The sequence below is a fragment of the Salmo salar genome, chromosome 13 (assembly GCF_965601325.2).
Source record: "Salmo salar chromosome 13, fSalSal1, whole genome shotgun sequence".
In the NCBI taxonomy this organism is placed as follows: domain Eukaryota; kingdom Metazoa; phylum Chordata; class Actinopteri; order Salmoniformes; family Salmonidae; genus Salmo; species Salmo salar.
The window spans coordinates 115621331-115734168 of NC_138303.1; the positions used below are offsets into that span (position 1 = coordinate 115621331).

The window sequence follows — 112838 nt, forward strand, 5'->3', positions numbered from 1 at the left end:
GCTATGTGCTGTCTAACCGTGTTCCAGGGTCCTATAGGCTATGTGCTGTCTAACCGTGTTCCAGGGGTCCTATAGGCTATGTGCAGTCTAACCGTGTTCCAGGGTCCTATAGGATATGTGCTGTCTAACCGTGTTCCAGGGGTCCTATAGGCTATGTGCTGTCTAACCGTGTTCCAGGGTCCTATAGGCTATGTGCTGTCTAACCGTGTTCCAGGGTCCTATAGGCTATGTGCTGTCTAACCGTGTTCCAGGGTCCTATAGGCTATGTGCTGTCTAACCGTGTTCCAGGGTCCTATAGGCTGTGTGCTGTCTAACCGTGTTCCAGGGTCCTATAGGCTATGTGCTGTCTAACCGTGTTCCAGGGTCCTATAGGCTATGTGCTGTCTAACCGTGTTCCAGGGTCCTATAGGCTATGTGCTGTCTAACCGTGTTCCAGGGGTCCTATAGGCTATGTGCTGTCTAACCGTGTTCCAGGGGTCCTATAGGCTATGTGCTGTCTAACCGTGTTCCAGGGTCCTATAGGCTATGTGCTGTCTAACCGTGTTCCAGGGGTCCTATAGGCTATGTGCTGTCTAACCGTGTTCCAGGGGTCCTATAGGCTATGTGCTGTCTAACCGTGTTCCAGGGGTCCTATAGGCTATGTGCTGTCTAACCGTGTTCCAGGGTCCTGTAGGCTATGTGCTGTCTAACCGTGTTCCAGGGTCCTATAGGCTATGTGCTGTCTAACCGTGTTCCAGGGCTCCTATAGGCTATGTGCTGTCTAACCGTGTTCCAGGGTCCTATAGGCTATGTGCTGTCTAACCGTGTTCCAGGGTCCTATAGGCTATGTGCTGTCTAACCGTGTTCCAGGGGTCCTATAGGCTATGTGCTGTCTAACCGTGTTCCAGGGTCCTATAGGCTGTGTGCTGTCTAACCGTGTTCCAGGGTCCTATAGGCTATGTGCTGTCTAACCGTGTTCCAGGGTCCTATAGGCTATGTGCTGTCTAACCGTGTTCCAGGGTCCTATAGGCTATGTGCTGTCTAACCGTGTTCCAGGGGTCCTATAGGCTATGTGCTGTCTAACCGTGTTCCAGGGTCCTATAGGCTATGTGCTGTCTAATCGTGTTCCAGGGATCCTATAGGCTATGTGCTGTCTAACCGTGTTCCAGGGTCCTATAGGCTATGTGCTGTCTAACCGTGTTCCAGGGGTCCTATAGGCTATGTGCTGTCTAACCGTGTTCCAGGGGTCCTATAGGCTATGTGCTGTCTAACCGTGTTCCAGGGTCCTATAGGCTATGTGCTGTCTAACCGTGTTCCAGGGGTCCTATAGGCTATGTGCTGTCTAACCGTGTTCCAGGGGTCCTATAGGCTATGTGCTGTCTAACCGTGTTCCAGGGTCCTATAGGCTGTGTGCTGTCTAACCGTGTTCCAGGGATCCTATAGGCTATGTGCTGTCTAACCGTGTTCCAGGGTCCTATAGGCTATGTGCTGTCTAACCGTGTTCCAGGGTCCTATAGGCTATGTGCTGTCTAACCGTGTTCCAGGGTCCTATAGGCTATGTGCTGTCTAACCGTGTTCCAGGGGTCCTATAGGCTATGTGCTGTCTAACCGTGTTCCAGGGTCCTATAGGTTATGTGCTGTCTAACCGTGTTCCAGGGTCCTATAGGCTATGTGCTGTCTAACCGTGTTCCAGGGTCCTATAGGCTATGTGCTGTCTAACCGTGTTCCAGGGGTCCTATAGGCTATGTGCTGTCTAACCGTGTTCCAGGGTCCTATAGGCTATGTGCTGTCTAACCGTGTTCCAGGGGTCCTATAGGCTATGTGCTGTCTAACCGTGTTCCAGGGTCCTATAGGCTATGTGCTGTCTAACCGTGTTCCAGGGTCCTATAGGCTATGTGCTGTCTAACCGTGTTCCAGGGTCCTATAGGCTATGTGCTGTCTAACCGTGTTCCAGGGGTCCTATAGGCTATGTGCAGTCTAACCGTGTTCCAGGGGTCCTATAGGCTATGTGCTGTCTAACCGTGTTCCAGGGGTCCTATAGGCTATGTGCAGTCTAACCGTGTTCCAGGGGTCCTATAGGCTATGTGCTGTCTAACCGTGTTCCAGGGTCCTATAGGCTATGTGCTGTCTAACCGTGTTCCAGGGGTCCTATAGGCTATGTGCAGTCTAACCGTGTTCCAGGGTCCTATAGGCTATGTGCTGTCTAACCGTGTTCCAGGGTCCTATAGGCTATGTGCTGTCTAACCGTGTTCCAGGGTCCTATAGGCTATGTGCTGTCTAACCGTGTTCCAGGGGTCCTATAGGCTATGTGCTGTCTAACCGTGTTCCAGGGGTCCTATAGGCTATGTGCTGTCTAACCGTGTTCCAGGGTCCTATAGGCTATGTGCTGTCTAACCGTGTTCCAGGGGTCCTATAGGCTATGTGCTGTCTAACCGTGTTCCAGGGTCCTATAGGCTATGTGCTGTCTAACCGTGTTCCAGGGTCCTATAGGCTATGTGCTGTCTAACCGTGTTCCAGGGGTCCTATAGGCTATGTGCAGTCTAACCGTGTTCCAGGGTCCTATAGGATATGTGCTGTCTAACCGTGTTCCAGGGGTCCTATAGGCTATGTGCTGTCTAACCGTGTTCCAGGGTCCTATAGGCTATGTGCTGTCTAACCGTGTTCCAGGGTCCTATAGGCTGTGTGCTGTCTAACCGTGTTCCAGGGTCCTATAGGCTATGTGCTGTCTAACCGTGTTCCAGGGTCCTATAGGCTATGTGCTGTCTAACCGTGTTCCAGGGTCCTATAGGCTATGTGCTGTCTAACCGTGTTCCAGGGGTCCTATAGGCTATGTGCTGTCTAACCGTGTTCCAGGGGTCCTATAGGCTATGTGCTGTCTAACCGTGTTCCAGGGTCCTATAGGCTATGTGCTGTCTAACCGTGTTCCAGGGGTCCTATAGGCTATGTGCTGTCTAACCGTGTTCCAGGGGTCCTATAGGCTATGTGCTGTCTAACCGTGTTCCAGGGGTCCTATAGGCTATGTGCTGTCTAACCGTGTTCCAGGGTCCTGTAGGCTATGTGCTGTCTAACCGTGTTCCAGGGTCCTATAGGCTATGTGCTGTCTAACCGTGTTCCAGGGGTCCTATAGGCTATGTGCTGTCTAACCGTGTTCCAGGGTCCTATAGGCTATGTGCTGTCTAACCGTGTTCCAGGGTCCTATAGGCTATGTGCTGTCTAACCGTGTTCCAGGGGTCCTATAGGCTATGTGCTGTCTAACCGTGTTCCAGGGTCCTATAGGCTGTGTGCTGTCTAACCGTGTTCCAGGGTCCTATAGGCTATGTGCTGTCTAACCGTGTTCCAGGGTCCTATAGGCTATGTGCTGTCTAACCGTGTTCCAGGGTCCTATAGGCTATGTGCTGTCTAACCGTGTTCCAGGGTCCTATAGGCTATGTGCTGTCTAACCGTGTTCCAGGGGTCCTATAGGCTATGTGCTGTCTAACCGTGTTCCAGGGTCCTATAGGCTATGTGCTGTCTAACCGTGTTCCAGGGTCCTATAGGCTATGTGCTGTCTAACCGTGTTCCAGGGTCCTATAGGCTATGTGCTGTCTAACCGTGTTCCAGGGGTCCTATAGGCTATGTGCTGTCTAACCGTGTTCCAGGGTCCTATAGGCTATGTGCTGTCTAATCGTGTTCCGGGATCCTATAGGCTATGTGCTGTCTAACCGTGTTCCAGGGTCCTATAGGCTATGTGCTGTCTAACCGTGTTCCAGGGGTCCTATAGGCTATGTGCTGTCTAACCGTGTTCCAGGGGTCCTATAGGCTATGTGCTGTCTAACCGTGTTCCAGGGTCCTATAGGCTATGTGCTGTCTAACCGTGTTCCAGGGTCCTATAGGCTATGTGCTGTCTAACCGTGTTCCAGGGTCCTATAGGCTATGTGCTGTCTAACCGTGTTCCAGGGGTCCTATAGGCTATGTGCTGTCTAACCGTGTTCCAGGGTCCTATAGGTTATGTGCTGTCTAACCGTGTTCCAGGGTCCTATAGGCTATGTGCTGTCTAACCGTGTTCCAGGGTCCTATAGGCTATGTGCTGTCTAACCGTGTTCCAGGGGTCCTATAGGCTATGTGCTGTCTAACCGTGTTCCAGGGTCCTATAGGCTATGTGCTGTCTAACCGTGTTCCAGGGGTCCTATAGGCTATGTGCTGTCTAACCGTGTTCCAGGGTCCTATAGGCTATGTGCTGTCTAACCGTGTTCCAGGGTCCTATAGGCTATGTGCTGTCTAACCGTGTTCCAGGGTCCTATAGGCTATGTGCAGTCTAACCGTGTTCCAGGGGTCCTATAGGCTATGTGCTGTCTAACCGTGTTCCAGGGATCCTAGGCCTATAGGCTATGTGCTGTCTAACCGTGTTCCAGGGTCCTATAGGCTATGTGCTGTCTAACCGTGTTCCAGGGTCCTATAGGCTATGTGCTGTCTAACCGTGTTCCAGGGTCCTATAGGCTATGTGCTGTCTAACCGTGTTCCAGGGTCCTATAGGCTATGTGCTGTCTAACCGTGTTCCAGGGGTCCTATAGGCTATGTGCTGTCTAACCGTCTTCCAGGGTCCTATAGGCTATGTGCTGTCTAACCGTGTTCCAGGGGTCCTATAGGCTATGTGCTGTCTAACCGTCTTCCAGGGTCCTATAGGCTATGTGCTGTCTAACCGTGTTCCAGGGGTCCTATAGGCTATGTGCTGTCTAACCGTGTTCCAGGGTCCTATAGGCTATGTGCTGTCTAACCGTGTTCCAGGGGTCCTATAGGCTATGTGCTGTCTAACCGTGTTCCAGGGGTCCTATAGGCTATGTGCTGTCTAACCGTGTTCCAGGGTCCTATAGGCTATGTGCTGTCTAACCGTGTTCCAGGGTCCTATAGGCTATGTGCTGTCTAACCGTGTTCCAGGGATCCTATAGGCTATGTGCTGTCTAACCGTGTTCCAGGGTCCTATAGGCTATGTGCTGTCTAACCGTGTTCCAGGGGTCCTATAGGCTATGTGCTGTCTAACCGTGTTCCAGGGGTCCTAGGCCTATAGGCCATGTTTGGAGTTACTTGGCCGCTTTAGTTGTGATACTAACCTTATTAAAACATATTAGGACTATGGGCTACTAACCTTATTAAACATATAGGACTTTGGGCTACTAACCTTATTAAACATATATGACTATGGGCTAGGCTACATTATGTGTGATACTAACCTTATTAAAACATATAGGACTATGGACTACTAACCTTATTAAAACATATAGGACTATGGGCTAGGCTACATTATGTGTGATACTAACCTTATTAAAACATATAGGACTATGGGCTAGGCTACATTATGTGTGATACTAACCTTATTAAAACATATAGGACTATGGGCTAGGCTACATGATGTGTGATACTATGATTTGAAGAAGTCGCAAAAAAAGGCATGTGCTGTTTCTTGCCTTATTACACACACTGGCTATCACTCACAAATGATTCAACATCACTCACAAATGATTCAACATCATCCACAAATGATTCAACATCACTCACAAATGATTCAACATCATCCACAAATGATTCAACATCATCCACAAATGGTTCAACATCACTCACAAGTGATTCAACATCACTCACAAATGATTCAACATCACCCACAAATGATTCAACATCACTCACAAGTGATTCTACATCACTCACAAGTGATTCTACATCACTCACAAGTGATTCTACAAGTGATTCTACATCATTCACAAGTGACAAGTTATAATACATCATTCACAAGTGACAAGTGATAATACATCATTCAGACTCCTTCCAGACTCACTTTAAACATCACCAATCCAAAATTAAATCTAGAATCGGCTTCCTATATCGCAACAAAGCATCCTTTACTCATGCTGCCAAACATACCCTCGTAAAACTGACCATCCTACCGATCCTCGACTTCGGTCATGGCATCTATAAAATAGCCTCTAACACTCTACTCAATAAACTGGATGCAGTCTATCACAGTGCCATCCGTTTTGTCACCAAAGCCCCATACACTACCCACCATTGCGACCTGTACGCTCTCGTTGGTTGGCCCTCGCTTCATACTCGTCGCCAAACCCACTGGCTACAGGTTATCTACAAGTCTCTGCTAGGTAAAGCCCCGCCTTATCTCAGCTCACTGGTCACCATAGCAGCACCCACTTGTAGCATGCGCTCCAGCAGGTATATCTCACTGGTCACCCCCAAAGCCAATTCCTCCTTTGGCCGCCTTTCCTTCCAGTTCTCTGCTGTCAATGACTGGAACGAACTGCAAAAATCTCTGAAGCTGGAGACTCATATCTCCCTCACTAGCTTTAAGCACCAGCTGTCAGAGCAGCTCACAGATCACTGCACCTGTACACAGCTCATCTGTATTTAGCCCATCTATCTACCTACCTCATCCCCATACTGTATTTATTTATTTATCTTGCTCCTTTGCACCCCAGTATCTCTACTTGCACATTCATCTTCTGCACATCTACCATTCCAGTGTTTAATTGCTATATTGTAATTACTTCGCCACCATGGCCTATTTATTGCCTTAACTTACCTCATTTGCACTCACTGTATATAGACTTTTTGTTTTCTTTTGTTCTACTGTATTATTGACTGTATGTTTTGTTTATTCCATGTGTAACTCTGTTGTTGTATGTGTCGAATTGCTACGCTTTATCTTGGCCAGGTCGCAGTTGCAAATGAGAACTTGTTCTCAACTGGCCTACCTGGATAAAGGTGAAATAAAATAAAAAATAAAAATTCACAAGTGATAATATTGTCACCCATCAGACCACTCTTGTCTTTACATATACTAAATAATATATGTGTGAAATTAGTTTTGATTTAGAATGGACCATTATCATGCACCTTTCGGGAACAGGGGAAGGTGGAAAAAATACATGCCATCTACGCACTTAAGTAGCAAATGGAGGACGCTTTTCCGTGTGTCATTTTCATGTCAGCCAGGTAGGATATACTCCTGTTGTAAAGAGAAGCAATGTGCTTAATATTAGGAAAGTTTAGAAATAAATATAGTAGGCCTAGCCTATAGAAAGCTGATGGGATCCTCCTCTTTTTAATAGAGGCCATCACATTGTTTTCTCACGCAATAGCATAGCCCAAAGAAATATTGCGCAACATGAGCTCACATGAAGTGTTTGATTTGATTTTTGATTACATTTGCATTGATGTCAGAGTGATTAGAGGGACAATAGAGATCTGAGTACCAGGCAGTTAGCAAGTTTGGCAGGCTACTAACGACCATCAGCAGCATCAGTGTACAGTCGTGGAGGAGCATAGTTACCATGACTAAATGGTCACGTGGAATTTGACCGGGTCACGAGTGCCGGTAATACGGTCACTGTGACAGCCGTAGTCTGAACTGATTTGACTGTGTATCAGGGTTCCCAACTGGCAGCTGAATTTGACTCGGGGTGGATTTATTTGCCCCTAAGTTTTCTGAGCAAAAATATCAACATTATATTTGTATTCCCCTGTAGCTCAGTTGGTAGAGCATGGCTGCTTGCAACGCCAGGCTTGTGGGTTCGATTCCCACGGGGGGCCAGTATTTAAAAACATAATAAAATGTATGCACTCTACTGTAAGTCGCTCTGGATAAGAGCGTCTGCTAAATGACTATAATGTAATGTAAATTTGGATCTTCATTGTTGGATATAAAAGACTGTAAAGGCCTATGTGATTGTTTCCCAAGGTGAGACATTATGTTTTTGTTTGGGCTGCTTATGGTCAATTTGCAGTGTACAAATGATTTAGAATTATAAAATGGGTTGTTAGGGCCCTCGATGCTGATTGGACTAGCAATGTTCGAAGCCATACTGTATTGTTCATCACAGACACCTATGCCTGCTAACAGTTCCATCTGAATCATCCCTGGTCCTCCATCAGAATATCATCATGCTGCTGTCTGAATCATCCCTGGTCCTCCATCAGAATATCATCATGCTGCTGTCTGAATCATCCCTGGTCCTCCTCCATCAGAATATCATCATGCTGCTGTCTGAATCATCCCTGGTCCTCCATCAGAATATCATCATGCTGCTGTCTGAATCATCCCTGGTCCTCCTCCATCAGAATATCATCATGCTGCTGTCTGAATCATCCCTGGTCCTCCTCCATCAGAATATCATCATGCTGCTGTCTGAATCATCCCTGGTCCTCCATCAGAATATCATCATGCTGCTGTCTGAATCATCCCTGGTCCTCCTCCATCAGAATATCATCATGCTGCTGTCTGAATCATCCCTGGTCCTCCATCAGAATATCATCATGCTGCTGTCTGAATCATCCCTGGTCCTCCATCAGAATATCATCATGCTGCTGTCTGAATCATCCCTGGTCCTCCTCCATCAGAATATCATCATGCTGCTGTCTGAATCATCCCTGGTCCTCCTCCATCAGAATATCATCATGCTGCTGTCTGAATCATCCCTGGTCCTCCATCAGAATATCATCATGCTGCTGTCTGAATCATCCCTGGTCCTCCATCAGAATATCATCATGCTGCTGTCTGAATCATCCCTGGTCCTCCTCCATCAGAATATTATCATGCTGCTGTCTGAATCATCCCTGGTCCTCCATCAGAATATCATCATGCTGCTGTCTGAATCATCCCTGGTCCTCCTCCATCAGAATATCATCATGCTGCTGTCTGAATCATCCCTGGTCCTCCTCCATCAGAATATCATCATGCTGCTGTCTGAATCATCCCTGGTCCTCCTCCATCAGAATATCATCATGCTGCTGTCTGAATCATCCCTGGTCCTCCTCCATCAGAATATCATCATGCTGCTGTCTGAATCATCCCTGGTCCTCCTCCATTAGAATATCATCATGCTGCTGTCTGAATCATCCCTGGTCCTCCTCCATCAGAATATCATCATGCTGCTGTCTGAATCATCCCTGGTCCTCCTCCATCAGAATATCATCATGCTGCTGTCTGAATCATCCCTGGTCCTCCTCCATCAGAATATCATCATGCTGCTGTCTGAATCATCCCTGGTCCTCCATCAGAATATCATCATGCTGCTGTCTGAATCATCCCTGGTCCTCCTCCATCAGAATATCATCATGCTGCTGTCTGAATCATCCCTGGTCCTCCATCAGAATATCATCATGCTGCTGTCTGAATCATCCCTGGTCCTCCTCCATCAGAATATCATCATGCTGCTGTCTGAATCATCCCTGGTCCTCCTCCATCAGAATATCATCATGCTGCTGTCTGAATCATCCCTGGTCCTCCTCCATCAGAATATCATCATGCTGCTGTCTGAATCATCCCTGGTCCTCCATCAGAATATCATCATGCTGCTGTCTGAATCATCCCTGGTCCTCCATCAGAATATCATCATGCTGCTGTCTGAATCATCCCTGGTCCTCCTCCATCAGAATATTATCATGCTGCTGTCTGAATCATCCCTGGTCCTCCATCAGAATATCATCATGCTGCTGTCTGAATCATCCCTGGTCCTCCTCCATCAGAATATCATCATGCTGCTGTCTGAATCATCCCTGGTCCTCCTCCATCAGAATATCATCATGCTGCTGTCTGAATCATCCCTGGTCCTCCTCCATCAGAATATCATCATGCTGCTGTCTGAAACATCCCTGGTCCTCCTCCATCAGAATATCATCATGCTGCTGTCTGAATCATCCCTGGTCCTCCTCCATCAGAATATCATCATGCTGCTGTCTGAATCATCCCTGGTCCTCCTCCATCAGAATATCATCATGCTGCTGTCTGAATCATCCCTGGTCCTCCTCCATCAGAATATCATCATGCTGCTGTCTGAATCATCCCTGGTCCTCCTCCATCAGAATATCATCATGCTGCTGTCTGAATCATCCCTGGTCCTCCTCCATCAGAATATCATCATGCTGCTGTCTGAATCATCCCTGGTCCTCCTCCATCAGAATATCATCATGCTGCTGTCTGAATCATCCCTGGTCCTCCTCCATCAGAATATCATCATGCTGCTGTCTGAATCATCCCTGGTCCTCCTCCATCAGAATATCATCATGCTGCTGTCTGAATCATCCCTGGTCCTCCTCCATCAGAATATCATCATGCTGCTGTCTGAAACATCCCTGGTCCTCCTCCATCAGAATATCATCATGCTGCTGTCTGAATCATCCCTGGTCCTCCTCCATCAGAATATCATCATGCTGCTGTCTGAATCATCCCTGGTCCTCCTCCATCAGAATATCATCATGCTGCTGTCTGAATCATCCCTGGTCCTCCTCCATCAGAATATCATCATGCTGCTGTCTGAATCATCCCTGGTCCTCCTCCATCAGAATATCATCATGCTGCTGTCTGAATCATCCCTGGTCCTCCTCCATCAGAATATCATCATGCTGCTGTCTGAATCATCCCTGGTCCTCCTCCATCAGAATATCATCATGCTGCTGTCTGAATCATCCCTGGTCCTCCTCCATCAGAATATCATCATGCTGCTGTCTGAATCATCCCTGGTCCTCCTCCATCAGAATATCATCATGCTGCTGTCTGAATCATCTCTTTTATTTATCTCAACTCACACATTATGTATCAGCTCGTTGTATCTTGTTATTGATACCATGTGAGAGACATCAGAGATTGTAACATTCTCTGTTTCACGGAAACATGGCTCTCTCGGGATATGTTGTCGGAATCGGTTCAGCCACCGGGCTTCTCCATGCATCGAGCCGACAGAGATAAACACCTCTCTGGGAAGAGGAAGGGTGGGGGGAGGGGGGGGTGTATGCTTCATGATTAACAACTCATGATGTAATCATAACAAACAAGAACTCAAGTCGTTCTGCTCAACCGACCAAGAATTCCTTACAATCAAATGTCAGCCATTTTACCTACTGTGGCAGACCTGGGGGTTTGGTCAAGACGTTTACACAGATCAGACACGGACAGAGTAGGATTAGCTCGGTTTCAAGTGTGTTTATTTAAATAATAAATAAAAAATAAAAGGATAAGTCTCCCCCATGAGACCCTCTCCGGGATACCATCTTCTGGGCTCCGGGTCTTGCAGTATCCTGTCGGAATCAAAACTGCACTCCCTCCTGTTACCTCTGTAACCGTCCCCAACTTTACGGGAGTTCTTTCTTCCCCCACTCTCTTCCTGTGTACTGCCCTTCTGGCAGCTTTATGGGCCTTGCACAGCTGGTGAGCAATCAGCCCTTGATTACTCACCAACTCCCAATCAGCCCCAATTAGTCCTGGCCGGAGAACCCGTCGAGACCTGGCATGTCCAGTAGATGGAGCCATCGCCTCGTGATGTATACACCGTCTGTCACCAGGCCTCGATGAGTCTCCCCCTGGTGGCTGACCTGCTATACGCCACACTACATAGAGAATTCTCGTCAGTTATAGTCGCAGCTCTGTACATTCCCCCTCAAGCAGACACCAAGATGGCCATCAAGGAACTTCACTGGACTATATGAAAACTGGAAATCATATATCCTGAGGCTGCATTTATTGAATAGTTATTAATAAACCAATTAGGCACATTTGGGCAGTCTTGATACAACAGTTAACAGAAATGCAATGGTTCATTGGATCAGTCTAAACCTTTGCACATACACTGCTGCCATCTAGTGGCCAAAATCTAAATTGCGCCTGGGCTGGAATAATACATTATGGCCTTTTTCTTGCAATTCAAAGATACTTTTTTTTACTATATTGTTTTTTTCTTTGTATTATATTTTACCAAATCTAATGTGTTATATTCTCCTACATTAATTTCACATTTCCATAAATTTCAAAGTGTTTCCTTTCAAATGGTATCAAGAATATGTATATCCTTGCTTCAGATCCTAAGCTACAGTCAATTAGATTTGGGTATTTCATTTTAGGCGAAAATTGAAAAAAAACTGTGATAAAACACAAATCTATCTTTGGACAAAGGAACTCAATGACATATTTAAGGAATCTGATCTACAGCTCATATTTAGAAACAAGTTATGATGCAATGTCAATATGATCAAACACAAGTTAACTCTTAGTTAAATGGTTAAAACTCAAAACTTCTAACCAGAGCAAAAACAGCTATGATCCAGAACCCTGTCACCTGTCACCGAACAAGAAATCAAAGATCCTAGTGTGACCATTAGAGAGCCGGGATGCTGCCTCTGGCTATTGAAGTAGGTAGGTTCAATGGCAGAGATGAAGAAAAGTGGCTATGTACAGTACAGTCTATGATTTAGGGGAGATAAAGAATGAACTGCACTTTTTATTTTACTGTACTTTATATGATGATTTAAGAGAAACCTTGTTTGAAAAAATACAAGACGAACTGGCAACAGATGGAGAACACAGGTATAAATGCACCAGGGACGTTGGGGAAGATGGATGACACCTGGAGGGGGTGGAGACAAAGACAGGTGAAACAGATCAGGGTGTGGCACCTGGAGGGGGTGGAGACAAAGACAGGTGAAACAGATCAGGGTGTGGCACCTGGAGGGGGTGGAGACAAAGACAGGTGAAACAGATCAGGGTGTGGCACCTGGAGGGGGTGGAGACAAAGACAGGTGAAACAGATCAGGGTGTGGCACCTGGAGGGGGTGGAGACAAAGACAGGTGAAACAGATCAGGGTGTGGCACCTGGAGGGGGTGGAGACAAAGACGACAGGTGAAACAGATCAGGGTGTGGCAGGTACAACTTTCTTTTTTTTTTTTTTTACAAATTCCTCTTTGATTCTCTAAAAATATGTTTCCTATTATTTAGTTACTAAGTCACGTAGATATCTAATTTTCAGTAGCTTTATATCCAGATGGTTTTAAAAATCTAACAGTGAAAAGACTTTTCAATATTGTACATATTTAATATAGTGGATATTAACGATCAATCAAGATAAAAGCCAGATGATGACCTTCAGAAAAAAGGATACAGTAAGAAGTATTGATTACTTTTCTTTTGGAGCAATGCCCCTAACCTACACTAGCTCATATAAATACCATGGTTTCCTTTTGATAAATATATGACCTTTGAGGAGGTTATAAAGTCCCTATCTGACTTTGCAGGGAGTGTTGTGGTCTGTTGGTAGTAAATAGAAAATCTTTAAAGACCTTGGCTATTGTACATATTCACAGCTTCATATGTTTGTCCTATACTAAACTATGCTGCTGGAATCTGGGGTTGTAAAGAAGCCAAAACAGGGCTAATTCTATTCAAAACAGAGCCATAAATTGTTTCCTTGGAGTGTATAAGCTTTACCCAAGCCTTGCTATTCAAGGAGATATGGGTTGGTGCCCAGTGAAATATGACAGAGAGGTGAAATGATTAGGTTATGGAACCGTGTTATCGATGTGCCAGGGGAAAGAATAACAAACAAGGTTTTAAAACACAAAGCAACCTTTGGACAAAGGAACTCAATGATCTACAGCTCATATTTAGAAACAAGTTATGATGCAATGTCAATATTATCAAACACAAGTTAACTCTTAGTTAAATAAAGGTAAAAAAAAAAAAGAATTTAAGAAAAAAAGAAACATGGGCACCTGATAAAATGGTTAAAACTCAAAACTTCTAACAAAAACAGCTATGATCCAGAACCCTGTCACCTGTCACCGAACAAGAAATCAAAGATCCTAGTGTGACCATTAGAGAGCCGGGATGCTGCCTCTGGCTATTGAAGTAGGTAGGTTCAATGGCAGAGATGAAGAAAAGTGGCTATGTACAGTACAGTCTATGATTTAGGGGAGATAAAGAATGAACTGCACTTTTTTATTTTACTGTACTTTATATGATGATTTAAGAGAAACCTTGTTTGAAAATATGCAACAACAAAAAACCAGAACTCTTCTGGTAAAAGTGCTGAAGATCAACTAGAATGGTTATTCAGAAAATAAAAGTGTTCCTGGTTGCATATTTTATTTCCAAAGCTTGGAAGACAAAACAAGTTGTATACTAAAATGTTTTTGTTTTGAGTTTCAATTGTTTCAATTTCAGTAGGAATGCAATTGATATGTGCGTATGTAGGTACAGTGCAATGGGAAAGTATTCAGACCCCTTAACTTTTTCCACATTTTGTTACATTACAGCCTTATTCTAAATGATATGAGCGTATGTAGGTACATGTGTGAAAATATAAGACACGATCCCGTCTCGACGCTCTACGGACAATTCCTTCATCCTCATGGCTTGGTTTTTACTCTGACATGCACATCCCACAGGTGACCTGTGGGACCTTATATAGACAGGTGTGTGCCTTTCCAAATCATGTCCAATCAATTGAATTTACCACAGGTGGACTCCAATCAAGTTGTAGAAACATCTCAAGGATGATCAATGGAAACAGGATGCACCTGAGCTCAATTTCGAGTCTCATAGCAAAGGGTCTGAATGCTTATATGTAAATAAGTTAAGTTTTAAAAAATGTCATACATTTGCAAAAAAATTCTAAAAGCCTGTTTTCTAAGGCACTGTAACTATGATCATTAGATACGGTGTCTGATAAGCCAATGTGGGCTGGTCATCATGAAGATGCTTAATAAAATCAATCAATTATATATTTCCTACCAAGGTCTTTATTGTACCAATTCTACCATAGCTTTTACATGTTTACTCTCTTGTGTAGTTGTAATATGCTTTAACTTCCAGTGATTTGCTTTAAAAAAGAAAATTGCCACTAAGTGGAGCCATTGACCACAGTACCTCTTACCCTCTTACCCTGTTGACCGATGTATTGACAGGCACACAGTACCTCTTACCCTGTTGACCGATGTATTGACAGGCATCACCTCGCTTTGCCAGCTGGAGTGTCCTTGCTAATTCACTTCCCTGACTACCGAAGTCAGCCTGCAGGCGCCCGGCCCCCACACGGAGTAGCTAGAGCGCAACGAGCCAAATAAAATCCCCCGGCCAACTCCTCGCCTAACGCAGACGACGCTGGGCCAGCCATATGGGAGAGCCGGTCACGGCTGTAACAATGCGATGCAGTGCCTTCGACTGTTGTGCCACTTGGGAGGTCCTGCATCATTGTTTTGAAGAAGGCCATTGATGAAGCCCGAAACGTAATTAAAAAAAAAAAAAAAATGTATTTTTTAATCGATGATCCAATTTTTTGTTGCAGCTTTTGTTTTTGAGACTTCCACTTCCTTTCCACATTTTAAAACAAACAATTAATAATTTAAGGTCAATATGGCCACTATGCAACATTGAATTCCTTCACCCCAAATAATGGCTTCCCTCTGCATGAAGTGAACTGATCCTATGTGGTAGGAATGTGGTATTACCCAACGGTCCTGGATGTAGCATATGATCCAGCGCTAGACCGTATGCCCAACGCACCTGTGGAGATCAGAGTGGATTCCACGGGTGTAAACAATACGGCAATAGCACTAACTACTTGCTCGAGTAGGTATAACAATTTAATTCAGTTACCTCTCCCCGTCTCCCTCGGGGATTGCACCCCACAATTTGGTAAACGATGACTCAACAGATAATGAGACAATTCAAAAGGTATGGAGACAAGGTGGTACAAAGTGTGCATATGTTTATTTCAACTTAAAAAGTACCAAATACACAATAACCTAACGATTTGGGAAATAAATAAATAAATATCAAATAATTGTGTCACACATTTGAAATTTAAAATCACCAAAAAATATCAATAATCGTACAAAAATGCCTTACAATGTCACATTAACAGTTGGGTGTAAGGCTAAGTCCTAATAAACATGTTACAAATTTAGCAATTGTAAAGAAAAAACCTATTAAACCTTTTACTGGGTTAAATCAGGTTCACAGAGTGTTTCTTGGTAGTCTTAAACTAATCTACTTGGAAACATGGTTATGGGTTTAAAATAAAGACACCTGGACCACGTCAGATATAGAGTTGACATGTATTACATTTTGAGTTTGCATCCCAATATTACACTTTATAAACATCACAGGCGACTGAAATAACAAAACTGTTTGACATAGAAACACCGGATTTTCTACGTCAAATAAATAAATAATTAAATATGAAATTGCACCCAAAAAATATTTTAATTCAGGAATATAGAATGCAAGGATGTTAATTACATATTGACGTTTAAATTACTTAAATTCACTAGGTAAGATTAATTTTGCTATACCATTGAAACTCACTCACTGTGAAATTGGAAAAACATGTTGATTGTAGTCTGTCATTTTCTAGCTCTCAATAAAAGTACAATTAATGGCTTTTCCATTGACAGTTCCAAAAAAAAGATATGACAGCGTTGGGGAAGCTACTTTGAAAATATAAATTCAGCAAAAAAAGAAACGTCCTCTCACAGTGCGTTTATTTTCAGCAAATCTAAGATGTTTAAATATTTGTATGAAAATAACAACATTCAACAACTGAGACATAAACTGAACAAGTTCCACAGACATGTGACTAACAGCAATGGAATCATGTGTCCCTGAACGAAGAGGGGGTCAAAATCAAAAGTAACAGTCAGTATCTGGTGTGGCCACCAGCTGCATTAAATACTGCAGTGCATCTCCTCCTCATGGGCTGCACCAGATTTGCCAGTTCTGTCATCAAAGCAAAGAGTGGCTATTTTGAAGAATCTTACTACATGATTCCATATGTGTTATTTCATAGTTTTGATGACTTCACAATTATTCTACAATGTAGAAAATAGTAAAAATAAATAAAACTCTTTAATAGGTGTGTCCAAACTTTTGACTGGTACTGTGTATGGAATGTGGACGGGAAGCTACTGGAAAATTGATCTGTACATGAATTAATAACCACAGCTGTAATATATAAAATATTTTTACTAAATCAAAGTTGAGCAATTCAAAAATAATAAAAGGTGACAGATTAAAATCTAAAATGTCTGAAAAATGAAACATATATCTTGATGATAGGGGGGACAATACTTATGTAAGCTAAGACAATACATGTTAGTATCTTCTTTGGCAGTGTATGAGAGTCTTTTTGGGTATGAGCTTTACACACCTGGATTGTAAAATATTTGCATTATTTGCATTATTCTTTAAAAAAATTCTTCAAGCTCTGTCAAATTGGTTTTTGATCGATGCAAGAAAGCCATTTTCAAGTCTTGCCATAGATTTTCAAGCTGATTTAAGTCAAAATTGTAACTAGGCCACTCAAGAATATTCAATGTTATCTTGGTAAGCAACTCCAGTGTGGATTTGGCTTTGTGTTTTAGGTTATAGTCCGGCTGAAAGGTGAATTCATCTCCCAGTGTCTGTTGGAAAGAAAAATTAACCAGATTTCCCTCTATAATTTTGCTTAGCTGTATTCCATTTCTTTGTATCCTAAAAAACTCCCTAGTCCTTGCTGATGACAAGCATACTCATAACATGACACAGTCACCACCATTCGGTTTTGCCCTTAAGACCCTCACAGATGCACAATTGAGAGCTGTATCACCACTTGGGTCAGCAACTGCACCGCAAGCAGCCGCAGGACTCTCCAGAGGGTGGTGAGGTCTACCCAACGCATCACCGGGGGCACACTACCTGCCCTCCAGGACACCTACACCACCCGATGTCACAGGAAGGCCAAAAAGATCCTCAAGGACATCAACCACCCGAGCCACTGCCTGTTCACCCCACTATCATCCAGAAGGCGAGGTCAGTACAGGTGCATCAAAGCTGGGACCGAGAGACTGAAAAACAGCTTCTATCTCAAGGCCATCAGACTGTTAAATAGCCATCACTAACCAGCTACCACCTGGTTACTCAACCCTGCACCTTAGAGGCTGCTGCCCTGTATACATAGACATGGAATCACTGGTCACTTTAATAATGTTTACATAATGCTTTAATAATCTCATAAGTATATACTGTATTCTATTCTACTTTATTTTAGTCAATGCCACTCCAACATTGCTCATCCTAATATTTACAGTTGAAGTCGGAAGTTTACATACACTTAGGTTGGAGTCATTAAAACTCGTTTTTCAACCACTCCACACGTCTTGTTAACAAACTATAGTTTTGGCAAGTCAGTTAGGACATCTACTTTGTGCATGACACAAGTCATTTTTCCAACAATTGATAACAGACAGATTATTTCACTTATAATTCACTGTTTCACAATTCCAGTGGGTCAGAAGTTTACATACACTAAGTTGACTGTGCCTTTAAACAGCTTGGAAAATTCCAGAAAATGATGTAATGTCTATTAGAAGCTTCTGATAGGCTAATTGACATAATTTGAGTCAATTGGAGGTGTACCTGTGGATGTATTTAAAGGCCTACCTTCAAACTCAGTGCCTCTTTGCTTGACATCATGGGAAAATCAAAAGAAATCAGCTAAGACCTCAGAAATAAAATTGTAGACCTCCACAAGTCTGGTTCATCCTTGGGAGCAATTTCCAAATGCCTGAAGGTACCACGTTCATCTGTACAAACAATAGTACGCAAGTATAAACACCATGGGACCACGCAGCCGTCATACCGCTCAGGAAGGAGAAGCGTTCTGTCTCCTAGAAATGAACGTACTTTGGTGCGAAAATTGAAAATCAATCCCAGAACAACAGCAAAAGACCTTGAAGATGCTGGAGGAAACAGGTACAAAAGTATCTATATCCACAGTAAAACGAGTCCTATATCGACATAACCTGAAAGGCCGCTCAGCAAGGAAGAAGCCACTGCTCCAAAACCGCCATTAAAAAGCCAGACTACGGTTTGCAACTGCACATGGGGACAAGGATCGTACTTTTTGGAGAAATGCCCTCTGGTCTGATGAAACAAAAATAGAACCGTTTGGCCATAATGACAATCGTTATGTTTGGAGGAAAAAGGGGGAGGCTTGCAAGTCGAAGAACACCATCTCAACCGTGAAGCACGGGGGTGGCAGCATTATGTTGTGGGGGTGCTTTGCTGCAGGAGGGACTGGTGCACTTCACAAAATAGATGGCATCATGAGGTGGGAAAATTACGTGGATATATTGAAGCAACATCTCAAGACATCAGTCAGGAAGTTCAAGCTTGGTCGCAAATGGGTCTTCCAAATGGACAATGACCCCAAGCATTCTTCCAAAGTTGTGGCACAATGGCTTAAGGACAACAAAGTCAAGGTATTGGAGAGGCCATCACAAAGCTCTGACCTCAATCCCATAGAAAATGTGTGGGCAGAACTGAAAAAAGCGAGTGCGAGCAAGGAGGCCTACAAACCTGACTCAGTTACACCAGCTCTGTCAGGAGGAATGGGCCAAAACTCACCCAAGTTATTGTGGGAAGCTTGTGGAAGGCTACCCGAAACGTTTGACCCAAGTTCAACAATTTAAAGGCAATGCTACCAAATACTAATTGAGTGTATTGACCCACTGGGAATGTGATGAAAGAAATAAAAGCTGAAATATATTATTCTTTCTACTATTATTCTGACATTTCACATTCTTAAAATATTTTGGTGATCCTAACTGACCTAAGACAGGGAATTTTTACTAGGATTAAATGTCAGGAATTGTGAAAAATTGAGTTTAAATGTATTTGGCTAAGGTGTATGTAAACTTCCGACTTCAACTGTATATATTTCTTAATTGCGTTCCTTTACTTTTAGATTTGTGTGTATTGTTAGATATTACTGCACTGTTGGAGCTAAGAACACAAGCATTTAGCTATACTGTAATAACATCTGCTAAACATGTGACCAATATGTTTTATTTATTTTATTTGACCATGCTTGAAAATATGAAGAGGGGTACTCAGTGATGTGTTGTGTTGGATTTGCCCCAAACATAACGCTTGGTATTCAGGACAAAAAGTTAATTTCTTTGCCACATTTTTTGCAGTTTTAATTTAGTGACTTGTTTCTATCACAGCTATTAATCTCTGTAACTGTTTTAAAGTCAACATTGGCCTCATAGTGAAATCCCTGAGCGGTTTTCTTCCTCTTCGGCAACTGAGTTAGGAAGGACACCTGTACCTGTCACGACTTTCACCGAAGTCGGCTCCTCTCCTTGTTCGGGCGGCATTCCGCGGTCGACGTCACCGACCTTCTAGCCATCGCCACTCCATTTGTTTTGTCTTGTTCCCTGCACACCTGGTTTACATTCCCCAATCACACATGTATTTATTCCTCTGTCCCCCCCCCATGTCTTTGTGTTAAATTGTTTTTGTTACGTGTTTCGTGTTACGCGCCAGGCTGGTTTTTCCCCTGTATTCCGTGGTATTTCACGAGGATGTTTAATTGTTAAACATTTGCTTATTTTTGTGACTGTTTCGCGCCTTGCACTTTTTACCTTTGGCTGGAGGTTTTGACGCAGTGGCGTCTGTCTGTTTTATTGCCTCTGCCTAAATAAAGTGTTCGCCTGTTCACAACTCTCTGCTCTCCTGCGCCTGACTCATCCTGCACCTGACTCATCCTGCACCTGACTCATCCTGCACCTGACTCATCCTGCACCTGACTCATCCTGCACCTGACTCATCCTGCACCTGACTTCTCCTGCACCTGACTTAACCTGCACCTGACTTAACCTGCACCTGACTTCTCCTGCACCTGACTTAACCTGCACCTGACTTCTCCTGCACCTGACTTAACCTGCACCTGACTTCTCCTGCACCTGACTTAACCTGCACCTGACTTAACCTGCACCTGACTTAACCTGCACCTGACTTCTCCTGCACCTGACTTAACCTGCACCTGACTTCTCCTGCACCTGACTCCTCCACCAGTAGCACACAACATGGACAGTATCTTTGTAGTGACTGGGTGTATTGATACACCATCCAAAGTGTAATTAATAACTTCACCATGCTCAAAGGGATATTCAATGTCTTTTTTTTACCCATCTACCAATAGGTGCCCTTCTTTGTTAGGCATTGAAAAACCTCCTTGATATTTGTGGTTGAATCTGTGCTTGAAATGCACTACTCGATTGAGGGATCTTACAGATAATTGTATGTGTTGAGGTACAGAGATGAGGTAGTCATTCAAACATAATGTTAAACACTATTATTGCACACAGAGTGAGTACATGCAACTAATTATGTGACTTATTAAGCACATGTTTACTCCTGAACTTATTTAGGCCATAAATACTTACTGACTCAAGATATTTTAGCTTTTTATTTTTTATAAATTTACAAACAGTATTCCAATTTAACATTATGGGGTATTGTGTGTAGGACAGTGACACAAAATCTTAATTTAATAAATGTTTACTTCAGGCTGTAACACAAAGTGTGGAAAAACTCAAGGGGTGTGAAAACTCTATGAAGGCACTGTCAGCAATATTATATATTTCCCTTCTCGCCAAATCATCCCAAAAAGTGATCTAGTAGTATTTGTATCAAACTGTTTTGATTTCCTGTTATTCATACTTTAATATCTAATGTCAATGTGATAGACCAGGGTTCACCAACTGGTGGTATGCTGCTGAATCTAGTTGGTGATCCGGTGGTAGGCTCAGAGGTGTGGTAGGATCAGAGGTGTGGTAGGATCAGAGGTGTGGTAGGATCAGAGGTGTGGTAGGATCAGAGGTGTGGTAGGATCAGAGGTGTGGTAGAGTCATTGGTGTCTCTCCACCAATATCTCCTCCCATCTCAATGGTCTTGTAGTGTTCTTCTGGAAGGTTCCTCAGCCGTTCAGCAGCCTGAGGATGGAACACACACAGAGAGTAGAGTCACAGTAAAGTACAACAGAGACAGTTGAAACTGAACTAAGGTGATAATGTAATGTGGCAGACCAGGGGTTTGGTCAAGACGTTTACACAGATCAGACACGGACAGAGTAGGATTATCTTGGTTTCAAGGGTGTTTATTTAAATAGTAAATCAAAAAGAAAATGATAGGTCTCCCCCATGAGACCCTCTCCGGGATACCATCTTCTGGGCTCCGGGTCTTGCTGTATCCTGTCGGACACACAAACTCCCTCGTCTTAGCTCGGGCCCCGTCTCCAACTACACGGAAGTCACCTTACTTCCCCCAGTCCTCTCCTATGTGCTGCCCTTCTGGCAGCTTTATGGGTCTTGTACAGCTGGTGAGCAATCAGCCCTTGATTACTCACCAACTCCCCAATCAGCCACAATTAGTCCTGGGTGGAGAGCCTGTCGAGACCTGGCACGCCCAGCAGATGGAGCCATCGCCTCGTGATGTATACTCCGTCTGCCACCAGGCCTTGACGAGTCTCCCCCTGGTGGCTGACCTGCTGTACGCCACCCCCCCTTTAGCTCTGTCGGGGAGGGGACTGTCGTCAGTGCGACGAACGTCTCCCTTCTCGATAGGGCATCAGCGTTTCCATGCTTCGCCCCTGACCTGTGCACAACAGAAAAAGAGAAGCGTTGAGGGGACAAGAACCACCTGGTAACCCAATAGTTTGTGTCCTTCCCCCTGGCCATCCAGACCAGGGGAGCATGGTCCGTGACCAGGGTGAAGTGGGTACCCAGCAGGTAATACTTCGCCGCTAGACACTCTTTCTCAACAATAGAGTACTTTTTCTCTCAATGAACCAGCTTTCTGCTGATGTACATGATGAGATGCTCCTCCCCATCGTGTATCTGGGACAGAACGGCACCTAGTCCCATATCACACGCATCCGTCTGGACCCCATCGGCACCTGGAAATCGGGCTTTACGGAATCGGATGGGAGCACAGCGCTTCCTTCAGACGTCTGAACACCGCTTCTGTCTCGTCCGTCCATTTCACTGTTTTCAGGAGGCGGGCCCTGGTTAGATCGGTGAGGGGGGAAGCTATAGCCGCAAAGTTGGGGATAAATCGGCTATAGTATCCTGCCAGTCCCAGGAAGGACTTGACCTGTGTCTTGGTGCGTGGAACGGGCCAGTCACGTACCGCGTGAACCTTCCTCTCCTGGGGCTTGACGTTCCCCCGTCCGATCAAATACCCCAGGTACTCCACCTCCTCGAACACTAGTTTGCACTTACTGGGGTTCGCGTTCAACCTGGCTAGTCTGAGCGCGTCCAGCACCGCCTGGAGGCGCGTCAAGTGCTTTTCCCAACCTTGGCTGTGGATGATGATGTCATCCAAATAGGCTGCTGCATACCGCTGGCAGGGTTGAAGTACTTTGTTCATCAGCCGTTGGAATGTGGGTGGGGCTCCGTGGAGACCGAACGGGAGCACCCGGTACTGATACAACCCGTCTGGTGTCGAAAACGCCGTCTTTTCCCGGGAGGACGCTGCCAACGGTACCTGCAAATATCCTTTGGTCAGGTCAAGGGTGCTGATGTACCGGGCCTTTCCCAATCGGTCGATGAGCTCGTCCACCCTCGGCATGGGATATGCATCAAACAAGCTGATGTCGTTCACCCCCCCGGAAATCGTTACAGAAGCGGAGGCTACCGTCCAGTTTGGGCACCACCACGATGGGGCTGCACCATGCACTGTGGGACTCTTCAACGACCCCCATCCTCAGCATAGCCTCCACTTCTTGTTTCCCGGCCTTCCTTCGGGCCTCCGGAATCCGATATGGCCTCTTTCTTACCATTTTGCCGGGCCGGGTACGGATGTGGTGTTCAATGAGGGTCGTGTGGCCCGGCTTCTTGGAGAACACCGCCGTGTTCCAATCGATAAGCTCCCTGAGCTCTTGCTTCTGGGCCGGGTCGAGGTCCTCATTGCTCGGGACCAGTTGGCGTCCTGGGTCCCGACCATAACAAAGCCAAGGATGTCCTCTCGTGCCACTTCTTCAACAGGTTCACGTGGTAAATCTGTTGAAGTTTCCCTCTCCCCGGTTGCCGTATGCGGTAATTGACAGGTCCCATCTTCTCGACCACCTCGTATGGTCCGTGCCATGTTGTCAGGAACTTACTTTCGGCCATGGGGATTAAGACCAGCACCCTGTCTCCCACCTGGAATTCTCGGGGCTGGGCTCCCCGATTGTAGACCTGGGCTTGGGCGCGTTGGGCCTTCTCCATATGTTCCCTCACGACTGGCCATATGGCTGTCATCCGCTCCCTCATCGTCTCCAAGTGCTCTACCACGCTGCGTAATGCGGTCGGTTGGACTTCCCACACCTCCTTTGCGAGGTCCAGTAGGCCGCGTGGCCTCCTCCTGTAGAGGAGTTTGAACAGGGAAAACCCAGTGGAGGATTGGGGTACTTCTCGGATTGAGAACATTAGGTGGGGTAGTAGCTGGTCCCAGTTCTTCCTGTCCTGCTCGATTACCTTCTGCAGAATCTGTTTGAGCGTTTTTTAAAGGGCTCGACGTGCCCATCCGTCTGCAGGTGAAAAAAAGAGGTCCGGATCTGCTTGATCTGCAGGAGGGCACACAACTCTTTCATGAGGCGGGACATAAACTCCGTACCTTGGTCTGTCAAGATCTCGTTCGGAATGCCCACCCGGCTAAAGAGGTGGAACAGCTCCCGGGCGATTCCCTTGGATACCTCCGCCCGTAGGGGAATGGCTTCGGGATACCGGGTGGCATAATCTACTATCACCAGGATGTACCGGTGTCCTCGTGCTGTTTATACCAGGGTCCCCACTATGTCCATGGCGATGCGTTCAAAGGGTACCCCGATTATTGGTAGGGGGACCAATGGGCTTCGGAAGTGGGCTTTCTGGGCCTTGAGTTGACACCCGGGCAGCTGCGACAGTAGTCTTCCACGGCCCTCCTCATCCCGGGCCAGTGGAACCGGGCAGCGATCCGTTCCCGGGTCTTCTCCATTCCCAGGTGCGCCCCCAACAGGTGGGTGTGGGCGAGCTGAAGAACGGTTCCCACGTACCGTCGGGGCAGCAACAATACCTCTCGAAGTTCCCCCTGTTGACGTGACACCTGATACAAAAGGTTATTCTACATTTGGAAATGGGGGCATCGCCAGTCACTCCCCCCCGGAAGTAGCTGTCCATCCACCGCTATCACTTGGGCTGCGGCAGCTTTCAAGTTCGGATCCTCCCACTGGGCAGTCCCGAATTGTCCCCTCAGTTGGCCCCCAGCGGGGGTCTCGACTGGCCCCTCGAAATCAAGGAGGGGGAGGATGGGCTCCTCCTCCAGGGATTCAGGGATCCGGCGCCCCCTCCGACTCCGGCGCCATAGACCAATGCTGGTTAACCGGTTGCTTCCGGGCCGCACAGGCTATTGGTCATCCCCGCTCTTTTTCTTGGTTTGTAATCGCTGTTCCTCCAGCGTTCGTTCCTGAACCGCCTGTTGTGCTTGTTGGGCCCGGACAAACTGAGCTATCAACTCGTCCATGCTGATGCTGTGTAAACGTCAACCCTGATCTGACCACGTTATCAGATTGCCCGCATTCTCCACCACTTGTGGCAGACCAGGGGATTGGGTCAAGATGTTTACACAGATCAGAGACGGACAAAGCATGATTAGCTCGGTTTCAAAGGTGTTTATTAAATAATGAATCAAAAGAAAATGATAGGTCTCCCCAATGAGACCCTCTCCGGGATACCATCTTCTGGGCTCCGGGTCTTCCTGTATCCTGTCGGACACACAAACTCCCTCGTCTTAGCTCGGGCCCCGTCTCCAACTACACGGAAGTCACCTTACTTCCCCCAGTCACCTCCTATGTGCTGCCCTTCTGGCAGCTTTATGGGTCTTGTACAGCTGGTGAGCAATCAGCCCTTGATTACTCACCAACTCCCCAATCAGCCACAATTAGTCCTGAGTGGAGAGCCCGTCAAGACCTGGCACGTCCAGCAGATGGAGCCATTGCCTCGTAATGTATACTCCGTCTGTAACCAGGCCTTGACGAGTCTCCCCCTGGTGGCTGACCTGCTGTACGCCACAGTACATTATGTCATCAGCGACGGTCATGTGGGAAACAACAAGGGAATCCCTCCAATGTTTCATGACAGATTGGGCCTCATTCTGACAACCCAGAAGAAACCTTTTACAGTGTGAATAGCGTATGTCTGCTGCATTCCAAGCTAACCCTGGGTTGTAGAGTAGTGAACTACATACTATATGTCTGTTGCATTCCAAGCTAACCCTGGGTTGTAGAGTTGTGAACTACATACTGTATGTCTGCGTCATCTGTGGATATTTTGGGGCGGTATGCGAATTGGAGTGGGTATAGGGTTTCTGGCAGGATGGTGTTGATGTTAGCCATGACCAACCTTTCAAAGCACTTCATGGCTACCAACGTGAGTGCTTCGTGGCGGTAATCAATTAGACAGGTTAACTTTGCTTTCTTGGGTACAAGGATGGTGGTCTGTTTGAAACATGTAGGAATTACAGACTTGGTCAGGGAGAGGTTGAAAATGTCAGTGAATACACTTGTCAGTTGGTCAGTGCACGCTCTGAGTACACGTCCTGGTAATCTGTCTGACCCCGTGGCTTTGTGAATGTTGACCTGTTTAAAAGGTCTTGCTCACATAGGCTACGGAGAGCGTTATCACACAGTCGTCCGGAACAGCTGGTGCTCTCATGCATGCTTTAGTGTTGCTTGCCTCGAAGTGAGTATAAAAGACATTTAGCTCGTCTGGTAGGCTCGCGTCACTGGGCAGCTAGAGGCTGGGTTTCCCCTTGTAGTCCGTAATAGTTTACAATTACGGACTACATTAGAGACACCTATTAGAGACACGTATTTCCCTCAGATTACACAGACCCACAAAGAATTTGAAAACAAATCCAATTTTGAAAAACTCCCATATCTTTTGGTTGAAATAACAGTGTGCGATGACAGCAGCAAAATTTGAGACCTGAAAAGGGACACCAGAGGATTGGAACAACGCTGTCCATGTTTAATGACCAGATAGGAAGGCTCATAATGCCGAAAGAGGAGTCTATCAGAGTTACAGCCTGAACCCTCCTTCAGAGTTACAGACTGGACCCTCCTTCAGAGTTACAGACTGGACCCTCCTTCAGAGTTACAGACTGGACCCTCCTTCAGAGTTACAGACTGGACCCTCCCTCAGTTACAGACTGGGCCCTCCCTCAGTTACAGACTGGGCCCTCCTTCAGAGTTACAGACTGGACCCTCCAGAGTTACAGACTGGACCCTCCTTCAGAGTTACAGACTGGACCATCCTTCAGAGTTACAGACTGGACCCTCCTTCAGAGTTACAGACTGGACCCTCCCTCAGAGTTACAGACTGGACCCTCCCTCAGAGTTACAGCCTGGACCCTCCTTCAGAGTTACAGCCTGGACCCTCCCTCAGTTACAGACTGGACCCTCCCTCAGAGTTACAGACTGGACCCTCCCTCAGTTACAGACTGGACCCTCCTTCAGAGTTACAGCCTGGACCCTCCTTCAGAGTTACAGACTGGACCCTCCCTCAGAGTTACAGCCTGGACCCTCCTTCAGAGATACAGACTGGACCCTCCTTCAGAGTTACAGACTGGACCCTCCTTCAGAGTTACAGACTGGACCCTCCCTCAGTTACAGACTGGACCCTCCTTCAGAGTTACAGCCTGGACCCTCCTTCAGAGTTACAGACTGGACCCTCCCTCAGTTACAGACTGGGCCCTCCCTCAGTTACAGACTGGGCCCTCCTTCAGAGTTACAGACTGGACCCTCCTTCAGAGTTACAGACTGGACCCTCCTTCAGAGTTACAGACTGGACCCTCCTTCAGAGTTACAGACTGGACCCTCCTTCAGAGTTACAGACTGGACCATCCTTCAGAGTTACAGACTGGACCCTCCTTCAGAGTTACAGACTGGACCCTCCCTCAGAGTTACAGACTGGACCCTCCCTCAGAGTTACAGCCTGGACCCTCCTTCAGAGTTACAGCCTGGACCCTCCCTCAGTTACAGACTGGACCCTCCCTCAGAGTTACAGACTGGACCCTCCCTCAGTTACAGACTGGGCCCTCCTTCAGAGTTACAGACTGGACCCTCCAGAGTTACAGACTGGACCCTCCTTCAGAGTTACAGACTGGACCCTCCTTCAGAGTTACAGACTGGACCCTCCCTCAGTTACAGACTGGACCCTCCTTCAGAGTTACAGACTGGACCCTCCCTCAGTTACAGACTGGGCCCTCCCTCAGTTACAGACTGGGCCCTCCTTCAGAGTTACAGACTGGACCCTCCAGAGTTACAGACTGGACCCTCCTTCAGAGTTACAGACTGGACCCTCCTTCAGAGTTACAGACTGGACCATCCTTCAGAGTTACAGACTGGACCCTCCTTCAGAGTTACAGACTGGACCCTCCCTCAGAGTTACAGACTGGACCCTCCCTCAGAGTTACAGCCTGGACCCTCCTTCAGAGTTACAGCCTGGACCCTCCCTCAGTTACAGACTGGACCCTCCCTCAGAGTTACAGACTGGACCCTCCCTCAGTTACAGACTGGGCCCTCCTTCAGAGTTACAGACTGGACCCTCCTTCAGAGTTACAGACTGGACCCTCCCTCAGAGTTACAGACTGGACCCTCCTTCAGAGTTACAGACTGGACCCTCCTTCAGAGTTACAGACTGGACCCTCCCTCAGTTACAGACTGGACCCTCCTTCAGAGTTACAGACTGGACCCTCCTTCAGAGTTACAGACTGGACCCTCCTTCAGAGTTACAGCCTGGACCCTCCCTCAGAGTAATACAGTTGAGTTAGCCTGATAACTTTATTAGGAGCTGTGGTAAATAACATGGACACATAGGAATACTTTAGCTAATTACCAAATGTTTTAGACCAATGAAGATCTGTGCTTATATATACTGTAGCATATGTTGCAGTAATACTGTTTCCCAAATGTATTACCTGTTCAGGTGTAAGGTCTCTCTGCTCCTGCGCCAGCATTTCATATCCCACCATGAACTTGCGTACGCTGGCGGATCGGAGCAGGGGCGGGTAGTAGTGAGCATGGAGCTGCCAGTGGAACTGGTCCTCTTTAAGATAGGGGCCGGTAGGGGCGCCTGGGAGGAGGAGAGAGAGGAGGAGAGAGTGAGAGGACAGTCTCTACTGGCTTAGAGAAGACTAGCAGGTCTCTACTGTAGACTACAGGCTTAGTGAAGACTAGCAGGTCTAGGTCTCTACTGTAGACTACAGGCTTAGTGAAGACTAGCAGGTCTCTACTGTAGACTACAGGCTTAGTGAAGACTAGCAGGTCTAGGTCTCTACTGTAGACTACAGGCTTAGTGACCATGTTGACCATGTTCTGTTATAATATCCACCCTGCACAGCCAGAAGAGGACTGGCCACCCCTCATAGCCTGGTTCCTCTCTAGGTTTCTTCCTAGGTTTTTGAAGACTAGCAGTTCTAGGTCTCTACTGTAGACTACAGGCTTAGTGAAGACTAGCAGGTCTCTACTATAGACTACAGGCTTAGTGAAGACTAGCAGGTCTCTACTGTAGACTACAGGCTTAGTGAAGACTAGCAAGTCTCTACTGTAGACTACAGGCTTAGTGAAGACTAGCAGGTCTCTACTATAGACTACAGGCTTAGTGAAAACTAGCAGGTCTCTACTGTAGACTACAGGCTTAGTGAAGACTAGCAGGTCTCTACTATAGACTACAGGCTTAGTGAAGACTAGCAGGTCTCTACTATAGACTACAGGCTTAGTGAAGACTAGCAGGTCTCTACTGTAGACTACAGGCTTAGTGAAGACTAGCAGGTCTCTACTATAGACTACAGGCTTAGTGAAGACTAGCAGGTCTCTACTATAGACTACAGGCTTAGTGAAGACTAGCAGGTCTCTACTATAGACTACAGGCTTAGTGAAGACTAGCAGGTCTCTACTGTAGACTACTGGCTTAGTGAAGACTAGCAGGTCTCTACTGTAGACTACAGGCTTAGTGAAGACTAGCAGGTCTCTACTATAGACTACAGGCTTAGTGAAGACTAGCAGGTCTCTACTGTAGACTACAGGCTTAGTGAAGACTAGCAGGTCTCTACTGTAGACTACAGGCTTAGTGAAGACTAGCAAGTCTCTACTATAGACTACAGGCTTAGAGGAGACTAGCAGGTCTCTACTGTAGACTACAGGCTTAGTGAAGACTAGCAGGTCTCTACTGTAGACTACTGGCTTAGTGATGACTAGCAGGTCTCTACTGTAGACTACAGGCTTAGTGAAGACTAGCAGGTCTCTACTATAGACTACAGGCTTAGTGAAGACTAGCAGGTCTCTACTGTAGACTACAGGCTTAGTGAAGACTAGCAGGTCTCTACTATAGACTACAGGCTTAGTGAAGACTAGCAGGTCTCTACTGTAGACTACAGGCTTAGTGAAGACTAGCAGGTCTCTACTGTAGACTACAGGCTTAGTGAAGACTAGCAAGTCTCTACTGTAGACTACAGGCTTAGTGAAGACTAGCAGGTCTCTACTGTAGACTACAGGCTTAGTGAAGACTAGCAGGACGTGTAGTGTGGACGTATGGACCCGTTAGCCTCTCTCCCTCCATAAAAGCGCCTGCTGGAAGGAAGGTTTCGTCATGGTAAATATGAACATATTAAGTTCTAAAAGGCTGTGAGAACCAGAGGTTTGGCTACGCTCCCAATCCCTATAAGCTCCTCTCCTATCCCCATATAATGAATGAATGAACAGCGTATCATGCTAGTTAAATCACATTCATCCCGTCTCCTCCTCTCCTCTCCTCTCCTCTCCTCTCAAATAAAGGTAATGACAGCCCTGGTAAATAAAGGTAATGACAGCCCTGGTAAATAAAGGTAATGACAGCCCTGGTAAATAAAGGTAATGACAGCCCTGGTAAATAAAGGTAATGACAGCCCTGGTAAATAAAGGTAATGACAGCCCTGGTAAATAAAGGTAATGACAGCCCTGGTAAATAGGTGACAGCCATGTGGAGGTGACAGCCATGTGAAGGTGACAGCCCTGTGGAGGTGACTTCACTATCTCTCCTTTAAACAAAACTAATTAAGGACTGGAGACCCCGCCCCTAACGAGCCGCCTGGCCGTAGCCACGGTAACGACACCCTGCTCGTTAAGCAGTTAAGCCACAGGCGAGAAATGAACCAACAACTCAATGCTGTTGACAACATCACCAATACACACACACACACACACACACACACACACACACACACACACCATTACTGACTCACCTTACCAGTGAGGAAACAACGATACAATCTGAAATGTGTCCTCTGATGTGACCAGATCAATTACCATCTACATGAATATGAGCTGACCAGTTGACCTGTGGATAGGAGTTCTGACCTCCCGCCTTGTGGATTGGAGTTCTGACCTCCCGCCTTGTGGATTGGAGTTCTGACCTGTGGATTGGAGTTCTGAGATGTGGATAGGAGTTCTGACCTGTGGATAGGAGTTCTGACCTGTGGATAGGAGTTCTGACCTGTGGATAGGAGTTCTGACCTGTGGATAGGAGTTCTGGCAGGTTAGAGCCGTGGATACTGATACTCAGCTTAGATCAGAAACATCGTTCTCCATCACTCTGGTGAGGGATCTCTCATATCTTAGATCAGAAACATCGTTCTCCATCACTCTGGTGAGGGATCTCTCATATCTTAGATCAGAAACATCGTTCTCCATCACTCTGGCCTCTAAACTCTCATATGTGACCGACCGGCTCCAATCGGTCTTATGTCGCAAAATATTAAATTGTGTTTTTTTACCTTGGATAAAAGTAGAGACTCAGAGCCACAAAATGGTATATCATACACTGCATTTGAGGAACAATGGGAAAGTAATTCTGCTTTGAAAGTTGATCAACTTGTAAACTCACTTTTGAGAAAATCCCCTTTGAATGTTTTGGTATCTAGTGAAGAGCTCTTTGTCTACACCCATTCGGCATCGTTCACACTCTTTTAAGCTTTAGCCCCACCCATCTCGTTTCACTCTCGGAGTGCACACTTGACGCTCTGGCCGTTGATTTGTTTACCTCTGGATTACATGAAAACAGCCGAACCAGCTCTGCTGGCAACAATTACATGACTCTTTTTTGCAGACGTTTACTGACACCGGCCATATTAAACGGGTGTTGTACACACGTCACGTAACATTAGCTAACGAGCCAGCCAGCTAACGTTAGCTACTTAAAAAACAATGAACAGTGCCAACAATGCCACAGTGCTGGGAGCTAACCAATCAGGTTCAATGTTATCTAGCTAACATTAGGCTCTAACTAGAAAAGCAAACGGATCTGGGAAAAAAATAATGACGTCCGCTAGGGAGCCAGCCAGTTAACATTAGCTAGCTAGCTAACAGTACACTTTAGCTTAAGACATATAGCTAGCTAGCTAGGTAAATAATGAACCTAGCTAGGTAAACAACGTTTAAGATCACACACGTCACGTAACATTAGCTAACGAGCCAGCCAGCTAACGTTAGATAGTTAAACAACAATGAACAAAGTGCCAACAATGCCACAGTGCTGGGAGCTAACCAACCAGGTTAAATGTTAGCTAGCTAACATTAGGCTCTAACTAGAAAAGCAAATGGCTCTGGGAAACAAATAATAACGTCCGCTAGGGAGCCAGCCAGCTAATCGTAGCTAGCTAGCTAACAGTACACTTTAGCTTGAAATGAAACCCCTTTCTGTCAAAATTAGAAATGTGTAATATTTGAAAATGTAGCGAGCTAGACTATCTTACCTGTATACATCATCATGCATGATGGACGCATCTCCGTGTCAGGAATGCCATACCACGGTTGCCCTTAGTTTGAAGATGTAATCCAGGGACAGGTGTTTTCTCCATCTCTTTAGCTATTCCACTGATTTCAAAACTTGATCCTCCAGAAAGTAGAGAGCAACACTTATGCAGCTCCACTACACAATACATTTAAAAAAAAAAAACGTTTTTGACAGGATTACCAACATAGACTGACCGGCTCAAATAGACAGAAGCCTTCTATATGGCAGACCAATCCGAACTCCTCTCTCGGCATGTCCAGCCCACTCATTATCTCAGCCATTCATGGCTAGTGGGAAGGTTGCTGACTTTTTCTGTGGCTTAACCAACACGGCTCGTAATTTAACAATTTTTTTCATATTTACAGATGGCATACAACTTTGTTATTAAGGCACATGAAAAGTTCACATGTTCGAGAAGGCATTTCTGTTAAAAAAAAATGCATTTTGCTAAAAAACAAATGTACGTTCAAACGACTCGGAAGTCGTGACTTGCGCCATATGCCGAGTTTCCTGAATCGGGTCACAAATAGACAGCTAAGAAAAATATAGATGAAAACTCTCTTGGTAAATATTATGGTCTGCAGCTTATCTTGAGCTATTCTCTCAGGCGAAACTAGAGACTTCCTTAACATTAGAGATCACGCACCAGAAGTTGCTAACAAAGAGACACACCCCTCTTCCCTTCGTCTCACCCAAGTCTGCCATCCAGTGTTGATGATGCATAGAAAAACCCCAAGTCTGCCGTCCAGTGTTGATGATGCATAGAAAAACCAGCGAGATGTATATCCAACTGGATATCGCCTTGAACGGAGCTGATCCGGTTTGATCTGCAGTTATTGCACATTCTCCAATAGGACAGAGGACAATGGCAGTCTATTTGCTCACCAACATAGTCTCGTTAAGTTGCCTGCCTCTGTTTCGCCACCACTTCCTCTTTAGAGTCCCAGGGCTCAGGGCCTGGTCCGGAGTAAGCAGAATGTCCAGAGCTGCCGACTAGTTGTAGTAGAAATGTTCATCCAAATGGAAGTTAGTGATCGCCTGTTCTGATGTCCACAAGCTACGATTAGGGTAAAAAAAAGAGAGTGTCTGCTATCAACTGTAGCGCCCTCTTATATACTCATCAAACAGGCAAAGCATCAATACAGGATTAAGATAGAATCCTACTACACCGAATATGACGATCGTCGGATGTGGCAGGGCTCGCAAACTATCTCAGATTACAAAGGGAAACCCAGCTGCGAGCTGCCCAGTGACGCAAACCTACCAGACGAGCTAAATGCCTTCTATGCTCTCTTCGAGGCAGGCACCAGTGAACCATGCATGAGGGCACCAGCTGTTTCGGATGACTGTGTGAACTCGCTCTCCGTAGCCGATGTGAGTAAGACCTTTAAACAGGTTAAAATTTGCAACCGGAAAACTCAGACAAAGTACTCAGAGCATGGGCTGACCATCTGTCAAGTGTTGTCACTGACAATTAAAACTTGCTTCAAGCAGACCACCATAGTCCCTGTGCCCAAGAATGCCAAGGTAACCTGCCTAAAAGACTATCGCCTAACAGCACACATCTGTAGCCATGAAATGCTTTGAAAGGCTGGTGATGGCTCACATCAACACCATCATCCCAGACACCATGGACCACTCCAACTCGCATGCCGCGCCAACAGATCCACAGATGACGCAATCTCTATTGCACTCCACACTGCCCTCACCCTCCTGGACAAAAGGAATACCTATTTAAAAATTCTGTTAATTGACTACAGCTCAGCTGAAACGCATGCAGTGCTGTAGGAAAGAGTTACGCATCAGGTCTGCTCTGGCATACAGTACAAGAAGGTACCAACACACGTTGCCCAGGGTGGAAGAGTGGAGTAGGTCGGCGACGCCGGTCAGCGAACCGTTTCTGGGAGAGGGACGCTTGATGGAGGTGCCGATGTGTGACCTCCCAAACCTCCTCGCTCCATCAAATCCACTTATCGACGGCAGGCACAGTTCCTGGCTCGGTCTCCCATGGGAACATGGGGGTTGGTACCAGAGGACACACTGAAAAGGAGTGAGGAAATCACCAAGGAATTCTGTGCATATTTGGCCCAGGCTAGATAGCGACTCCACTCGTGTGGTTGGTGGGTGTAGTGTTGGCGAAGGTACTTCCCTATTTCCTGACTCAGATGTTCCGTCTGCCCATTGGTTTGGGGATGGTATCCGGAGGATAGGCTGATGGAGACTCGGCCATATCTATAAACCAGGCCAACACCAGTAAGGGTCTGAATACTTTCTGAATGGACTGTATATCTATGAACCAGGCCAACACCAGTAAGGGTCTGAATACTTTCTGAATGGACTGTATATCTATGAACCAGGCCAACACCAGTAAGGGTCTGAATACTTTCTGAATGGATGTTCCCTCTGTGGCTGTGGATGCCCCTCCAGCTACCTCTCCCTGTCCTAGTCAATCAACTGCCTGGGCACAGCCTGGACCACCGTGGGCCCTCTCCGCTGGGCTGTGCTCTCTTGATCAGAGCTCTGTCCCTTTGGTTGTTGTGTCCTGCACACAGCCGGTGTCTCAGTAGCCCTCTTCTCTGCTGTTCTGTGGCTCTGGCCTCGCAATCTGCTTCAAGACACGACAGAGGCCGGATCATTCTGGCTATTGTGACAGGGAGTTCAATGGTGAGGCATATATCTGTACCTGGGGCAAAGACTTTGTGTTTTCCTGGGGAAAAAGTTCACGATATCAGCAGGTTGCTTCCCGAGGCTGTGAGTCAGTCACCAGGGGCTGATACTGTCATGGTTCATGTGGGGTCAAAGTTCAGGATATCACCAGGTTGCTTCCTGAGGCTGTGAGTCAGTCACCTGGGGGGCTGATAGTGTCATGGTTCATGTGGGGTCGAAGGGCATTATGAAGGGCAGCTCAGAACAGCTGGAGATGGATTTTAAAGAACTGATTGGGTCTCTACTTGACACCAACAGACGCCCCATAATATCTGGCCCTCTGCCCTCCCTAAATCGTGACATTGAACGGTTCAGCAGACTTTTATCCCTCCATAACTGGCTACGAGACTACTGCAGCTCTGTGGGTGTAATATTTATTGACACATTTGATACCTTCTGGAAACAAAGCTTGTATTATAAGGATGGAATCCACACAAATCATGTGGGTTCCTGGATCCTTTCACAGCATTATATGTCTGCGTTGAGACAATGACTTATCAATGACCCAAGTCCAGCTCAGTTAATCCCTACCATTGCGTTGCTGAGTTGTCATAATGCTAATTGGCAAGATTAGTAAATTTAGGCATGATAGCATACAGTAGGATGATATTAGATAGATGGTCTACAGTAGGATGATAGTAGATATATATCCTACAGTAGGATGATAGTTTATATATAGCCTACAGTAGGATGATATTAGATAGATGGTCTACAGTAGGATGATAGTAGATATATATCCTACAGTAGGATGATAGTTTATATATAGCCTACAGTAGGATGATATTAGATAGATGGTCTACAGTAGGATGATAGTAGATATATATCCTACAGTAGGATGATATTAGATAGATGGTCTACAGTAGGATGATAGTAGATATATAGCCTTACAGTAGGATGATAGTTTATATATAGCCTTACAGTAGGATGATATTAGATAGATGGTCTACAGTAGGATGATAGTAGATATATATCCTACAGTAGGATGATAGCAGATATATATCCTACAGTAGGATTATATTAGATAGATGGTCTACAGTAGGATGATAGTAGATATATATCCTACAGTAGGATGATAGCAGATATATATCCTACAGTAGGATTATATTAGATAGATGGTCTACAGTAGGATGATAGTTGATATATAGCCTACAGTAAGATTATATTATATAGCTATCTAACAGTAGGATGACAGTATATAGATATCCTACAGTAGGATGATAGTATATATATATCCTACAGTAGGATGATAGTATATAGATATCTAACAGTAGGATGACAGTATATAGATATCCTACAGTAGGATGATAGTATATATATATCCTACAGTAGGATGACAGTATATAGGTATCCTACAGTAGGATGATAGTATATAGATATCCTACAGTAGGATGACAGTATATAGGTATCCTACAGTAGGATGATAGTATATAGGTATCCTACAGTAGGATGATAGTATATAGGTATCCTACAGTAGGATGATAGTATATAGGTATCCTACAGTAGGATGATAGTATATAGATATCTAACAGTAGGATGATAGTATATATATATCCTACAGTAGGATGATAGTATATATATATCTAACAGTAGGATGATAGTATATAGATATCCTACAGTAGGATGATAGTATATAGATATCTAACAGTAGGATGATAGTATATATATATATATCCTAAAGTAGGATGATAGTATATATATATATATATATCTAACAGTAGGATGATAGTATATATATATATCCTAAAGTAGGATGATAGTATATAGATATCTAACAGTAGGAAGACAGTATATAGATAGTATATAGATACTATCATCCTACTGTAGATATCTATATACTATCATCCTACTGTTAGATCAAAATAAATAACACATATGGAATCTAGTAGTAGCGAAACAAAGTGTTAAACAAATCAAAATATAGTTTATATTTGAGATTCTTCAAATAGCCACACTTTGCCTTGATGACAGCTTTGCACACTCTTGGCAAAAGCTGTATTTGTCAATACAAAATTGCTTTTTAATTCTGTCATGGAAATGAATGTATTTCCTGTTAACAAGCAATTTATGGTTTCTATGTCTTTAGTTTTCCATGCGGTCCAATTTATCGGTGAATTTTGAAAACACTTTTGATGAACACATTTTTAAGAAGCAAGACAATTCCCTCCAAGCAATTTGACAGCTGTTATAATCTATAATAAATAATAGCTGTCTTTGGCAGTATAATCTTTTTTCATATTGTTTCTGAGAGTTGTTTCTCTCTTACCGTGCCAGCCCATGGAGTAGGGGAAGGAGATCTGAAACAGGTTATCATATTTAGTCAAGAGTCTCTTCATAATGGAGGCCAGTCCTGGAATAGAAAGAGTTAGAAAGAGAGAGTTCAGACTAATATACCTGGAGCAATCTAGAACACATTCATATACATATTAGCACTAACTACACTTCCTGGAGCAATCTAGAACATATACATATTAACAGTTACTACACTTCCTGGAGCAATCTAGAACACATTCATATACATATTAGCACTTACTACACTTCCTGGAGCTATCTAGAACACATTCATATACATATTAGCACTAACTACACTTCCTGGAGCAATCTAGAACATATACATATTAACACTTACTACACTTCCTGGAGCAATCTAGAACACATTCATATACATATTAGCACTTACTACACTTCCTGGAGCTATCTAGAACACATTCATATACATATTAGCACTAACTACACTTCCTGGAGCTATCTAGAACACATTCATATACATATTAGCACTAACTACACTTCCTGGAGCAATCTAGAACACATTCATATACATATTAGCACTAACTACACTTCCTGGAGCTATCTAGAACACATTCATATACATATTAGCACTAACTACACTTCCTGGAGCTATCTAGAACACATTCATATACATATTAGCACTTACTACACTTCCTGGAGCTATCTAGAACATATACATATTAGCACTAACTACACTTCCTGGAGCAATCTAGAACACATTCATATACATATTAGCACTTACTACACTTCCTGGAGCTATCTAGAACATATACATATTAGCACTAACTACACTTCCTGGAGCAATCTAGTACACATTCATATACATATTAGCACTTACTACACTTCCTGGAGCAATCTAGTACACATTCATATACATATTAGCACTTACTACACTTCCTGGAGCTATCTAGAACACATACATATTAGCACTTACTACACTTCCTGGAGCTATCTAGAACACATTCATATACATATTAGCCATTTCTACACTTCCTGGAGCTATCTAGTACACATTCATCTGCATATTAGCACTTACTACACTAGATATTAGCACTAACTACTTCCTGGAGCTATCTAGTACACATTCATATACATAGTAGCACTAACTACACTTCCTAGAGCTATCTAGAACACATTCATATACATATTAGCACTTACTACACTTCCTGGAGCTATCTAGTACACATTCATATTAGCACTTACTACACTCCCTGGAGCTATCTAGAACATATACATATTAGCACTTACTACACTTCCTGGAGCTATCTAGAACACATTCATATACATATTAGCACTTACTACACTTCCAGGAGCAATCTAGAACATATACATATTAACACTTACTACACTTCCTGGAGCAATCTAGAACACATTCATATACATATTAGCACTTACTACACTTCCTGGAGCTATCTAGAACACATTCATATACATATTAGCACTTACTACACTTCCTGGAGCTATCTAGAACACATTCATATACATATTAGCACTTACTACACTTCCTGGAGCTATCTAGAACACATTCATATACATATTAGCACTTACTACACTTCCTGGAGCTATCTAGAACATATACATATTAGCACTTACTACACATCCTGGAGCTATCTAGAACACATTCATATACATATTAGCACTTACTACACTTCCTGGAGCTATCTAGAACACATACATATTAGCACTTACTACACTTCCTGGAGCAATCTAGAACACATTCATATACATATTAGCACTAACTACACTTCCTGGAGCTATCTAGAACACATTCATATACATATTAGCACTAACTACACTTCCTGGAGCAATCTAGAACACATTCATATACATATTAGCATTACCTACACTTCCTGGAGCTATCTAGAACACATTCATATACATATTAGCACTAACTACACTTCCTGGCGCTCAATCTCTCTCTCTCTCTTAGACGGTGTCACAGCCGCACGTACACACACACACACACACACACACACACACACACACACACACACACACACACACACACACACACACACACACACAGAGTCTGCTGGGGGAGGACGTCTCGTAGTTATGGTTGGAATGTTTGATACCATTCCCTTCACGCCAATCCAGTCATTATTATGAGTCCTCCTCTCCTCAGCAACCTCCACTGACACACATATACACACACACACAAACACTCCAAACAAACCACACTCCAGGCTGCATAGTTTATTATTTCCCAGAATTAACCTTCTGCTGATATTTGGATCAAATGAAATATGTCCTTCAAGGGCACCATACTGCTGGGAAAACAAACTAACCCACCAAGATAATTTTATGACAACACAACAGCTGCCTGTCATTTAAAAACAATGACAATAAAACAGGACAGAGGAATCTGTGTGAAAACACCTGATTTCTTTTCAAGCAACAGATTATAGAATGAGTCACATTCATGCTCCAATAATCCCCAGTCTGTCCATGATAACACCATTACTGATGCAAAGATTAAATTGTGTTTCTCGCTTTACAATACAGATAAGCGGATTATATTATTACGGACTACAAAGGGAAACACAGACGTGAGCTGCCCAGTGACACGAGCCTACCAGACGAGCTAAATGCTTTTTACGCTCGCTTCGAGTCAAGCAACACTGAAGCATGCACGTGAGCACCAGCTGTTCTGGACGACTGTGTGATAACGCTCTCGGTAGCCGATGTGAGCAAGACCTTTAAACAGGTCAACATTCACAAAGCCACGGGGCCAGACAGATTACCAGGACGTGTACTCAGAGCATGCACGGACCAACTGGCAAGTTTCTTCATTGACATTTTCAACCTCACCCTGTCTGAGTCTGTAATACCAACATGTTTCAAGCAGACCACCATAGTCCCTGTGCCCAAGAACACTAAGGTAACCTGCCTAAATGACTACTGACCCATAGCACTCACATCTGTAGCCATGAAGTGCTTTGAAAGGCTGGTCATGGCTCACAACACCATTATCCCAGAAACCCTACACCCACTCCAATTTACATACCTCCTTAACAGATCCACAGATGATGCAATCTCTATTGCACTCCACACTGCCCTTTCCCACCTGGACAAAAGGAACGCCGACATGAGAATACTATTCATTGACTACAGCTCAGCGTTCAACACCATAGCGCCCACAAAGCTCATCACTAAGCTAAGGATCCTGGGACTAAACACCTCCCTCTGCAACTGGATCCTGGACTTCCTGACGAGCCGACCCCAGGTGGTAAGGGTAGGTAATAACACATCTGCCACGCTAATCCTCAACACCGGGGCCCCTCACAACAGTGGTAGGCCTGATCACCGACAATGATGAGACAGCCTATAAGGAGGAGGTCAGAGACCTGGCAGTGTGGTGCAAGGACAACAACCTCTCTCTCAACGTGATCAAGACAAAGGAGATGATTGTGGACTACAGGAAAAGGAGGACCGAGCACGTCCCCATTCTCATCGACGGGGCTGTAGTGGAGCAGGTTGAGAGCTTCATGTTCCTTAGTGTCCACATCACCAACAATCTATCATGATCCAAACACACCAAGACAGACGTGAAGAAGGCACGACAATGCCTATTCCCCCGCAGGAGACAAAGGATTTGGCATGGGTCCCCAGTGTCACGACGTGGCCCTTTTGGGTGTATATCGTGGCTCCACCCCTCTCTCATTCTCTCCCCACATCAGGTTTTACAACAGTCATAAATTCCTGGTTAGAACTGCCATGCCGTATTGAGGGAGAGAGTCTATGGATAACAAAGAGCTTCTCTTGTAAAAACTCCTAATCCCCAAAATGGGAGAATTAAACAATATTTCTATTTTTGAGAATGTGGACACTTAAGGGACAGTCACGTCGAGTATGTTTCATTTGGTGATCTCATGAAGGACAGGAAACCCACATAACTGTATCTGTTAAAGTGTACATTTCCCAGCTGTCAGGTTTACATCTGAATGTTGTATAAGATGGATGAATAAGTATAAGAATACTTTTGAAAAGATAACAATGTGATTTAGTCTTCTAAATGAGAATTGGTTGTTTTATGGTAACTTATGCACAGTCAGTGGCCACGCCCCTGTGAGTCAGACATTACGTCAGGCGTCATGGCACCGCCCTTTTCTACTCCAGAATAAAAGGACACATGACATAATGTACATTTAGTCAAGATAACGCCGGGACAGGGAGTTCCCATGCTGAAATGGCTGGAACTCTGAAACTTTCAAAAGAGAAGAAATACTACTCGATGCCAAAGAGACCCACGGTAAGCCGGACGTCTCAAATGGTTAAGAAGACCAGAAAATATGGAGCCGATGCTACATGTTGAAATGGTTAAGAACTGCAACTCTACCAATGGACAAGACCAGAGAACGTGGAGACCATTCCCATGTTGAAATTAGTTAAGAACTGCAACGCAACCAGAGACTTTTCTGTCGATTCGCTTTAGCAGATGGACCGGCGACCACAGAGAGAGACAACAGGACATACGCTCGTAAATATGTAAATTGCAATTTCTTTTCACATAAGCGGTTGTTCGTATTCAAAGTATTAGCATTTTCTATGAGTGTAGTTATCAGCTATGAGTGTCCTGCTCTTGAGCGGTCCCTACCCCATTTCCTTTGTCTACCAAGCCGTCATATCAGTTTCGTCTACTAGGCACTTTTTCTTTGTATCATGTAGCACCCAATGTATAACTAATTGTAGGCTATCTTGGAGCGATCCGAGCGGAAGGAGAAGGGTCGAAGTTCGAAAATGAGGGCGCACTGAGCTAGAAATGCCCGATAAATTGAAGTGGTCCTGGGGGGGGGGGGGGGGGGGGGGGTGTAAACGGGGCTACCGAGAAGGTGGAGTGGCCGATGAGACAGCGCTGCTAGCAGCTGGTTTACTGTGGGGCTGTGGGGTTACCACCGTGGTAGGCTGCCTCCCAGACAGCCCGTGGAATTGCTCCAGCAAACTGTCCAATGCCCGGTCATGGCGTTCAGCCAACATTTGGACCCCTTCCATAAGGCCACGAAGCAGTTCCTCGTGCCTCCCGATGGTGACTCCTTGGGAGGAGATGACGTTGTGCAGCTGGCCCGGGTCTGCTGGGTCAGTCATTGGCAGTTCGTACAATCAGGATAAAGGTAAGACCCGGATGCAGACTGTGTCGAAGTAACAATGTTTATTACAGCAACTGGGGCAAAGGTACCGGACGGCAGGCAGGCTCAGGGTCAGAACAGGCAAGGGTCAAACCATGAGGATGAGAAAAGAGAGACTGGGGAAAAGCAAGAGCTGATACAAAAAAACGCTGGTTGACTTGACAAACAAGACGACCTGGCAAAGGACAAACAGAGAACACAGGCATAAATACACAGGGGATAATGGGGAAGATTGGCGACACCGGAGGGAGGTGGAGACAATCAAAGATGGCCACCATTGCTCCTGTATACAAGAAGGCAAAGGTTTGCACCTTTGCACTCACTTCTGTCATCATGAATCACTTTGAGAGACTAGTCAAGGATCATATCACCCCCATCCTACCTGTCACCCTAGACCCACTGCAAGTTGTATACCGCTCCAAAAGGTCCATAGACGATGAAATTGCCATCACACTGCACACTGCACCTATCCCATCTGGACAAGAGGAATACCTATGTAAGAATGCTGTTCATTGACTACAGCTCAGCATTCAACACCATAGTACCCTCCAAGCTCATCATTAAGCTTGAGGCCCTGGGTCTCAACTCCGCCCTGTGCGATTTGGTCCTGGACTTCCTGACGGGCTGACCCCAGGTGGTGAAGGTAGGAAACAACATCTCCACTTCGCTGATCCTCAACAATGGGGCCCCACAAGGGTGCGTGCTCAGCCCCCTCCTGTACTCCCTGTTCACCATGACTGCGTGGCCATGCACGCCTCCAACTCAATCATGAAGTTTGCAGACGACACTACAGTGGTAGGCTTGATCACCATCAACGACGACGAGACAGCCTATAGGGAGGAGGTGAGGGCACTCGGAGTGTGGTGTCAGGAAAACAACCTCTCACTCAACGTGAACAATACAAAGGAGCTGATCGTGGACTTCAGGAAACAGCAGAGGGAGCACCCCCCTATCCACATCGACGGGTCAGCAGTGGAGAAGGTGGAAAGTTTCAAGTTCCTCGGCGTACAAATCACGGACAATGGTCCACCCTATCTCTAACCCTAACCCTAACCTCAGGAGGCTGAAGAAATTTGGCTTGTCACCTAAAACCCTCACAAACGTCTAGAGATGCACAATTGAGAGCATCCTGTCGGGCTGTATCACCGCCTGGTACGGCAACTGCACCATCCACAACCGGAAGGCTCTCCAGAGGGTGGAGCGGTTTGCACAACGCAACACCGGGGGCAAACTACCTGCCCTCCAGGACACCTACAGCACCCGATGTCACAGGAAGGCCAAAAAGATCATCAAGGACAACAACCACCCGAGCCACCTGCCTGTTCACCCCGCTATCATCCAGAAGGCGAGGTCAGTACAGGTGCATCAAAGCTGGGACCAAGAGACTGAAAAATAGCTTCTATCTCAAGGCCATCAAAACTGTTAAACAGCCATCACTAGCACCGAGAGACTGCTGCCTACATACAGACTTGAATTCATTGGCCACTTTAATAAATGGATCACTAGTCACTTTAATAATGATGTTTACATATTTTGCATTACTCATCCCAGATGTATATACTGTATCTTATACCATCTATTGTATCTATTCTATGCCGGTCGGTCATGGCCCATCCATATATTTATATGTATATATTGTTATTCCTTCCCTTTACTTAGATGTGTGTGTTAAAGGGAGTTGTTGTGGAATTGTTAGATTACTTGTTAGATATTATATATATTAGCTGCACTATTGGAACTAGAAAAACAAGCACTTCGCTACACAAAATTATTATATTTATATATTGACCATTGTTACAGTATTAATATGTATAGATTTTATTTATTTATTTTATTTATCCCGCTCAGCCCAGTCAAAACTGTTCGCTGCTCTGGCACCCCAATGGTGGAACAAGCTCCCTCACGACGCCAGGACAGCGGAGTCAATCACCACCTTCCGGAGACACCTGAAACTCCACCTCTTTAAGGAATACCTAGGATAGGATAAAGTAATCCTTCTAACCCCCCCCCCCCCCCCCCCTTAAAAGATTTAGATGCACTATTGTAAAGTGGTTGTTCCACTGGATATCATAAGGTGAATGCACCATTTTGTAAGTCGCTCTGGATAAGAGCTTCTGCTAAATGACTTAAATGTAAAAATGTAAATGTAATTTATATTATTTATTATGACATGTATCGTTTGTCCTACATTGTTGGAGCTCAGAGCTGCACTCTGTAATTACACCTGCAACCCTGTACATGTGATTATTCAGCTTCTCATCTAATAAAAACACTGTCCTGGTTACCCAGATTACATCACTACTACACAGCTAGGACATGCTGTTTCAGAGGAGGAGGTTTTACCAGGGATGGTAGAATGAGTGGTTTGTGTTAGTAGTGAGGTTAAAGGTCACGGTGACATAGTGAACTGTAAGAGAGTTGAGTTGTGAGGGTCAAGGGTTAAGGGTTTAATACAGTAGGTTACAGTGATGTCAGGGGTTAAAGGTAATGGGTTAGAGTGAGATCAGAGGTCGTACCCTCTCTCTCCTGGGCGGTGAGGTTAGTCAGTCTCTGGACATGTCTCCGTGGCAACAGCAACGTCTGGAACGGCCAGGTGGCCCAGTATGGAACCACAGCCAGCCAATCAGCATTCTGCACCACTACACGCTCCTAGAGAGAGAGACATAAGGAGGGGGAGATTGAGGGATAAAGATAGAGGGAGAGAGGGTGAGGAATAGAGAGAGACAGAGATAGGAGAGAGAGATGGAGAGAGAGAAAAATAGAGAAAAGGAGAGAGAGGGAGAGAGATCGAAGTAGAGAGGGAAAGAGAGAGAGAGAAAGGGAGTGTGAGAGAGAGAAAGGGAGTGAGAGAGAGAAAGGGGAGAGAGAAGGAGAGAAGGAGAGAGAGAGAGAGAGAGAGAGAGAGAGAGAGAGAGAGAGAGAAAAGGAGAAAGAGAGAAAGAAAGAGAGAGAGAGAGAGAGAGAGAGAGAGAGAGAGAGAGGGGAGGGAGGGAGGGAGGGAGAGAGAGAGAGAAGACACAGTCAATCAGTATTCCAGCACTTCTGTGGTAAATAGAACAAACAGTGAGACTCAACAAGCAGCAACAGTCCAGAGGAGAAACACAACCACTCTGCAACATAACAATCTGCACTGTTGCTACTTCAGCATGGCTAACGGGTGAGTGCTTTTCAGAACAGTGTTACAATGACGAAAAGAAAGGAAACATTCATATTAACATATCTTCCTGAGGTCCACAATGCTTCCTCCGATCAACCAAGCAGCAAACACCTGATTAGAAACACCACAGCAACAACACAGGACAGAGAGTAAAGACAACAACAAAAAACACAATAAAAATATGCATTGTCACACACTGGGTACGTTGTTGTATGTTTAGTAGTATGATAGGTGCAGTGTAATGTGTTGTTTTACAGGGTCAGCCATACAGTAGTAGTACGATAGGTGAAAAGAACGGACTGCATAATACTACAATACACTATAATACTGTACTACTATTATACCACTATAATACTGTACTACTATTATACCACTATAATACTGTACTACTATTATACCACTATAATACTGTACTACTATTAAACCACTATAATACTGTACTACTATTATACCACTATAATACTGTACTACTATTATACCACTATAATACTGTACTACTATTATACCACTATAATACTGTACTACTATTATACCACTATAATACTGTACTACTATTATACCACTATAATACTGTACTACTATTATACCACTATAATACTGTACTACTATTATACCACTATAATACTGTACCACTATACTACCACTATAATACTGTACCACTATACTACCACTATAATACTGTACCACTATACTACCACTATAATACTGTACTACTATTATACCACTATAATACTGTACTACTATTATACCACTATAATACTGTACTACTATTATACCACTATAATACTGAACTACTATTAAACCACTATAATACTGTACTACTATTATACCACTATAATACTGTACTACTATTAAACCATTAAACCATAGTATTATAACACTACTATTATACCACTATAATAACATTTTTACATTTTACATTTTAGTCATTTAGCAGACGCTCTTATCCAAGGCGACTTACAGTAGAGTGCATACATTTTATTACATTTTAAATACCCGTCCCCCGTGGGAATCGAACCCATAACCCTGGCGTTGCAAGCGCCATGCTCAACCAACTGAGCTACAGTGTACTACTATTATACCACTATAATACTGTACTACCATTATACCACTATAATACTGAACTACTATTATACCACTATAATACTGTACTACTATTATACCACTATAATACTGTACTACTATTAAACCACAATAATACTGTACTACTATTATACCACAATAATACTGCACTACTATTAAACCACTATAATACTGTACTACTATTAAACCACTATAATACTGCACTACTATTAAACCACTATAATACTGTACTACTATTATACCACTATAATACTGTACTACTATTATACCACTATAATAATGTACTACTATTAAACCACTATAATACTGTACTACTATTAAACCACTATAATACTGTACTACTATTATACCACTATAATACTGAACCGCTATACAACCACTATAATACTGTACTACTATTATATCACTATAATACTGTACTACTATTAAACCACTATAATACTGAACCACTATACAACCACTATAATACTGTACTACTATTATACCACTATAACACTGTACTACTATTAAACCACTATAACACTGTACCACTATACTACCACTATAATACTGTACTACTATTATACCACTATAACACTGTACCACTATTAAACCACTATAACACTGGACTACTATTATACATTTACATTTAAGTCATTTAGCAGACGCTCTTATCCAGAGCGACTTACAAATTGGTGCATTCACCTTATAATATCCAGTGGAACAACCACTTTACAATAGTGCATCTAAATCTTTTAAGGGGGGGGGGGGGTTAGAAGGATTACTTTATCCTATCCTAGGTATTCCTTAAAGAGGTGGGGTTTCAGGTGTCTCCGGAAGGTGGTGATTGACTCCGCTGTCCTGGCGTCGTGAGGGAGCTTGTTCCACCATTGGGGTGCCAGAGCAGCGAACAGTTTTGACTGGGCTGAGCGGGAACTGTGCTTCCTCAGAGGTAGGGAGGCGAGCAGGCCAGAGGTGGATGAACGCAGTGCCCTTGTTTGGGTGTAGGGCCTGATCAGAGCCTGAAGGTACGGAGGTGCCGTTCCCCTCACAGCTCCGTAGGCAAGCACCATGGTCTTGTAGCGGATGCGAGCTTCGACTGGAAGCCAGTGGAGAGAGCGGAGGAGCGGGGTGACGTGAGAGAACTTGGGAAGGTTGAACACCAGACGGGCTGCGGCGTTCTGGATGAGTTGTAGGGGTTTAATGGCACAGGCAGGGAGCCCAGCCAACAGCGAGTTGCAGTAATCCAGACGGGAGATGACAAGTGCCTGGATTAGGACCTGCGCCGCTTCCTGTGTGAGGCAGGGTCGTACTCTGCGAATGTTGTAGAGCATGAACCTACAGGATCGGGTCACCGCCTTGATGTTAGTGGAGAACGACAGGGTGTTGTCCAGGGTCACGCCGAGGCTCTTAGCACTCTGGGAGGAGGACACAAGGGAGTTGTCAACCGTGATGGCGAGATCATGGAACGGGCAGTCCTTCCCCGGGAGGAAGAGCAGCTCCGTCTTGCCGAGGTTCAGCTTGAGGTGGTGATCCGTCATCCACACTGATATGTCTGCCAGACATGCAGAGATGCGATTCGCCACCTGGTTGTCAGAAGGGGGAAGAGGGTGGAGAGAGGGTGGAGAGGAGGATCTGATGGTTCACAGTATCAAAGGCAGCAGATAGGTCTAGAAGGATGAGAGCAGAGAAGAGAGTTAGCTTTAGCAGTGCGGAGAGCCTCCGTGACACAGAGAAGAGCAGTCTCAGTTGAATGCCCAGTCTTGAAACCTGCCTGATTAGGATCAAGAAGGTCATTCTGAGAGAGATAGCAGGAGAGCTGGCCAAGGACGGCACGTTCAAGAGTTTTGGAGAGAAAAGAAAGAAGGGATACTGGTCTGTAGTTGTTGACATCGGAGGGATCGAGTGTAGGTTTTTTCAGAAGGGGTGCAACTCTCGCTCTCTTGAAGACGGAAGGGACGTAGCCAGCGGTCAAGGCCTGGTCTAGTCCAGGGTGAAGGCTCTAACCCAGGCCTGGTCTAGTCCAGGGTGAAGGCTCTAACCCAGGCCTGGTCTAGTCCAGGGTGAAGGCTCTAACCCCGGCCTGGTCTAGTCCAGGGTGAAGGCTCTAACCCAGGCCTGGTCTAGTCCAGGCTGAAGGCTCTAACCCAGGCCTGGTCTAGTCCAGGGTGAAGGCTCTAACCCAGGCCTGGTCTAGTCCAGGGTGAAGGCTCTAACCCAGCCCTGGTCTAGTCCAGGGTGAAGGCTCTAACCCAGGCCTGGTCTAGTCCAGGGTGAAGGCTCTAACCCCGGCCTGGTCTAGTCCAGGGTGAAGGCTCTAACCCAGGCCTGGTCTAGTCCAGGCTGAAGGCTCTAACCCAGGCCTGGTCTAGTCCAGGGTGAAGGCTCTAACCCAGGCCTGGTCTAGTCCAGGGTGAAGGCTCTAACCCAGGCCTGGTCTAGTCCAGGGTGAAGGCTCTAACCCAGGCCTGGTCTAGTCCAGGGTGAAGGCTCTAACCCAGGCCTGGTCTAGTCCAGGGTGAAGGCTCTAACCCAGGCCTGGTCTAGTCCAGGGTGAAGGCTCTAACCCAGGCCTGGTCTAGTCCAGGGTGAAGGCTCTAACCCAGGCCTGGTCTAGTCCAGGGTGAAGGCTCTAACCCAGGCCTGGTCTAGTCCAGGGTGAAGGCTCTAACCCAGGCCTGGTCTAGTCCAGGGTGAAGGCTCTAACCCAGGCCTGGTCTAGTCCAGGGTGAAGGCTCTAACCACTAGGCTACCTGCCTCCCTGTGTGTGTGAAACAGGTAGAGCTGAAGGATTTGTATTTATTTAATTATATGAACCTTTATTTAACTAGGCAAGTCAGTCAAGAACAAATTCTTATTTACCATGACGGCCTACCCCGGCCAAACCCGGACGCTGGGCCAATTGTGTGCCGCCCTATGGGGTCTCCCAATCAAGGCCGGCAAAAACCATCAAGCGCTAAGATGAAACTGGCTCTAATGAGGACCGCCACATGAAAGGAAGACCCAGAGTTACCTCTACTGCAGGACAAGTTCATTAGAGTTACCAGCCTCAGAAATTGCACCCCAAAAAAATGCTTCACAGAGTTCAAGTAACAGACACATCTCAACATCAACTGTTCAGAGGAGACTGCTTGAATCAGGCCTTCATGGTCAAATTGCTGCAAAGAAACCACTACTAAAGGACACCAATAATAAGAAGAGACCTGCTTAGGCCAATAAACACGAGCAGTGGACATTAGACTGGTGGAAATCTGTCCTTTGGTCTGAGGAGTACAAATGTGAGATCTTTGGATCCAACCGCCGTGTCTTTGTGAGACGCAGAGTAGGTGAATGGATGATCTCCGTATGTGTAGTTCCCACCGTGAAGCATGGAGGAGGAGGTGTGATGGTGCTTTGCTGGTGACACTGTCAGTGATTTATTTAGAATTCAAGGCACACTTAACCAGAATGGCTACCACAGCATTCTGCAGTGATACACCATCCCATCTGGTTTGCGCTTAGTGGGACTATCATTTGTTTTTCAACAGGACAATGACCCAACACACCTCCAGGCTGTGTAAGGGCTGTTTGACCAAGAAGGAGAGTGATGGAGTGCTGCATCAGATGACCAGGCCTCCACAATTACCCGACCTCACCCCAATTGAGATAGTTTTGGATGAGTTGGATCGCAGAGTGAAGGAAAAGCAGCCAACAAGTGCTCGGCATATGTGGGAACTCCTTCAAGACTTTTCGAAAAGCATTCCAGGTGAAGATCGTTTAGAGAATGCCAAGTGTGTGCACAGCTGTCATCAAGGCAACTTGATTGTTTACTAAATGATTCCATATGTGTTATTTAATAGTTTTGATGTCTTCACTATTATTCTACAATGTAGAAAACAGTAAAAATATTGAAAAACCCTTGAATGAGTAGGTGTGTCCAAACTGTTGACTGGTAGTTGACTGGTAGTACTGACTGGTAGTACTGTAGTTGAACAGCTGGTTTATAACACGGCTTAATACTACCACAGTTCAGCAAACATTACTATTAGTATTAGTACTACCACAGTCCATCCTAATCTACTAGTAGTACTACCAAAGCTCAGTAGACATTACTATTACTATTAGTACAATCACAGATCAGTCTACTTTACTATTATAATTAGTACTTTCCACAGTTCAGCAAACATTACTATTAGTATTAGTACTACCACAGCTCAGCCTACTCTGCTATTAGTATTAGTACTACCACAGTCCATCCAACTCTACTATTAGTACTACCACATCACAGCCTACTTAACTATTAGTACTACCGCAGTTCAGCAGACAGTACTATTAGTACTACCACACACAGCCTACTTAACTATTAGTACTACCGCAGTTCAGCCTACATTATTATTAGTAGTAGTACTATCACAGTTCAGCAGACATTACTATTAGTAGTAGTACTACCACAGTTCAGCCTACATTACTATTAGTAGTAGTACTACCACAGTTCAGCCTACATTACTATTAGTAGTAATACTACCACAGCTCAGCCTACATTACTATTAGAACTACCACAGTTCAGCCTACATTACTATTAGTAGTAGTACTACCACAGTTCAGCCTACATTACTATTAGTAGTAGTACTACCACAGCTCAGCCTACATTACTATTAGTAGTAGTACTACCACAGCTCAGTCTACATTACTATTAGTAGTAGTACTACCGCAGCTCAGCCTACATTACTATTAGTACTACCACAGTTCAGCCTACATTACTATTAGTACTACCACAGCTCAGCCTACATTACTATTAGTAGTAGTACTACCACAGTTCAGCCTACATTACTATTAGTACTACCACAGTTCAGCCTACATTACTATTAGTAGTAGTACTACCACAGTTCAGCCTACATTACTATTAGTAGTAGTACTACCACAGCTCAACCTAAAGTTACTATTAGTAGTAGTACTATTAGATCAACATGTATGACGGTGTACTTTGTACTTCAATCTGAGAATAATGTATTTTTGTTGTTATATCTTAACTCTGCATTGTTGGAAAAGGACCCGTAAGTCTACACTTGTTGTTTACGAAGCAGGTGGTTTGTGCGCGTCATAGACCTCTGGTGGATCACACATCTAACCCACTGGGGAAATGGTCATCAGGCTTAACACAGATGGACTGGAGATAAACACCAACAGAAGTCCTTCCTGTCTGGCATACAGCGGCATTAGAGGTTTATGGGTAGTGTAGTCCTACATGTCTCTCTACCTCCATCTTAGCATACTGCAGCAATAGATATATATTGGTAATGTAGTCTCACCTGTTTGCCTCCATCTTAGCGTACTGCAGCAGTAGAGGTATTATGGGTAGTGTAGTCCTACCTGTCTCTCTGCCTCCATCTTAGCGTACTGCAGCAGTAGAGGTTCTCCATGGGTCTTCAGGTATTCTCTCTGACAGCGGTCCGACAGGGTGGCTTCATTAGGCAGGAAGTTACTGGCCCACACCTATGACATCACAGGAAGAGGACAACACTGGGTGAGAGCACAGAAGTAAGGGCAGGGATCAGAGGAGACAGTGGAGAGGAGAGAGGGATTAGAAGGAGGGAGGAGAGAGGAGGAGCGGAGACAGCAGCACACACACTGGGAGAGAGAGTTTATCATGTCTGTCTGTCCCCTCTGGACAATAATAACACACTAACTCTAACCCAGCAGAATTGGCTCTTTAAATAACCCACCACAACGCAGGGCTGTACTCTCATATGTAAATACCAGGATATCATGGGTGATACTAGGCATTTAAACACGGTCCAGTTATTTATCCTCAGACCCATTGGATTTAAGAAGCACTTTGATCATCCCCATCATTCCACGTACCCGATAGCAACGGCCTCACTGGGGAGACTACAGGGACTATAGGAGAAAATGTTCTGTTTTTCCCCCAAACCACAGAAAGCAGCATGAGGCAACATGAAGATGGATGGACAGCAGCGCAGCAACAACATGGACCTCCCGAGTGGTGCAGCGGACTAAGGCACTGCAGACCCAAGCGTCACTACAGACCCAGGTTCGAGCCCAGGCTGTGTTACAGCCGGCCGTGACTGGGAGACCCATGAGGCGGCGCACAATTGCCCCAGTGTCATCCGGGTTAGGGGAGGGTTTGACTGACTGGGATTTCCTTGTCCCATCGTGCTAAGCGACTCCTTTTGGCGGGCCGGGCACCTGCAAGCTGGACGGTGTTTCTTCGACACATTGGTTCGGCTGGCTTACGGGTTAAGCGAGCAGTGCGGCTTGGCAGGGTGGTGTTTCGGAGGACAGATGGCTCTCGACCATCGCCTCACCCGAGTCCGTAGGGGAGTTTCAGCCAAAGGACAAGACAGTAACTACCAATTGAATATCACGAAATTGGGGAGAAAAATGGGTAAAAAGTACCAAAGCACTGTAATAATAGAGCAGCAGCAACAACATGAAGATGGATGGACAGCGGCGCAGCAACAACATGAGGCAGAGCGGCTCTTGGCTCGAGAGTCCTTGGCCACCAATCATTTAAACACACTGCCTTTAAAGGGAGAAGCAGAGTGGAGGGAGAGGCTGTCGACTTTGTGTTGGAGAGGTAGAGTGGAAGAGAGCGAGAGGAAGAGAGGAAGAGGAAGAGAGCGAGAGACACATCCCTCTGTCTTTTCATTCCCATCTCCAACTTCCCCATCAATCCATCTCTCCGTCCTTTCATCCCTCTTATCCTCCTGCCCTATCCATCCATCTTTCCCTCCATCCATCTCGCCTTTCATCCCCATCTATCCATCTCTCCCTCCCTCCTTCCAACCCTCCCTCCCTCACCGAGGGGTGGCTCGCAGGCTGCATCAAACCAATCTTACCTGCAGCACAGAGAGACAGAGAGGATTATATATTCCGTTTTTAAAGTTTTCAGATTTCATAACTATTTAATGGTTTACAATATCAGATGACTTGATACATTCAGGTATATTTATTCTAGATCGATCATATATACACTGAACAAAAATAGAAATGCAACATGCAACAATTTCAAGAATGTTACTGAGTTACAGTTCATATAAGAGAATCAGTCAATTGAAATAAATGAATCAGGCCTAATCTATGGATTTCACAGGGCAAGGACACAGCTATTGGTGGGCCTGGGTGGGCATAGGACCAACCACTGGGAGACAGGCCCCCGACAAAAGGGCATTATTACAGACAGAAATAGTCCTCAGCACTTCAATGTGCAAATAGTGAGGCTGGGGGGAGTAAAGGAAAGGTAGTAAAGGGGATGGGTGGGGCAAAAGCTTAAGAAGAAGAAGGGCTCTCCAGTAGTAGTACCAAAACATTCAAAGGCCATTATGTCAAAAGTGAATTTACATGCTTATCAACTTTCAAAGCAGAATTACTTTCCCCATTGTCCCTCACCTGTAGTGTATGATATACCATTTTGTAGCTCTGAGTCTCTACATTTATCCAATGTCAAAAAACACAATTTCGGACTGTGCCTCGACACAATCCTGTCTCGGAGCTCTACGGACAATTCCTTCGACCTCATAGCTTGGTTTTTGCTCTGACATGAACTGTCAACTGTGGGACCTTGTGTAGACAGTTGTGTGCCTTTCCAAATGATGTCAAATCAATTGAATTTACCACAGGTGGACTCCAATCAAGTTGTAGAAACATCTCAAGGATGATCAATTTCGAGTCTCAAAAACATTTTTGCCTTGTCACTATGGGGTATTGTGATGTCACTATGGGGTATTGTGATGTCACTATGGGGTAATGTGATGTCACTATGGGGTAATGTGATGTCACTATGGGGTAATGTGATGTCACTATGGGGTATTGTGATGTCACTATGGGGTATTGTGATGTCACTATGGGGTATTGTGATGTCACTATGGGGTATTGTGATGTCACTATGGGGTAATGTGATGTCATTATGGGGTATTGTGATGTCATTATGGGGTATTGTGATGTCACTATGGGGTAATGTGATGTCATTATGGGGTATTGTGATGTCATTATGTGATGAGGGGGAAAATGATTTAATCCATTTTAGAATAAAGCTGTAACGTAACAAAATGCAGAATAAGGGATGGGGCCTGAATACTTTCTGAATTCACTGTAAATGTCTTGATGTATCAGCTTTCAGATTTGAAAAATAATACGCTTAAATCAAAGGATTAGATAGAAAATAAATTCTCAGGTAGGGAGCTTCAGATGACTGCTCACTAGCACTGCATTCTGCCCACGGTCCCGTGTGGCTCAGTTGGTAGAGCATGGCGTTTGCAACGCCAGGGTTGTGGGTTCGATTCCCACGGGGGACCAGTACGGGGGGGAAAAAAATAATAAAATGAAATGTATATATTCACTACTGTAAGTCGCTCTGGATAAGAGCGTCTGCTAAATGACTAAAATGTAAATGTAAATTCTGGGACGTCAATGATTATAGTTTCTACACTTGGCCACTATACCAGTATGCAGCTACTTTATAGATGGGCCTCTTCTTTACAAGATGTTAAACATGTCTCCTGCCTCAACCATGGAACCAGTTTTATACTAAACACTGAAGTATACCGAAGTCTTGAAATGTCTGTGGTGTCCCTTCTTAACACATTGTAATAGACAGGCATTATTACTGAGACTATTGACAAAGCTTCAGAAGCAAAGGACGAAACTATCTCTATTTCTGTAGCTGTACGTATAGAATGGGAGGCAGTTGATATCATTCCATTATTGTACATTTTCCCTTTAGATATTTCAGATTCATACTGAGGAGATGATATCTCATTAAGAGCTGTTGACTCATCATATAATCTACCTGCTGAAATTTAAATTAAATGTCTGATGTCCTGACAACATCCTAGCTGTCAACAGAGTTTTCAACCTTTAAATTACATATTTGTCATGACATGAAAGCAATTTTATTATGAGTTGTGAAAACAACACATTGTGGATGTTGGTAGAGTAAATTTAAGTGACATTTGCTCTCAGAAGTCCCTAGTGGTGTCAGTCTGTCTATCAGCATGCAGAGGGGTGGAGACGGAAGTAAGAGTTGATGAGATTAGAATACTAATTACTGTTTAGGTCGTGTGTAATCAACTTTCAATCCCCATTGTTAATACAAAGAAAGGCATGCTGTGCAGTCATATAGAGGATATACAGCAATAGGTTGCTGTAACTGAGAAAATAAGTTGTGGATTATGTCTCAAAAGACGGTAAAACTCAAAACCTATAACTAGCCTAGTCAGGGTCCTCTGTTAAGGAGAGCTGGAACTAGCGGGAGATAGTTATTAACTACATAACTCTACTTTACAGCACCTCAAAGGTCTCTAACTCCCTAACCCCCGACAAGAAGAGCTGGAACTAGCCTTCTAGAGGGAGATAGTTACTAACTACATAACTGTGCTCTCTCTCCTTTCTCTTTGTCCATCTCGCTGTAATACTAGTGATAGATAGCATGCCAGTAAACTGCATAGTTTTCTGATGTCTTCATCAGAGGAATGTTCTTTAATGAGAGCTCCTTACACGACTTATAAAAACTATCTTCACTAGACGACGGACTAATCCATTCCTCTTTGTACTTTGGTACAGCCCAGTCTGCTCCGTTTCCATATTAAATGTCCCTGGCCACAGAGAAACTAGTAAAAACCCTGCGCTCATCCAGAGAGGCTGAACAGTTGAGTCCTTGATGCTATAAAACCATCACACACAGAGAAGGAGACAGGGGAGTTGAGGGGGACAGGGAGGGAGTGAGAGAGCGAGAGAGAGAGAGAGAGAGCGAGAGAGAGAGCGAGAGAGAGAGCGAGAGAGAGAGCGAGAGAGAGATGCTGGTTGGGTAACAGTTTTCAAAGTGCCTTTACAGTCCAGAGAGCCAACAATGATAGAAAAAAAATGGTGTTTTAGAAAAACAAGACAAGGCGTATCATTTTACGTTTAAAACTGTCAGCTATGCAGCTCAATTTAGGACGCTCAATAAAGTGTTTTTACTGACCTGTTTTTACACACAATGAACATCTAATAACAGTTGGAATAATCAAGGACTTGTTTTACGAGCTGGAGACCAGAGTAAAGTGTCCAACGAACATCTGGAAGTGAGCACAGCTTTGCATTAGTGTGTATTCATGGATGCCAAGGGAAGCAAGGCAAAACATTTACCATGAAAAAATTTAAAAACATACAATTATTTATCCTTTGTCTCTCTGTGTTTCATAATTTTCCTTCAATTCACAAGGGATTGAATGTACACTACATATCCAAAAGTATGTGGACATCTGCTCGTTGAACATCTCATTCCAAAATCCTGGGCATTAATATGGAGTTGGTCCCCCCTTTGCTGCTATAAAAGCCTCCACTCTTCTGGGAAGGCTTTCCACTAGATGTTGGAACATTGCTGTGGGGACTGGCTTCCACTCAGCCACAGGAGCATTAGTGAGGTCGGGCACTGATGTTGAGAGATTATGCCCGGCTTGCAGTTTGGATTCTAATTCATCCCAAAGGTGTTCGATGGGGTTGAGGTTAGGGCTCTGTGCAGGCCAGTCAAGTTCTTCCACACTGATATCAACAAACCATTTCTGTATGGACCTCGTTTTGTGCACGGGGGCATTGTCATGCTGAAACAGGAAAGGGTCTTCCCAAAACTGTTGCCACAAAGTTGGAAGCACAGAATCGTCTAGAATGTCATTGTATAATGTAGCGTTAAGATTTCCCTTCACTGGAATTAAGGGGCCCGAAACATAAAAAATAGCCCAAAACCATCATTCCTCTTACACCAAACTTTACAGTTGGCACTATGCATTGGGGCAGGTAGCGTTCTCCTGGCATCCGCCAAACCCAGATTCGTCTGTCAGACTGCCAGATGGTGAAGCGTGATTCATCACTCCAGAGAACACATTTCCACTGCTCCAGAGTCCAATGGCGGTGAGCTTTACACAACTCTAGCCGACGCTTGGCATTGGGCATGGTGACCTTAGGCTTGTGTGCGGCTGCTCGGCCATGGAAACCAATTTCATGAAGCTCCCAACGAACAGTTCTTGTGCTGATGTTGCTTCCAGAGGCAGTTTGGAACCCGGTAGTGAGTGTTGCAACCGAGGACAGACAATTTTTCCGTGTTTCAGCCCTCGATGGTCCCGTTCTGTGAGCAACACATCCTGAGCAGCTCATGTTATTGGCTGAAGTATGCTGCATGGCAGACCAATCTGAACTCTCGGAATGTCCAGCCCAGCCATTATCTCAGCCAATTACGGCTAGCGGGAAGGTCCCTGGCTTTTTCTGTGGCTAAACCAACTATGCATGTAATTTAACCATTTTATTCGTATTTACAGATTGCATAAAATTTTGTTATTAAGGCGAAGTTCACATGTTCCAGAAAGCACTACTGCCCCAAAAAAAAACATTTTGCAAAAAACCCCCCCCAAAAAAACGTTCAAATGCCTTTCCTGTGAAGTAGTGACGCATATATCTAATTTCCTGAGACTAGTCACAGATGTAGTTCACCAGAGAAAGCATCCTAGTGAGCAAAACAGTGCCCCTCATCCTCTGTCTGTGGAGGCCATCTATCTGATGCTGTCTGGTCATCTATCTGATGCTGTCTGGTCATCTATCTGATGCTGTCTGGTCATAAAGAGTATGACATTGTTGCCGCCCATAGCATTGAATGCAAGGGAAGCCAGCGAGCATCTGGCCCCCCTTGATAAAAAAACACACACACAGTTACAAGCTAATGTAGCAGGCTGTATAACAGTAATGTATGGTCCAACAACATGAACATTATTACTGCTGGAGGGCAATGTACTGGACCGGTCTGCCTTGTTGTTCAACAGAGTCTAATGAAACCTCTCTTTCAGGAGTGGGGACCAGAAAAGAAAGAGGATAGAGGTTGGAACAGGCTGGCTTACCTGGCTGGCTTACCTGGCTGGCTTACCTGGCAGTGAGGATGGGAACAGGCTGCCTTACCTGGCAGTGAGGATAGAGGATGGGAACAGGCTGGCTTACCTGGCAGTGAGGATGGGGATTGGGACAGGCTGGTTTACCTGGCAGTGAGGATGGGAACAGGCTGGCTTACCTGGCAGTGAGGATGGGGGTTGGGACAGGCTGGCTTACCTGGCAGTGAGGATGGGTTTGGGACAGGCTGGCTTACCTGGCAGTGAGGATTGGGTTTGGGACAGGCTGGCTTACCTGGTAGTGAGGATGGGGATTGGGACAGGCTGCTTACCTGGCAGTGAGGATGGGGATTGGGACAGGCTGCTTACCTGGCAGTGAGGATGGGGGTTGGAACAGGCTGGTTTACCTGGCAGTGAGGATGGGAACAGGCTGGCTTACCTGGCAGTGAGGATGGGGATTGGGACAGGCTGGCTTACCTGGCAGTGAGGATTGGGTTTGGGACAGGCTGGCTTACCTGGTAGTGAGGATGGGAACAGGCTGGCTTACCTGGCAGTGAGGATAGAGGATGGGAACAGGCTGGCTTACCTGGCAGTGAGGATGGGGGTTGGGACAGGCTGGCTTACCTGGCAGTGAGGATGGGAACAGGCTGGCTTACCTGGCAGTGAGGATGGGGATTGGGACAGGCTGGCTTACCTGGCAGTGAGGATGGGTTTGGGACAGGCTGACTTACCTGGCAGTGAGGATGGGGATTGGGACAGGCTGGCTTACCTGGCAGTGAGGATGGGAACAGGCTGGCTTACCTGGCTGGCTTACCTGGCAGTGAGGATGGGAACAGGCTGGCTTACCTGGCAGTGAGGATGGGTTTGGGACAGGCTGCTTACCTGGCAGTGAGGATGGGGGTTGGGACAGGCTGGCTTACCTGGCAGTGAGGATGGGAACAGGCTGCTTACCTGGCAGTGAGGATGGGTTTGGGACAGGCTGCTTACCTGGCAGTGAGGATGGGGATTGGGACAGGCTGCTTACCTGGCAGTGAGGATGGGGATTGGGACAGGCTGGCTTACCTGGCAGTGAGGATGGGGGTTGGAACAGCCCATCATGGCTCCTTTATTCTCAAAGATCTGAAACACAGTTAAAGATAGGTCTTAGTCTAGTATGGTAGTCACGGATGGTTAAAGCCAGGTGGTGAACATACGATTGTGATTACATTTCAGAGTCCCTGAAAAGACACAAGGATTCCCCCACCACACACACCCTGACCCCACCAACTACACCCTGTGAGGAAGCATCCTGTTGGAGGGAGGTTAAAGACTTCCCCTGTCCGTCCCCAGAGGGTGACAGAAGACAGGAGGTTAAAGACTTCCCCTGTCCGTCCCCAGAGGGTGACAGAAGACAGGAGGTTAAAGACTTCCCCTGTCCGTCCCCAGAGGGTGATAGAAGACAGGAGGTTAATCCCCTGTCCGTCCCCAGAGGGTGATAGAAGACAGGAGGTTAATCCCCTGTCCGTCCCCAGAGGGTGATAGAAGACAGGAGGTTAATCCCCTGTCCGTCCCCAGAGGGTGATAGAAGACAGGAGGTTAATCCCCTGTCCGTCCCCAGAGGGTGATAGAAGACAGGAGGTTAAAGACTTCCCCTGTCCTTCCCCAGAGGGTGATAGAAGACAGGAGGTTAAAGACTTCCCCTGTCCGTCCCCAGAGGGTAATAGTAGTAGTAAACTACGTGAATAAAGGTACCTTAACTAAAAATAATAGAGCCTCCATATCACTTATAAGCAGGCGAGTAGCATGCAGGTCAATTTGACCCATCCCCCAATAACATCCAATGGTTTTTAGGAGCATATACCCACGTGGGTGACTGAAAGATGAACGAGGTTTACACTCCAGTTCAGTTGGTGGCGGAAGGTAGCCAAGCGGTTAAGACGAGGCCAAGCGGTTAAAAGTGTTGGGCCAGTAATTTAAAGGTCGCTGGTTCGAATCCCTGAGCTGACTAATAAAAAAATCTGTTGATGAGCCCTTGAGCCCTAATTGATTATTTAAGTCGCTCTGGATCAGAGAGTCTGCTAAATAACTAAAATGTAAAAATGTGAGGCCTTAAAGTTGGTTACCAACTGCCATATAAAATCCACAGAAGAAGATTTTGTATGACTCAAAATTATACAGATCCAGCTACAAAAAAGGACTATATGCAGTTCAGGTAAAATAACAACCCAGTGTTTACTTCCCAGGACAGGCATATGTTGCACGAAACTAAAGTTTTTTTTATTAGTACCAAAATGTGTTTTTTTGGCTGAAATGCCTTCTGGAACATGTGAACTTTCATGTGCCTTAATAACAAACTTGTACGGCATCTGTAAATAACAATTACCAGCCTAGTTGGTTTAGCCACAGAAAAAGGCAGGAACCTTCCCGCTAGCCATGATTGGCTGAGATATCTGATTGGTCTGCCATGTAGCATGTTTCTGTCTATAACATGAGCTGCTCAGTATGTGTAGATATGTCTTGCTACCGGGGTATGTAGCTTGTTGTTGTTCACAGGTCCAGGAATGGCTGAAGAATTGCAATATTTACCTGGAGCTAAACCCTGCAGATAGCACTACTGGGTGATCTGATAACCCTGCAGATAGCACTACTGGGTGATCTGATAACCCTGCAGATAGCACTACTGGGTGATCTGATAACCCTGCAGATAGCACTACTGGGGGATCTGATAACCCTGCAGATAGCACTACTGGGGGATCTGATAACCCTGCAGATAGCACTACTGGGGGATCTGATAACCCTGCAGACAGCACTACTGGGGGATCTGATAACCCTGCAGATAGCACTACTGGGTGATCTGATAACCCTGCAGACTGGGTGATCTGATAACCCTGCAGATAGCACTACTGGGTGATCTGATAACCCTGCAGACTGGGTGATCTGATATCCCTGCAGACTGGGTGATCTGATAACCCTGCAGATAGCACTACTGGGGGATCTGATAACCCTGCAGATAGCACTACTGGGTGATCTGATAACCCTGCAGACAGCACTACTGGGTGATCTGATAACCCTGCAGACAGCACTACTAGGTGATCTGATAACCCTGCAGACAGCACTACTAGGTGATCTGATAACCCTGCAGATAGCACTACTGGGGGATCTGATAACCCTGCAGACTGGGTGATGTGATAACCCTGCAGATAGCACTACTGGGTGATCTGATAACCCTGCAGACTGGGTGATCTGATAACCCTGCAGATAGCACTACTGGGTGATCTGATAACCCTGCAGACAGCACTACTGGGTGATCTGATAACCCTGCAGACTGGGTGATCTGATAACCCTGCAGACTGGGTGATCTGATAACCCTGCAGACTGGGTGATCTGATAACCCTGCAGACTGGGTGATCTGATAACCCTGCAGATAGCACTACTGGGGGATCTGATAACCCTGCAGACTGGGTGATCTGATAACCCTGCAGACTGGGGGATCTGATAACCCTGCAGACTGGGGGATCTGATAACCCTGCAGATAGCACTACTGGAGGATCTGATAACCCTGCAGACTGGGTGATCTGATAACCCTGCAGACTGGGGGATCTGATAACCCTGCAGACTGGGGGATCTGATAACCCTGCAGACTGGGGGATCTGATAACCCTGCAGACTGGGGGATCTGATAACCCTGCAGACTGGATGATCTGATAACCCTGCAGACAGCACTACTGGGTGATCTGATAACCCTGCAGACTGGGGGATCTGATAACCCTGCAGACTGGGGGATCTGATAACCCTGCAGACTGGGGGATCTGATAACCCTGCAGACTGGGGGATCTGATAACCCTGCAGATAGCACTACTGGGGGATCTGATAACCCTGCAGACAGCACTACTGGGTGATCTGATAACCCTGCAGATAGCACTACTGGGTGATCTGATAACCCTGCAGATAGCACTACTGGGGGATCTGATAACCCTGCAGACTGGGGGATCTGATAACCCTGCAGATAGCACTACTGGGTGATCTGATAACCCTGCAGATAGCACTACTGGGTGATCTGATAACCCTGCAGACTGGGGGATCTGATAACCCTGCAGATAGCACTACTGGGTGATCTGATAACCCTGCAGATAGCACTACTGGGGGATCTGATAACCCTGCAGATAGCACTACTGGGGGATCTGATAACCCTGCAGACAGCACTACTGGGTGATCTGATAACCCTGCAGATAGCACTACTGGGTGATCTGATAACCCTGCAGATAGCACTACTGGGGGATCTGATAACCCTGCAGACTGGGGGATCTGATAACCCTGCAGACAGCACTACTGGGTGATCTGATAACCCTGCAGACAGCACCACTGGGGGATCTGATAACCCTGCAGACTGGGGGATCTGATAACCCTGCAGACTGGGGGATCTGATAACCCTGCAGACTGGGGGATCTGATAACCCTGCAGACTGGGGGATCTGATAACCCTGCAGACTGGGGGATCTGATAACCCTGCAGACTGGGGGATCTGCATAACCCTGCAGACTGGGGGATCTGATAACCCTGCAGACTAGCACTACTGGGGGATCTGATAACCCTGCAGATCAGCACTACTGGGTGATCTGATAACCCTGCATGATAGCACTACTGGGTGATCTGATAACCCTGCAGATAGCACTACTGGGGGATCTGATAACCCTGCAGACTGGGGGATCTGATAACCCTGCAGACAGCACCACTGGGGGATCTGATAACCCTGCAGACTGGGGGATCTGATAACCCTGCAGACAGCACCACTGGGGGATCTGATAACCCTGCAGACTGGGGGATCTGATAACCCTGCAGACAGCACCACTGGGGGATCTGATAACCCTGCAGACTGGGGGATCTGATAACCCTGCAGACTGGGGGATCTGATAACCCTGCAGACTGGGGGATCTGATAACCCTGCAGACTGGGGGATCTGATAACCCTGCAGACTGGGGGATCTGATAACCCTGCAGACTGGGGGATCTGATAACCCTGCAGACTGGGGGATCTGATAACCCTGCAGACTGGGGGATCTGATAACCCTGCAGACTGGGGGATCTGATAACCCTGCAGACTGGGGGATCTGATAACCCTGCAGACTGGGGGATCTGATAACCCTGCAGACTGGGGGATCTGATAACCCTGCAGACTGGGGGATCTGATAACCCTGCAGATAGCACTACTGGAGGATCTAAAAAGTCATAGTCAATCGATCAATAATATAATAATACTTTTAGCAACACATTTTTTTTTATATATCTGTAGAAACAATGAGAATAGAAAGGTTGAGAGCTTTTGTGAAACATCACTTCACAGTTGAAAAATATATGGCAAATAGAAATCCAATATGGATGTGTTAAGAGATAGATGGGAGGGGTTGAATGGAGCTGAAGGTTGGGAATAATAACCCTAATAAAACCCTAATAACAACGAAATAACTAGTGTAAAACTGTGGCCGTAAAACGTAATTACCGTAATTTCCGGACTATTAAGCGCACCTGAATATAAGCCGCACCCACTGAATTATTTATTTATTTTATTTTGAACATAAATAAGCCGTACATGTCTATAAGCCGCAGGTGCCTACCGGTACATTGAAACAAATTAACTTTACACAGGCTTTAACGAAACACGGCTTGTAACAAAAAATAAAAAATTAGCAGTAAGCTTTAGTTGTCTTTTTGCACTGAGTCAATTCCTAACGCTGCTGTTTCCAACGTCTTATCATCGACTCATTAAGACCAAGCTCCCGTGCAGCAGCTCTATTTCCTTTTCCAACAGCCAGATCAATCGCCTTCAACTTGAAAGCTGCATCATATGCATTTCTCCATGTCTTTGCCATGATGAGGGTGACAAAATGGCTACCGTAATCAGAATGATGGGAAGTTTGAGAGCGCTCGATTTAATCTAAACAGTAAACAAAAAAGTTGTTTGACCTTAATAACCCGTTTGGCAATTTCATTGGTCTAATGAAAGCTTCATGCCGCCAAAAAACTGAGCACGTCACAGAATGTGTGTTTTTTTTTTTTTTTTATTGAAAGCGGGAAACATCCATATATTAGCCGCGTCATTGTTTAAGCCGCGAGGTTCAAAGCCTGGGAAAAAAGTTGCGGCTTATAGTCCGGAATTTACGGTAGTTTCAGAACTTTTTTGAAAGAGCACAGTTTGAAAGATATGGCAAATAGAAATAAAACTGGATGGACATCAGAAATAGATGGGAGGGTAGAGGAAGGACAGGAGTAAAAACAAACAAAATAAAACTATTGTAAAAAAGACTGTGTCCACAAAATGTATAAGCTGGAAATACAGGCCTAAGCGTTGTTCACTAGTTTGCTTCAATTGGGAGAGGGGTGGTAGGGTTGGAGGGTAATAAAGGAAATATATATACATTTTTTAAGATCTGTAAATACAGTTGAAGTCGGAAGTTTACATACACTTCCTCCAGCATCTTCACAAGGTCCTTTGCTGTTGTTCTGGGATTGATTTGCACTTTTTGCACCAAAGTACGTTCATTTCTAAGAGAAATGTGGTACCTTCAGGTGTTTGGAAATTGCTCCCAAGGATGAACTAGACTTGTGGAGTCCTTGGCTGATTTCTTTACATTCTGCCATGATGTCAAGCAAAGAGGCACTGAGTTTGAAGGTAGGCCTTGAAATACATCCACAGGTACACCTCCAATTGACTCAAATGATGTCAATTAGCCTATCAGAAGCTTCTAAAGCCATGACATCATTTTCTGGAATTCTCCAAGCTGTTTAAAGGCACAGTCAACTTAGTGTATGTAAACTTCTGACCCACTGGAATTGTGATACAGGGAATTATAAGTGAAATAATCTGTCTGTAAACAATTGTTGGAAAAATTACTTGTGTCATGCACAAAGTAGATGTCCTAACCGACTTGCCAAAACTATAGTTTGTTAACAAGAAATTTGTGGAGTGGTTGAAAAACGAGTTTTAATGACTCCAACCTAAGTGTATGTAAACGACTTCACCTGTATATACTGTATTCTAGTCATGGTTAAACTTACATAACTACTGCTGTACAGACCTTTTCTATTCATACACTGTCTATACATACCATCCTATATAACTACTGTCTATAAATATGGTGCATGTACAGTATGTATGTATGTTATTCCGGAATCATTCTGATATTACTTCATTTTTATTTTGAGTATTTGTGTGTATTGTTTTGTATTGTTAGCTATCCTGCCCTCTTGGGGATAGAAACATACGCATTTCACCTGCGATAACATCTGCAAAATGTGTACGACTAATCAATTGGATATAACAGCCGATGGTCTGTGAATCTCCTGGCTGAAGGCCTTCTCTATGCATCAGTCCATGTTGACAGCAACCCTCCTCTGCCCTCGTGCTTCCCAGGGTGAGACAGCCATAAAGGGAATAACAGGATTAACACCAGAGTAGGAGTGCTGATCTCTGATCCGTTCTCCCTTTAAATCATAATGAATAAGATGATATGAACAGGGGGGACCTGATCCTAGACCAGCACTCCTGCTCAGACCGGACCTTACCTGGACCCAGGGGTAGGTGGAGCCTAGATCCACCATCAGGTCCGCCCACTTGTCAATCACTTTGATGATGTCAGGAAGCGTCATGAGAGGCAGTGTGACGTCAGACCAGGGGTGGAAACACATCACCTTGCTGACAAACAAACAACAACAATAAACATCACCTTGCTGACAAACAACGACACATCAACTTGTAAACAACAACAACAACAGTAATAAACAACACCACATCACCTCAGCCCCCAGGTACCTAACCAACTATTTTTTATTTGTTAGATATGTCCACCAGCATAACACCACAGGCAGATACAGTAATATTCACTGAACTACAATAGTCTATCTGGTAAGAAGACCTTGTCATATACCGGTGCTGTTGAGTGGAACAAACTACCACATCAGCTCAAAGCCATACCAACCATCACCACTTTTAAAATAATGTCAAAGCTGGTTGAAGAGTGAACAGTAAAACCCAAAAATATATGAGCCACAATGGAAATAAGCACCCCGACTTTATTGCGCAATCCCGGTTACATTTAAAAAAATCTTGGTACAGTATATATATATATATATATATATATATATATATATATATATATATATATATATATATATATATATATATATATATATATATATACACACACAGTTGAAGTCGGAAGTTTACATACACCTTAGCCAAATACATTTAAACTCAGTTTTATACAATTCCTGAGATTTAATCCTATTAAAATTCCCTGTCTTAAGTCAGTTAGGATCACCACTTTATTTTAAAAATGTGAAATGTCAGAATAATAGTAGAGAGAATCTTTTATTTCTTTCATCACATTCCCAGTGGGTCAGAGGTTTACATCCACTCAATTAGTATTTGGTAGCATTGCCTTTAAATTGTTTTACTTGGGTCAAATGTTTCAGGTATCCTTCCACAAGCTTCCCACAATAAGTTGGGTGACTTTTGGCCCATTCCTCCTGACTGAGCTCGTGTAACAGGGTCAGGTTTGTAGGCCTCCTTGCTCGCACACGCTTTTTCAGTTCTGCCCACACATCGATCATAATCACAGACTAGTACATTCCCCCCCCCAAGCAGACACATCGACGGCCATGAAAGAACTTCACTGGACTCTATGTAAACTGGAAACCATATATCCTGAGGCTGCATTTATTGTAGCTGGGGATTTTAACAAAGCTAATCTGAAAACAAGGCTCGCCTATTCTATCAGCATATCGGTTGTGCTACCAGGGCTGGCAAAACCCTAGACCACTGTTATTCTAACTTCCGCGACGAATATAAGGCCTCCCCCGCCCTCCTTTCGGAAAATCTGACCACGACTCCATTTTGTTACTTCCAGCCTATAGACAGAAACTAAAACAGGAAACGCCCGCCCTCAGGTCTGTTCAACGCTGGTCCGACCAATCGGATTCCACGCTTCAAGATTGCTACGATCACGTGGACTGGGATATGTTCCGCATAACGTCGAACAACAACATTGACGAATACGCTGATTCGGTGAGCGAGTTCATTAGCAAGTGCATCAGTGATGTTGTACCCACAGCGTCTATTAAAACATTCCCCAACCAGAAACCGTGGATTGATGGCAGCATTCGCGCAAAACTGAAAGCACGAACCGCTGCTTTTAATCAGGGCAAGGTGACCGGAAACATGACCGAATACAAACAGTGTAGCTATTCCCTCCGCAAGGCAATCAAACATGCTAAGCATCAGTATAGAGACAAAGTGGAGTCGCAATTCAACGGCTCAGACACGAGAGGTATGTGGCAGGGTCTCAGACAATCACAGATTACAAAAAGAAAACCAGCACCGTCGCGGACACCGACGTCTTGCTCCCAGACAGACTGAACAACTTCTTTGCTCGCCTTGAGGACAATACAGTGCCACTGACAAGGCCCGCTCCCAAAACCTGCAGGCTCTCCTTCACTGCAGCCAACGTGAGTAAAACATTTAAACGTGTTAACCCTCGCAGGCCCAGACGGCATCCCCGGCCGCGTCCTCAGAGCATGCGCAGACCAGCTGGCTGGTGTGTTTACAGACATATTCAATCAATCCTTATCCCAGTCTGCTGTTCAGACATGCTTCAAGAGGGCCACCATTGTTCCTGTTCCCAAGAAAGCTAAGGTAACTGAGCTAAATGACTACCGCCCTGTAGCACTCACTTCCGTCATCTGAAGTGCTTTGAGAGACTAGTCAAGGACCATATCACCTCCACCCTACCTGACACCCTAGACCCAATCCAATTTGCTTACCGCCCCAATAGGTCCACAGATGACGCAATCGCCATCACACTGCACACTGCCCTAACCCATCAGGACAAGAGGAATGCCTACGTAAGAATGCTGTTCATCGATTACAGCTCAGCATTTAACACCATAGTACCCTCCAAACTCGTCATTAAGCTCGAGACCCTGGGTCTCGACCCCACCCTGTGCAACTGGATCCTGGACTTCCTGACGGGCCGCCCCCAGGTGGTGAGGGTAGGTAACAACATCTCCACCCCGCTGATCCTCAACACTGGGGCCCCACAAGGGTGCGTTCTCAGCCCTCTCCTGTACTCTCTGTTCACCCACGACTAGGTGGCCATGCACGCCTCCAATTCACTCATCAAGTTTGCAGACGACACTACAGTGGTAGGCTTGATTACCAACAACGACGAGACAGCCTACAGGGAGGAGGTGAGGGCTCTCGGAGTGTGGTGTCTGCATCTTCAACCTCAGGGGGCTGAAGAAATTCAGCTTGTCACCAAAAACACTCAAACTTTTACAGACTTGAGAGCATCCAGTCGGGCTGTATCACCGCCTGGTACGGCAACTGCTCCGCCAACCGTAAGGCTCTCCAGAGGGTAGTGAGGTCTGCACAACACATCACCGGGTGCAAACTACCTGCCCTCCAGGACACCTACACCACCCGATGTCACAGGAAGGCTGAAAAGATCATCAAGGACAACAACCACCCGAGCCACTGCCTGTTCACCCTGCTACCATCCAGGAGGCAAGGTCAGTACATGTGGATCAAAGCGGGGACCGAAAGACTGAAAAACAGCTTCTATCTCAAGGCCATCAGACTGTTAAACAGCCATCACTAACATTGAGTGGCTGCTGCCAACAAACTGACTCAACTCCAGCCACTTTAATAATGGAAAGATTTATGTAATTATGTATAACTAGCCACTTTAAACAACGCCACTAATGTTTACATACCCTACATTACTCATCTCATATGTATATACTGTACTCTATACCATCTACTGCATCTTGATGTGTATAAGGTAGTTGTTGTGAAATTGTTAGGTTAAATTACTTGTTAGATATTACTGCATGATCGGAACTAGAAACACAAGCATTTCGCTACACTCGCATTAACATCTGCTAACCATGTGTATGTGACAAATACAATTTGATTTGATTTTCTATAGGATTGAGGTCAAGGCTTTGTGATGGCCACTCCAATACCTTGACTTTGTTGTCCTTTAGCCATTGTGCCACAACTTTGGAAGTATGCTTGGGGTCATTGTCCATTTGGAAGACCCATTTGCAACCAAGCTTTTAACTTCCTGACTGATGTCTTGAGATGTTGCTTCAATATATCCACATAATTTTCCTACCTCATGATGCCATCTATTTTGTGAAGTACACCAGTCCCTCCTGCAGCAAAGCACCCTCACAACATGATGCTGCCACCCCCATGCTTCACGGTTGGGATGGTGTTCTTCGGCTTGCAAGCATCCCCCTTTTTTCCTCCAAACATAACGAAGGTCATTATGGCCAAACAGTTACATTTTTGTTTCGTCAGACCAGAGGACATTTCTCCAAAAAATGTACGATCTTTGTACCATGTGCAGTTGCAAACCGCAGTCTGGCTTTTTTATGGCTGTTTTAGAGCAGTGTCTTCTTCCTTGCTGAGCGGCCTTTCAGGTTATGTCGTTATAGGACTCGTTTTACTGTGGATATAGATACTTTTGTACCTGTTTCCTCCAGCATCTTCACAAGGTCCTTTGCTGTTGTTCTGGGATTGATTTGCACTTTTTGCACCAAAGCACGTTCATCTCTAGGAGACAGAACGCGTCTCCTTCCTGAGCGGTGTGACGGCTGCGTGGTCCCATGGTGTTTATACTTGCGTACTATTGTTTGTACAGATGAACGTGGTACCTTCAGGCGTTTGGAAATTGCTCCCAAGGATGAACCAGACTTGTGGGGGTCTACACATTTTTTTCTGAGGTCTTAGCTTATTTCTTTTGATTTTCCCATGATGTCAAGCAAAGAGGCACTGAGTTTGAAGGTAGGCCTTGAAACACATCCACAGGTACACCTCCAATTGACTCAAATTATGTAAATTAGCCTATCAGAAGCTTCTAAAGCCACATCATTTTCTGGAATTTTCCAAGCTGTTTAAAGGCAGAGTCAACTTAGTGTATGTAAACTTCTGACCCACTGGAATTGTGATACAGGGAATTATAAGTGAAATAATCTGTCTGTAAACAATTGTTGGAAAAATGACCTGTCTCATTCACAAAGTAGATGTCCTAACCGAAACTATAGTGTGTTAACCAGAAATGTGTGAAGTGGTTGAAAAACAAGTTTTAATGATTCCAACCTAAGTGTATGTAAACTTCCGACTTCAACACGATAGATAGATAGATAGATAGATAGATAGATAGATATCTCTCTCTCTATATATATATATATATCTATCTATCTATCTATCTATTTATCTATCTATATATATATATATATATATATATATAGAGATATACATATATATATATATATATATTAGATATCGATATACATATATATAGAGATATATATATAGAGATATACATATATATATATATATATATTAGATATCGATATACATATATATATATATATATTAGATATATATATAGAGATATACATATATATATATATATATATATATATATATATATATATATTAGATATCGATATACATATATATATATATATATATATATATTAGATATATATATAGAGATATACATATATATATATATATTAGATATCGATATACATATATATAGAGATATATATATATAGAGAGATATACACTACCATTGAAAAGTTTGGGGTCACTTAGAAATGTACTCGTTTTTGAAAGAAAAGCACATTGATCAGAAATTCAGTGTAGACATTGTTAATGTTCTAGATGACTATTGTAGCTGGAAATGGCTGATTTTTAATGGAACATCTACATAGGTGTACAGAGGCCCATTATCAGCAACTTTCACTCCTGTGTTCCAATGGCACGTTGTGTTAGCTAATCCAAGTTTATCATTCTAAAAGGCTAATTGATCATTAGAAAACCCTTTTGCAATTATGTTAGCACAGCTGAAAACTGTTGTTCTGATTAAAGAAGCAATAAAACTGGGCTTCTTTAGTCTAGTTGAGTATCTGGAGCATCAGCATTTGTGGGTTTGATTACAGGCTCCAAATGGCCAGAAACAAATAACCTTCTTCTGAAACTCATCAGTTTATTCTTGTTCTGAGAAATGAAGGCTATTCCTTGCGAGAAATTGCCAAGAAACTGAAGATCTGGTACAACGCTGTGTGCTACTCCCTTCACAGAACAGCGTAAACTGGCTCTAACCAGAATAGACAGAGGAGTGGGAGGCCCCGGTGCACAACTGATCAGGAGACAAGTACATTAGAGTGTCTAGTTTGAGAAACAGACGCCTCACAAGTCCTCAACTGGCAGCTTCATTAAATAGGACCCGCAAAACACCAGTCTCAACGTCAACAGTGAAGAGGGGACTCCGGGATGCTGGCCTTCTAGGCAGTCCTCAACTGGCAGCTTCCTACCCTACCCTAACATAAAATATCCTACTCTACCATTAAATATCCTACTCTTTCAACCCTACCCTAACATTAAATATCCTACCCCACCCTACCCTACCATAAAATATCCTACTCTACCATAAAATATCCTACCCCACCCTACCATAACATAAAATATCCTACTCTACCATTAAATATCCTACTCTTTCAACCCTACCCTAACATAAAATATCCTTCTCTACCATAAAATATCCTACCCACCCTACCATAACATAAAATATCCTACTCTACCATAAAATATCCTACCCTACCGTAACATAAAATATCCTACTCTACCAACCCTACCATAACATAAAATATCCTACTCTACCATAAAATATCCTACTCTACCATAAAATATCCTACCCCACCCTACCATAACATAAAATATCCTACTCTACCATAAAATATCCTACCCTACCGTAACATAAAATATCCTACTCTACCAACCCTACCATAACATAAAATATCCTACTCTACCATAAAATATCCTACCCTACCAAAACATAAAATATCCTACTCTACCAACCCTACCATAACATAAAATATTCTACCCTACCATAACATATACTACCCTACCAACCCTACCCTACCATAACATAAAATATCCTACCCTACCATACATACCATAATATAAAATATTCTACCCTACTATAACTTATACTACCCTACCAACCCTACCCTACCATAACATAAAATATCCTACCCTACCATACATACCATAATATAAAATATTCTACCCTACCAGACATACCATAATATAAAATATTCTACCCTGGGACCGGGAGACCCAAGGTGCGGAGCACAATTGGCCCAGTGTCCGGGTTTGGCCGGCAGGGATGACCTTGTCACGCACTAGTAACTCTGTGGTGGGCCGGGCGCAGTGCACGCTGACACGATCGCCAGGTGCACGGTGTTTCCTCCGACACATCGGTGCGGCTGGCGTCCGGGTTAAGTGGGCATTGTGTCAAGAAGCAGTTCGGCTTGATTGGGTTGTGTTGCGGAGGACGCATGGCTCTCGACCTTCGCCTCTCCCGAGTCCGTAAGGGATTTGCAGCGATGAGACAAGACTGTAAATACCAATTGGATACCATGAAATTGGGGAGAAAACAGGGTAATAAAAAAAGTCCTGGGCTCAGAGAATGCAGTGTGAAAAAGCCTCGTTGTTTCTTTAATAATTCAGCATGTTAAACTGCTGTCAGTAGGCAGTAGGTCGGCACCTTGTGTCTGGGCTACATGTCAATATATCCTCAGCCTTGAGATCCTCAAGGTCTGGTCTTGGATTCTTTAGACAGCGTCGCCACCTAGTGGTCATAGCTGATTAGAAACTAAAGCAGGAATAATGCTGTCTTCAATTTGCCTCCCAAGAGCTGTTTAAAACAGCATCTAGTTATATTTGTCTTGTCTGAGTTGTTATTAATATCACACCAAGATGAATTGATTTATCTGGAGATGTTCTCCTCACCAGACGCCCCTGGCTGCTTTGGACTGGAACAGAGGATGTTGGTTAAGTCCTGGGTCAGGAGCATCAGGCTGCAGGGCTGGGAAGTCATTCTCAAACACAAATGTGTTGTTGTAGTCTGGGTTCACCTGGGAGGGACAAACAGACAGTTAGACACACAGACAGTTAGACAGACAGACAGACAGACAGTTAGACAGACAGACAGACAGACAGACAGACAGACAGACAGACAGACAGACAGACAGACAGACAGACAGACAGACAGACAGACAGACAGACAGGGTTCACCTGGGAGGGCGACAGACAGACAGACAGACAGACAGACAGACAGACAGACAGACAGACAGACAGACAGACAGACAGACAGACAGACAGAGTTCAACTGGGAGGGACAAACAGACAGACAGGCAGACAGACAGACAGGGTTCACCTGGAAGGGACAGACAGACAGACAGACAGACAGACAGACAGACAGACAGACAGACAGACAGACAGACAGACAGACAGACAGACAGACAGACAGACAGACAGACAGACAGACAGACAGACAGACAGACAGACAGACAGACAGACAGACCAAGTTGATCATTCTTGGTTCATCTATTGAAGCACATTTCTAGAGATTATACTGAAACATCTGCAGCTATTCATACTATTTAGAATGACCTGCTGTAGAACAGGGGGTTTTCAGATGCCTGATAAAACCTGTGTGTGTGAATGAACTAAATAAGATTTTTCTGTCAAATCACCAGTTGGCAACCCATCTCTGACACAAACAGACATTACACTGATTCCCAGTGATGATTTATTTACCAGGTCAGTTGACTGAGAACACATTCTCATTTACAGCAACAACCTGCAGAATAGTTACAGGGGAGAGGAGGGGGATGAATGAGCCAGTTAGAAGCTGGGGATGATTAGGTGGCCGTGATGGTATGAGGGCCAGATTGGGAGTTTAGCCAGGACACCAGGGGTTAACACCCCTACTCTCACGATAAGTACCATGGGATCTTTAATGACCTCAGAGAGTCAGGACACCCGTTTAACATCCATCTGAAAGACGGAAACCCACACAGGGAAATAACCCCAATCACTGCCAAGGGGTATTGGGATATTTTTTAGACCAGAGAAAGAGTGCCTCCTACTGGCCCTCCAACACCACTTCCAGCATCTGGTCTCCCATCCAGGGACCAACCCTGCTTAGCTTCAGAAGAAAGGGTTATATGCTGCTGATAATTCCCAGTGATAGATCTGTGCCGGTAGAATAAAACATACATCAATACGTAAGAGTAGGTTATCGTATAGTATTATAGTTATATTATATCTTATATTATATTATTATTGTTATATTATATGATAATATGTTATAGTATTAATAACCCTAGAGCAGTCAAAAAAATACAGAAATAAATACAGAAAAATTTAACGGAAGGAGTTTGAACCTGGTCTAGCACAAAGAGAAGATTCAAGTGGGAGATATATTGGTCTACTCAGAATCTATAGGATAAGTGTACCTATTAAGTTCACTTCCATCTTTAGATTTTTTAAAATGTATATATAATCTGCTGATAAATTTTTCAACTAATTAATCTGGTTGTTATATACATTGGGGCCCCACAAGGGTGCGTTCTCAGCCCTCTCCTGTACTCCCTGTTCACCCATGACTGCGTGGCCATGCACGCCTCCAACTCAATCATCAAGTTTGCAGACGACACTACAGTGGTAGGCTTGATAACCAACAATGACGAGACGGCCTACCGGGAGGAGGTGAGGGCCCACGGAGTGTGGTGTCTGGAAAATAACCTCACACTCAATGTCAACAAAACAAAGGAGATGATTGTGGACTTCAGGAAACAGCAGAGGGAGCAGCCCCCTATCCACATCGACGGGACAGTAGTGGACAAGGTGGAAAGTTTAAAGTTCCTCGGTATACAAATCACCGACAAACAGAAATGGTCCACGCACAAAGACAGTGTGGTGAAGAAGTCGCAACAGCGCCTCTTCAACCTCAGGAGGCTGAAAAAATGTGGCTTGTCACCCAAAACCCATACTAACTTTTACAGATGCACAATCGAGAGCATCCTGTTGGGCTGTATCACCACCTGGTACGGCAACTGCACCGCCCGCAGCTGCAGGGCTCTCCAGAGGGTAGTGAGGTCTGCCCAACGCATCACCGGGGGCAAACTACCTGCCCTCCAGGACACCTACACCACCCGATGTAACAGGAAGGCCAGAAAGATCATCAAGGACATCAACCACCCGAGCCACTGCCTGTTCACCCCACTATCATCCAGAAGGCGAGGTCAGTACAGGTGCATCAAAGCTGGGACCGAGAGACTGAAAAACAGCTTCTATCTCAAGGCCATCAGATTGTTAAATAGCCATCACTAGCCGGCTTCCACCTGGTTACTCAACCCTGAACCTTACAGGCTGCTGCACTAAATACATAGAATCACTGGTCACTTTAATAATGGAACACTGGTCACTTTAATAATGTTTACATTCTGCTTTACTCATCTCATATGTTGTCAAAGGAATTTTCTATCCTAATGATAATAATTAACAATCAATAAGCCTTGACTAATCCCCTGGGTTTGTAAGACACTGGGTTAATAATTACGCAAGGACTCAGCTTTCTGCAAAAGGTCTTGTACAGTTTATTCAGAGAACGTTCTGAGGTCCAAATAACAAAGATGTTCATTTTATCCTCTCTCTCCGCTTACGCACACCCCTCCACACCAACAGTAGGTAACCTACGCACACACCTCCACACCAACAGTAGGTAACCTACGCACACACCTCCACACCAACAGCAGGTAACCTACGCACACACCTCCACACCAACAGTAGATAACCTACACACACACCTCCACACCAACAGTAGATAACCTACGCACACACCTCCACACCAACAGTAGATAACCTACGCACACACCTCCACACCAACAGTAGATAACCTACGCACACACCTCCACACCAACAGTAGGTAACCTACGCACCTCCACACCAACAGTAGATAACCTACGCACACACCTCCACACCAACAGTAGATAACCTACGCACACACCTCCACACCAACAGTAGGTAACCTACGCACACACCTCCACACACAGACAGTAGGTAACCTACGCACACACCTCCACAACAACAGCAGGTAACCTACGCACACACCTCCACACCAACAGCAGGTGAACAGTATCTACTCCTTGACCTCCCACCACTGTTCCAGCACTGCCTGTTCCTTTCCTCATAGATTAGGAGAACCTTGAAGGCTCCTCCCGGTATCTCACACACCCATGTCTAGACTTGATGGGACTAACGTTCAGTACATTGACTTACAGTTTATTATCCATGCTACATAACTACTAATTCATAATGGATTATTGATTCATTTACCATCATTAGATAATTCTCTTATCATATGTATATAGTGTATTCTAATGTATTTTAGTCATAGCCACTCCGACATTGCTTGTCCTAATATCTCTTAATTCCATTATTTTACTTTTAGATGTGTGTGTATTGTTGTGAATTGTTAGATACTACTGCACTGTTGAAGCTAGGAACACAAGCCTTTTGCTACACCCACAATAACATCTGCTAAATTTGTGAATGTGACCAATAAAATTTGACTTGATTTGACTAGTTAGGATTGAGGCAAAAATGAACGGAGCAAAGTACAGAGATCCATGATGAAAACCTGCTCCAGAGCACTCAGGACTTCAGTCTGGGGCGAAGGTTCGCCTTCCAACAGGACAACTAGTTCCTCTGTCCACTGTCTGTGTTCTTTTCCCCATCTTAATCTTGTCTTTTTATTGGCCAGTCTGAGATATGGCTTTTTCTTTGCAACTCTGAATAGAAGGCCAGCATCCCGGAGTCCCCTCTTCACTGTTGACGTTGAGACTGGTGTTTTGTGGGTACTATTTAATGAAGCTGCCAGTTGAGGACTTGTGAGGCGTCTGTTTCTCAAACTAGACACTCTAATGTACTTGTCCTCCTGATCAGTTGTGCACCGGGGCCTCCCACTCCTCTTTCTATTCTGGTTAGAGTCAGTTTGCACTGTTCTGTGAAGGGAGTAGTACACAGCATTGTACCAGATCTTCAGTTTCTTGGCAATTTTTCACATGGAATGGCCTTCATTTCTCAGAACAAGAATAGACTGATGAGTTACAGAAGAAAGTTATTTGTTTCTGGCCATTTGGAGCCTGTAATCAAACCCACAAATGCTGATGCTCCAGATACTCAACTAGTCTAAAGGCCAGGTTTATTGCTTCTTTAAATCAGCACATCAGTTTTCAGCTGTGCTAACATTATTGCAAAAGGGTTTTCTAATGATCAATTAGCCTTTTAAAATGATAAACTTGGATTAGCTAACACAACGTGCCATTGGAACACAGGAGTGATGGTTGCTGATAATGAGCCTCTGTACACCTATGTAGATATTCCATTAAAAATCAGCCATTTCCAGCTACAATAGTCATTTAGAACATTAACAATGTTTTCACTGAATTTCTGATCAATTTGATGTTGTTTTAATGAATACAAAAATGTGCTTTTCTTTCAAAAACAAGGACATTTTTAAGTGACCCCAAACGTTTGAACAGTAGTGAATATCTACTGTATCTACTTATATCTACTGTATCTACTGTATCTACCTATATCTACCTATATCTACCTATATCTACCTATATCTACCAATATCTACAGTATCTACATATATCTACTGTATCTACCTATATCTACCGTATCTACTGTATCTGCTGTATCTACATATATCTACTGTATCTACTTATATCTACCTATATGTACTTATATCTATCTATATCTACTGTATTTACTTAATCTACATCCATCTATCTATATCTACATCTATCTGTATTTACCTATATCTACCTACTTATATCTACTATATCTACCGTATCTACTATATCTACCTACTTATATCTACCTATATCTACAGTATCTATCTACTTATATCTACTATACCTACCTATATCTACCTGTAAAGACCTATATCTACTTATATCTACCTATATCTACAGTATCTATCTACCTATATCTACTATATCTACCTATATCTACCGTATCTATCAACTTATATCTATCTACTTATATCTACTGTATCTATCTACTTATATCTACTGTATCTATCTACTTATATCTACTGTATCTATCTACTTATATCTACTGTATCTATCAACTTATATCTACTGTATCTATCAACTTATATCTACTATATCTACCTATATCTACTGTATCTATCTACTTATATCTACTATATCTACCTATATCTATCTACTTATATCTACCTATATCTACCGTATCTATCTACTTATATCTACTATATCTACCTGTAAATACCTATATCTATCTATATCTACTTGTATCTACCTATATCTACTGTATCTATCTACCTATATCTACTGTATCTATCTACTTATATCTACCTGTAAATACCTATATCTATCTATATCTACTTGTATCTACCTATATCTAATGTATCTATCTACCGATATCTACCGTATCTATCTACCTATATCTACCTGTAAATACCTATATCTATATCTACATAATCTACCTATATCTACTGTATCTATCATTATCTACTGTATCTACTTATATCTACTATATCTACTTAATATCTACTGTATCTACCTAATTACTACTGTATCTAACTATATCTACTGTGTCTAACTATATCTACTGTGTCTACCAATATCTACTGTATCTACCAATATCTACTGTATCTACTTATAATCTACTGTATCTACCTATATCTACTTATTCTACCTAAATCTACTGTATCTATCTACTTATATCTACTATATCTACCTGTAAATACCTATATCTATCTATATCTACTTGTATCTACCTATATCTAATGTATCTATCTACCTATATCTACCGTATCTATCTACCTATATCTACCTGTAAATACCTATACCTATAGCTACTGTATCTACTTATATCTACTTATATCTACTTAATCTACCGCATCTACTTATATCTACTATATCTACATCTACTGTAGCTACCTATATCTACTTATATCTACTTATATCAACATGTATCTACCTATATCTACATATTTCTACTGTATCAACTTATATTTACTGTATCTACATATATCTACAGTATCTACTTATATCTACTGTATCTACATGTATTTACCAATATCTACTTATATCTACCTATATTTACTGTATCTACCTATATCTACAGAATCAACATGTATCTACCTATATCTACTTAATCTGCCTATATATACTGTATCTACTAATATCTACTTAATCTACCTATATATACTGTATCTACTGTATTTACCTATATATATCTATATCTACTGTATCTACTTAATCTACTTAATATCTACTTATATCTACCTATATCTACAGTATCTACTTATATCTATCTATATCTACCGTATCTATCTATTTATATCTACAGTATCTACCTATATCTACTGTAATTAATATATCTACCGTATCTACTGTATTTACCTATATCTATCTATATCTACTTATATCTACTTAATCTACCAATAGCTACTGTATCTACTAATATCGACTTAATCTACCTATATCTACTTATATCTACTTATGTCTACTGTATTTACCTATATCTATCTATATCTACTTATATCTACTGTACCTAATATATCTACTGTATCTAATATATCTACCGGATCTACCTATATCTACACTATCTAATATATCTACTGTAATTAATATATCTACTGAATCTACTTATATCTACTGTATCTACTTAATCTACCTATATATCTACTTATCTACTGTGTCTAACTATATATACTTATATCTACTGTATCTACCTATATCTACTGTATCTACCTATATCTACTTAATCTATTGCATCTATCTATATCTACTGCATCTACCTATATCTACTTAATCTACCTATATCTACTTAATCTACCTATATCTACTTAATCTACCTATATCTACTGTATATCTACCTATATGTACTTATATCTATCTATATCTACTGTATTTACTTAATCTACTGTATCTAATATATCTACCGGATCTACCTATATCTACCGTATCTAATATATCTACTGTATCTAATATATCTACTGTATCTAATATATCTACTGCATCTATCTATATCTACTGCATCTACCTATATCTACTTAATCTACCTATATCTACTTAATCTACCTATATCTACTATCTCTACCTCTCTACTTAATCTACCTATATCTACTTAATCTACCTATATCTACTTAATCTACCTATATCTACTTAATCTACCTATATCTACTGTATATCTACCTATATGTACTTATATCTATCTATATCTACTGTATTTACTTAATCTACTGTATCTAATATATCTACCGGATCTACCTATATCTACCGTATCTAATATATCTACTGTATCTAATATATCTACCGGATCTACCTATATCTACTGTATCTAATATATCTACTGTATCTAATATATCTACCGGATCTACCTATATCTACAGTATCTAATATATCTACTGTAATTAATATATTGACCGTATCTACTGAATCTACTTATATCTACTGTATCTACCTATATCTACTTAATCTATCTATATCTACTATCTCTACCTATCTCTACTTAATCTACCTATATCTACTGTACCTACTTAATCTACCTATATCTACTGTATCTACCAATATCTACTGTATCTACTTATATCTACCTATATGTACTGTATTTACTTAATCTACATCTATATCTATTGAATCTACATCTATCTGTATTTACCTATATCTATCTACTTATATCTACTATATCTACCGTATCTACTATATCTATCTACTTATATCTACCTATATCTACCTATATCTATCTACTTATATCTACTATATCTACCTTTATCTACCTGTAAATACCTATATCTACCTATATCTAATGTATCTACCTATATCTATCTATATCTACTTGTATCTACCTATATCTACCATATCTATCTACTTATATCTACTATATCTACCTTTATCTACCTGTAAATACCTATATCTACCTATATCTAATGTATCTACCTATATCTATCTATATCTACTTGTATCTACCTATATCTAATTATATCTACTGTATCTACTTATATCTAGTTAGTTAATCTACCTATATCTACTGTATCTACTGTACCTACCTATATCTACAGTATCTATCAACTTATATCTACTATATCTACCTATATCTACCGTATCTATCAACTTATATCTACTATATCTACCTATATCTACTGTATCTATCTACTTATATCTACTATATCTACCTATATCTACTGTATCTATCTACGTATATCTACTATATCTACCGTATCTATCAACTTATATCTACTATATCTACCTATATCTACCGTATCTATCAACTTATATCTACTATATCTACTTATATCTACTATATCTACCATATCTATCAACTTATATCTACTATATCTACCTATATCTATCTACTGTATCTACTTATATCTACCTATATCTACTGTATCTATCTACTTATATCTACTATATCTACCTATATCTACTGTATCTATCTACTTATATCTACTATATCTACCGTATCTATCAACTTATATCTACTATATCTACCTATATCTACTGTATCTATCTACTTATATCTACTATATCTATCTATATCTACTGTATCTATCTACTGTATCTACTATATCTACCTATATCTACAGTATCTATCAACTTATATCTACTATATCTACCGTATCTATCAACTTATATCTACTATATCTATCTACTTATATCTACTATATCTACCATATCTATCAACTTATATCTACTATATCTACCTACTGTATCTACTTATATCTACCTATATCTACTGTATCTATCTACTTATATCTACCTATATCTACTGTATCTATCAACTTATATCTACTATATCTACCTATATCTACTGTATCTATCTACTTATATCTACCATATCTATCTACTTATATCTACTGTATCTACTTATATCTACTGTATCTATCTACTTATATCTACTATATCTACCTATATCTACTGTATCTATCTACTTATATCTACTGTATCTACTTATATCTACCTATATCTACCGTATCTATCTACTTATATCTACTATATCTACTGTATCTATCTACTTATATCTACTATATCTACTGTATCTATCTACTTATATCTACCTACATCTAACGTATCTACCTATATCTACAGTATCTATCTACTTATATCTACTATATCTACCGTATCTATCAACTTATATCTACTATATCTACCTATATCTACTGTATCTACTTAATCTACTTATATCTACCTATATCTACCGTATCTATCAACTTATATCTACTATATCTACCTATATCTACTGTATCTATCTACTTATATCTACTATATCTACCTATATCTACTGTATCTATCTACTTATATCTACTATATCTACCTATATCTATCTACTGTATCTACTTATATCTACCTATATCTACTGTATCTATCTACTTATATCTACTATATCTATCTACGTATATCTACTATATCTACCGTATCTATCAACTTATATCTACTATATCTACCTATATCTACCGTATCTATCAACTTATATCTACTATATCTACTTATATCTACTATATCTACCATATCTATCAACTTATATCTACTATATCTACCTATATCTATCTACTGTATCTACTTATATCTACCTATATCTACTGTATCTATCTACTTATATCTACTATATCTACCTATATCTACTGTATCTATCTACTTATATCTACTATATCTACCGTATCTATCAACTTATATCTACTATATCTACCTATATCTACTGTATCTATCTACTTATATCTACTATATCTATCTATATCTACTGTATCTATCTACTGTATCTACTATATCTACCTATATCTACAGTATCTATCAACTTATATCTACTATATCTACCGTATCTATCAACTTATATCTACTATATCTATCTACTGTATCTACTTATATCTACCTATATCTACTGTATCTATCTACTTATATCTACCTATATCTACTGTATCTATCAACTTATATCTACTATATCTACCTATATCTACTGTATCTATCTACTTATATCTACCATATCTATCTACTTATATCTACTGTATCTACTTATATCTACTGTATCTATCTACTTATATCTACTATATCTACCTATATCTACTGTATCTATCTACTTATATCTACTGTATCTACTTATATCTACCTATATCTACCGTATCTATCTACTTATATCTACTATATCTACTGTATCTATCTACTTATATCTACTATATCTACTGTATCTATCTACTTATATCTACCTACATCTAACGTATCTACCTATATCTACAGTATCTATCTACTTATATCTACTATATCTACCGTATCTATCAACTTATATCTACTATATCTACCTATATCTACTGTATCTACTTAATCTACTTATATCTACCTATATCTACCGTATCTATCAACTTATATCTACTATATCTACCTATATCTACTGTATCTATCTACTTATATCTACTATATCTACCTATATCTATCTACTGTATCTACTTATATCTACCTATATCTACTGTATCTATCTACTTATATCTACCTATATCTATCTACTTATATCTACTGTATCTACTTATATCTACCTATATCTACCGTATCTATCAACTTATATCTACTATATCTACTGTATCTATCTACTTATATCTACTATATCTATCTACCTATATATACCGTATCTATCTACCTATATCTACCTGTAAATATCTATATCTACCTATATCTACTTGTATCTACCTATATCTACTTAATCTACCTATATCTACTGTATCTATCTATATCTACTGTATCTACCTATATCTACTATATCTACTTAATCTACTTAATATCTACTGTATCTACCTAATTATATATACTTATATCTACTGTATCTAACTATATCTACCTATATCTACTGTGTCTAACTATATCTACTGTATCTACCAATATCTACTGTATCTACTTATAATCTACTGTATCTACCTATATCTACTTAATCTACCTAAATCTACCTATAGCTACTGTATGAAGCTATATCAATCTATATCTACTTATATCTACTTCATCTACCTATATCAACTTAATCTACCTATAGCTACTGTATCTACTTATATCTACTTATATCTACTTTATATATACTTTATATCTACTTAATCTACCGCATCTACTTATATCTACTATATATATCAATATCTACCTATATCTACTTATATCTACTTATATCAACTGTATCTACATGTATCTACCTATATCTAAATATTTCTACTGTATCAACTTATATTTACTGTATCTACATATATCTACATGTATCTACAGTATCTACATGTATCTACTTATATCTACTGTATCTACATGTATTTACCAATATCTACTTATATCTACCTATATTTACTGTATCTACCTATATCTACAGAATCAACATGTCTCTACCTATATCTACTTAATCTGCCTATATCTACTGTATCTACTAATATCTACTTAATCTACCTAAATATACTGTATCTACTGTATTTACCTATATATATATATCTATATCGACTGTATCTACTTAATCTACTTAATATCTACTTATATCTACAGTATCTACTTATATCTATCTATATCTATATATATTTATATCTACAGTATCTACCTATATCTACTGTAATTAATATATCTACCGTATCTACTGTATTTACCTATATCTATCTATATGTACTGTATCTACATATATCTACTTAATCTACCAATAGCTACTGTATCTACTAATATCGACTTAATCTACCTATATCTACTTATATCTACTCTATTTACCTATATTTATCTATATCTACTGTATCTACTTATATCTACTTAATCTACTGTATCTAATATATCTACTGTATCTAATATATCTACCGGATCTACCTATATCTACAGTATCTAATATATCTACTGTAATTAATATATCTACCGTATCTACTGAATCTACTTATATCTACTGTATCTACTTAATCTACCTATATATCTACTTATATCTACTGTGTCTAACTATATATACTTATATCTACTGTATCTACCTATATCTACCAATATCTACTGCATCTACCTATATCTACTGTATCTACCTATATCTACATCTACTGCATCTACCTATATCTACTTAATCTACCTATATCTACCTCTCTACTTAATCTACCTATATCTACTGTATATCTACCTATATGTACTTATATCTATCTATATCTACTGTATTTACTTAATCTACTGTATCTAATATATCTACCAGATCTACCTATATCTACAGTATCTAATATAGCTACTGTATCTAATATATCTACCGGATCTACCTATATCTACTGTATCTAATATATCTACTGTATCTAATATATCTACCGGATCTACCTATATCTACAGTATCTAATATATCTACTGTAATTAATATATCGACCGTATCTACTGAATCTACTTATATCTACTGTGTCTACCTATATCTACTGTATCTACCTATATCTACTATCTCTACCTATCTCTACTTAATCTACCTAATCTACTGTATCTACCTATATCTACTTAATCTACCTATATCTACCTATCTCTACTTAATCTACCTAATCTACTTAATCTACCGTATGTACTTATATCTACCTATATGTACTTATATCTACCTATATGTACTTATATCTATCTATATCTACTGTATTTACTTAATCTACATCTATATCTACTGAATCTACATCTATCTGTATTTACCTATATCTATCTACTTATATCTACTATATCTACCGTATCTACTATATCTATCTACTTATATCTACCTATATCTACCGTATCTATCTAGTTATATCTACTATATCTACCTTTATCTACCTGTAAATACCTATATCTACCTATATCTAATGTATCTACCTATATCTATCTATATCTACTTGTATCTACCTATATCTACTTATATCTACTGTATCTATCTATATCTATTTATATCTACTTAATATGTACTTATATCTACCTATATCTACTTATATTTACTATATCTACATATATCTAATGTATCTACCTATATCTACTGTATCTACTTAATCTACCTATATCTACTGTATCTACTTATATCTACTTATATCTACCTATTTCTACTTACATCTACAGTATCTACCTACATCTACAGTATCTACCTACATCTACTGTACCTATCTATATCTACTGTACCTATCTATATCTACTGTACCTATCTATATCTACAGTACTTACTTATATCTACTGTACCTACCTATTTCTACAGTATCTACAGTACCTACCTATATCTACTCTACCTACCTATATCTACTCTACCTACTTCTACTGTATCTACCTATATCTACTGTATCTACTTAATCTACTTAATCTACCTATATCTACTGTATATATTTATATCTACTTAATATCTACTTATATCTACCTATTTCTACTTACATCTACAGTATCTACCTACATCTACTGTACCTATCTATATCTACTGTACCTATCTATATCTACTGTACCTATCTATATCTACAGTACTTACTTATATCTACTGTACCTACTTATATCTACTGTACCTACTTATATCTACTGTACCTACCTATTTCTACAGTATCTACAGTACCTACCTATATCTACTCTACCTACCTATATCTACTCTACCTACTTCTACTGTATCTACCTACATCTACAGTATCTACTGTACCTACTTATATCTACTGTATCTACAGTATCTACCTATATCTACAGTATCTACCTATATCTACTGTACCTACTTATATGTACTGTATCTACCTAAATCTAAAAGTATCTAACTATATCTACCTAACGTTGAAGTTGTAAGTTTACATACACTTAGGTTGGAGTCATTAAAACTTGTTTTTTAACAATTATAGTTTTGGCAAGACGATCAGGGCATCTACTTTGTGCATGACACAAGCAATTTTTCCAACAATTGTTTACAGACAGATTATTTCACTCATAATTCACTGTATCACAATTCCAGTGGGTCATAAGTTTACAGACACTAAGTTGACTGTGCCTTTAAACAGCTTGGAAAATTCCAGAAAATTATGTCATGGCTTTAGAAGCTTCTGATAGGCTAATTGACATCATTTGAGTCAATTGGAGGTGTACTTGTGGATGTTTTTCAAGGCCTACCTTCAAACTCAGTGCCTCTTTGCTTGACATCGTGGGAAAATCAAAAGAAATCAGCCAAGACCTCAGAAAAAAAAAAATTGTAGACCTCCACAAGTCTGGTTCATCCTTGGGAGCAATTTCCAAACGCCTGAAGATACCACGTTCATCTGTACAAACAATAGTACGCAAGTATAAACACCATGGGACCACGCAGCCGTCATACCGCTCAGGAAGGAGACGCGTTCTGTCTCCTAGAGATGAACGTACTTTGGTGCAAAAAGTGCAAATCAATTACAGAACAACAGCAAAGGACCTTGTGAAGATGCTGGAGGACACAGGCACAAACATTATCTATATCCACAGTAAAACAAGTCCTATATCGACATAACCTGAAAGGCCGCTCAGCAAGGAAGAAGCCACTGCTCCAAAACCGCCATAAAAAAGCCAGACTACGGTTTGCAACTGCACATGGGGACAAAGATCGTACATTTTGGAGAAATGTCCTCTGGTCTGATGAAACAAAAATAGAACTGTTTGGCCATAATGACGATCGTTATGTTTGGATAAAAGGGGGAGGCTTGCAAGCCGAAGAACACCATCCCAACCGTGAAGCACGGGGGTGGCAGCATCATGTTGTGGGGTGCTTTGCTGCAGGAGGGACTGGTGTACTTCACAAAATAGATGGCATCATGAGGTGGGAAAATTATGTGGATATATTGAAGCAACATCTCAAGACATCAGTCAGGAAGTTAAAAGCTTGGTCGCAAATGGGTCTTCCAAATGGACAATGACCCCAAGCATTCTTCCAAAGTTGTGACAAAATGGCTTAAGGACAACAAAGTCAAGGTATTGGAGAGGCCATCACAAAGCCCTGACCTCAATCCCATAGAAAATGTGTGGGCAGAACTGAAAAAGGGTGTGTGAGCAAAGAGGCCTTCAAACCTGACTCAGTTACACCAGCTCTGTCAGGAGGAATGGGACAAAATTCACCCAACTTATTGTGGGAAGCTTGTGGAAGGCTACCCGAAATGTCAGAAATTGTGAAAAACTGAGTTTAAATATATTTGGCTAAAGTGTATGTAAATATCCGACTTCAACTGTATCTACTGCATCTACCTAATATATCTACCTATCTAATGTATCTACCTACTGTATCTACCTATCTAATGTATCTACCTACTGTATCTACCTAACTAATGTATATCTACTGTATCTACCTATCTAATGTATCTACCTACTGTATCTACCTATCTACTGTATCTACTTACTTGATCTACCTATCTAATCTACCTACCTACCGATCTAATATATCTACCTATCTAATGTATCTAATATATCTACCTACTGTATCTACCGATCTAATATATCTACCTACCTAATGTATCTACCTATCTAATATATCTACCTACTGTATCTACCTAACTAATGTATATCTACTGTATCTACCTATCTAATGTATCTACCTACTGTATCTACCTATCTACTGTATCTACTTACTTGATCTACCTATCTAATGTATCTACCTACTGTATCTACCTATCTACTGTATCTACTTACTTGATCTACCTATCTAATCTACCTACCTACCGATCTAATATATCTACCTATCTAATGTATCTAATATATCTACCTACTGTATCTACCGATCTAATATATCTACCTACCTAATGTATCTACCTATCTAATATATCTACCTAATGTATCTACCTACTGTATCTACCTATCTAATGTATATCTACTGTATCTACCTAGCTAATATATCTACCTACTGTATCTACCTACCTACTGTATCTACCTATCTAATATATCTACCTATCTAATGTATCTACCTACTGTATCTACCTATCTAATGTATCTACCTACTGTATCTACCTAACTAATGTATATCTACTGTATCTACCTATCTAATGTATCTACCTACTGTATCTACCTATCTACTGTATCTACTTACTTGATCTACCTATCTAATCTACCTACCTACCGATCTAATATATCTACCTATCTAATGTATCTAATATATCTACCTACTGTATCTACCGATCTAATATATCTACCTACCTAATGTATCTACCTATCTAATATATCTACCTAATGTATCTACCTACTGTATCTACCTATCTAATGTATATCTACTGTATCTACCTAGCTAATATATCTACCTACTGTATCTACCTACCTACTGTATCTACTGTATCTACCTACCTACTGTATCTACCTATCTAATATATCTACCTATCTACTGCATCTACCTACTTTATCTCTACTGTATCTACCTACTGTAAATTACCTACTGTATCTACCTACTGTATCTACCTACCTATCTAATGTATCTAATATATCTACCTACTGTATCTACCTATCTAATATATCTACCTACCTAATGTATCTACCTATCTAATGTATATCTACTGTATCTACCTAGCTAATATATCTACCTACTGTATCTACCTACCTACTGTATCTACTGTATCTACCTACCTACTGTATCTACCTATCTAATATATCTACCTATCTACTGCATCTACCTACTTTATCTCTACTGTATCTACCTACTGTAAATTACCTACTGTATCTACCTACTGTATCTACCTACCTATCTAATGTATCTAATATATCTACCTACTGTATCTACCTATCTAATATATCTACCTACCTAATGTATCTACCTATCTAATGTATCTACCTACTGTATCTACCTATCTAATGTATCTACCTACTGTATCTACCTACCTACTGTATCTACCTACCTAATGTATCTACCTACTGTATCTACCTATCTACTGTATCTACCTACTTTATCTCTACCTATCTAATCTACCTACCTACCTACCTATCTAATATATCTACCCATCTACTGTATCTACCTACTGTAAATTACCTACTGTATCTACCTATCTAATGTATCTACCAATCTAATATATCTACCTACTGTATCTACCTATCTAATGTATCTACCAATCTAATATATCTACCTACTGTATCTACCTATCTAATGTATCTACCTACTGTATCTACCTATCTAATATATCTACCTATCTAATATATATACCTACTGTATCTACCTATCTAATGTATCTACCTATCTAATATATCTACCTACTTTATATCTACCTATCTACCTACTGTATCTACCTATTGTATCTTTGGGGCGGCATATAGCCTAGTGGTTAGAGCGTTGGGCCAGTAACCGAAAGGTTGCCAGATCAAATCCCCGAGCTGACAAGGTAAAAATCTGGCATTTTGCCCCTGAACAAGCCACAGTTCCTAGGCTGTCATTGTAAATAATAATTCGTTCTTAACTGACTTGCCTAGTTAAATAAAGGTTAAATAAAAATACACATAATAAAATCTATCTACTGTATTTACTATATCTACAGTGGGGGAAAAAAAGTATTTGATCCCCTGCTGATTTTGTACATTTGCCCACTGATAAAGAAAGGATCAGTCTATAATTTTAATGGTAGGTTTATGTGAACAGTGAGAGACAATAACAACAAAAAAATCCAGAAAAACGCATGTCAAACATGATATAAATTGATTTGCATTTTAATGAGGGAAATAAGTATTTGACCCCCTCTCAATCAGAAAGATTTCTGGCTCCCAGGTGTCTTTTATACAGATAACAGGCTGAGATTAGGAGCACACTCTTAAAGGGAGTGCTCCTAACCACAGCTTGTTACCTGTAAAAAAGACACCTGTCCACAGAAGCAATCAATCAGATTCCAAACTCTCCACCATGGCCAAGACCAAAGAGCTCTCCAGGGATGTCAGGGACAAGATTGTAGACCTTCACAAGGCTGGAATGTGCTACAAGTCCATCGCCAAGCAGCTTGGTGAGAAGGTGACAACAGTTGGTGCGATTATTTGCAAATGGAAGAAACACAAAAGAACTGTCAATCTCCCTCGGCCTGGGGCTCCATGCAAAATCTCACCTCGTGGAGTTGCAATGATCATGAGAACGGTGAGGAATCAGCCCAGAACTACACGGGAGGATCTTGTCAATGATCTCAAGGCAGCTGGGACCATAGTTACCAAGAAAAGAATTGGTAACACACTACACCGTGAAGGACTGAAATCCTGCAGCGCCCGCAAGGTCCCCCTGCTCAAGAATACATATACATGCCCGTCTGAAGTTTGCCAATGAACATCTGAATGATTCAGAGGACAACTGGTGAAAGTGTTGTGGTCAGATGAGACCAAAATGGAGCTCTTTGGCATCAACTCAACCCGCCGTGTTTGGAGGAGGAGGAATGCTGCCTATGACCCCAAGAACACCATCTCCACCGTCAAACATGGAGGTGGAAACATTATGCTATGGGGGTGTTTTTCTGCTAAAGGGACAGGACAACTTCACCGCATCAAAGGGACGATGGACAGAGCCATGTACCGTCAAATCTTGGGTGAGAACCTCCTTCCCTCAGCCAGGGCATTGAAAATGGGTCGTGGATGGGTATTCCAGTATGACAATGACCCAAAACACACGGCCAAGGCAACAAAGGAGTGGCTCAAGAAGAAGCACATTAAGGTCCTGGAGTGGCCTAGCCAGTCTCCAGACCTTAATCCCATAGAAAATCTGTGGAGGGAGCTGAAGGTTCGAGTTGCCAAACGTCAGTCTCGAAACCTTAATGACTTGGAGAAGATCTGCAAAGAGGAGTGGGACAAAATCCCTCCTGAGATGTGTGCAAACCTGGTGGCCAACTACAAGAAACGTCTGACCTCTGTGATTGCCAACAAGGGTTTTGCCACCAAGTACTAAGTCATGTTTTGCAGAGGGGTCAAATACTTATTTCCCACATTAAAATGCAAATCATTTTATAACATTTTTGACATGCGTTTTTCTGGATTTTTTTGTTGTTATTCTGTCTCTCACTGTTCAAATAAACCTACCATTAAAATTATAGACTGATCATTTCTTTGTCAGTGGGCAAACGTACAAAATCAGCAGGGGATCAAATACTTTTTTCCCCCCACTGTACTATATACTGTATCTATCTATCTGCTGTACTTACTGTATCTACTATATACTGTACCTATCTCTGTGTGTGTGTCCTCTCTGTTGGTGTTCCCAGGACAGAGGGGGTTGTTAGGGTTATATGGTTAGAGGTCAAGGGTCTCACCTCTCCGTTGGCCCTGGTGTTCCCAGGACAGAGGGGGTTGTTTGGGTCATGTTGAGGTACACGGTCCTCCTCTTCCTTCTCCACCTGGCCACTCCAGGGTCTCTTCATCCTGTGGGCCGACACCAGAACCCACGTGTCCCGCAGGGGGTTGTAGCGCAGGTGCTGGTGCTCTGAGACAGACAGAGAGAGAGAGACACAGAGACAAACACAGACACAGAGAGACAGAGACAGAGACAGAGAGAGAGAGAGAGAGAGAGAGAGAGAGAGGGAGGGAGAGAGAGGGAGAGAGAGAGACAGAGACAAACACAGACACAGAGAGAGAGAGACAGAGACAGACACAGAGAGTGAGAGACAGAGACAAACACAGACACAGAGACACACACAGACAGAGAGAGAGAGACACACACACAGACAGAGAGAGAGAGACACACACACAGACAGAGAGAGAGAGACACACACAGACAGAGAGAGAGAGAGAGAAACACAGACAGAGAGAGAGAGAGAGAAACACAGACACACAGAGAGAGAGAGAGACAGACAGAGAGAGACAGAGAGAGAGAGAGAGACAGAGACAAACACAGAGAGAGAGAGACACAAACACAGAGAGAGAGAGAGAGACACAGAGACAAACACAAACACAGAGAGAGAGAGAGACACAGAGACAAACACAGACACAGAGAGAGAGAGACAGAGACAAACACAGACAGAGAGTGAGAGAGAGACACAGAGACAAACACAGAGAGTGCGAGACACAGAGAGAGAGATACACACGCACACATACACACACACAGTTAGCTAATCAGGTCATCTCAAGAACTAACCCCAGATTCTATTGTAGTCCAGCCTCATGTTTTCTAATAGGTAGAGGTTCAGTCACAGGTGAAAGTTATACCAATTAAAGTGTATCTGGACTGTGCTCTATAACATGGCCTGCAGGTGGCACCAGAGATGTATCCATGTACTTTATTATGAATCTACCAAAACAGGAACTGAATCACGGGTTGTATTCTGTGGTAAGATAAACTCTTGCTGACTGAACATGTAAAGTCATTGGACTATAAAGAGTAACATTATGCTCCTTTAATCAATAACTCCTAAAATACCAAATGCACTAATAGTCTGTAGTCTCGTTTTAGTAGTGTGTTCCAGGAAAGAGATATTACCCTTTGGATCAAAGCGGAGTTCATTATTGCTGCTCATTGCGTTGGTCTATGTTGCTGTCACAACGTCGACGACGTGAAATCCACCTGTGTCCAGTACTACTTTACTAAACCTCTCTCTGTGTCAGTACCGCTGGTGGCTCGGACTGTCTTCAGTCTGACATCTATAAGATGAACCCTAACCCTGCTTTGAGTTAGTGCTGTTTGGAAACCGCTCTGCCGCTAACTACTCTCGGAATCGAACCAGCGGAGAGAATCGTAGCTGCGCAGATGAACGCAGGATTCCAGTTGTTGTCCGGATCGTAACCAAGGTTTACTAGGAGAACGATGCGGAACATTCAGATAGATATGTGTTGTTAAATATTTGTCTTGGTAGGACACAATCTTACATCTAGTGGTTTTCTGATAGCTAGAACAACACAAGTGACTTCATGTCGCCAAAAGCAAACTGAACTACAATATTGACCCTGCCACCATGCCTGCGTGACAGTTTTCACGATTCTGATTGGATAGCGTTTCAATACTCGACTCGTCAATTTCTTCCGCCCCCATTCGATCTAGGTTGGTCAGTTACTGAATGAGGATGGATATCTACTCTCATATGGGGAATTTCATGATAAGTTTAACATTCCATTAACCCTGAAATAATATGCAGATGTGTTTGATGCGATTCCAAGGGGGGTTTTATCTCTTTTAAATTCCTCTGTGGTTGATGTAAGTAACATAGATTTACATGAAAATATATTCATTGGCAATATTAACATCAAAGATAAATGAAGTAATAAACAGTTTAGGAATATGTTTTGTGATACTACAATTCCCTCAGCAAGATTATTTTGGTCAAATATCTATGGTGATATACAATTGGGGAAAGCATGGAAAATTGCTAACAAATATTGTAGCAGTGTAACAGTCCCTCTCTTCGCCCCAACCCGGGCTCGAACCAGGGACCCTCTGCACACATCAACAACAGTCACCCCACGAAGCATCGTTACCTATCGCGCCACAAAAGCCGCGGCCCTTGCAACGCAAGGGGAACAACCACTTCAAGTCTCAGAGCGAGTGACGTCACTGATTGAAACGCTATTAGCGCGCACCACCGCTAACTAACTAGCCATTTCACATCGGTTACACCACCGCTAACTAACTAGCCATTTCACATCGGTTACACCACCGTTAACTAACTAGCCATTTCACATCGGTTACACCACCGCTAACTAACTAGCCATTTCACATCGGTTACACCACCGCTAACTAACTAGCCATTTCACATCGGTTACACCACCGCTAACTAACTAGCCATTTCACATCGGTTACACCACCGCTAACTAACTAGCCATTTCACATCGGTTACACCACCGCTAACTAACTAGCCATTTCACATCAGTTACACCACCGCTAACTAACTAGCCATTTCACATCGGTTACACCACCGCTAACTAACTAGCCATTTCACATCAGTTACACCACCGCTAACTAACTAGCCATTTCACATCAGTTACACCAGTAACAAGGTAAAGGAAGTTTAATTTAAAATGTTACATAGAATTTATCCTGTGAAACATGTTCTGGAAAGATTCAAGCTGAATATTGACTATAAATGTGATTTCTGTGGAATGGAGGAGGAGACAGACCATTTTTCATGTGTTATCTGCCTGTATTTATAGTATAATGTTGGGATTGACATACATAATTTCATTACAAAAAAAATAGGACCAGTTGTACAATTTAATGGTTTTGATATAATGATTTATTTCAGAAATTCTGACATTGATAAAGATGTAGTATATTTAATTATTAGGTACATTTCATATTCACACATGCAAATAGTCTAATTCAAAACCTAACTTTTTTCACTTTATAAATGAATTTAAACAATATGTCACTACTTTAACTAACATGAAAAACAAAAAGCCAATTAAAAGTTGTTGTATTAATAATGAATATGATTTGTTTGTTTAGGATTCCTGGCCATGTAAATAGTTTGTATGTGACTATTCCTCTTCTGTTAGTTAATAAAAGTAAAGAAGAACCGTTCCAGGTTGGGGGAACAACAGAGCTGAACGTTAAGGCGCCTCCCCCATAGAGAATGATAGAGACCTGTAGTGGCTTCCGCCACAAGGCTTCCGCCAGGTCAATGGAGCCAACTGGGTGGGACTTCCAACTTCATTGGCTGGTCCCTCCTGGTGACCCGGTTGAAGTCATGTCCAATAGGGTCATCAGGAGGGATCAGCCAATCATTTAGGAGAAAATGGACTACTTCAAACTGGAGATAAACTCGTTGGCGCTGCCCGTGCTGTCTCAGATGCGATAACGACATAGACACAGATGAGTCATGTATCTATCTCTATGGGTGCCTTCGCATAACTTCCGTCTCGTCTTCAGCGCAGCTCTTACTGTCTGTTTCTCTGGTCGTGGTGTTGTACCACTCAATCTCAGTCATGTATTGGACAACTAAAGTGTTAAAGTTAATCGTGCTGGCTGGAGTGTCTGTGTTGATGGTGATGTACCTGCGACAGTGGATGGCTAGTAAACAGTATGTCTTCACAAAGGAAGATGTTGCTGTCCTGGCCAAGCGATACGCAGGTAAATGGCTAGTTGTCTAGTCAGGGGAGCATTCATTACGGAATAACTACACGGAAGCAAACAGAGCAAACGATAGTTTCTATTGGACAAATTCAGATATTTCTCTCCGTTTAAGAAACGTTTTACAACATAATCTGCGTAATGAATACGCTCCAGATAATCATTAAATTGATATTTGTGATGGTTAGTTTAACATCATGAGCAAGACTAGTGAAATTAAGTAATAATGCCATGTAAGCCTTTTATACAACGGGTTACCAACATATTCAAATACATATTTTCATTCAACTTTAGTTTGATGCATTTATTCATACTATTTCATCCTTCTACAAGATATAGTCCCGACACAAAGCTCGGGTTAAAGCCGGCTGGTCGTTCGTTCAATCGGTTGGGTTGCCAGGGACTCGACCCAGTCGTTCAGTCTATTTGTTCTGTATCTATGGACGTGACCCAGTCGTTCAGTGTATTTGTTCTGTATCTATGGACCCAGTCGTTCAGTCTATTTGTTCTGTATCTATGGACTCGACCCAGTCGTTCAGTCTATTTGTTCTGTATCTATGGACGCGACCCAGTCGTTCAGTCTATTTGTTCTGTATCTATGGACGCGACCCAGTCGTTCAGTCTATTTGTTCTGTATCTATGGACGCGACCCAGTCGTTCAGTCTATTTGTTCTGTATCTATGGACGCGACCCAGTCGTTCAGTCTATTTGTTCTGTATCTATGGACGCGACCCAGTCGTTCAGTCTATTTGTTCTGTATCTATGGACGCGACCCAGTCGTTCGGTCTAAATGTTCCATTGCCGTACTGGCTGGCAACGTTCTTATCGCTAGCTAGCCAACTACGGCTAACTTAGTCACGTCAACAAGCCAGAATAACAGTGAAGTAGCTGCATTTGTTTAAGCTGTTTTCAAGTGACATGTATTTGGATACATCCATAACAATGAGCCAATAAGGCGATATTTCGCCTGGGATAGAAAATGTGCTCACTCATCAGGACACTGTTGTTCAGAGGAGCAGGCCAACCACACGGTCAACCGCACGGCCAACCGACAACACGGCCAACCACACGGCTAAAACAGTTACTTTAAACTGAAGCTGGAAAGACCGCAAACTAGCTGCACGTCGTTTCGTTTGACCTTTTTCAATTCAAATGTATTTGTATACATCCACATCCATACAAAAGCTGCCAGCTGATTGATGTTTCGGCTGCCTCTCTGTCTCGTCCACCACAGCCACATGAATTCATGGGAGATCAAATTTGGAGCTGGAGATCAAATTTGAATATTGAAACAAAGTTGCAAATGTCGGAGAGACAGACAGGTTTATACAAATCTCTGTGGTTGAAAGCTAAATGTGAGATAATGTCTAGATGCTTTTTATAGTGGAGATCAAGTTTATAAATTGCCTGGCTGGGCTGATGAGACAGTGGATTGCACAGTCAGATGGAACAGAGTAAATAGGCATTTTAACATCAGATTTAGCTGGTGGTAATTTGTGGAATAGACTCTGCATGTAACGTCGTTTTAACCAATCAGCATTCAGGATTAGACCCAACCCTTGTATAATTAAACAATAAGGCACCTCGGGTTTGTGGTATATGGCCAATATACCACGACTAATGGCTGTTCTTTTGCACGATGCAATGCGGAGTGCCTGGATACAGCCCTTAGCCATTTAAACATTATAAACGGGGTGGTTCGAGTCCTGAATGCTGATTGGCTGAAAGGTGTGGTATATCAGACCATATATCACAGGTATGACAAAACATGTATTTTTACTGCTCTAATTACATTGGTAACCAGTTTATAATAGCAATAAGGCACCTCGGGTTTGTGGTATATGGCCAATATAACACGGGTAAGGGCTGTATCTAGGCACGCCTCTTTGTGCGTAAGAACAGCCCTTAGCCGTGGTATATCGGCCATATACCACACCTCCTGGTGTCTTATTGCTTCAATAACCCACAAGTTAACTAGCTAGAATAGTTGATTGGCTATGCCAAGTCAGCAACTGGCTGTAGGGTTAGACCCAAGCATGTAGCTAGCTAGCTGTAATTGTATTATGCCAGCCTTCCAGATCTAGTTGCAGCCACATGACCCTACTAGCCAAATGGTTTTGACTAGAAGGAGGTGGATTAGCAGTTGAGAGAGGTGAGTGAGAGCTCTCGCAAGCTAACATCAGCATGCTATCTTTTTAAAATGGGAGGGTTCATCGATGATAAGAGAGGTCAGGGACATGCTAGACATGGGGTCTAGTTTACTGCTGTTGACAAGAAACCTCTACCATTCCATAGTTGTATTTTCTCATGTCTGGTAATACTGATTTATCACTGCTCTACATGTGATTTTGAGGCCAGGACCAAACAACTGTGTTGATGTTGTCTCCTCCAGGCCAGGACCACGACCAGGTGTTCTGTGTTGTTGTTGATGTTGTCTCCTCCAGGACCACGACCAGGTGTTCTGTGTTGTTGTTGATGTTGTCTCCTCCAGGACCACGACCAGGTGTTCTGTGTTGATGATGTTGTCTCCTCCAGGCCAGGACCAGGTGTTCTGTGTTGATGATGTTGTCTCCTCCAGGACCACGACCAGGTGTTCTGTGTTGTTGTTGATGTTGTCTCCTCCAGGACCACGACCAGGCGTTCTGTGTTGATGATGTTGTCTCCTCCAGGCCAGGACCACGACCAGGTGTTCTGTGTTGTTGATGTTGTCTCCTCCAGGACCACGACCAGGTGTTCTGTGTTGTTGATGATGTTGTCTCCTCCAGGCCAGGACCACGACCAGGCGTTCTCCAAGGTGGTGGTGGAGCTGCGGAGGAAGTACCCGGGTCACATCCTGCCGGACGAGGACCTGCAGTGGGTGTTTGTCAACGCAGGCGGCTGGATGGGGTCCATGTGTCTGCTCCACGCCTCCCTCACCGAGTACGTCCTGCTGTTCGGCACCGCTGTGGACACAGGAGGACACTCAGGTCAGGATCTCTCTGGGTTCACACACTGCCTCTATGGGCCCTGGTCATAAGTAAAACATGTATTGTCATATTTTTTTTAACCTTTATTTAACTAGGCAAGTCAGTTAAGAACAAGTTCTTAATTTCAATGATGGCCTGGGAACAGTGGGTTAACTGCCTTGTTCAGGGGCAGAACGACAGATTTTTAGCTTGTCAGCTCGGGGATTTGATCTTGCAACCTTTCAGTTATTTTTCTGTCGCACTGCTTTGCTTTATCTTGGCCAGGTCGCAGTTGTAAATGAGAACTTGTTCTCAACTAGCCTACCTGGTTAAATAAAGGACTTGTTCTCAACTAGCCTACCTGGTTAAATAAAGGACTTGTTCTCAACTAGCCTACCTGGTTAAATAAAGGACTTGTTCTCAACTAGCCTACCTGGTTAAATAAAGGACTTGTTCTCAACTAGCCTACCTGGTTAAATAAAGGACTTGTTCTCAACTAGCCTAACCTGGTTAAATAAAGGACTTGTTCTCAACTAGCCTACCTGGTTAAATAAAGGACTTGTTCTCAACTAGCCTACCTGGTTAAATAAAGGTTAAATGAAACAATAGGTGCAGTGTAATGTGTTGTTTTACAGGTTCAGCCATAGTAGTATGATAGGTCAAATCAAGCTTCATTTGTCACATGGGCCGAATACAACTTACAGTGAAATGCTTACTTACAAGCCTTAACCAACAATGCAGTTCAAGAAAGTGTTCTGAAAATATTTACCAAATAAGCTAAAGTAAAAAATAATATAAATGTAACACAATAAAATAACAATAACGAGGCAAATACCGGTACCGAGTCAATGTAGGGGGGGGTGCAGGTTAGTCAAGGTAACCTGTACATGTAGGTGGGGGTAAAGTGACTATGCATAGATAATAAACAGCAAGTAGCAGCAGTGTAAAAACAAATAGGGGGGTTGTGTGTCAATGTAAATAGTCTGGGTGGCCATTTGATTAATTGTTCAGCAGTCTTACAGCTTGGGGGTAGAAGCTGTTAAGGAGCCTTTTGGTCCTAGACTTGGCGCTCCGGTACCGATTGCTGTGCGGTAGTAAAGAGAGAACAGTCTATAATTTGGGTGACTGGAGTCTGACAATTGTTTGGGCCTTCCTCTGACATCGCCTAGTATAGAGGTCCTGGATGTCAGGAAGCTTGGCCCCAGTGATGTACTGGACCGTACGCACTACCCTCTGTAGTACCTTACGGTCAGATGCCGAGCAGTTACCATACCAGGCAGTGATGCAACTCTGTAACCACTAGGCTACCTGCTGGTTACTGGCCCAACGCTCTAACCACTAGGCTACCTGCTGGTTACTGGTCCAACGCTCTAACCACTAGGCTACCTGCTGGTTACTGGCCCAACGCTCTAACCACTAGGCTACCTGCTGGTTACTGGTCCAACGCTCTAACCACTAGGCTACCTGCTGGTTACTGGCCCAACGCTCTAACCACTAGGCTACCTGCTGGTTACTGGTCCAACGCTCTAACCACTAGGCTACCTGCTGGTTACTGGCCCAACGCTCTAACCACTAGGCTACCTGCTGGTTACTGGTCCAACGCTCTAACCACTAGGCTACCTGCTGGTTACTGGCCCAACGCTCTAACCACTAGGCTACCTGCTGGTTACTGGCCCAACGCTCTAACCACTAGGCTACCTGCTGGTTACTGGCCCAACGCTCTAACCACTAGGCTACCTGCCGGTTACTGGCCCAACGCTCTAACCACTAGGCTACCTGCTGGTTACTGGCCCAACTCTGTAACCACTAGGCTACCTGCTGGTTACTGGCCCAACGCTCTAACCACTAGGCTACCTGCCGGTTACTGGCCCAACGCTCTAACCACTAGGCTACCTGCCGATTACTGGCCCAACTCTGTAACCACTAGGCTAGCTGCTGGTTACTGGCCCAACGCTCAAACCACTAGACTACCTGCTGGTTACTGGCCCAACGCTCTAACCACTAGACTACCTGCTGGATACTGGCCCAACTCTCTAACCACTAGGCTACCTGCTGGTTACTGGCCCAACGCTCTAACCACTAGGCTACCTGCTGGTTACTGGCCCAACGCTCTAACCACTAGGCTACCTGCTGGTTACTGGCCCAACTATGTAACCACTAGGCTACCTGCTGGTTACTGGTCCAACGCTCTAACCACTAGGCTACCTGCTGTTTACTGGCCCAACTCTCTAACCACTAGGCTACCTGCTGGTTACTGGTCCAACGCTCTAACCACTAGGCTACCTGCTGGTTACTGGTCCAACGCTCTAACCACTAGGCTACCTGCTGGTTACTGGTCCAACGCTCTAACCACTAGGCTACCTGCTGGTTACTGGTCCAACGCTCTAACCACTAGGCTACCTGCTGGTTACTGACCCAACTCTGTAACCACTAGGCTACCTGCTGGTTACTGGCCCAACGCTCTAACCACTAGGCTACCTGCTGGTTACTGGCCCAACGCTCTAACCACTAGGCTACCTGCTGGTTACTGGTCCAACGCTGTAACCACAAGGCTACCTGCTGGTTACTGGTCCAACGCTCTAACCACTAGGCTACCTGCTGGTTACTGGCCCAACTCTCTAACCACTAGGCTACCTGCTGGTTACTGGCCCAATGCTCTAACCACTAGGCTACCTGCTGGTTACTGGCCCAACTCTGTAACCACTAGGCTACCTGCTGGTTAGGTTACGGGTTCAACGCTCTAACCACTAGGCTACCTGCTGGTTACTGGCCCAACTCTCTAACCACTAGGCTACCTGCTGGTTACTGGCCCAACGCTCTAACCACTAGGCTACCTGCTGGTTACTGGCCCAACGCTCTAACCACTAGGCTACCTGCTGGTTACTGGCCCAACTCTGTAACCACTAGGCTACCTGCTGGTTACTGGTCCAACGCTCTAACCACTAGGCTACCTGCTGGTTACTGTCCCAACGCTCTAACCACTAGGCTACCTGCTGGTTACTGTCCCAACGCTCTAACGACTAGGCTACCTGCTGGTTACTGGCCCAACTCTGTAACCACTAGGCTACCTGCTGGTTACTGGCCCAACGCTCTAACCACTAGGCTACCTGCTGGTTACTGGCCCAACGCTCTAACCACTAGGCTACCTGCTGGTTACTGGCCCAACGCTCTAACCACTAGGCTACCTGCTGGTTACTGTCCCAACGCTCTAACCACGAGGCTACCTGCTGGTTACTGGCCCAACTCTGTAACCACAAGGCTACCTGCTGGTTACTGGTCCAACGCTCTAACCACTAGGCTACCTGCTGGTTACTGGCCCAATGCTCTAACCACTAGGCTACCTGCTGGTTACTGGCCCAACTCTGTAACCACTAGGCTACCTGCTGGTTAGGTTACGGGTTCAACGCTCTAACCACTAGGCTACCTGCTGGTTACTGGCCCAACTCTCTAACCACTAGGCTACCTGCTGGTTACTGGCCCAACGCTCTAACCACTAGGCTACCTGCTGGTTACTGGCCCAACGCTCTAACCACTAGGCTACCTGCTGGTTACTGGCCCAACGCTCTAACGACTAGGCTACCTGCTGGTTACTGGCCCAATGCTCTAACCACTAGGCTACCTGCTGGTTACTGGCCCAACTCTGTAACCACTAGGCTACCTGCTGGTTACTGGTCCAACGCTCTAACCACTAGGCTACCTGCTGGTTACTGGCCCAACGCTCTAACCACTAGGCTACCTGCTGGTTACTGGCCCAATCTCTAACCACTAGGCTACCTGCTGTTACTAGCCCAACGCTCTAACCACTAGGCTACCTGCTGGTTACTGGCCCAACGCTCTAACCACTAGGCTACCTGCTGGTTACTGGCCCAACGCTCTAACTACTAGGCTACCTGCTGGTTACTGGCCCAACGCTCTAACCACTAGGCTACCTGCTGGTTACTGGCCCAACTCTGTAACCACTAGGCTACCTGCTGGTTACTGGCCCAACGCTCTAACCACTAGGCTACCTGCTGGTTACTGGCCCAACTCTGTAACCACTAGGCTACCTGCTGGTTACTGGCCCAACTCTGTAACCACTAGGCTACCTGCTGGTTACTGGCCCAACTCTGTAACCACTAGGCTACCTGCCACCCTATAGGTAGTGCCCTATGATCAACTGGTGTTGGTTAATGCCGGTGTCTGATGATTTAAAAATGTTTTGTAATTCTATGAATCTTACCCAGTTGATTAACTCACCCACTCGCCCAAATCTAAAATGCCCAGATAAATCTACCCTGATTGATTTGATATTGACAAATATTCTGCGGTTGGTGTTTTTTGTAATGATTTAAGTGACCATTGTGCTGTTGTTGCTATTAGAAATACTAAGATTTCTAACCCGCGTTTTATTCGTGAGAGAAATCTGAAGTGTTTCATTGAGCAGGCTTTCTTTCATGATTGGTTTTATTTTGACTGGAGCAAGATTGAGCTTATCCCTGATGTGGAAACTGCCTGGAAATTCTTTCATGATGGTTTTCTCCAAATAGTAAACAGACATGCTCCATTCCGCAGGTTCAGGGTTAAAGGGAGGGATAATCCATGGTTTTCGTCTGAGCTTTCTTGCATTGTTCACGACCGTAATCTAGCCTGGGCTAAAGCAAGGAAACCGTGTTCTGATGCTGATTGGCTTGTTTTTAGGCAGTTACGAAACAAGTGTTCTTCTCAGGAAGGCCAAGTCTGAATATTTTATGTCTGTTACCACTGATAACCTGAATGACCCTAGAAAGTTTTGGAAGGCTATTAAGTCTATGTCTGGTAACAGTAATGTTAATGAATTACCGTCATGTGTATTGAAGGACTCTGTTGCTATATATGACACAACTGAAATGCTGAATTGTTTCAATGAGCACTTTGTATCATCTGGTAGACTGTTTGATTCAGTGTCCTCTGTCTCTGTACAACCTTGTGTGGATGAACCAGTGAGAGCTGGTCAAACTTTTAGCTTTTTGCCATTCTCAGTGCAGGTGGTACATAAGGCCCTGAAATCCTTAGATCAGAGAAAGCCTGCAGGTCCTGATCTTTTGGATCCCTGCTTTTTAAATCTGGCAGCTGATTTCATAGCTGAACCACTTGCATATCTGTTTAATCTAACCCTGGAATGTAATGAAATTCCAAAGATCTGGAAATCAGCATTTGTCCTGCCACTTTTAAAAGGGGGAGATCCAACTCTTTTAAATAATTATAGGCCAATCTCAAAGCTGTCACCCCTGGTGAAAATACTTGAAACCCTTGTGAGTGACCAGCTAAAATAGTTTTTATATACTAACTGTATTTTATCAATGTACCAATCGGGTTTCAGGAAGAAGCACAGCACAATTACAGCAGCCATGAAGGTTTTAAATGATATCGCTGAAGCTCTTGACAAAAAACAGCATTGTGTCTCACTTTTTATTGATCTCTCTAAGGCTTTTGATACAGTTGATCATGCTATACTAAGGCAGAGATTGTCGAGAGTAGGTCAGAGCATGCAGTTGCATGGTTTGTTAACTATCTGTCTGATAGAACTCAGTGCACTCAATTTGATGGGCTTAGGTCTGTTAAATTGTCTGTCTTAAATGGTGTGCCCCAAGGCTCTGTACTTGGTCCTCTCTTATTCACTATTTGTATAAATAATTTAGACAAAAATGTCCAAAATGCGCAACTTCATTTTTATGCTGATGATACTGTTATTTATTGTTGTGCCTCGTCTCTTACAAAAGCTTTCCAGAACTTGCAAACGGCTTTTTATACTGTTCAACATACCTTGTCTCAATTGAAGCTTATCCTCAATACTGACAAAACTAAACTACTGGTCTTTTCTAAAGCAAGAAATAGACCTCTGAACCTTTCACCTATTACTACCTGTCAGGGCAATGAGATTGAGTTTGTAACCTCATATAAATATCTTGGAATTTTGATTGATGATGGCCTCTCTTTTGTTTTTCTTTTGAAGCCAGAAGGAGGCTAGTATCAGCTACATTTATGCCTTTACTAGACTATGGGGATATTTTATATATGAATGCTTCCGCTCAGTGTTTGAGATCAATTGACACCCTTTACCATGGCGGTTTGAGATTTATTTTAAATTGCAAAACCCTTACGCACCACTGCACTTTGTATACCAGGGTTGGCTGGCCTTCTCTAGTCACTCGTAGGCTCAGTCACTGGTATACTTTTATTTATAAAGCCATTTTGGGTTTACTACCTTTTTATTTGGGCATTTTTATTGTTCAGTAATGTGGTGGGTCGTCTCTTCGTTCGCGGGACTTTATCCTGCTAACTGTTCCAAATGTCCGAACTGAATTTGGTAAAAGGGCTTTTATGTACTCTGCGCCTTCGTCTTGGAAACGTCTTACAAAATACTGTTAAACTGGAAGAACTTGGTCCCGATTGGTGTTTTCAAATCACTGATGAAGGATTTGACTGATGCCCTGACCTGTCAATGTTTTTCATTTGCTGTTTTATGATTTTATATTCTTTCTTAATTCTATTGGTTTTTACTAGATTACTTGTAGTTTTGTATGTTGTCTGTCTGTAATTGTGTAATGACTTGGTGTGTAATGACTTGGTGCTGCCTATCTTGGCCAGGACGCTCTTGAAAAAGAGATTTTAAATCTCAATGAGCCCTTCCTGGTTAAATAAAGGTTAAATAAATAAAAGGATGGGAATAGGGTGCCATTTGGGTCACATCATCATTCTTAACGTCTTCTTTCCTCCATCGTATCACTCTGTGCCTCCTGTTTGGTTTTTGTTATTAACTTGTTGAAATTCTCTTAAGGTCGTTACTGGGCTGAAATATCAGACACCATCATCTCTGGGACCTTCAGGCAGTGGAAGGAGGGATCAACTAAGAGTGAAATGTACTATCCAGGTAAGACCACAGAGATCCTATTAAATTCTATATTTAAATGTATAAATTTAGACACTACAGCTGTTCTACCCAGGTAAAACACGGGTCAATGAGGTGAGGCAGGTAGCCTAGTGGTTAAGAGTGTATGGTCAGTAACTAAAGGTCTCTGAGCCGACTAGGTGAAAAATCTGTCGTTGTTCCCTTGAGCAAGGCACTTAATCCTACCGTAATTTCCGGACTATTAAGCGCACCTGAATATAAGCCGCACCCACTGAATTTAAAAAATATATACATTATTTTGAACATAAATAAGCCGCACATGTCTATAAGCCACAGGTGCCTACCGGTACGTTGAAACAAATGAACTTTACACAGGCTTTAACGAAACACGGCTTGTAACAAAAAATGTAAAATTAGCAGTAAGCTTTAGTTGTCTTTTTGCACTGAGTCAGTTCCTCACGCTGCTGTTTCCAACGTCTTATCATCGACTCATTAAGACCAAGCTCCCGTGCAGCAGCTCTATTTCCTTTTCCAACAGCCAGATCAATCGCCTTCAACTTGAAAGCTGCATCATATGCATTTCTCCATGTCTTTGCCATGATGAGGGTGACAAAATGACTACCGTAATCAGAATGATGGGAAGTTTGAGAGCGCTCGATTTAATCTAAACAGTAAACAAAAAAGTTGTTTGACCTTAATAACCCGTTTGGCAATTTCATTGGTCTAATGAAAGCTTCATGCCGCAAAAAAACTGAGCACGTCACAGAATGTGTTTTTTTTTGAGAAAAAAAAAATTGAGAGGGAAACATCCATATATTAGCCACGTCATTGTTTAAGCCGCGAGGTTCAAAGCCTGGGGAAAAAGTTGCGGCTTATAGTCCGGAATTTACGGTAATTGCTCTTGTAAGTGGCTCTGGATAAGAGAGTCTGCTAAATGACTCACTACTGTAAGTGGCTCTAAATTACTAACATGTCAAAGTAAACTAGCCTACCTACTAGTAAGGTGGAGTGGGCCTACGTTGTAGCATCTTCTGTATCGTGTGTGTGTGTGTGTGTGTGTGTGTGTGTGTGTGTGTGTGTGTGTGTGTGTGTGTGTGTGTGTGTGTGTGTGTGTGTGTGTGTGTGTGTGTGTGTGTGTGTGTGTGTGTGTGTGTGTGTGTGTGTGTGTGTGTGTGTGTGTGTGTGTGTGTGTTGACAGGTGATACGATAGTCCACACGGTAGGCGAGGCGACGTCGGTCCAGTGGAGCGCTGGGACGTGGATGGTGGAGTACGGCAGAGGATTCATCCCCTCCACCCTGGGCTTCGCCCTGGCAGACACTCTGTTCAGCACACAGGACTTCCTCACTATGTTCTACACCGTACGGGTCTACGCCAAGGGAATGCTGCTGGAGGCCAATACACTACTCACTGAGGCTGGCGTCTTCTGAGGAATCTGACCCCTACCCCTTTCGGAGGCAGGCATCTTCTGAGGAACCTGATCCCTAACCCTCTCTGAGCCTGGAGTCTTCTGAGGAACCTGACCTCTAAACCTTGAAACTTATTGAGTTAAATATACAGTACCAGTCAAAAGTTTGGACACCTGCTCATTCAAGGCTTTTTCTTTATTTTTACTATTTTCTACATTGTAGAATAATAGTGAAGACAAACTATGAAATAACACATATGGAATCACATGTTGTAACCAAAAAAGTGTTAAACAAATCAAAATATGTTTTATATTTTAGATTCTTCAAAGTAGCAACCCTTTGCCTTGATGACAGCTTTGGCCACTCTTGGCATTCTCTTTCTCTCAACCAGCTTCACCTGGAATGCTTTTCCAACAGTCTTGAAGGAGTTCCCACATATGCTGAGCACTTGTTGACTGCTTTTCCTTCACTCTGCGGTTCAAGTCATCCCAAACCATCTCAATTGGGTTGAGGTTGGGTGATTTGTGGAGGCCAGGTCATCTGATGCAGCACTCCATCACTCTCCTTCTTGGACAAATAGCCCTTACACAGCCTGGAGGTGTGTTGAGTCATTGTCCTGTTGAAAACAAATGATTGTCCCACTAAGCGCAAACCAGATGGGATGTCGTATCGCTGCAGAATGCTGTGGTAGCCATTCTGGTTAACTGTGCCTTGAACTTTAAATCAATCACAGACAGTGTCACCAGCAAAGCACCATCACACCACCTCCTCCATGCTTCACAGTGAGAACTACACATGCGGAGATCATCCGTTCACCTACTCTGCGTCTCACAAAGACACGGCGGTTGGATCCAAAAATCTCACATTTGTACTCCTCAGACCAAAGGACCAATTTCCACCAGTCTAATGTCCACTGCTCGTGTTTCTTGGCCCAAGCAAGTCTCTTCTTATTATTGGTGTCCTTTAGTAGTGGTTTCTTTGCAGAAATTTGACCATGAAGGCCTGATTCACTCAGTCTCCTCTGAACAGTTGATGTTGAGATGTGTCTGTTACTTGAACTCTGTGAAGCATTTATTTGGGCTGCAATTTCTGAGGCTGGTAACTTATCCTCTGCAGCAGAGGTAACTCTGGGTCTTCCTTTCCTGTGGTGGTCCTCATGGGAGCCAGTTTCATCATAGCGCTTGATGGTTTTTGCGACTGCACTTGAAGAAACATTCAAAGTTCTTGACATTTTCTGGATTGACTGACCTTCATGTCTTAAAGTAATGATGGACTGTGGCTTCTCTTTGTTTATTTGAGATGTTCTTGCCATAATATGGACTTGGTCTTTTACCAAATAGGGCTATCTTCTGTACACCATCCCTACCTTGTCACGACCCAACTGATTGGCTCAAACGCATTAAGAAGGAAAGTAATTCCACAAATGAACTATTAACAAGGCACACCTGTTAATAGAAATGCATTCCAGGTGACTACCTCATAAAGTTGGTTGAGAGAATGCCAAGAGTGTGCAAAGCTGTCATCAAGGCAAATGGTGGCTACTTTGAAGAATCTGAAATATTTTGGGGGGTTACTACATGATTCCATGTGTGTTATTTTATAGTTGTTGCTGTTTTCACTAGTAGAAAAGAGTAAAAATAAAGAAACCTTTGAATGAATACGTGTGTTCAAACTGTTGACTGGTACTGTACGTGGTGATTGCGTCCTGGTACTGTACGTGGTGATTGCGTCCTGGTACTGTACGTGGTGATTGCGTCCTGGTACTGTACGTGGTGATTGCGTCCTGGTACTGTACGTGGTGATTGCGTCCTGGTACTGTACGTGGTGATTGCGTCCTGGTACTGTACGTGGTGATTGCGTCCTGGTACTGTACGTGGTGATTGCGTCCTGGTACTGTACGTGGTGATTGCGTCCTGGTACTGTACGTGGTGATTGCGTCCTGGTACTGTACGTGGTGATTGCGTCCTGGTACTGTACGTGGTGATTGCGTCCTGGTACTGTACGTGGTGGTTGTGTCCTACCGACCAATAGCTACAGTTCCTTGCTCTGTTAGCTAGCAGGCTAATAAGGTAGCTAGCAAGTTGTGTGGTCATTTAGCTAGATGGCTGCAGTGCAACAAAAGCAATGTCCAACCTTCTCTAAACACATCAATGGCTATACATGTATGGCAAGTACTGTAGCAAATTGTATTTATTTGTCAACATTTTAAGGAATGAGTAGATGGACATAACCTACTGCAGTCATTCTGGTCGAACACATTAAAATACTTTTTTGGGTAGTGTGTGTGTGTGTGTGTGTGTGTGTGTGTGTGTGTGTGTGTGTGTGTGTGTGTGTGTGTGTGTGTGTGTGTGTGTGTGTGTGTGTGTGTGTGACACTTTTGGCCTTTACAGCCTTTTAGTTTGTCCTTGGTGAGAGTCTTTACAAATACTGCCGGTTGTCATTTCAGGAGATAGAAAGCCCGCCCACACCCAGGTGAGGGTAGTTCCTTACTAATTAGTGAGCTTAATTCATCAATCGGGGACTAGCGGAAAAGCCGCAGACACTGGGCCCTCCATGGAATGAGTTTCACACACGTGGTGTAAGCATTGGAAGGAGGGAGTTTCCATTGCGAAATCCATGTTAAATATTATAAAGTGCACACCTTGGGCGGAGGGAAGAGAATCGGGACTCCCCAATGACTCGCACTGTCCCCTTTTCTCCCAGCCAGCTCGGCCCTCCCCTCCTGCTCCTTGGCTGAGTGACTCATTGTGATCTTACAGAACAGGCCTCTGGGCAGCTGAGCAGAAATGAAGGAAAACTACACTTCTGGAGGACCTATCATCCTTCCACTCCCTCCTCTCTACCTTCTCTTCCTCTGTATCTGCTACTAAAGCCACTTTCTACCACTCTAAATTACAAGCTTCTGCCTCTAACCCTAGGAAACACTTGCACCTTCTCCTCCCTCCTTAATCCTCCACACCTGCCCCCTCCTCCCTCTTCCTCCTCTGCGGACGACCTTGTCAACGACTTTGAAAAGAAGGTTGATGACATCCACTCCTTATTCACAAACAAAGGTCTTTGTTTCTGGACATTTTGAGCCTGTAATCAAACCCACAAATGCTGATGCTCCAGATACTCAACTAGTCTAAAGGCCAGTTTTATTGCTTCTTTAAATCAGGACAACAGTTTCCAGCTGTGCTAACATAATTGCAGAAGGGTTTTCTAATGATCAATTAGCCTTTTAAAATGATAAACTTGGATTAGCTAACACAGCGTGCCATTGGAACACAGGAGTGATGGTTGCTGATAATGGGCCTCTGTACGCCTATGTAGATATTCCATTAAAAATCAGCCATTTCCAGCTGCAATAGTCATTTACAACATTAACAATGTCTACCCTGTATTTCTGATCAATTTGATGTTATTTTATGTTATCGCTTTTTCAAAAATAAGGAAATGGCTATGTGACCCAAAACTTTTGAATGGTAGTGTACAGCACCTTTTTCCCCGGTCTGTTTACAGGTCTAGATACAGTTAAATACAGTATAGCCTGTTTACAGGTCTAGATACAGTTAAATACAGTATCGTCTGTTTACAGGTCTAAATACAGTTAAATACAGTATAGCCTGTTTGTTAGGTCTAGATACAGTTAAATACAGTATAGCCTGTTTGTTAGGTCTAGATACAGTTAAATACAGTATAGCCTGTTTACAGGTCTAGATACAGTTAAATACAGTATAGCCTGTTTACAGGTCTAGATACAGTTAAATACAGTATCGTCTGTTTACAGGTCTAGATACAGTTAAATACAGTATAGCCTGTTTACAGGTCTAGATACAGTTAAATACAGTATAGCCTGTTTACAGGTCTAGATACAGTTAAATACAGTATAGCCTGTTTACAGGTCTAGATACAGTTAAATACAGTATAGCCTGTTTACAGGTCTAAATACAGTTAAATACAGTATAGCCTGTTTACAGGTCTAGATACAGTTAAATACAGTATAGCCTGTTTACAGGTCTAGATACAGTTAAATACAGTATAGCCTGTTTACAGGTCTAAATACAGTTAAATACAGTATAGCCTGTTTACAGGTCTAGATACAGTTAAATACAGTATAGCCTGTTTACAGGTCTAGATACAGTTAAATACAGTATAGCCTGTTTACAGGTCTAGATACAGTTAAATACAGTATAGCCTGTTTACAGGTCTAGATACAGTTAAATACAGTATAGCCTGTTTACAGGTCTAGATACAGTTAAATACAGTATAGCCTGTTTACAGGTCTAGATACAGTTAAATACAGTATAGCCTGTTTACAGGTCTAGATACAGTTAAATACAGTATAGCCTGTTTACAGGTCTAGATACAGTTAAATACAGTATAGCCTGTTTACAGGTCTAGATACAGTTAAATACAGTATAGCCTGTTTACAGGTCTAGATACAGTTAAATACAGTATAGCCTGTTTACAGGTCTAGATACAGTTAAATACAGTATCGTCTGTTTACAGGTCTAGATACAGTTAAATACAGTATCGTCTGTTTACAGGTCTAGATACAGTTAAATACAGTATCGTCTGTTTACAGGTCTAGATACAGTTAAATACAGTATCGTCTGTTTACAGGTCTAGATACAGTTAAATACAGTATCGTCTGTTTACAGGTCTAGATACAGTTAAATACAGTATCGTCTGTTTACAGGTCTAGATACAGTTAAATACAGTATAGCCTGTTTACAGGTCTAGATACAGTATAGCCTGTTTACAGGTCTAGATACAGTATAGCCTGTTTACAGGTCTAGATACAGTTAAATACAGTATAGCCTGTTTACAGGTCCAGGTACAGGTAGATACAGTATATTTGTATTTCTAATTATTATGGATAACCGTTAGCTGCTGCCAACGCAACTAATGGGGTTCAGGAAAATTAAGGCAGTTTTATATAACTTTTTAAACATTACAATACATTCACAGATTTCCAGTTGTGGAAAAAGTACTCAATTGTCATAATTGAGTAAAAGTAAAATTACCTTAATAGAAAATGACTAAAGTAAAAGTGAAAGTCACCCAGTAAAATACTACTTGGGTAAAAGTCTGAAAGTATTTGGTTTTAAATATACTGAAGTAAATGGAATTAATCAAATGTACTTAAATATCAAAAGTAAAAGTGTAAATCATTTCAATTTCCTTATATTAAGCAAACCAGATGGCACCATTTTTTTAACACTTTTTATTGACAGAC

The 112838-nt window shown here is 42.9% G+C and overlaps 2 protein-coding genes and 1 non-coding gene across 4 annotated transcripts; 2 read left to right on the forward strand and 1 right to left on the reverse strand.

Annotated features, from left to right (window-relative positions):
* Positions 1-21002: 21002 nt before the first annotated feature.
* Positions 21003-94304, reverse strand: galt (galactose-1-phosphate uridylyltransferase). 2 transcript variants are annotated; one of them, NM_001140448.2, is given in 10 exon segments: positions 21003-21547; positions 28551-28705; positions 37371-37454; positions 45036-45168; positions 52088-52210; positions 59650-59706; positions 66124-66253; positions 73430-73554; positions 92652-92821; positions 93815-94266. In NM_001140448.2, coding segments are annotated over 10 exon segments (1116 nt in total). In that variant the 5' UTR covers positions 93852-94266; the 3' UTR covers positions 21003-21445.
* trnaa-ugc (transfer RNA alanine (anticodon UGC)) lies at positions 54958-55033 on the forward strand. The gene has a single exon. It is a non-coding gene; the product is annotated as a tRNA-Ala (tRNA).
* A 1798-nt stretch (positions 94305-96102) lies between the features above and the next one.
* On the forward strand, positions 96103-109895 carry sigmar1 (sigma non-opioid intracellular receptor 1). The gene is made up of 5 exons (XM_082960615.1): positions 96103-96397; positions 99163-99363; positions 106139-106231; positions 107409-107698; positions 107741-109895. The coding sequence occupies exons 1-4, from the start codon at positions 96253-96255 to the stop codon at positions 107636-107638; spliced, it is 669 nt and encodes a 222-aa protein (XP_082816741.1). The 5' UTR covers positions 96103-96252; the 3' UTR covers positions 107639-107698; positions 107741-109895.
* Positions 109896-112838: the final 2943 nt, after the last annotated feature.

What these genes read in the sequence shown, in the direction of transcription:
- galt (XM_082959633.1), bottom strand. Translation starts at nt 93,851, where the DNA reads ATGAGCAGCAATAATGAACTCCGCTTTGATCCAAAGG. An exon ending in ACACCAGGGCCAACGGAGAG is followed by an intron (nt 73,555 to 92,651) that starts GTGAGACCCTTG and finishes TGTCCCTCCCAG; the next exon opens with GTGAACCCAGACTACAACAA. An exon ending in ACCCCCATCCTCACTGCCAG is followed by an intron (nt 52,211 to 59,649) that starts GTAAGCCAGCCT and finishes GTGATGTCATAG; the next exon opens with GTGTGGGCCAGTAACTTCCT.
- sigmar1 (XM_082960615.1), top strand. Translation starts at nt 96,253, where the DNA reads ATGTATTGGACAACTAAAGTGTTAAAGTTAATCGTGCTGGCTGGAGTG. An exon ending in CCTGGCCAAGCGATACGCAG is followed by an intron (nt 96,398 to 99,162) that starts GTAAATGGCTAG and finishes TGTCTCCTCCAG; the next exon opens with GCCAGGACCACGACCAGGCG. An exon ending in GGACACAGGAGGACACTCAG is followed by an intron (nt 99,364 to 106,138) that starts GTCAGGATCTCT and finishes AATTCTCTTAAG; the next exon opens with GTCGTTACTGGGCTGAAATA.